The following is a 144,179-nucleotide window of genomic DNA, read 5'->3' as shown; positions in this document are numbered from 1 at the left end:
CAACCAAAGAAACAGGTATGAAAATGGAGTGCTTTCTTAGGATTGTACTTACCAAGAAAGGTCTTTCCCACCTGCCCTCCCTTCCTGAGGAAGTCCAAGGAGGCTGACATACCCAGAGAGGAGACAGGGATAGCACCACATCTCTTGTGCTGCATTCTTTCCAAAACATCTCCTTTCTCTCACAATGACACTTCCCATTCTTATTTTCCTTCTGCTTATGCCTGTTATTTCTCCCTGGCCTCTCCTAGCTCTATCATCTGATGATAGAGATCTCTTTTGTACTTTGAATAATTTCTTTTATAAACTCTACAGGTTTCATTCTTATACAAAGTTCACAAAAAGATATAGTGTGAAATAACTGATGATGAATTTGGGTAGCTGCTGATCTTACAGGAAGGCTTCTTCTGAGGCCTTGTCCCTACATGGTGGTTATACACAGTAATATTTTTGTGCAGTGTGTAAAACTATTTCTCCTGCATCTCCAAAGCACCTTGACTGCAAATTCTACCTGAGGCCATCACTCCCCTGCCTCACGACTCTAAGGACTGTGATCTTCTGGCAAGTAGGGTGGGTTGCTAGTACAACTGCTTTCCCTCTCTCTCTTCTTGATGACATTTCCTCGAAATTAACTGCTGTATTCTCCATGTTCAATAGGTGAGGCTGTTAGTGATCTTTCTTGCTCACATTGTGCTACCAGACAATGTAATTGTCTACAAAAGGAATAGAATCAATAAATTCTCTCTTCTCCACCATGTGTTGCTTAAAGAAAGCAGATAAATGATTTGACTCCACCTGGTGTGGATGCTGCTCCTGCTTTTGATTAGGAATCATTGTATCTGTAAGAGAAACACAAATCTTTTAGGTAGTAAGTGCAAAAAATGGATCACTTCAAAGCCTTTCCTGCAGTTTATCTTGGCTCTGTGAAGAATTATACATCATGAGCAAGTTCCTTTGGATCCAAGACTCAGCTATCTTTTAGAAAAGTGTCTGTGCCTTTGGTACTAACTCAGCATTGATGCATACTGATTTTCTTCATCTTCCTTGCTTTGCTACGACTGCTTTGGCATCCTTGATTTTTTTGCACCAATGTATGTCGGGAAGTGTTTTACCTAGTGGTATTCATAATACTCATTTATATTGTATGCTAGAAACAGCAGGCATTTCCAGGAATCTAGCAGGAGGCCACCTCTAATCTAGAAAAGCTTTCAGTTTAAGGGAGGAAAGTCAAGTCTATAACACCAGGCAAAGGATGTCCTCACTCAGCAGATCATATGTGTGGTATTTGAGCTGGTATATTTCAGGAACTTGTTGAGCTGTGTCAAAATAGCTGTGTGTGCTGAACAAGATATACCCATTGGCACAGTCATAGCAGCTAGTGTCACAAAAGTGTGCATTTCAAAGAATCTTAGAACTCACAATCAGAGAGATCTTGCTGAAAATTAATCCTGCATTTTGGTCCAGAGTAAGTAAACTGGGAGAAATGTAGTAATGATAAGTAGACTTCCTGCTCCATCCATAAAAGTGGGTGTATTTTGTTGAATTATACATTAAACATTCCAGTTTAGGGGATAAATATGAAAATATTGATCCTTTTGGCCCCACAAAGATCCAGAAAGAAAAATACTGCTGTCTGCTCCTGTAGATTGGGTTGGACAAAGGTGCCAAATCAGAAAAATATATGTATCAGGAGCATATATATTACACATATTAATAAGAATTTATAGAGTTTTAATATTCTATGTTACATGTACTTCCTTAATAAACCATACATGTCATATCTGATATGATGTATTTAAAAAAATCTGTTTAGACATTTAAAATGACCTGTGTAAGCTAGGTTACTCTCATAAACACCTACAAAAACACAGACACAGATGTAGGCAGTTAGCTATAACACAGCAGAATGACCACAGCAGCAAACTACTATAGAAATATACAATGCACAATACAAAACAAAGTAAAAATGCAAATGAGACATTTTAGGAAAATCATGAATGCCTTCTGTTTCAGCCTTTGGAAACTCAATGTTTCCTTTATCTGTTGGGTTTTTTTTGTTTTGTTTGATTTTTTTTTTCCCAAAGGTTTGCAAAGTGCTAATTACAAAGTGTGAAAAAGCAATCAATTTTCTAACAGAATTTATTTTGAAACCATTTTATTCTGAACCTCACTTCCACTGTCTCCACAATTTATCCTCTTTGGTATTATTCCTTCATGTTTTTGAAAGCAAGCTTTCAAGAAAAAAAAAAAGCTTCAGCAAAAGGAGATCATTCAGAGAAAGGATATTTCTGAAGTACTGAAACAGTGTAACATTTTGGTTCAAAGAAACACACAACTGAGTCAGTTAATGGAAGATGATAAAGATGGTAAAAATAGCCTAAAACACAAAAAGGTTTTAAAAGAAGTTTTCAGGGACTGACCCCATCCTCAGTAAGCTAGGCAGCAGATTTTGTGACTGAAACAGTAAAAGGCCTATTTGTGATGGTAAATGGAGGAAATATCTACGTCTACAGTTTGTAGGTGGCACATTTTAGATTTCAATGAATTTTCTAGCCTGGAAAGGCTCTTCCACAAAATCTGTAAGTTTAAGAAAATTATCAAATTTTGCAATCAGACTAATAAGCCTTTTTGAAAAGGATTTTTTTGCTGTTTGTTGGTTTGGTTTGTTTTTTTAATAGGGCATAGACTATAAAGTGAGGTTAATGAATCATGCATCAGTTTGGTCTCAAAAAAGACGTTGTCTAAGTCAGATGCCACCTGAGCATCAGGGGTGTGGTGCTCTACAGTACCCAAGGGGACACATTTGAATTCTCCAGAGACAACAAACATACTCTCATTAAGAAGAAGAAAGAAATCACATGTCTTAAAGACTAATTGTAATTAAAATACTGAACGCTGTGATCGTGTTGCGTATTATTGCTAGAAATGGTTACTGGAGGCAGCAGATGTGTCTTGGCACCTTATATGTGATGTGAAAAGTACCAGGGAGGAAAACTCCCATAGCAGATAGAGAGTAAATAAATAGGGAAAAGAGCTGTGCAAAGCAGATAATGCTATCCCAAGGTTAATAAGCAAAACTGTGGAAACGACTTAAGATATGGAGCAAGATGCTTGTAAGATATAAATGAATTATTGAACACACATGCTAAAAGAAAACAGGATTATATCAAAAAGCTTTCAATTATTTACACTTTACTGCACTGAATCTATAAGCTATGTGTCATGCTTTGTTTTGTACCAGAGCTGTGTAGAGAGAGCAACCACCGGAATAACACCACCAGCAACTTATCTCCCACTAAATGTGTGGTCATGTAGATCCACTTCCTCATTTACAAGTGGGATTTCACACAAGAATGACTTACTGAAAAGTCACCTACTGGGAAAATAGCTTTGTGATCACTGGTCTGAGTGTGCATTGGCATAGCAGGCAGCTAAACGGGTGTTATTCAGAAATAGCCTTTATTGATAAAAATAAAAAGAGGTTTATGGAATCTTTGTCTTTGTGAAACATAGTACTACCAACTTTTTATTTTTAAGTAGTATTCTGTTTGTTAGGCCTACTTTGTTCTATTGAATTGGGCTATGATTTCTTGATCTGACAAGATATCTGATATTTTCCCACTCATTGCTCTCACACACGCTCTCCCTGCCCCACTTTGAAGTAAAACCCTGATATAACTGCAGCATTGCCAGTGATGTTTAGGTTTGCACAGAAAAGGGCATCTCTTGTTTGTGTTAAGGAGATAACACCCTTTTTAGTCATCTGTATTTTACTAACGTGTATGTTTGGAGTAGAGCAGAGAGAATGTTTTCCTAATTAAGGGGAAATCAGAGCCCAGGTGTGGTGTTTCAGTTCTCATCTGGAATCACAATGGACCTGTTGGCTATTTGCATCTAGCAGGGTGGGTGCTTGCCTGAGAGAAAACCTGCCTGGAAGTCAGCACTTGCATGTATTACCACTCTGGTCCTTTGCTCCTCACCAGGTCTCACACCCCAGCCCTTCCATCCACTGAATGGGAAGGGGATCATGTCACTTCACTGTCCTCATGGAGGCTTTCTACCCTAAATGTGCCCCTTGCACCTCGGTACACCTTTCTCTGGGAAACTCAGATGGAGAGTGCTAGTTCTTTCTTTAACAAACAAACAAAAGAACAAAGCACAGAGGGACTGGCTGTTATGGCTGTGTGAGACACTATGCACTGTTTCCCTTTCACGAGTCCATCAGCAAGCTGCTTGCTGACCTGACAACATGATGCCTGCCATAGGAGCTAAAAGACTGATTGTCCATGTAGATTGGTAAAGCCAAAATTTCTGAGGTAATCACAGTGATATAGAGTCCACCCCTGATTAAAAAATGACGCTAATGGCAGACTGAGTACCAACTTCTTTTGCACTAGGACATTGCACCTCCTGACTTGAAGGTACTGTGAATTAGGGTAGAAAGTTTTAGAAAAATACTGACTGCCTATGTGGAACTTTCTTTTAGAGAAAGTGGCAGGTATTGCATTTTTTTTTTTTATCATATCAGAGTCACAAACTTTGAAACGTGCTTGTGCATTTTGAGTCAAAATAAAAGTATCCTAAAAATATTTTTTAAAGGCCCAAGATATTTCATTCTGTACTAAATGTGTACTTCACTCAAATCAGTGACCCCTTTCTTCCATGTAGCAGAGAAGCCTATGCTGCTGTTAAATGCTCCCCTATTTTCTGTAACAGGAGACAGTGGAAGCTTCTGAGCACTGTCTTTGGCTTGTGAGTTCCCCTTCCTCATTGCTACCCTAGTTTTCTCTCTTTCATGTTTTTCAGTGTCCTTCCCTTTTGATTTTTTTAACAAGCACTGGTTTCAGGGAATTTTTTGTAGCCTTCTCACAGGCACTGGAGTCCTGACTTAGAGAAGTCTTAAGCCCTTACTTATTCTCAATGACCAGAAAGGGAGTTACAATCTAAATTTAGCTGAACTCAACAGCTGAAGAACAACCCACTTAACTGTGCAAACTCATCTTTGGAACTGTATGGAACCTTACAGATGTGTCTGTCGAAAAAATAGCCACTGAGGTGAGATTCAGAAGACGAAAAATTAATCTTGAATGTTACATTTCATCCAGAAGGTTGCAGACACATGAAGATGAGGGTTTCAAGTGAAAATACCTTTCTTTCTGCCCTGAAAACGTTTCTGGTGGACTGATACACTTGATGTGTGCATGTAACCAGTGAAAGCTGGCATATGTGTGTGGACACACACCCCACACATACACATACACGATCACTCAAAAAATTAGCTGACAGCCTTCCACTTACAGCAGTTAATACCACACTGGACACAGCAACTGTGACATGTTCACATCTGGCGTGTGGGTCCTGACAGTTGACATCACACATTCTGCTGGAATGAGGAATGGAGGAAGTGGTTTTCTCTGCCTGGATTAATTACTTTTTGATCACAAAACTTTTCCATAGTGGAGGTGTGCATGCAGTCCATAACGCCTAGCATGAGTGCATGCCTGTAAAATACTATCAAACCTTTTATATCTTGCTGCTACCGCTCAGGTTTTTGTAAACACAAATACCATGATTACATCTCATTTGAATAGCATCTGTACATCAATCAGGACTGTGGTTTCTGCCAGGCAACCACAAAGGTCAATCAGCAATGTGCAGGAATTGCACAATTAGCATAGGAATCTTCAAGAGCTTTGGCTAAAGATGATGAAATATCATCATATTTTTCTACCACTGTATTATTTGGAGAGATGCTGAGGTTTTGCCATTTCTAAGCACATCTAATGCCAGCCGTTATGATTTAAACCCAGATGGCAATAAAGCACCAGGCAGCCTCCTGCTTGCTCCTTCCCCATCATGGTAGGATGGGGAAGAGAAAAGATAACAAAGGGCTCGTGGGTTGAGACAATGACAGGGAGAGATCACTCACCAGTTATGGTCACAGTTATGGGCAAAACAGGCTCAACTTGTGGAAGGATGCAAAATAGATTTAATCTACCACCAATCAAAACCATAAAAAAAATGGAGTACCATGATAAGAAACACAATCATCTCTTAGCATACAACCTTGCACCCACTACTCCCTTCTTCCCAGGCTCTACTCTGTTCCTGGTTTCTCTACCTCCTCTCTGATAGTAGCACAGTGGTCGTGTTCAGTTCATCACACGTTGCCTCTGCTGCTCCTTTCCTCTCATGCTTGGGAGAACTCCTCACACTCTTTCCCTGCCTCAGTGTTGGATCCCTCCCATGGCAGACAGAGCTACACAAAACTCTCCAATGTTAGTCCTACTTGTGAGCTACAGACCCTCACAAGTGGGTCCAGCATGGGTCCCTTCTGTGGGCTGCAGTCCTTCAGGAAGAGATAGCTCCATTGTGGTCTTCTCACAGAGTCACAGCTCTCTTCAGGTACAGCCACCTGCTCTAGTATGGCTTCCTACAGAGGCTGCAAGGAGATTTCTGCTCCAATGCAGCTTCTCCCTTCCTTCTTCATTGACCTAAGTGTCTGCATGGCTGTTTCTCTCCCATCCTACATTCTCTTCTCCACCTCCTCCTCCTGCTGCAGCTTTCCCTTCTTAAATAATGACAGAAGAGGCGTCTGTTTGGCCTGGCCGGGCTGGAGATGTGTCTGACTCAGAACCAGGGGAAGTTTTGAGCAATTTCTTAGAGAGGCCACCACTGCATCCTCTACCCCACCACCAAAAACTCTTGCCATACAAACCCAACACAAAAATGTGTGCATGAAGTTGCCTAGCTCTGCTTTTGAGAACATCAGCCTCCTGCACCTTTAGCAGCCTGGGACTAAGCACTTCAAATAGTGCTTTCCAAGTGCCTCCTCTTCTCCCCCAGAGCTCCCAGTCTCTGTTATTGAAGTCATTCACCAGCTAGGGATTATTCACTAGGGGAATATATGAATACCTTTTTTATATAAAACCTTTAAAAATAATTTTAGGTTGTACTTTTGCTCCAATGGTGGATTGCAGTTCCTGTACCCTTGTAATTTGGATTCCCCTGAGCACTTGGATGAAGAATTTTGTGGTTTAGAAGTCATGCTAATGTGTGCTCCATGATGACTGAAAAATACAACAAAAAGATACGTGTGAATACCTGTTTAATCCGTGATTCTAACAAGTCTTAGAGGACTGTGTACATTCTCATACTCCTAATCACTTCTGCAAGGACAGTTTGTCATCTTTGTCCTGTATCTGGTGAACTTCTGGAGGAAATTAGGTAACAACAACAAAAAATATATTCATTAGCAAATGTTCCTTGTATGACAATAACTAATCCAGTTAAATATCTTCCTTCCTCTCAGGTTTTTCCTACTATGCATTCTAGTGGGCAGTAAATGATGAAGGCACAGTACACACTAGGTAGCATGACCAGTGCACCATGGGGTGTTATGGAGCTGGATCTTAACACCTTGAACACAGCTGAAGACTAACCACGTATACACTGTGGGTGCTGTTTTTAATTCAGAGCAACAGGGTATCTGCAGCAGCTGGATGTCTCAGCAGCAGAATTCAAATTTTTACTTCTATTTTTCCAATCTAAGAGTTTGTGCAGCTGTAAGAAAAGGGCAACAGGCCTGAATTTCTCAAGCAGGATGGAATCTTTTGTGTGTATGTCAGGGAAGAAGATTTTCCCAAGAAAGTGAGGAAGGGGCATATTATAAAACCATGGAGAAGCATGCAGTAGTTTTTCTGTCAGTCTTTGATTTCAAAGCAACATTTTTCCTCAACTTTTCTGAAATGCAGAAATTAATCCATAGGGAAAGTATTGAATCAAGATCTCACCAACTCACAGATGGAAATACCTCAAATACAAGCACATAAAGAGTATCTGTATGTCTACTTATCTGTCGATCATCTAACCATGATATTTTCATAGCAATGTTAGAATTACGTCTGAAATCAGTCTGCCTAATGCCTGCACCTTGACTGTTAAAAAACACTCTTACTTCAACCAGCTGCCACTGGCACAAACCAGTAATGAAAACAATCTACGGTGGTTATCCACAGGTGAATCTCTCCATCCAAGCATTTGTTCATTTAGTTTCATAATATTTGTGGCTGTCTTTGTCATGGGAAAGTCCTCTGTGAAGCAATGTTAGCTAAGCTTACAAGGATAGAGTAAAAGTGAAAGTAATACCCAATGGGCAATATTTCAGCTCCTGCGGTAGAAAGGGATTAATTCAACTACATTAAATATATGACAAGAATAAGGGTCAGAGTCAGTGACAGCAACAATGTGACAGGACCTTGTCTCTTATTAGCATAGAAGTGGTGAGACAGGAGAAAAACCTGTGGCAAAGACACAAGAAATAAAAAGCACCCCTTCAAATAAGTATTTGGAACTGACTTTCATTTAAGATTGTTGCTGTGTGACCTTCTAAACTGATTTATAATCACTTAAGAGTCTCCAATCTTTCTTAGCTTCTATTTTTGATGCTACTTTTCATCTGCTTCCTGTACCGATGTGGTTGACTGCTGCCCTTCTTGTTTGACAATGTTTCCAGTCCATGTCTTCCTTACCACTTTTTTTTTTTCTCCCTCAGTAACTGTTACTAAACACGAATGTTTCAAATTAGATCCAAATAACCTACTGACTTCCATCCTTTCCAGTAGGACTAAATTAAAATCCAGCACTTTTTCTCTAGACTTAACTTTAGAATTTACAAGTACCTCACAATGGAAGGCAAGAGTAACCTGTCAGGATTAAAATGTGTGCTCTTTTTCCATGCATAAAACAAGTGGATTTTTGCAATTCCACCTGCCTTTAAGTACCTGTCATCAAAAGTTTAGCCAATTTCGCAGGAAACTCCAGAATAAAGGAAAAAAAATTCACATATTTGATCTCTGTTAATACAATCAGCTATTTCTCTTACCAATTTAATCCTTATTAGTTCTGACAAAAAGTGTTAGAAAATCCCAGACTTCTGCTTAGAACTCACACCTTTCTCAGAAAAATAATTCTATCACCTTTTTGCCAGCTAACATATGTGGATCCATATTAGGCTTTTGCTACAAAATTTACTGCAATATCTCAGTGCAAAGTAAGAAACATCCCAGATGTGATGATATGGATACCTCAGCTTTAACCTTGTTTTTGCCTTAAGTTAGTCTTTGCTCATGAGACCATTTTTTCTCCAGTTTTTGATTACACTTCTTGTCCATGGCTACCTCAGAGCAAGAGTTGGCAGGGATGTGATTGAAATGAGACACCTGCAGTTTCTGCATAGTGTGTGCTCCTGAGATGGAATTTCAATATGTGCAAAAAATACTGTCTTGGTTGAGGGGTATGGAAAAAACTCCCTGTCTTTTAAAGTGGATGGCTATTTTAGCTCTGGCTGCTGTCACTAAAAGTGTCCAGCAAATGTGTCTCTAAAAATATGGAGATTGTTTTTCACCTATAAATAGATACTTTGAGAAATGAATACAAACCTCAGAGAGATCTTAGTGGTTGCAAATGCATATAATAGCTGGTCTCATAGTAGAGGTAAGCCACCTTGCCCTTAGAGCAAGAGGTAAGAATGTGCAGCTGGGTGATGGAAAACCACCAACAAGCGGCATGTTCAACCTTTTTGTTCAGCATTATTCATCTGGCTATCTGGCCCAAGTCTTAAATAAAGTGCATCTACCAGCTTCCAGTCAAAGATGGCAGGAAGGCAGGGCCAGATCTGTCATGTCAGCCCAGCTGGTGAGCAGGGGAGGGTCAAGTCCACCAGGCCAAGAGGACTCAGGTCTGTGGTCCACGTACCTTTACCAAAACTACAAAAAAATTTGGAGAATGCACAAGGGCAGCACTTGTCTCCTGCCCCGTGACTTCTCATTAACAGCAAAGGTCCAATAAATAAACCAGACACAGGCTGAACTGTATTTGTCATCTCTGCCAAGGTTTAGAAACATGCACAAATTTTCATGAGCATGCATCTGGCAAGGTAATGAGCAATGTTATTTCTTGAGCGTGACACAGTCCCCAAATACTAATGGCTTTGTGTTTGTTAATTTCCTTTCTATTTCTCTAACCATCACAACAATAAAATTGCCAAGGAACAAACAATGCTCTTCATTACCAAATCTAAAATAACCAGTTATAGTGGTCTGCTATTTTTACACAAAATTCAGATGTGCCAGAAGCTCCTGAAAGTGTGTAAGGGACTTTACTAAAACTTAATGATTTATGTGGAAAGTGCTGAAATAGCAAAGTCTTATAAGTGCCTCAGATTGATACTTGAGCTTGGCTTGACGAAGCCCACAAAGGATACTGGGGCTGGAAATCAGGAGCCACTGACTCTCCTGTATGTTGCCACACTGCTAGCTCATGTCTTTCTATTAACATCGGTACTATTTTTAGAAATGATCCATGTTACTCTTTTCACTTAACACATTTGAATATATTTCCTTTCTCTTGACCTATTGGCTGAACTGTAGTTTTCACCTTTTACAGCAAAAGTGACAGACTTATGGAGACACTGCAGTGTTCCTCTTGATATCTCCTGACTGTAAGCTAAGGGCAGACAACCATACAAACAGTATCTGCTGTTCTTACTTCTATTTACCACTATTTCTTAACCCTTAACTTTTACTAGACCAACTACTTTTCTGTGTCTTGTGAAGTCCAGTTTGTTGAGAGAGAATGTTACGTGCTAGTAAAGATTTTAATTGAAGTTTAGCTCAAGTATCAGGGTTTGATAGCCTCCAGAACTCAATTTACAATATGCCGATCTGTCTGACCCAGCTAATCATGCTGTAAGCTAATGGGTGCCATGGTGAGTGCAGTGCTGGCAAGGGCATGACGGGAGAGACAAGAGCCATGTCCCTACGTAAGTAACCTCTTTTGCTCAGTGTCACTGGGAGGAGCACAGGACTTCCACACCGCTTTACTCGGGGTATAAACTAGCATAGTGAAAGATCAGACGTCAGCAAGCCTCAGCAGTTTAGCTTAATGTCTGTGGAAGATAGAGGTTTCTTCCCTGAATTGGCTGGGATTCTTTTTCAAGAAAACATCTCCTTTTTAAAGAACTTTTGATAGATTGTGAAAATGGAAACTTTGCATGGGGAAGGGGCCCTTTCCCTTATGTTTTTGGACTGAAGACACTGCTGCTACGTCCACTTGGAAACGAGATCATGACGTTGCTAGATCTGTGAAAAGATAAAAAACCCAGGAGCATTCCAGAAAATTAATTGCTAGGAAAGAGCATAGGAAGAATTTACTTGTGATGCTGTGTCAATTCTGGGTTACCAACATACAGTATGGTCTGTGCAGTTCTATTTCTATGTCTCATAGGGAATAAAAGCAGAGGATGGAAAAGCCTAGCCATGGCCAGGGGATGACCAGAGGCAAGGCACAGCCTTTGCCCAAGGAATGAGAGGCTTTTACCTTGAAGAGGAGCTGACAGGGCAGAGGTGAGAGGACTCTATAGACAGATGAGAACAGCAGATTCATCAGGAGAGAAAATCAGTTCAATACCTCTTCTGTCATTTCATGTCCCATGCTGTGCCTCAGGGACATAGACCTTCATGCAATCTGTGGCTGAGCTGGTAGATTCCTGGGCATGGATGCTAAAATCCCACAGCTATGTAAAAGCAGTGAGATTCTCAAAGTAAAACCCACAGACAGCTGCTAATTACAAACTCAGCTGACCTGGCTGCTGGAGCAGCATTCATGGACAGCTACACAACACCCTTTTTCTGCCCTGCCCCATGTACTGTATTTTGGCAGCTGCCAGGGATGTGACATAAGGTGAGGCGAGGATTTGGTACAGCTCTTCCTATGCAATAAATTTTTTAAATTCCTTACATGTTTTGTTTTGATATTTCTTCATCAGAAAGTGTAACTTTTCCAGGTAGAAAGTTTTTATTTCAAAGAACAAGGCGGTTTCAAAATAAAAAACAATTAATAGCTCATCGCTGATGAAACATTTCAAAATTATTCTTTTCAAATTTTTCCTCAGTATCAGGGAGAAGTTTGTAACCTGTCTGAGCAAGGCTGTGTGAGATGCTCAATCAGACATGCTGGAGATTTCTCAATTCCAAAATACTTATGTTTTAGAAGTCTATTAGGAAATTGTTTGAAAGCTTTTAATAAGAAAGATTTCTGCACAAAGAGCTGTAGTTAGCTTCAACATGAAGTGGAAATGAGCAATTGTCCCTTTAAAGAGTTCTGCCTTCTCATTGTACATCTCTTTCTATACATGCATTGTACCAGGACCTGCTGCTAGCTGAACTGCTCCCCAGACATATAAATAAAAGCCACACCAAACATTAACTCAACAATTGTGTGAACTAGAGAATACAAGGTTTATATTCTCCTCAAAAAGTTGAACTTGTAGGACACCCGGTTGAGAACTTTGGCCTGATTGACTGTGAAAGGGAAATGATAGAAATGTCCCGAAATGGTAAGTCCTTTGTTCCCTGTAGAATCAAGACATTTTCTCAAAGCCAGAATACAGAGGTGCTAAGGCTCTAATTGCTGTTACACTGGGGTGAAGATTTACAATAAGGAACACTTGTGTTGTTATCAGTGGTGCAGACTCTAAAACCTACATCCGTCTACCTTTATGGCAATGTGCACAGCTTAGAATCTGACATGAAGTGCAGTTAGGGGAGCAGCTGTGGATACCTACAGACTGTAGGGACACTTGAGGAGGCGTGCAGGTGTCCAAGTAACAAACCTCCTGAGATTTACTGGAGTGAGGAAGACTCTTATGCAAACACTGTCCAGGTTTGGATGTGCAGATCAATAACAACAGTCTTCGTGGTGCATGGCAGGATTTGTTGCTATTGCAAGGGATGATGGCCAGCTGTCCAGAGAGAAACATGCTGTGATCTAGTCACTGAGATTTATGGTCTTCTGTGATGCACTTCACCAAAGACAGATAGGTACTGACTGCAAAAGGGAGGTGAAATGCTCTCCTTCCTGATGGAGGTGGAATTTTCTTCTGGTAATATTTTGCAAGAAATAATGATGCATGAACAGAGATTTTCTGGACAAGCCTCTGATGCAGTTACTTGCTCTCTCAGGAGCTGTGAAGAATATTTTGTTACTCTAGTTAATTACTGAATCTTAACAGTGTTTTTTGTTTACATGCAAACAGTCTTTGCTCTGAAATACTGATGAGTTTGTATGTGTACAGTTGTAAACATTCCCTTCCCTAGTGAAGCAGGTCAGTCAGCTGTAAAGTTTCCCAAGTATGTTGTGTGAGCAAATCCCTGGTTCTGGTAGCTGTTATGGTCTTCTGGTTATCTACAATACTCGTTTTTTTTGCTTTAATTGTCAGCTCCCTGTTTCCCCCTTTGTTTTCCCCACAATGCTCTTGCTTTGAAACTCTTTATTTTCCTTCTTGATTTTTTTTGTTTTGTTAGTTTTTGTTTGTTTGTTTGTTTGTTACAGCACTGGAAAATTTCTAGTTTCTTATCCGAGATGTTGGCCGAACTCTCCTTTTTATCTGTTTTCATGGCGTTTGTTACACTAGGCTTTTTGCAAGCTGTGTGCTAAGCTTTCACCTTGCCGGAAGTTGCTGCTAATAAGACTCCCATTGGATATACTCCAGCTCCATGACGAATGTGGCTTTATCCAACAGACATCCACTCACTCCTGGTAGCCACACAATAAAGAAAAGTTGTGCTTAAGGTTTTGCATACTGGAACCTTCACTCTGTACATTGATGAAAGGTGTGGGGAAAAGGAGAAAAACTGGGAAGATGTAGGAGAGCAATAAGAAGCAAGTGGAGGACTGATGAAGCAGAGTGACAGATGATAATGACTAGTAGCATTAGACAAGAATAAGGGAAGAGGTAAGGAATGAGGAAGCATCTGGTGATGGCCTGATATCTTTGCAGCAGCTGGGTGTCTGCAGTGATGCTAGAGCAGCCAGTTGGAAAGCAGGACCCAAGAGTCCACAGCAGCAGATGCAGACCACAGTGAGAGGGGCAATGTACCTTAAGGAAGGAGGAAATGGGCTGAGCACTGCAATGCCCCTGGCTGGAGGCCACAGTGGGAAAGCTCCAGACTCCAGTCCGCTCTTTCCCAAACTTCTCACTGCCTTTGGATGCCTTTCATAGGCTTGCTGGATTGGTCTTGTTTCTGGTGGTATTTCTGTTCACTGTCTGTTCAGGTTTCCTGTGGGATGATCACCATGCTGATTCTTGTGGTGCAACACAGGCTACCAGCTTGGCCCAAGAATGTGCTACTCTCTTCAGGCCAGGTTCCCAGCACTGCCAACCACAGGGATTGGGGATCGTGTCCTGTGGAAGCACTGTGGTGTGTCTGGACCCTCTCATAGACCTTCCTGGGCACCCGAACTGACCTGTCTTAGAGATGGGTTATGTGAACCTTCAAGACAGACCTGCAGTGGCTGCTGTCACAGTTTTGTAACTAGGCCAGAGGAGTGAACCAAGCTGTTCCTACCTCAAGAGCTTAACTCCTGATACATCTTTAGGGAAAGATGAGGGTTTTTGATTTAAAACATGGAGGTGAGTGCACTGACCTAGAAAATTGCTTTATTAGTTAATTACATTTACTAGTTTTTTTAAAAGACCTTTTTTTTTTTTTTTAACTACTGGTTCAGCTGTGGTATCTGTGTCCAGTGGTTTGATCTTCTTAAGTGTCTGCCTGCTGAACAGCTGCTGCTAGTAATCACCTCCACATGCAGCTACTCCTGGACAGGGAATAAGTCACCTCTTAACCTTTCCTTGGCTAAATTGACTCAACTGTGTTTCTTCCATAAATTGTTTTTCCTGCACCTCCTGTTGTTCTCTGTGTTTTCCTCTGAACTCTTTTCAATGCCACAATGTGGCTGTACAAATGCCATGTATAGCTTCAGGGTAACAGCTCCCTACTTCTCTGGTGGTAGTCCTGGTGCTTATCACTTCTTTTGTTAGGCATACTGGCAGGGCAGAGTCAGTGAGTTAACCTGCTGACTCCGAACTTTCCAAACTACAACTGTATTTGTGTGCACTATAGACCTCACTCTTACACAGATATCTATTGACATAATGCAACATGTTAATACAAAATTGTCTTATCATTGGGTTACAGATCTGCCAGTAGTCATGTCCTGCTCTGTTCACCATTCTTCCAGGCTTTCCAGCTGTATGTTTTCCATTGTCTAATGGAAAATACACCAAATAGCACCGAACTGTGAAGTTTCTTTTTGCCCATCAGAAATTCCTCCATTTATCATCTATCTTAGTAACTTTGAGATCCAGCAGCTCGCAGACATCTGAATATGGTTTGGACAACTGATAGACAGAGTTATCTTCTGGTCAAGTTTATACTGGTATGTAGGGTTTGTCTAGTGTCTGACTCAAAACTGGACTTAAAACTCTGCTGAAGTAATGCTTGGTAGAGTTCCAGGATCTGTGTACTTCATAATTCATTTCAGTCTTCAGACCATAGTCAATCCTCTGTGGCTGAATAACAGTAATTTTCCAGGAGGGAATATAAAAAGCTTGTTATGAAGCCATGCTTAAAAAAAAGTAAAAGAAAACCAAAAATGAAGAAACAAAACCCCCCAAAAGAGCCCTTCCTGGATTTGATAGCAGAAGACTAAGAGCTATGGTGGCTCTGAGAAAGAGATGAACACAGTAATGCAAGCTTGCAAGTCTTTCATCTCTGTGCAGGAGAGAGATGCAAATTATGCCAGCTGTTTTCAGCCTTGTGAGATGGTTGGTCTGTTTGTTTTTCACATCTAATGATCTGAGCTTGTTGCCATACTCCTGGGACTGCTGCTAGGTAGCTGTGGCCAGCAGGGCTGATTAGTTTTATTTCCTCTTCCCTCCAGCCCCACAACATTGGTATGGAGCTTTGGGCCCAGCCACAAGCATGCTTCTGCCTCAGCCTGCTGCTTTCTGCACCAGACACAGATGGTGCATAGAGCAGCCTACACTTTTGCTGGAAGTAAAGGCTTGGTAGAGAGACAAGCAGACAAAAGCATGCTTAGGAGCTTTGGGGCAAGAAAGGCAGTTGGCATTCTGGAGAGTTTCAAGCTAACAGCTAGGAAAGGCAAAGGGGTGATCATATGGATGGTGAGAGTAACATCGGAGGATGAGCAAGGGTATTTGGGCCTGTGTGACAGAGCAGGAGGATGCAGGGAGCAGGCTGGAGCTGGTAGAAGAGGCTGTTTCAAGCTGGAAGCTGTGCTGAAGGAGTGACAAAACATCCAAAGCATCTCATGAAATAATCCCACACCTCTGAAAACAAAATGCTTTTATCATTGCAAATGCCCAAGAAACGTCTGGCAGATGAAAGGCACACACTGCAAGAAAAGCTGGAGTCCAGGCAGCATATATTTCATCCAAAAGTCCTTCATCCTTTCCATGGAGAGAAATAAAAGAAAGACTAGACCTAGGTACTGAGAGGTGAGCATTTGAACAATGGGCAAGTTCAATGGGTTTGTGTCACTGAAAGATTTGTGTCTTCTCAGCTTTATTGTGCTGAAGATAATAAAAGAGAAAGAGGTCACCATGGTTTATAGGTGAACGAGCACTAGGAGTTTACATACACAGTGTTTTTCTTCATGTATTTACTGAGAACTTAACTGACTGTAGGTGTTTTGCCTTACCAGTACTTTTTGTGAGGTCTTATCTTTTATGTGACAGCTCAATTCTCTATAAAAACAACACAAAGAGCTAGGGCTTTTTTATCTTGTGACATTTAGTTTCAAATTACTGGTCATGAAACTGGAACCTATTGGACTTTTGTACATGTGCTTACTTCTTCTCAGCAAGCTGTGGATTGACTGCCTTAATGCAGTTATTTTTATCTTCTCTTTTATTTTACATCCATCTTGCAATCTGAGTTCTTCCACAGTGATAAGAACTCATGTTTCTGCTAAAGTGAAGCTCAAACTGTCTGATATCTTTTCATTTATCACTTGTGGAATTTCCAGATAAAGCCTTGTATATTGTCCTCCATTCAATGATGAAAAAGTAAACCTGAAGAAATAATAATTTTAGAACACAACACACAAAACCCACACAGCAGAGCCTGTCTGTTTACTATGGAGTGTTTCCTAAAGGCGGTAAAAAACCCAAATGTCTCATTAAAAAGATATTTTGTATCTCAGAGACAGGATAAACAACTATATGATGTGGCAGTTTCTATAGAGACTACTTGCTTTCCTTTGAAAGCTTGTTAAGCAGTCAGACAAAACCAGAGTGACTGGCTGAGGAGGTGTGTAATTATTTCCCCCTACTCTCCCCAAAAAGTACTGAATACATAGATTTTCTGCCCTTGAATTGGAAGTGCCCCTCCCTGTGAAAGAGCCTTTGTTGCACTATAGAAAGGAGGGGGAGGCTTCAGAAACAGCTCAGCAGTGGTATGGAGAGCAGAAAACTAGTCAGCTCTCTGAACAAGATTCTGGGTTGTGGTCTGGCTCCAATAGGCCCCTTGGAGGGACAGCTACCAGGCAGGTCTGCCATCTTTGCCGCCCAGGCATTGCAGCCACCTCTGCCTCTCTGGTGTGTGAGGCAGGTCATCAAGCAGAAGAATGGAAAGAACATTAACAGAAGCACAGCATTTCACTTGGACTTCCTGGAAAACCTCTGGACTATTCTGTGCGGTGACACAGAGCACAGTTAGAGACCTTGGAAAAGAAATACATGCAGGCAGTTTCAAGGAAAAATAAAAGATTCTGGTTTATTTTTCTTTTTTTTCCTTTCTCTTTCAACATGTTTGCCCTACTTTTATTTGACAGAAGTTTTGCAGCAACAGTTTTTTGCTTTGTGGTATGAACACTTTATAGCAGAGCACTGAGTGAAGTCAGGTGCTTGATTCCTGCTATAAGTTCTCAGCTGGTTTCTATGAATGCCTTTTTTAGCAGTAATTCCTAAAGAACCAAGAATCAGAGACAGGCTCAGCAGAAGTTGAATTTTTTTCCCCTTGGGGCTGCTCCTACTATATTAGTAGTGTCCCCCTTGATGTTGTCACTCAGCACTTCAAGAGCTGCCAGAAAATTGCCCGTGGCTGACTGACAATAAGTGGATATAAGCACTTTAGTCATGGGGAAAAAAAAACCCAACCACTTGATGTCCAAAGAAATATGACTCACCTGACAGCACAGCAGAGGCTACAGTAACATTGAGTTTCACTTCACCTCTAAAGCAACACTGCTCCAAATATGTCCTGGCTAGTTCAGAGTAAATAATTCAGCTGTGTGTGATTTATTTGATTTGTTTCAGCTCTCATTCTGCTTCCATAATGGTGGTGAGACAATCCTGATTTTCTATCCTAGAGTTTCTCACTAAAATTTCCCCCTTCTTCCTGAACTCTGGCTTTATGGCAAACATTTTGCTGTGAGAATTCAGTGTTTAAACCTGGAGTCACATTGACTAGAGCATCAATCACGCAGTGTTACCCTGTTGTGTTTTCAGTTTCATCCCTTTTCTGAATGCATCTAGCTTATGATCAAAAGCTTGGGAGACACTTCGGTTTGGAGAGGTGTGTTTTGAGTATCAAACCTGTGAATATAAAACTTGGTCTCTGTAACTACCATGGGAATAAAATGAATTTGCACCAATAATTGTGCGAAATGATCACAAAAGGAAAGAGAGTATTTCAAGGAACACTCAAAAGAAAAACATTTGCATATCTTTGCTGGTGGTACTTTAAAAGAGAAGTTGGCACATGGATTGCGAACTGCTTCTTCTGGTAATTAGTTTTATTGTTGCTGAATGATGTTCAGATATTAAAATTATGTACAGCAATACTGTGTGTTTGGAAGGATAAGCTTGTTTTTGGTGTATTTATGTTCCAACACAGAGTAAGACAATAGCTTGTAAAAGGAAAAAGGTGTTTTTAATGAGGAGCATCATCAAAATAATTGCTGCTTTTAACATACAATGTGCATAGATGACGCTTTAATTTAAAAAAGAGAAAAAGTATGCTATCAAAGTAGATCTCAACTGTCTTTGAGTTGAAGAGACTGAGTTATGGATGAGATTACTATCTCAATAACTCATCTTGAGTCTGATGTGGTATTTTGCCTCTGCATCTGTGACAAACCCAGCTGTTCATAAAGAATCATAGAAGCACCATTAATTAACATGGTGTCCCCACATAAGTACTGAAGAAAGGGTGACAAGCTGGTAAAAATGGTGGGTGCATCAGTGCTCTAGAAAGTAAAAAAGCTGCTTCTGCCACAGGGTAAGGTCCCTCTGAGACCTTGAATTCTGGTCAGGATAAAACCACCCTGTGGTGTGCAGTCTGAGCTGCAGCACTGTCATTGATGTAGCAGTCTGTAGGGAAGGGTACAAAGTCAGGCAACTGACATGAGGTGCTGAAATGGCTTATTGCCCTCTCAGAGAGGAACATACAGTAATGTTCATGGCTAAGATTTTCAGCATTTCTCACAGCTGACCTTATTCTCTTCTGTGGGATCAGAATCAAGGTAATGCTTCCTGGCTTTGAAATTCTAGCCCCGAAATGTCATTTCAAGCTTCTATATTGTCATTGTAAAAGTGTTGAAAGAATATAAATAAAGAATTCCATACCAAAATTTGATGGTTTACTACCTACTAGGGTTTGTTAACAGATTGCAAACGGGTTTGTGATTTATTGAAAAATGTATCACTTCAGCTGATTTTACTTGAGTACAGATGCATTTGTGAGATTTACACACAGGCTGGAAAGGAGCTTGGAGAGACCTTGCATTTTTTACAGAAAGCACAGCATGTTAATTGCAGAAATCACCTTCCTGTTATGTGTCCAGTCTTCTTAAGAGAGGAGAGCTCCTGCTGCTGTGACTCATTTGATTTCTCTGTAACACTATTCTCTCTGCTACATGGGAGCGAGCTGTTGCTTCAGCATTTTATGTGCCTGTGAGGCATTGGTTTTCCTGACTTGTTTCTTCCCTGGTGTCAGCCTGAGTCCCTCTTGCACAGTCTAGTGCTCTGTCACTCACCAGTGCCCAGGACAGTAGCAGACTGGGCTGTTTTTTCTCTTGTTATTTGAGCCTGGCTGTGCTGATGACAACTGAATCTATGCATTTCTAACACAGGTGAGAGGCATTGGCTACTTCAAATCCTTGTGTCTCCTAGGTCTCTGTGTGTCTCCGGCTTTGTTCCACTCCAGGTAATGCCTTGCTTATTGCATTTTCACATCTTTCAAACAAGTGCTCGCTTCCAGTTTTAACTCAGATATTTCTGCATTGCAGAATAGAGTTTTAGATTTCCAGGAAGATCTTGCCATCAGCTGAAATCAGAAGAGTATCAGAATAGTATCAGGATTTTCCAGAGTACTAAATGCATCCTTTCAGTGTGCCCTGTGCAAATACATCCCTTCTCAGGGGACAATAAGGTTGTGGACACCTTACAAGCAGGTCAGATGGGATGCAAAACAGGTAGTACTTGATTCAGACAAGGGTAGGAGAAGATTGAATCCATGGTCTTGATTGATGTACATTCTGGCTGGAAGGTGAGGAGAGTTTGTTAAAACAGTACTTTCCTGAGGACTGGTGAGCACTGGGTCCTCTCTGAGGTAATTGCTGTGTCATGTTGTATGTCATGAGGAGGAGTCTGGAGCCTGAAGGTCATCAAATGATAAACTGATAAGAAACAGGAAACACACTCATTGATATGAAAACTCCCACCTCAGAAAAATCTTACTTGTCGCAGAGAATAGTATGAATGAAACTCTGAGATATGAGTGTTTGTGAGTGCAGAGGAAGTATGGAACCAAGGATTGTGACTAGACCATCAATGGGAGTGTAGGAAGTAGCATATGGGACCACCCTTCAGGTACAGGTACCTGAAGACGTGATGTCTCAAAGTTTTATTTCCTAAAGTATTATAAGAAACTCTAATACAGCTAGTATTAAAGACATACCCAGAAACTCTGCTTGCAATTACATTTGCACCATACAAGTAGTTAAAATTCCCTGTTCTCAAAACTAGTTTATTTTTACTGTTGGGAAAGAGCTCCATTCCAAGTAAGAAAGTGGATGTATTTTCCTTGGATTAAATGCAAAGATGCTGTAGCTGAAAATGTCCTGATATCTCAAATTGTTAATGAGACATTATCTCATCCAATAATACTTCTAAAAATTGTTTATGCACTGAATTAGAGTGGAAGTTTTATAGCTATCTCTTTCTCTATGTAGATACTTTTGCTTTCTTAACAATAAAACAGCATTCTGCTGCATATTGTTGGAGGTAATAAAAACCTGCTGCCCCTTACCCTACTGAGGCAGGTTGTGGGACTAGACAATCTCCAGAGGTGCCACCCATGACTTTGTGATTCTATTTTTCCTAATGCTAAAGCATGGGTTTAGTAAGCTATTATCGATTAAATAGAATATTTAAAGAGGGGTAAATGGGATTTAAACCTTAAGAATTGTGGTGGTTTAGCCCAATGTCCACTTAGTCATAAAATCACTCCCCCTCCTAAACTGGGCAGGAGAGAGAGAGAAATATAACAGCTTGTGAGTTGAGAAAAGGATGGAGAGATCACTCAGCAATTAGTGTCACGGGCAAAATAGTCTCAACTTAGAGAGAAAAAGGTTTGATTTATTAAAGAAACAATAAGATCAGGGAGATGAGAAACAAAACCATCTTAAAAAGACCTCCCCCCACCCCTCCTCTTCCCAGGACTCCCTTTCCTTCCCCCTCAGTTGCGCAGGGGATGGGGCATGGGGTTTGTAGTCAGTTCATTAGATGGACTTTGCTGCTGCTTCTTCTCGGGGGGGAGGCCTCCTCACACTTCCCACTGCTACACTGTGAGGTCCCACCCCACCCGAGACAGTCCTTCATGAGCTTCTCCAGCATGGGTCCTTCCCATGGGCTGCAGCTCCTCACGAACTGCTCCAGCATGGGGCCTCCCAGGGGGGCAGCTCCTCACATCCTGCCTCAGCATGGGTCACCAACCAGGAAAACAGTCCTTCAGGGACAGATTGCCCTAGCCTGTGGACCTCACAGGATCACAGGTCCTGACAGCAAACCTACTCTGGCGTGGGCATCTCCCCCACAGACTCCCAGGTCCTGCCAGGAATTTGCTCCAGGATGAACTTCTTACGGAGTCACAATCTTCTTCAGGCATCCACCTGCTCTAACATGGGCTGTGACTGGGTCTCTGCTTCCTCTTGGCCTCCATGGACTGCAGGGGGACAAACTGCTCCACCATGGTCCTCATCATAGGTCACAGGGAAGTCTTTCTTTCAAGGCCTAAGCACCCTCCTTCCCCTCCTTCTCCACTGTCTGTTTTCATATTCTCGCTCCCTTTTGCTGCTGCAGTTTTGCAACTGTGCAACAACTTCTTCTCAAATGTATTACTCACAGAGGCGTTACCTCAGTCACTAATTGGCCAGGTCTGGGTCAAGTGCAGGGTCTAGCTTCGAATTGACTGCCCCTAACCCTGTGAACTACACAGGAGGCTTCTGGCAACACTTTTTGTTTAAAGAAGACACCCCTGTAGCTGCCCTGCTACCAAAAAACCTGGCCCAGACAAAACCATTCCAGAATACAGGGACTAGACAAAAAAAAAACAAGGCTGAAAACCGTAGGTTAATGCAAAGAGACTTGAAATGAGATTGTTTGTTCCTTGAAAAGCAACTCAGAATATTCTACGAGTAAGCCAAGAGAGATGGAGGCAGCCCAGGTTGTGCCCTTGCTGGTAAAGCTTAGGCCAGAGCTTTCTTTTAAAAATGGCAGTGCTTGCATACAGACAGAGGGCATCCCAATGAGCCCCAGTGGGATGCTGCAAGCCATCTGCTTTGTCTCCATCCCAAGCTTTGAGATACTGAACCAAATGTCCAGTTCATTATTTTTCATCAGTTTGTCAGACTGGCCACTTCCACATGTGGAAGAAAGCCGTGACAGCAGATCATGGCTGGAGTTCCAGGGCAGGTTGATCTACTGGTCCTTGAAACAGTAAAGCTATTGTTGGATGCAGGGGCTCCTTCCTTCAATAAAGGCATTGGTGGGATGGCTGAGAGGAAGGGAGAGAGAGTCCCACTGTGCGATCAAGTTAGTATGAGTTACTTGTGCTGCTGCTCTGCTGCTGCTAATGCTCAGTTAGCACTTGTTGGCATTGTGCTATGCCAGACCCCAGCCCAGGTGATAAAAACAACCAAGAGTAAAATCAGACATTGCTTTTAATTTACTGTTCTCAATTGTCACAAGAAATGGGTAGGTGCTGATTGTAGGACTGGCAAAGGAATAAATGGAGTAAGATTTTTAAGTAATTATCCTGATCATTAGGCAATGCTCACAGAGCTGCTTCTGAAGTCAATGGGACCAAAGAAACAGGAGTTAAAAATATAACTCTTCTTGTTACTGGCAGCTGGCAGAAAGTGAGATCTGCATTTCCCTTGTGTTAACAGAAAAGTGGCTTTGACAGCTGTAGTTAAAATACTATCCTAAAGCCAAAAAGTAGGGTTCAGATACTTGAACTGGTGATTTTGTCCTGACCAACCTCTTTGTAAGGCCACCGTTTTTTCTATAACTTCTCAGCTATCCAGGATATTTTGATTGTGGTGGCCATGTGAGAAACATCTTTGGATGAGTCTTCTTGATGTTGCTAAGCTGTAGAATGGTAGTAACTGTAGTGAAACTTTATCTCCACTTTTTGGAAATAGCTTCATGTCCTGGAATAACTGCTGTGTGGGGTGAAACTTCCGTAATGATCTGTCCTTGGCAAAACAGCCAGTAACAAGTCTAATGCAGTAAAGCATCTTGCACTGAGATTTTGTTGTGACCAGATGTCCATAAGAGTGATTTTATAGTGAAAAATATTCAGGAAGAGGACAAAAATCAAAATGACACTCTTGTTGTTCTTGATGTCTGAAAGATGTTTGCAAGAAAAAAAGAATGCTTTGTGGGAATTTTTTTTTTTTTTTAAATTGACATACATCATTAAATTTGAATGCTCAACCCTAACAAAACAGGGAATGTGAAAGGAGATTGGGCAAGTGATTGATGAAGGCCTGACACACCTCAATTCCATTAAGGCAGCAAGATGACTGGTAAGCCTGAAATGTCCTGTCAACTCTACTTGAATTATCTTGCCAACTCCAGCCTTTCTCTTGCTCCTGCAGCTGTGCCAAGTCCGGTAGACAAAGCACGGATACTGCTGCCATGGGAAGAAGCAATGTTGGCGGATGCTGTGAGGATTGGGTTTGTGACTGTTCCTCCTGAATGGCAAGATGTCCTGCATCCCTGTGGAGAAGGAGATGAGAAGTGGAAAGTAGACAGTGAAAACCCTCTCCCATTCTGACAGCAAGATTTATTGATTCTCTTGCATTTTACACTGAGCTGCCTTTTCCAGTTAATACAACTTGAATCTGAACCCAGAAAATTTATAGTGGCTCTTAAGATCAATATAATCCTACTCAGAATCACAATGCAGTGACCAAAGAAGGAAGAGAAGACAACGTTAGGTGTTTCAGCTGCAGAGCAAGAAACAATAAATATGCTTTGGAGATGAAGCCTAATTTTGCAGTGAGGTGATCCAGCTGTTTGAGATTCCAAAAAGAGATCACAAAATAGTGCCACATCCTACAAGTGATGTTGTTTAACTGCAAAATATTTGCCAACGGGCCAGTCTAGGTGACTTGTCTAGGTCTCTACCAGCTTCCCTTTTACCTGTGAAGTTCCACCTCAGTAGAACTCAGAGGTAAGAATACATGTCCCTTTAAGGCAAGTTATTTCATAATTGTCTATTATCTCTTGGGGTGGAAAGGGTAAAGCAGGGCAGGAGGACATGTAAATCATTAGATCATTGCCTGAGATAGCCTGATGAGGCAAATGAGAGCTCATATGAGCAGCTAAAGAGTCCCGAGGGCTCCATACATTATTTAGTCCAATGATTTTGTTCCAACAAGGTGCCAGAGTACAGCCATGAGAGTAAATGCCCATGGGAAACACTGCAGTGTAGGAACAGTGATTAAATATGGTAACCCTCTTTGATATCTCATCCATATGGAGTGATCTGACATGGCTGTGTGATCAACAAATATTTGGGCAGTGTTCTCAATTTTCTTTTTTCCCTCTTCCTTTCATAGCATCCAAACCTCCTACCAAAAGTGTAGAACCAAATGACACCTCCTCCCTATTCCTCCCTCTCCCCATCCCAGATTAATTATAATGAACTGATGTTGATATGAGACCCCAATAAACTCTGGCAAGCATGAATTGCAGGTTTTACTAGGATAAAAAGATGGCTCTTGCTTGCATTAATCATACCTAAATTTCGCTATCAGCTTCGTCATCATAGGTCTTGATTTGTTAAACTTTTTTTTTTTAAACATGTTCCAAACATACTTCTCTCAGAATCTAAAAGCCCTCCAATGCCATGTCTTCAGGTTTGATAAAGTGCTGAGGTCATTAGAACTTAGATGAGTTGCCAATACTTGGCATATAGCTGTCAGGGGAGCCTAAACACCAGCTTAGTAGCCAGGTAAATAAGAGAAGGCATGTGCCCCTGACCATTTTTTGTGTTTCGGTCCTTTGCCACTCTGAAGGCTGTGTCCATTTAGGGAAAGACACCATGAGGTCTTCATTCTGCTGCGTTCATAGCAGTGAAGATACACATCTGTGATCTGGGATAAGGGCAGCTGTGCATAGCCTTGCCACTACACGCTTCCAGAAGGGGGGTGGGGGGCAGCAGGCAGAAGATTGTCTTAACCTGTGGTGGCCCTCCACAAATTACATAATCCAGTATCAACTTCTACCTAAAACCCTGGAAAATGATACAGTTTCCTAAATGATGTTCTCAGGTAGAACTTCCTTAGCTCCGAGTCTGGGCATAAAGAGGGGTTTTTAGGAGAATATTTGCAGCAATGGCATACATGCACAAGCAGTCTCATATCCATGTCATCCTCCTCCTGGTAAGTGTGCTAAACCCTTCCCCTTGTCAGGGACACTAGTGCAGAGGTTACTCTTCTCTGAACACAAGACACATGCATTTCTCCAACTGAGAGCATCCTTTAGGTTGCTGGGAAACAATGCAGATATAAGATCTTGAGTATCCAGGTTTAATGGGGTGCTGAAATAAAAGCAAAATGGCTTTTTGCCTCTGTTTTGTAACATGCAATGTCCTGGCACTGCATTCTGGTCCTTGCTGCCAAACACTGCTGAGTCCTGGAACTCATCCAGTCTCTGTTTGGCTTCATACAAGCACTTAGGATCCATTGAAGAGGACTGTGAGCTGTGTGAGCCATAAAGATATGAAGGACATAAATGCTTCTAAAAGGCTGAAAAGTCAACAAAGAAATATGTTAGGAAAGCATCAAGATGTTCATTTCCAAGAAGCCTTGTGTTTTTTTTTTTTTTTTATTTTGGTGAGTGTTTGAAGAGTGCTTGGCCTTCCAAAGGAAAATTAGGATCCTCCAGAATAAACTTCTAATCTCAGGCAGTTTATGGTTTTCAATCACTGCTTTCCCGATACAGCTGCAGTGGATTGCAAAGCATTTCACAGATGCCAAGCTCCTGTGATTCAACCCTTTCATCTGACAGTCTGCAGACAAATGTGTTCATTTTCAATAAAGGTCATAAGTTAAAGGCAAGCAAGAGAGCTATAAAATGAAAATGTATGCTATCTGAAACACTGTGACAGAAATAATATAGAGCATATATTGGTAATGCAATGTAAACATTGCATGCAGTAACAAAGATAGAAAAGCAGCTTTCCAGATAGCAAAACTCTGAAAGACTGAAACTGTGAGAAAGGCTTTTAGGTTTGTCAGCTCGTGCTTTGCCCCAGTGGTTTGTAATTGCAGCATCTCCATTCTGCCAGAGACAGTGAAAGGCATCACAGAGTTGGGTTTTTTTCATGTCCACTTTGAACAGTGAGGAAAATCAGAAGGGAAGATGTAGCAAGGTAAGAGTGAAATGATATGGTATTAGGTAGTGAGCTGGAAATGAACTTGCAAGCCACTCTTGGTAGAGCCAGACCCACTTTTACATGTTACTCCTTTGTGCTGGAGGGGGATTTCTCCAGGGAAATGGCGGGGGAGGGGGGGGGGCGGCGGGCAGCTGTGCGGGGGGTGGTGTGATGTGTGTATCTTAGTTTTTTATTGGAGATGCTCACTTGCCAAGTGTGGACTCAGCTGCAAAAGTTTAGTGTACACTTATTAATCGTCCCTGGTTTATAAAAAAAATGTTTGTAAATTTTCAATTTTATCTCTTCAAATAAATGGTAACTGTGTCTGCTCTGTTTCAGTGGAGATTAGTAACACTTTATGCTTTCATCCAAAGCAAATGGGAAATAGCTTCTCTCTCTTGGTGCTTAAATGATTGCCTAATTTCAGCAATGTCACTTACTGCTCACACTTTGGATGAAAACAGAGCCTCCTGCTCTCCTAATTTTTGCACATTCCAGCCTCTGATTTGGAGCATTAGCATTTCTGTATATGTGCAAAGGCGAACAAGGATGTATTTAACAATGAAAGCATGAATTGGAATGAATTAATACCCGCTTGCATGAAAAAATACATGCCTATATATTTCACATACAGTTTTGGAGGCAGGAGTTTAAAAACTAATACAGAATATAGAACTGTTAAGTAGGCAGATGTGTCAAGAGGCTGGAGACAACTTGATGTGATGACCATAAAGAACTGCAGAGTTGTCATAAAACAACACCTATGGTACCAAAGTTGACTTACATGAGGGTGAGTGACAGAAAAACTAGTGGTTCAATGGGTAATGAATTTAAAGTTTTTAATGCTGTGTCAGTTATGGAATATACTATTATGTGGCCAAAGGGGGTTGATACAAACAATGATTAAATCCTGTGATCCTTTAAGCAAATTCAATATTAGAGATGCAATATGCCAAGTCTGTCACTGAGTGTTATGCTAATCTCTCAGTGACTTTTGTGGCAGTTCCTATTTCAGAGTGATGGCAAATGGCCAAGGGCTCTGAGGCAGGTGGCAGCACCCTGAAAAATATTAGAAATAGAAAACAATAAAAATTTGTTAAAAAGAAACTTCAGGCATATTGGGATTCAAATTTTGCTGCTGTCTTTTAGTGGTTCTTTGTGAGAAATACTTTAAGAAGTACTTCATCTTCAGTTTTAAGACTCCCCAACAGTGGAAATGAGCAAACCCATGAGTCTCCAAAGATTCTGGCAGATGACATTAAATACATTGGCGGAAAATGAGCCCAGAACATCAAAAGCTAGGTACAGTGTTTTTGAAATGAGAAAAGGAGAGGATCTGAGAAAACTTTAGAAGGCAGGGCAGAGACAATAGGACTTATCTTGGTCACTGCATCCAGTCTGTGTACAAGGGCTGAGTGGGCAGTGTCTGCTCTGAAGCCTTACTGTACGAATGCCCTTACCATGGAACAGGCTGAAGCAATAGCCTTCAGATCCTCCCTTGTCATTAACTGCTTTTGCAGCTTGTCCTGAGATACTATTTAACGGTTGATTTTGTTTCTCACAAGAAGAGCCTCTGTCGCCCTGATTAGCTGATTTTGTAGAGCTCGCGTGCTCCTCTCACGCAGTACATTACAGTGGAGGGTTTCATTTCATTACAGATCCAACATTACTTGTAGTTTCCTGTTTTCTTGCATTGCTCCAGAGCGCTGTGTTGTTGATTATTTAAATGCCCTCTTATTAGTAGACGTCCTCTTGTGTTGCAGAAACAGACATCAGCTGTATTAAACAATATTTCCTCTACAAATTTTGGCAATTAGAAAGTCATTAGAAACCATAGACAGTTAAAAGTAAGTTAAAAAGCTAATTTAGCAAAATGGGAGTATTTAAACAATCATTAAAAAATTAGGAGAAGATGTTTTATCAATTTTGAAAGTTCCTAATTTGTCACAAATGTTTTTATGCACACATTCTCCTAACAGTAAGGATGCAAAGTAATGGATAATGGTAGGAATTGATGGTGTAGACAGTGTCTAAGGCTTTTTTTTAAAAAGGGTGTTGGAAGTGACTAGTTAGGGAAGAGAAAAGAGTGAAGAGAGGAAAGCAGCATTGAGAGGATAGGAAAGACAGATGGAACAAAGTAAAAATCAAAGACAAAGAAAGAATAAGGCAGCAGCTCAAATCAGAGGCTCTACTGCAGACAGATACCATCTAGGAGGCTGCTGGAGTAAAGCAGGGCATCCCTGCATGCTATCACAGAGCTCTCCTATATATTTATAGGCAACTGATAGTCTCTGCTCCTCTCCTGCTGTTAAGAGACAAGCAAGAAGACCAGCTACCAGTGCTCACCCAAAACCCACACAGGCCTCTGTGGGTATTGCATCCCCTGTAGTCTTTCAAATCCTGGTATTTGTTCCCATCCTGGCTTTTAAAGAAGATATTTTTGGATCTGGAGGAATGCCTTGAGTAAAGAACAGTGTCCGAGGCAGGATGTCCTTGATTGCTTACAACTGAGAAAAACAGAAGCAGTATGTTTGTGACCTGACATTTTATGGGACCCTTGTGAAGCCAAAAGGGTTCTGTGGAGCATAAATTAGCAGTCAAAAATATAGGTAGGTCCATTTCTGAAACATAATAATAGACATATGAGGCCTGAATTATTCAGTTCTATCTTTTGCCTTCTAAAGTCATAGCAAAGCATAATGTTCCATAGAATCACAGAATCACAGAATCTTAAGGGTTGGAAGGGACCTCGAGAAATCATCTAGTCCAACCTCCCTGCCAGAGCAGGGCCACTTAGAGTAAGTCACACAGGTACTCATACAAGTGTGTTTTGAATGTCCCCAGAGAAGGAGACTCTACAACCCATGTGGGCAGCCTGTTCCAGTGCTCCAGAACCCTCACAGTGAAGAAATTCTTCCTTGTATTTCTTTGGAACCTCTTGTGTTCCAGCTTATACCCATTGCCCCTTGTCCTATCATTGGACATCACTGAGAAGAGCCTGGCTCCATCCTCCTGACACCCACTTTTTTACACATTTGTAAACATTAATGAGGTCACTCCTCAGTCTCCTCCTCTTCAAGCTAAAGAGTGCTGTTTGCTTACAAAAACAGTAAAGCAGTGAGAGTGTGATTGGAGAAGTGGGATATCATGTACTATTGAAGTCAATTCATTTTTACTGCCAATCAGTCTATGCAAATGGAATCAAACCTGTGCTACCAAATTTGGTACCTACAAGGCTGGGAAACTCTAATAGAGCCATGACTTTGGTGATTGATTATATTTCAGAGCTTAGAGGAAGCTCCTCTGTGCTTGGCAGAAAGTAGCTTTTACAAAAATTAGTGGAGCTGATTGAAATGTGCAGGTGGAAGAGGGGAAGTTGGCACTTCAGGGTAGGAAAAGTCCTTTTTTCAGGAAGCCATCAGTCCAAGAAACAGTGGGTTTAGCTTCTCCAGAGAGAGCCCTTCAAGTTCAGGTCCAAAGGTTGCAAACAGGACCTGTAGCTCAAGAATGAAAATGACATAATTCATTACATTTTTAGCCACTGCTTTATTTTAAGCAGATCCTGCAAATATGATTTTGAGACGAGTTAGTCAATATGTTTGTTTCATTCTGATACAAAGCTGAATAAGCAACTGATGCATGAAATATACCATGACTTATTAATTTTCTGTTAGTTCTGTGAAAAGGGAATTTTCCCTATAGAAAAAGTGTTTATTATGCTAACTAATATGATGATGTCTGAATTTGGATTTCAATTACTGCTTTTCTCTCATGAATGTCCAGGTATACACTTTAAATATATCTTTAAAACACTGTTCATACTACAAAATGTGGAGTTGCATACACAATCTTCTCTCTACATCTTGTATATTTTATATACATATTTAAAGAACCACTGTGCAAGTGTACAGTGCCTATTTTTAGCATGGCTGAAATTCACCCATCACAATGGAGAGCAAAGAGGACCACTAACAAATCATTATACAGTGAACAGTCATTTCTGCTAAATGCATCAGGCAAATTCTCACTCCTTTGTGAAACCCAGTGCTATCTCAAACCTGCAGATTAGACAGAGGCACGTGGTGAATTAGACTGTGCACAGCTAATCTATATGAACAGATGCTCAGGTTATCCCTGCTTCATTCTCCTCCTCCTGCATCTATTTGTTTGAGACAATTGTTTAGTTCTGTTTTTGGTGGAAAATGGGTGGAAAAACATTGGCCTTAAAGACCACATAGTTCATGTTTTTATAACAAGAGCCAGGATGGAGCCAGAAAAGGACATTTGTATCTGTCTACTATAATTTCTTTGAGATTTCTGCAGCACTCAGCACCAAATTGTTTACCCTGGGTAACTCCTAGCCAGGTGGAGTAAGAAAGGGATTTTGATTACTATGTGTGTTTCTCTTTGCTTTATATAGCACAATGTGCTTTTTTTTTTAGTGTACCTTCTTTGTTCCAGCAAATTTTCTCAAAGAATGGGGAATTAAATGGTTTATGAGTTCAGTGTAGTCACAAAAGTAGCATGAACTGGAAATTTTTATTCCCAGCCTCTTTGCAGTGTTCTGAGGGATGAATTCTCTGCTGCATCTGAGCTTTCCCAGGACATTAAGTGGGCAGCATCCCCACCCACATACGTGCTAGACTGGGCAGGGTCTGGCATTGTATTAAAACATTCCTAGGAAAGCATTGCCTGGAGGTGTTACTGAGGCTTCCAAACCCCTACTGGCCCCTGGGTGTGCATCCAGGGAGCCCACAATATACCATGCATTAGGTATCACTGGATACTCATGGTCAGCACACAGTTGTTGTCACTAGTGCCGCTTTAGCTGGAGCCATAAGGAGGAGGAAAGGCTATTGTGCAGTCTGAATGCAGCTGTGGGGTAAATGCAAGGGGTATGGACAGGGGGCTGTGCAGCCACTGGGGTCTCCTGTGCTCCCAGACATGTGTTGGGCTAGTGCGCATGACTGTGTAGTAACACAGAGCATGTTTCCAGACCTCTCCCTCCCCACACTGTGGAACAGAGGACATGCCTGGTTTCAGACATATAACCACTCAGAGGATGGGAAAGAAGGGATATCCTTGGAAGACTGCAGAATAAAACGTGACTCATACAGAAGATCATGTGCACTGGGGAAAAAAGAGTACATGCAGGACTGATATTTTTCTTATCTTTTGAACCACACTGCAACTATTGTAACTTATCATACTACATGTAAAATCCAGGCAAGCTTGATTCTGATTTTTTTTTATTGTAAATGAGATGGTTTATGTGCTACAGAAGCCACTTTGAAGTTAATCAAACTGTATATAAATGGCTGCCCTGTGTTTCATTGAAATATGTTATCCTATTCTACATTCACAGTAGCTTCACATACAGATGGAAGGATGCTGGTTTCATTTCTTCCAGTGCAGATCCAGAATAACTCCACTGGCTTTGACGTTAACACATGAGAATGAGATTCTGACGGTGGAATGTGCTCATTTATTTACTAGCTGTCACCTGTTAATTGCTGGTTGCATGCTCCTAAAATACTACTTAACCTTAAGATCAGCAGGGCCAACCTGGACAATCCTATGGCCTTGAGCTCAGGGTTTCTACATATGCGATATTGTATATGCACAGCCTTAACTCTGATGAGATCTCTGTGACTATGCAGAGCTGCCCTTGTGGGCTTCTCAGCAAGAACTGTTTCTAGGTAACACATCTGCCAGTGTTCCTCTACTCATGCCAGGCTCATGGGCCCTGCCTACAGTGGGTGATGCAAATACCAACAGAACAAAAGCCAGGCACTTGTTGGCCCTTCAAACTGTTGTTTTTTTGCAGGGAACGGGTATTCATGGAGATGAGATGGCACTGACTAGAAAAAGGTCCTTATCAAAGAAAAGATTTTAATGTAGCAAACAGCTAAATGCATGTTATCTTGCCTCATGGTTCAAAAGTCCATTCTTGTCTGAAGTCCCTAAATTCTGAAGAGAAGGGGTCCATCAGCTCCTCAGAAATTTCTAAGTCACTTTGGAGCCCTTGAGACCTCATTTTTAAAAATTTTGGCAGATGAGTTTTCTCTGCTCCTTATCCTAAACTTCTCTGAACCACTTCTGGCATCTCAGTTTAGTCTCAGAATAGCATCACAAGGTAGAAACTTTGCACTGTTTCTTATTTCGTGAATAAGAACTTGACAAGCAGTGTAAATATTAGGATCAAATCTGGACCCTGATTCCTCCATGAATTTTCTAATGCGACATGCAGGAAACTTCATCTGCGTGCAATTACATAATGCCTGCTCAAGGGACAGGATTAATAAATTAGTATAGGTCAGTGCAATGTCTTTTGAAAGCAGTGCCCAGTCTCACACTGATGTGATTGGTTCTGGACAACAAGATAGCGACAATGTTTTTTTCTGACAGAAGAAAGACTGCTCTGTAATTCTACTCCTGGTGTTTCATTCTGATACATCTGAATGCCAGCCAGCCTCATCCTGCGTCCACTGAAAAGCAAGTTTTTTCTACACGAATTAATAAATAAAACATCTAGCCAACTTTTTGGTATTTTATTTATTTTCTACATTTCATTTCTACAGTTTATTTTCATTTATTTTCTTTTGCTTTAATTCAGAAGCACAGCACAGAAGCTCTAGCTGCTGTGAATCAATGTGTTACTACTGTGATATGAAGCATATGTGTCTGTGCATTCTATGGCTCTGTAGGTTTTTTTCCTTTTGCTAGTTGTAGCACTACAAAAACTCTTTTTTTCCCCGTGTACATTAAATATGAAAATTAACCACCATTTATCAGTACAACAGAATATGATTTTCCACTAGGACACAGACAAAGGGCATCTCTTATTTTTAGGAAGATTTGTGTATGTATCTAATTTCCTTTATTAATGCATTCCCAGCTGAGACAGGAGTAAGAATCTCAACAAAACAAACATGTCTGGGTTTTCGCAAATTAAGTGAAAGATTCTGCTACATTAGTACTGAACTAGAACACATACTATTGAAGAGTCTGTGTTAATGGGCTACTTCTCAGGTAAGGAAAGCAAGTGCTGGGGCCTGCACTTGAGCCAATCACTCCAGGCAACGCTACAGGCCTGGGGCAGAGTGGCTGGAAAGCTGCCTGGAGGAAAAGGACCTGAGGGTGTTAATTGACAGCTAGGTGAATATGAGCCAGCAGTATGTCCAGGTGGCCAAGAAGGCCAAGGGCATCCTGGCTTATATCAGCAGTAGTGTGGCCAGCAGGACCAGGGAGGTGATTGTCTCCCCTGTACTTGGCACTCGTGAGGCTGCACCTTGAATACTGTGTTCAGTTCTGGGCTCCTCACTACAAGAAGGACACTGAGGTGCTGGAGCATGTCCAGAGTTGGACAATGAAGTTGGTGAAGAGTTTGGAGGACAAGCCTAATGAGGAGTGGCTGAGGTAGGAGGCTGAAAGGAGACGTAATTATCTCTACAATTATCTCTACAATTATCTGAAAGGGAGTTGTAGAGAGGTGGGGCTTGGTCTCTTCTCTCCAGTAATGAATGATAGGACAAGAGAAAATGGCCTCAAGTTGCACCAGGGAAAGGTTAGCTTGGACATTAGGAAAACTGTTTTCACCAAGAAGGTTATTGAGCATTGGAACAAGCTGCTCAGGGAGACACCACATCCCTGGAGACATTTAAAAGAGGCATAGATGAGGTGCTGAGGGACATGGTTTAGCTTAGTGATGGGCCTGGCAGTGTTAAGTTAGTGGTCCGACTTGATGATCTTAAAGGTCTTTTCCAACCATAATAATTCTATGAGTCTATGATGATCTTAAAGGTAATTTCCAACTAAAATGACTCTATGATCCTATGACAGTCTGTAAGGTAGCAATTAAAAGAGACAAGGAAAGCACACAAATAATAAGCTCTCATTGTCCAAAGATATCATTAAAAATAAACAAGTAGTGAGCTTGCACCACATCTGTGAGCTATTTCGTATGTGAATTGACAAACACTACATCCACCAATTACAGTACTCATATGCAAGAAAGTCCTAAATTATGTGTAAAAAGGCAAATAAAATGACAATGTAAAGGCCATGATTCAATATTAAAAGGATAAGAAAAGTGACCTAAAAGAGTAGGAGTATGGAACTGTTCTTGTTCAGAATCTTAGATCATAAGCTCATGACTGAAAGGTACAAAAATCAAAATTGCAAGGAGTGACATGCCACAATGATAAGAAATCCCATCATCAGCCTCCTGGGATATTATTAAGCTGATTGAGGACAAGATCAAAATGATCTGGATAGTAATTTTTAGAGTTATACTGATGTCATCTATCCAGCAGCTCCAGCATCACCTAACTTGCAAATTAAAAAGGAGAGGTCAAAGACATCTTATGGAATCTTAGACCATTGTTGCATATTAAAAGCCTATAATTGTAAAAAGTAAAATTTATGCCCTTTTTTTTTCAATCATTGAATGCTGTTGCACATAGATATCAAGCGTGCAGACAGCCTTATACCACATTTTATCTCAGTCATCATTAGCATATCTCTATTTTTTTCTTTCAGTGGAAGAGAGCGAATATGAATATGATGAGTTTAAGTACAGACAAAATAATATCCATGGCATATACCTCTTGTTGGGTAAATGCAGTCTTGGCAAAAGAAAGAATGGATTTTTTTCTCTATTAGTATCGTTACTGTAATATAAATTCTGTGGGTTAAGGAGTCCTTTATTGCATGGAAGGGGAAACAGTCACAAAGGATGTGGAAAAGGCTGAGGTACTTAATGCTGCCTTTGCCTCATTCTTTAATAGTAAGACCAGTTGTTCTCCAGGTCCCATGCTCCCTGAGCTGGAAGACAGGGATGGGGAGCAGAACAATGCTTTCTTAATCCAAGGGAAAATGGTGTGTGATCTGTTGCTACACTTAGATCCCAGATAGGATCCACCCGAGGATGCTGAGAGAGCCGACTTTCAATCATCTACCAACAGCCCTGGCTAACAAGGGAGATCCCAAGGGACTGGAGATTAGCAAATGTGATGCCAATCTACAGGACAGACTGGAAGGAGGATCCAGGGACCTACAGGACTCGGTGCCAGGGAAGGTTATGGAGAAGATAATTTTGAGTGTGATCATGCCATATGTTTGGGACAACCAGTAATTAGGATCAGTCATCATGGATTTATGAAGAGCAGCTCCTACTTCAGTAATCTGACCTTCTTCTATGACTAAGCAAACTACTTAGTGGATGAGAGGAAGGCTGTGTATGTCTACTGCTCAGACTTGAATAAAGCCCTTGCCACCATTTCCCACAGCATTTTCCTGCAGGAACTGGCTGCCCATGGCTTGGATGAGTGTGTTGGATGGAGAACTGGCTGGATGGCTGGGCCCTGAGAGTGGTGGTGGTTAAATCCAATTGGTTGGGCAGTCACTGGCAGTGTTCTCCGGGGCTTGGTGTTAGGGCCAGTTCTATTTAACATCTTTATCAATCATCTAGATAAGGAGATCAAGTGCACTCTCAGTCAGTTGGCAGATGACACCAAATTGAGTGGGAGTGTTGATCTGGTTGAGGGCAGGAAGGCTTTTCAGAGGAACCTGGACGAGTTGATGGGACAAGGCCAATTGTATGAGGTTTGACAAGGCCAAGTGTCGGGTCCTGCACTTGGTCCACAACAACCTCAGGCAACGCTACAGGTTTGAGGCAGAGAGGCTGGTGTCCAGGTGAGGATGAGGGGCAACTTGAGAGTTCATGGGTTAGAATTAAAGGTCAGGCTGGCATGTGTGACACTGTTGTGGGTGTCTATTACAGGCCACTTGATCAGGATGGGGAAGTTGATGAGGCCTTCTACAGGCAGCTGGGAGCAGCCTCAAAATCACAGGCCCTGGTTCTCATGGGGGATTTCAATTACTCAGACATCTGCTGGAAGGCCTACACAGCTAGCCGCTTACAGTCCAGGAGGTTCCTTCAGTGCATAGATGGTAACTTTTTGATACAAGTGTTGGATGTGACAACTAGGAGAGGAGCACTACTGGACCTTCTACTCACAAACAAGCAGGGTCTGGTTGGAGTAGTGAAGGCTGAGGGCAACCTTGGCTGCAGCAACCATGATGTGGTGGAATTCAGGATCTTGTGCAGTAGGAACAGAATATCAATCAAGATTGTAACCCTGGGCTTTAGCAGGGCCAACTTTGGCCTTTTCAAGCAATTGCTAGAGGAAATAACATGGGACAGGGCACTAGAAGGTACTAGAAAGTAAAGGGGCCCAGGATGGTTGGTATCTATTCAAAGACCACTTTTTCCAGGCTCAGGATCAGAGCATCCCTGCAGGTAGCAAAGGAGACAGGAGACCTGCATGGTTAAAAAGGGAACTGTTAGGCAAACTCAAGGGGAAGAAGAGAGTCTAGGTCATGGAAGGAAGGGATGGCCACTTGGGATGAATATAAGACTGTCGTCAGAGAATGTAGAGAGGCAATTAGGAAAGCTAAAGCCTCGTTGGAGTTGTGCCTTGCAAGGGAGGTCAAGGACAACAAAAAGGACTTCTTCAAATACATTGCAGATAAAACTTAACACGAGAGGCAATGTAGGCCCACTGTTAAATGGGGCAGGTGCCCTCATGACAGAGGATACAGAGAAGGCAGAGTTAGTGAATGGCTTCTTTGCCTCTCTCTATACTGCTGGAAACTGTCCTCGGGAGCCCCAGGCTCCAGAGGAAGTCAGGTTAAAGGATGAGTTTTGTTCGGTTGATGAGGACTGGGTTAAGGATCAGTTGAGCAATCTGGATGTGCATAAATCCCTGGGCCCTGATGGGATGCCCCCACAAGTGCTGAGGGAGCTGGTGGAAGTCATTGCTAAACCACTCTCCATCATCTTCAGTAAGTCGTGGAGAACAGGAGAGGTGCCTGAGGGCTGGAGGAAAGCAAATGTCCCTCCAGTCTTCAAAAAGGGCAAGAAGGAGGACCTAGGTAACTACAGATCAGTCAGCCTCACCTCCATCCCTGGGAAGGTGATGGAACAACTTATCCTGGGCACTATCTCCAGGCATTTAAAGAACAAGAGTGTCATTGGGAATAGTCAATGTGGTTTTACCAAGGGGAAGTCATGTTTGACCAACCTGATAGCCTTTTATGAAGATGTAACCAGGTGGATAGATGGTGGTAGTGCAGTGGATGTGGTTTATCTGGATTTCAGTAAAGCATTTGACACCATCTCCCACAACATCCTCACAGCCAAACTGAGAAAGTGTGGGCTGGATGATCAGGTTGTGAGGTGGATTGTTAAATGGTTGAAGGACAGAAGGCAGAGAGTGGTGTCAATGGGGCAGGGACTAGTTGGAGGCCTCTATCTAGTGGAGTCCCTCAGGGGTCAGTGCTGGGACCAGTACCATTCAATTTATTCATTAATGACCTTGCTGAGGGAACAGAGGGCACTGTCAGCAAGTTTGCTGATGATACTAAACTGGGGGGATTGGCTGACATACCAGCAGGCTGTGGTCAATGAGACCTGGGCAGGCTGGAGAGTTGGACAGAGAGAAACCTAATGAAGTTCAACAAGGGCGAGTGTAGAGTCTTGCATCTGGGAAAGAAGAACCCCATGTACCAATACAGGTTGGGGAATGAACTCTTAGAGAGTAGTGTAGCGGAAAGGGACCTGATGGTCCCGGTGGACAGCAGGATGACCATGAGTAATGTGCCCTTGTGCCCAAGAAGGGCAATGTCGTCTTGAGTGTATTAGAAGGGGGGTGGTGAGTAGGTCAAGAGAGGTTCTCCTCCCCCTCTACTTTGTTCTCATGAGACCACATCCGGAATATTGTGTCCCGTTCTGGGCCCCTCAGTTCAAGAAGGACAGGGAGCTGCTGGAGAGAGTTCAGTGCAGGGCCACCAAGATGACGAAGAAAGCTGCAGCTCTTCAGCTTGGAGAAGTGGAGACTGAGGGGTGATCTCATTAACGTTTACAAATATGTAAATGGCAGGTGTCAGGAAGATGGAGCCAGACTGTTCTCAATGATGTCCAATGATAGGACAAGGGGCAATGGGTACAAGCCGTAACATAAGAGGTTCCAAAGAAATTCAGGGAATAACCTCTTCACTGTGAGGGTGTTGGAGCACTGGAATGGGCTGCCCAGATGGCTTGTGGAATCTCCTTCTCTGGGGACATTGAAAACCCACTTGGATTAGTTCCTGTGTGACCTACTCTAAGTGGTCCTGCACTGATCAGGGATTGGACTAGGTGATCTTTTGAAATCACTTCCAGCTCATGAGGTTCTGTGAGGTTCTGTTCAGACAGCTGCCTGAACATGAGCCAGCAGTGTGCCCAAGTGGCCAAGAAGACCAACGACATCCTGGCTTGTCTAAACACTAGTGTGGCCAGCAGGAGCAGGGCAGTAATTTTCTCCCTGTATTTGGCACTGGTGAGGCTGCACCTCAAATATTTTGTTCAGTTCAAGAATTCACTACAAGAAAGACACTGAGATGTTGGAAGGCAACAAAGCTTGTAAAGGATCTTGGAGCACAGGTCAGATGATGAGTAGCTGAGGGAACTGAAGGTGTTTCGTCTGGAGGAGACTGAGGGGTGACACAATCACTCTCTACAACTACCTAAAAGGAGGTTGTAGTGAGGTGAGTGTGGATCTCTTTTCCCAAGTAACAAGTGATAGCACAAGAGGAAATGGCCTCAAGTTGCGCCAGTGGAGTTTTAGATTGGATATTATGAAAAATTTGTTTTCCAAAAGGTCTATTAAGCCTGTCAACAGGTTGTGCAGGGAAATACTGCAGTGGCTATGCCTGGAAATATTTAAAAGATATGTAGATGTGGCGCTTAGGGACATAGTTTAGTGGTGGAGGTAGCAGTGCTCATATATGATCTTAAAAATTTCTTCCAATCTTACTGATTCTACAATTCTACGACTCCATGTATTTTCCAGTTTCACATGTCAGCAATGAGAGATAAATTATTGAATCGCTTTTCTGGATATCATGTGTTCCAATTACCAAATATTGTGCTTGGGCAAAAGATTATAAAGCTACACATTGAGTACCGTGGTGGAAAACAAGTGGGCACAAACATGGATTTAATACAATATAGAATCCATTCTGGTCATTTATCTCATCATGTCACATTTCAGTTCATATCCATTTGCAATGTCCCTGCCAAATAATTTTCATCTGAAGCAAAATAATTCCATTGATCACTATGGCATTGCTCTTATTTTCGCTAATGGACCTGGGAATAGCTCTGGTCCTCATCTACAGTTACACTTATCCAAGCCTGCAAGAACTGTTTCAGAAACTCAAAATTCTTATTTTACTAAAGTTGATTCTCAGCCAGAAGTTGTTCCATCAAACTGGCTGCTCTGCTTTGATTAGGAAAAAATAAGACTCAGTAACTGAAACAATCCCAGATGAGAGTTCAGAGTTTAAAGATATTATTAATTCTTTTGGGAAGATGAAAGTGGCCTTCATAATGCCCAAAAAAAGTCTGTATGGCTCTTACTTTATGTCTGTTCTTATTCTCCTGTTCATTTTGGCAGAATTTGGCCTTTGATTATCCCTTAAATTTAAGAAGTTCCAGGAGCATTACCAAGGAAACATATTTGGCCCAAACAGATGGAATATTCCTAGGTGAAGAGGATGGGGGTTTTATATACTGATTTATTTTGTGAGTCCATAGATTTGAGGCTTGTTAACCTTTTGGTGTGTTGCATGTAATCCAGCACTTCAGGTGGAATATTCTTTATTGCTGCTTAATAGCATATGAAGCCATGCAATATTGAAGATCTGCAACGTCTCTTTAGGTACAGAGCAAGGTTTGTCTTCTGTCTTGGGACCGTTCCATGTGCCAAAAGTGAAGATACTGTTGTATGCATCGTATAGGCTGTGCTTTGTCAAGGAGATGTTATAATGATTCTTTCTGTGCTAAACTGCAATAATCTAAACAAAGCCATTCAGGCTAAAGCCATGCATGAGGTGTGAAAATACCTAGTACTGTGATTCATGGAACGACATAACAGCATTAAGCTGGGATTCCTAATGCAACTAAGGACTGCTGAAAGTCAACTATTTTCAGTGAAGTGGTGGTATAAACTGTGAGAATTATTCTAGCTGTAGAACAAACATGGAATAAAACTTACTATCAGGCTCTGTGAATGTTCTTTGTCAAAAACCTCATAGTTTGAATTACCAGGCGAGTCTCTTTTTATGATGACCTGTTGTTATGATTGCTTTGATTTTTCTCCTGTGTTGAAATAAACAGAAAATACTTGTGTTTGCTAGTGACTATGTGGGAGCTATAAGCTCCTCGACCTTTGGCCAAGTTCTGCTTTAGAAAACTACATTAAATTTTAAAAATACTGAAGAAAAAATTATTTTTAAAGTTTGTTTTAATTTGTTAATCATTAGTCTTGATTCAAAATTTCAGTTTGCTTTTAAGATTTCTCCGTTGCTCTGAGCGTGATATCTGTGTTCTCACACTTCTTGGCAATTTTCTCCTTAACATTACCCTTTACCTCTTATTTTGCCAGCTTGACATTGCGATATGTTCATAAGTAACCTGGGGGGCTATTTACCTAATCTCAGATACCTTCAAAACTGTGGTGGAGGTGGTAAGGTTTACCACTGTTGTAGCACTTCTCAAAGCTTTTTACTGACAGTGAATTCAATTACCATCACTGAAAATGATGACATTAAAAAAAAATCCAAGAGAAAGGGCTGAAGAAATTGGCTCTTGCAGAATAAAATCTATAAGTAATGGTAAAGTCTTCTTTCATTCAAGGTATAGTATATAAGGAATTTATCATCTTGGATTCACCTGAATGCATTCACCTTAATAGCTCATTTAACAGGGGTGGATATGTGATCTTTGTGTGGAGACAGATTTTAGGCTGGTTGCTGCACAATAAATATAGCACAGGAAAAGGGGCCAATAGACAATGGTAATGTGTAGTTCATCAACTATTTATATTTTTCAAGACTGCAAAAACAGTGATTCACTCAATTGTACCTCAGAAAAAGACTGAAGCTTGACTTCTTTTTTTCACCTTTCAGGCTGTAAATGGATGCTGTCAGTAATCAGCAGACACTGGGTGGTTACTGAGCATGCCTATTGGCTTGTTTTTTCTAAAGCACAGTTTCTATCTTGAGGAGAGAAGGAGGGAGCTGACTTGTGCTGTATCACTCTCCTTGCAATCTGTCCTGGCACAACTCCCTGTGCTGTATGAGGGAGTTCAACCATCCTCCAGCATTGCCTTCAGATAAGAGCTAGGGCTAATGAAGACTGAGGACTGAAAGCACTACAGCAGAAAGCAGTGAAAATATTGACATAGTTTTAAGAGGCAAAGCATGAAAATATTGGGATGTATTCCCTTGTTTTGTACAAGACTGATGCTAGAATGCAATACTAACCTATTTTCATGGGAAGGTACATGTGAGAAGCCTCAAGGTCCCTCATTTTGCTGGTCCAGATAAAATGTGAAAAAAGCAAACAGAAAGAGACACTGTTATTCAAGACAAGCAACCTTCCCTGTCTGCATTAAGCAGACTACTCTCCATCTTGCTGAATGTAATCTTTGCTTTATCATCACTGCTGCACCTCCCGTTGGATGGGGTCCTAGTGTTAAAAGCCCGAAACTTCCAGAGAGGGAACACATTTGGCAGCAGTTGTTGAGAGTATAGTACCTTTTAGAGTAACTTGCTACTGAGCAATCAAACTGGAAGTTTCTTCAGAGTCTGGTGGTACAGATTGCACTTGTCTTGTGCAGCCATCTGCAGAGCTCTGGTTTTAACCCAGCTTTTGAGTCCATCACACCAGCAAGGAGAGTAGTACAGTCAGAAAATCTTCGCTTGTCTTCTCTTCTCTTCACTTCCACTCCCCATTTATGCTTTGTGCAAAATTTCATGGATGGCACTTTCCCTTGAGCTTACAATAGCAAGTTAAAACTTAAAGCAGGGATGTTGCTGTGTTTGTGCTCTCTAGTGTTACACGTTGTGCTGAATGCTTTGATAACAAGGAGAATGCAGGTTGGGCTGGCAGTAGTATAGTCACAGGCTGCATTTCTTCTAAGCTGCCAGGAAGCAAGAGGCAGCATAGCTATTCAGGGCAGAGCCAAAGCTAAGAAAAGGAGAGCTGTGATAGCTCCACTTATCTTGTGCAGCTTTGCTCTTGGAAACACAGTATTCAAGCCTCTGGTGACAGTGTTACTATAGAGACAATGCCCTGTGCCACTTGTCCTTTCAATGCAGTCAGGAACTTGCACAAAAAAAGTCTGGCAAAAGCCTTTTGTGAAGTGTTTTCTCAAAGATGGAGGACTTATATGACATGTAAATATACATTCAGACACTCTCCATATTAATCATTATATAGAAATTGTGCAGGTTCCTGATTTCCCAAAGCACAAGAATGTCAGCTCTGTTTGATTTTTTCTTCACAAGATTGATTGATTTTTCTTTCTTTACAAGATAGAATAATAGTATACTCCCCCAACCTGTATATGGGCTCACAACTCTTTGCCTGCAGATCTTAACTATTTTTACTGCAGTCTAATCACTGACCACAGTTATGCTGGTTTTTTTGTTTGTTTTGGGTTTGTTTTTTTGATTTTTTTTTCCAGGTTAATTGTTTTACTAAGTGCTACGTCAGATACAATACAAGCAAGCCAACAGACCATATGGTCACAGGTAAAAAATCGAATGGCATCTTCTGTCCCCATCTGGTCCCTCTGTTGTGATCCACCTGACCAAGGCATGTGCAAGACCAAGCCATTGTTAGACAGCCACCTAAAGTGATCTGCTGGCAATCAGAAGACCATTGCATGTAATGAATTCCCTCCAGTGCTACAGGAAATTGCAGAGATTTGTAGAATTTGGGAGGTGTTTCCATCTGGGTTTCAAAGAGCATGGGGCTGGTGTCATCACACTGTTTGCCTGTCGGCTTCCCTGCTTCCTCCTTCTTGTGACTTCTGGATATATGGATATGTTTCAATTAAGTTTGAGAGGGTGGGTGATGTCAAAGACACAATTAGGTCTTGCTCATAATATGAGCATTAGTGTCAGAGTAGAAAGAGATAAAGTACAGCCCTTGTTTCAGAGAAAGGCAGTAAAATGTTATTACACACTGTTTGGCAGTGAACTGTGGTGAGCCCATGGCTGTTTCTTGCTCAGTTGTATGTGTAACACTCAGCTAGATTTAATAGGCCTTTTGAGGTGGCCATACCACAGAAAACATAGTGAGGGAAAGCCAGGCTTATTGCAGTGGGATTGAAATAAAGAAGGCAAAAGACATCCACAAGGGCTGAAAACATCCTTCTTAGAATATTTAGCATCTTGTAAAGGAAAATGCTCCTAAAATTCTGTGAATATGAGGCTGCTTTCATATAAAACCAGGTTATAGCTTACATGTTTTTTGAGAAAAGCTTAGAAACAAGATCTGTGAGTTTCAAAGGTAGATTAAAAATAACCTCAAACCAAACAAATCCAATTAACTTTAAAACTTTATCTTTTAAATTCTCTTCATGTTTTTTAAAAAATCTCTTGATCTGAGGTGAGAGGACAGAACTCATTCCTAACACAGTAAGTGTGCTTACCTTAAGACAAATTCTTTATCTAATGCTCTTCTGAGTACAGTAACACATCTGCAACTAGATTGTTTGCATACTCACTTCCTTGAGCTGAAACCTGCTATCTATCCCATGTGCAGCTCTACAAGTAGACGAGTAGAAGTAGAAGGGATTGATCATATGAGAAGGAAAATTTAAAGCAAGTAGTGAGCTTGTTTTTCAGACAGTACATTTCTTCTAAAAAAAAAAAAAAGTGACTTGGTGGAAAAGCAAGTCAATAAATCTTACACATAAAATACTGCTGTAATGTTTATGCATATCAAATACTGTATATAGCTGTAACAGTGAACTAAAAGATTAGCATTTCTGGCCCTAAAGATGGAATCAATGTATTACTCTATTTAAGCTTCATTTAACTTCATATTTGTAAAGCATATTTTTGATGTGGGCTTGTATGTGGGCTGCTTTTAAGTAACAAATTTTAAAAACCTTTCCAGCTTTCATAGTGTGTTTTCTGAGGACTGAAGTTGCTGAAAAGTGTATATTTTATGGATTTTATGTATGTTTAGAAATAGAAAGCCATAATAGTAAAGTACACAAAAGTTTAGAATCAGTGAAAAAAAGAGAATATTTTAACTTTCTTATTGAAACAGGAATTTCTTATTAATATATTGAAAACAGTTGAGTCAGAGTCCCAAAACACTGTAGGCACACAAACTCCATGGACATAAATCTGTTCCCTTGTTCACTGATGTTCCTTTCTCAGCCATGATCGTGCAGATGCTGGTCAGTGACTATTGGGTTTTCCTGCTTGATCCTCACTGACCATGCAAACAGGATACATGGTCAAGTATGGAGAGAGTATGTTGGAAGACCAGGGCTTCAGTCAGCAACTAAGTACCTTCGTATTTTCTCATATTATGGGTTAAACATCAGGGACATTTACACCAAATGGAAGAAAACCACAAAGATGTTGCAATGCTTGGGTTGAATATGTGACCAATAACTTGTTGGGATTTGGGAAGTTTCAAAAGTTGCTCTGAACATCAGCTACAGAGAATTGTGCAATGAATAGAATTTTATGTTTCTTTACATTTTATCTGGGAATTGTCTTAGAATCACAGAATTACAGAATCATATGTTTAGGTTGGGAAAGGTCTTTAAGATTGTTGAGTCTATTTGAGATGCAGCCTCACCAGTGCCAAGTACAGGGGAGGCAATCACTTCCTTGGTCCCGCTGACCATACTACTGTTTATACAAGCCAGGATGCCACCTGGGCACACTAATGGCTCATGTTCAGGCACTTGTTAACCAACATCCCCAGGTCTTTTTCCTCTGGGCAATTTTCCAGTCACTCTGCCCCAAGCCTCTAACACTTCTGTAACAGTCCTGGGAGGACTGGCTGATTCCCCAGAAGGCTGTGCTGCCATTCAGTGAGATCTTGACCGGCTTGAGAGTTGGGCAGAGAGGAACCTCATGAGGTTCAACAAGGACAAGTACAGAGTCCTGTACCTGTGGAGGAACAACCCCATGCACCAATACAGGCTGGGGATTGACCTGTTTGGAGAGCAGCTCTGCAGAGACAGACCTGAGAGTGCTGGTTGACAATAAACTAACTATGAGCCAGTACTGTGCTCTGATGGCCAAGAAGGCCAATGGCATCCTGGGATGCATCAAGAAGAGTGTGACCAGCAGGTCAAGGGAGGTTCTTCTCCCCCTCTACTCTACCCTGATGAGGCCTCATCCGGAGTCCTGTGTCCAGTTCTGGGCTCCTCAGCTCAAGAGGGACAGGGAAGTGCTGGAGAGAGTCCAGTGCAGGGCCACCAAGATGATCAGGGGTATGGAACATCTTTCATATGAGGAAAGGCTGCATGAACCGGACCTGTTTAGTCTGGAGAAGAGGAGATTGAGGGGTGATCTTATTAACATTTATAAATATCTAAAGGGTGGGTGTCAGGAGTTTGGGGCATCCCTTTTTTCTATTACATCTAGCAACAGGACAAGGGGTAATGGGATGAAGCTGGAACACAAAAAGTTCCACTTAAACATAAGAAAAAACTATTTCACTGTGAGGGTGAGGGACCAGTGGCACAGGCTGCCCAGACTGGTTGTGGAGTCTCCTTCCTTGGAGGTCTTCAAGACCCACTTGGACATGTTCCTATGTGACCTGATCTAGGTGAACCTGCTTCTGCAGGGGATTGGACTAGATGATCTCTAAAGGTCCCTTCCAACCCCTACCATTCTATGATTCTATGATTCTATGATTCTATGATTCTATGATTCTATGATTCTATGATTCTATGATTCTATGATTCTATGATTCTATGATTCTATGACTAGCCAGCAGGATTCTCAGGGTAGAAATAATGAAGAAAAATGATGTGATGAGGATGAAAGACCTTCCCACAAACTCTTGTGCATTTATTCAAAGGTGAACAGCTGATCCAAAGGGCTTGGCTTGATCTCCTGTATAGTTCAGGGAGTAGGTGGTGAACTGCAGGGGAAGGAGCAGAAAACTACCAAAGCAAAACTTTGCTATGTAAAAAGTGACTAATTTGCAAGAGTTGTTTGGAAGTTCTTTCAGGAATCAGACAGTTTGTCTAGAGTCCTTCTTCTTCTTTTATATCCTGCCCTGTTCCTATCATCAGGTTGATCAGTACATTGTTTTAAGGAACCTATTATATTCACCAACAGCCACAGATTCACAAAACGAATAACGTCAATACCAGACCCAGTCAGGCCTCCTGGGTAAGGATGATCACCAGTGTCATTTAGCACTTATCATAAAAATGGGAAAAGAGCATCATGGGTTTTCTGAAGCGATAACATTGTAGAGAGCAGAACAAACTGAACTGCAGCTGTTTCACTAACCATGAACACTGTTAATTCATAAAACATCTCCATTCCAACTTCAGTTGGAAATATATTTCAAGAAAATAAACCTCATTTCTAACTGGTGCCTTTTGTGTTATTTTTATGTGAATTTTGTGTTAATATATTTACTAAATTTGCATGCTGAAGCATAGAAATAGTACAAAATGATGTTCCAGAGACAGCACTCAAGGCAAAAGTGCTTATGAGCGCTTGACTTAATAAGAATAGAAAATCAATTGTCCATCGAACACCTTATTGGGCAGAACTTGTAAGCACCCACACAATTAATGATTTTGTATTGTGACTCACCAGTTCATTGTACAGATCTGGAGAATGCTGAAAGCTTAGTGAAGTCCGTTCAAGGTTTTTTCATTGAGAAAGTAAAAATGCATGGGATAATCTGTTCTGGAACTGAACTAACTTTGCCTTTCTTGCTCCAAGACAAAGATTTTTGAAAATTTGCATACTGCTCAGTATATATTCACTGTAGACAGTTACATCTGAGACCAGAGTTAGAAGGCTTGTCTTTCTCACCTTACAAGGTGGAGGGCAAAGGAGCTCTTTCAGATTTCAGTTCAACTCCCTGACCTCCCCAACTGCAAATGAGACTTAAGTTGTTACTCTGGTTGCCCTGTGCACCATTAATGACAACAGAGTGGTGGTGCACATCTCACCTTTAAAACAGGAAGTACTAAACTGTAGTGCTGGTATGTCCTACAGAAAGATTTTTTATTGAAGAGGTATGAATGTAGTAATGAATTGTACAGTCACTTTTTACACATTTAAGGTACCTTCCACTATTTCATTAAATTTCAGGTTTGATTCCAGTGAAAGTTATTTGATAGAAGAGAAACCTTTTATAGAATGACCTGGATTGCAAAACGACTGCGACCTGTGTGTGTTGCTAGAGAAGCAGGTGATATTTGGTGCGAACAAACCCAAATCAATATTATTAGATGAGGTTATGGGTCAGCATCTACCAACATGTCATGGGCACAGAGGAAAAAAGCGATGTAAATGAGCTTTCTTTCATCTAAAGTATAAATCAATGTTTCTTCTCTCAGGGCATCTTCGTAGTCAGTGACTATTTCAAGAAGCAAAACCAAGAGGTTTATCTCCAGTCATTTTGTTAACTACCTTCTTATTTGGACAATGAAGTTTAGATGAAACTCAACAATGAGACCACTGAACAAGTGACAAAGCATTCATTCACTTAAGCTGTACTTCCTTTACACAGTGATGGTATATATTCAGTATCTTCTAAGAATCAATGAATCGTCATCAGCTGAGCACCCAAAACTACTTTAGCCTTTATTCAAAAATAGTAACTCAGACACTTTCATACACTACAAAATTTTGGCACTATAAGCTTAAGGTACCCCAGGTAATTTTTCAGGCATCTGAATTAGTGTCCTGACAGCAAAGATGCAGCATCCTCAGTCCCCACTGCAATGAGCAGAGGAAAAGGAAAACTCCTGCAAAGTGCTGCTCACAGCACCCCAGGTAGTTAGGCTCTTGCTCTGAACAACTTCTCATCCTCTCCTGATGGAACAGGGAGCAGACAGGTTTTCCTCCTAACCTAGAAACCCAAGTTTGGTGTCTTTCTTGGAGAGCGTGGCTAGTTTAAATCTTCATGGCCCAGTTTTCAAACTGAAATTGTAATGGGTTTCATTGGGAAAACCTGATGCAATTATGATCCAATGCACATGTATGTGTTATAGGTAGTAATGCACAAGGACAGGGCATTATGTTATTAAGGCTGCAATGAAGACTAAAGATGCAGTTATTGTGGTCTGGACTAGAGAAGTATTACAAATTTTAACCTGCTAGTATCCTGAAGCTGTAAAATACAACCAATTCTCATCCTATTAAAACAACTGAGATTTTTGCAGGAACTTCATTATGTCCCAGATTATTAGACTCAGTGTGAGTTAAGGCTTAGAAAATTGCACAAACAAATTTGAAAATCAAGGCAATATTTGATTAAATGTTGGATGATGAAGTGTCCTTGTTGAGGATATTCCATTTTCTGAAAATACAACTTTCTAGGATATGTTAAGACACTTGAATGCAAAAATATTACGTATCTCAAAAAAGAAGACGAGAAGTTATTTGGGTCGATTTACACTTTGTCATTGCCGCTATGAAATGTGGAACACACGTTTAAATCATGTGGTTCACACACCCCTCATTCCTCAGGCATATCTTAAACTTACCCAAAGATGCTGTCTTTTTCTGACCCTTCCTCCAAACCTGAAACACCTGCAGTCACTCTCAGCTTATAGTAACACCCACAGCAGCATTTCAGGGCCTAGCCTGTGAACTAAGGCCCTATTGTTATGGTTTGGGCCATGTGTTTATGCCCAGCAGCCATTAAACCAGAAACAATGTTCACTCCTGGTCATTATTACTTAAGTCAATATCAGTCTAGTTACTGAGCAGATGAGCTCCTACCAGGGTGATTAGGATGGGGTAACTGCATAGCTGCAAGCAAATCAGCTCATTCCCTATCCACAATATGTGTAAAAATAATTCTTCCAGGTGGTTCAAAGCAGTTGGCTGTGTGCCTAAAAGCTCACCTAGGTATTCTGGGATTGCACAATGAAATATGATTTGTCATGCCTTATTGCTTAATTATTGTTATCAGCTTCCAGAATTTCAGCAAACTGGGCGTACTGCTTAAAGAGGTTATACTGAGACATCATATCACAAAGAGAGCTATGCTACTATATTGTACTGGATATGCTATAACCCAAACACAGTAAACTTTTCAGTCTCATATTTTTTTCCAAGAGGAAAAAAACCCACAACCTCTAACAGTAGATTTTTCTTCAGTGTACCTGGATCTTAAAGTCTCTGGGAATGATAAACTGATACAATGAACTCCCTTTATTAGTATTATCACAGCATGCTTAAAATGTATCTGGAGAGTAGATGAGGAGACCCCTTTAGCAAGGAAATACCAAAATGAAAAGCAAAAGGAAAGCAATCATCCTCCCTTGTCACTCCTTTGCACAGTGACATCTCTCTGCTTTTTGAATCAATGATATCAAGAGCATACACGCTTCAAGTAAAAAAAAAAAAAAAAACAAAACAGCAAAACAACTGAGTAACAGCAGTAGCAAATTTATTAAAGGCAAAACATACATGTAGGAAATCAAACAGATTGAAACAAAATGTAAACAAAAATTAAAGGAAGAAATACCTCTTGGTTTTGCTGTTCTCTAGGAACTTGTATCTAGCTTTTCTTCTATAATTTTGAACAGCTTTCCAAAACCATGCAAATCTGCAGTTTATAAATGAGAAAGCAGGAGAAGAGTAAAAGTAAAATATGTGATTTATTATAAATATATCTATGTGACAAATGTAAAGGCAGGCTTCACTCATTTGTTCAGAATTACCTAAGCTTGCTATCCACATTACAATAATATTTTATTAATTTTTTTCCATTACCGGTAGAGAACAAATTCGGTTCTTGGAAGATGGGCTTGGTTTTATTCTGGTTTATTTGTCATCAAAAGAATTGTTAATTAAATTCTCAGTACAAAATGTCACTGTAGATGCACCAACTCAAAATAACCCAGCTTGGCTTTCAGTGTTTATTAGATTCTGGTGTGTATTTTCCTGCTCATGCTCATAAAAAAACCCCAAAAAAATGAATAGCAAAAGAAACCAAAGTCCTAAGAAAAGCTTTTAAATGGAAATTTGTCTAGAAGCCACTGGAAAACAATTCTTATGTAATGAAAATTTCAGTGGCCACCCCTGGTCAGAGATCAAGGCAAAACCAAGCTGGATGTAAATTAGATGTCCCTGATTAGTCCTTGTGCACTTGCTGCTGGTGCAACAGGGATGGACAAGACAAGACACCAGTTGCACAATGCAGGGACAGAATGAGGTAGGGGTCTGCAAGAAGTCTTGAGAAATTTCTCCTCAGAGGCATAGAGTTCAGAGACATCATAGTGTACTCGGTCTGGAAAATGCTTACTCATGAGAGCTTCCCATTAACTTCTGGAGTTGGAGCCAGAGCATGTTGGCAACTGCTTGAAAAGAAGTTGAAGAGCATCATATTGTATAGCAATCCTGTGATGTGATGCTGTGCCCCTGCTATGGACAAACAGTCCTGTTAATTACAGCAGGAGGTTTAGTGTGGTCTGTAGGTACATAGCAATCTTCAGATAACCTCTCAGGAGCTGTAGAAGGCAACTCAGAAAATCTAGTCTATTGTCAATAGGTTTAAATTCTCACTGTGGTAACCTGCACCTCCACGGGACAGTCTATTCTTTTGATAAAGGGTGAAATTGGATATAAAAATCATGAGGAGTTGTTTGCTCAGTCTTAAATTCCTGGAAGCAATTGGTAAGCACAGTCAGTATCAGTCACTTTGCCTAAATGCTCAGAGGAGAAAATGAAAGCTATTGCAGATATATATGCTGAGAGTCAGGAGACATCAGAGGTGCTGAGTGCATGGCTGCTGCTCTCCTCCTTAGGGAACACAGACAACCGTTGCTGCAAGAAATCATTTTGCTTTTCTGAGTGGATGAAGTAGCTCTTTTTGCCAGTGCCCACCTTGACTTACCTTTCACGCAATGCCTTGGATTTTGCAATGTTGAGATTGAAGAGGAATTGTGCCAAAATCAACCCTCTTCACCATTTGTCCCCAGATGATGAATTCCCATTGCACATCTGGGACACTGATTCTCCCAAGCAGAATGCATCAGAAGAGAAGTGATCAGGATTCCTACTACATCTGCCCAAATCTCTTCCTACAGCTGCCCATCCTTTATTTACATAATTACTTTCCAAATTAAGTTGACAGTGCCATGGCCCTCTTGCGAAGCAACCTCTTTGCTCTTACTCTACTTTTCCCCAACTGCCTACAGACTGAAGGCAGGTACAAATAGATATTTTTACAGAAAGTCGCATATTATATGGGGCATCTTCATCAGCTAAAATTAATTTCTTTCTTGATTTCATGTTGTTCTCAGTCAGAAATTTTCCCTCTTAAAAATAATTCACAGCCCTTGATGTTTTCCCCTTTTCTATACTGCATGCTAGCAGAACGCAGGCTTTGCCAGTCAGGAATGCACTTCAGAGACAGGCTGGCATACTACCCACTGAACTCAAGTTTCTAAGAAAACAAGTGCAAAAAAATCTTATCATCAACCATCATCCTACTTGGAGCACAAAACCAAAAACTAGACTTCAGAGGACACTACTGAGGGAGACAATTGCTCTTTTCCCATTTTGTTTTGGCTTCACCAATGTCCTTTGTACTTTGTCTCCCAATTTTTTCTTCTTCTATTCGTGAGTTTTCTGGCAGAGGGGTTGGACTAGATGATCTTTCGAGGTCCCTTCCAACCCTTAAGATTCTGTGATTCTCAGTACTTTGCACCATAAGGTGATTTTAGCGGTTTTCTTCTATATATGGTTTTATTGGTCTTTCTATCATGGTCCTGATTTAGTTTCCTAGAAATGTGGCCATAGACAGCTGCTTTATATGCTCCACTGGGTTTGTTAATATGAAATCAGATTGAGCCATTAATTGAACCCAAGGAAAATGCTGTGGTCAAACTGGAAGCCTGAGCCTACAGCTTCGAGATGATGGAAAACAAACAGGTAATCAGACTTACCCAGAGATAAGCAAAACTTCTCATTGAATGAATCATCTACAATGACTTTAATGCTGTTAAAAACAGAACATATGAATGTAGGAATATAACAAAAAAAAAAATATGGCCCAGGTGTCGTAAGGAATTGTTTGGATGCTTTTTCTCAATGGTTACAAAAGCCACTGCGTCTGAACTCACCTGGTGTAAATCCTCCAGAGAAAGCATGTGGTGCTTGTGGTTAAGGATGTTCAAATAAATAACACTGTTGCATCCATTTATTAGTAAATCTACTTCTTCTTACAAAGTTTACATATTATGATTTGCAGAACTGGGATTTTTGCAAAGAAATGTGAAAAAACAGCTCTGACTATGTGTTGCTAAAATCCAGAGCCTTTGTGACATAATTCCATGATTTTGCTTGCAAAGGATACATTTGCTCTCGTCTTTTCACAAAACTGAATGCAATGGCAACATACTGTGTATTATCCCAGAAACAGCAGTATTTCAGTGCTGGAAAAAATATTCCTGTATGTAAAATTTGTAGTTGTAGAGCTACTAGGAGAAGAAAGAGTTTTTACCTGTATCATGTACATGATATACACAAATACATATTATTGTAGCACATAATTATGATGTAATAGCTGTTACCTCAAGAATGTGTATGCAGAGTGCCTGCAATAAAATACATCAGATCTGGCTAATAAGAATCATGCCTTCCTTGAGTTCTGAAGACTAAACTGTGATCTTTTAAATTTGGAATTCAAAAAGTAGTTGGAACCAGCATAAAGAGAAGTTGTGGGAAAAAAAGCCACAGCCAAAGAAGCATTCAAACTATCTTGGATAAAAATTAATGGAATATTTGGAAAAGAATATTAAAATAATGCTGCATTTTGAAATCTGCTTGGATATGGATCTGTATTTTTGTATTGAAAAACATACTTTTCAGCAACAGCTCCAACATTATTACTCTACTGCCTGTGCAAGTAATGAAGAATAAAACTTCTCTGTATTTCAGAAATACAGCAGCACTCTAGAATTACCCAAAGAAGTTATCATGTAACATTTGGAAAATGAGACACTGATAAAAATCTGGACAATGCTTTGGGACAAAACAGGCAGATCCCTGCCTGTTCCATGGCGTGGTTCCAGCTCCACATAGACTCAGAACACTGCCATGGTGGAACCAGTAGAGATCCCCATGGGTGCAAAGCAAACATTGGCAGTGACTCACTGTATATCAGAACATACAGTGGTAGTGGGCTCTGCCCACTCCCAAAATAGGGACCCTTTAGTAAAATGCTCAGCTTGCTGCTCTCTCCATATAGCCCTGCTGCACATTCTCCGCCCAGGCTATTTGCTGAATTCTGCAGTGTGACCCTTGGTCAGAACATCCAAACCTACTGCAAAATACAGATGACTAGGAATGACTTATTAAACAGTAGATAAAAGTAGAAAAAAATAAGAGATCAGAGGAAAAACACTCTTAAATCATCTTTACCTTGTATCACCCTATTGGAGTGCATGGGGGAGACAGAAAAATGTTTGACAGAAACCAAAGGGAAGCCTAAAAAAAAGCCAAAACAATGCTGCAAAATTGTACCAATAGTAATGTTGCTCTTAAGTCACAACAGAAAGTGCAGGAAGGTGGAAAGGAATCATATTGTCAGTATTGCAATTGGTCTGTATGAAAAACTCTGGAATTTGTTTTGAGAAATATGTAAAATGAAGTCAACCACTCCTACTGTTTATCCTGTAAGATAATCAAGTTCTATACAAATTTATGAGTTTTTGTTGTAGTTGGAATGGGTAAAGAAATAGGTTATTAAGGCAGTAAAACTAAAAAATACATTAGTAGAATGATAAACCTGTCAGAGTCACAATATCAGAGTCGTAAATTATTCTCATGGGAATAAGGACACATTTCACTGTAACTTACTACACATACTTAGGTGAACTTCAGAGTCTCTGAAAGAGTTAGAATGAAAGGCCCCATCAAGACCCTTGCAGGAATGTAGCTTGCATGCTCAAAAAATTGTGATATAAGTTGACGTGAGTGTGATGTTTTATAGTATGGAACATCCCTTTGCTAGATGAGGCCAGCTCTCCTTGCCAAGCTCCATCCCAGCTTCTTGTATGCCTCCTCACTGTCAAAGCACAGGAAACTGAAAAATCCTTGGCTCTGAGTAAGTGTTACCCAGCAACAACTAAAACATCAGTGTGTTAACAACATTATGCTCACACTAAATCAGAAACATAGCCCTCTTCCAGCTACTGGGAAGAAAACAAACTATCCCAGACAAAACCAGGAGAGGTGCAAAATGATGAACTATTCTGTTTACAGCTATGAAATGTGTGAGATAGTTGTGACCTTGAGGAGCTGGTATGTTTCCAGTGCAGGACTGTGGTTTGTTGGACCTCTGCAGTAGGCAGATCCAGAAATTCCCTAGTTTCCAGTTCGGAAGCCTGTCAGCACACTCTATGAAATAATACTAGCCTGTGTTTCTTGTTTCCTATTCATTACACAGTAACAACATGTCCTTTCTATTGCAGTGTGCTCAAAACAACATGAGAATGGACCCTTGTAAAATAATAATCAGTTTTAAATTCTACAGAACAATCAGTGCTAGGCAATCTCTGCAAAGTATTTATGAGGGGATTCCCCATCCTTGGAAGTGTTCAACAGAAAATTAGGTGGTACTCTGAACAACCTTGTCTAGCAAAAGGTGTCTCTGCCTGTGGCAGGGGTGTTGAAACTAGATGATCTTTAAGGTTCCATCCAACCCAAACCACTCTGTCATTCCACAATTTCAAGGCATATCTTAAAGGTAGATGAGGATATAATGTAAAATATCTACTTGCTGCTGGGTTCTCAAGAAGTAGCTTTAGATGATGCAGCCTAGGGGGGAAACAAAAAACCACATCCTTTACTCCAAAGCAGCTCCACTTGCTTTTGCCACTCAATCAGCTAGTTTGGAACAGTATGTGATTGAGAACCCTTAGATATTTTTATCCTCCATGCTAGCAGTCTTTTACAAGATTAACATCTGGCACACAAGGCAGCTAATGGCCTTCCAGCAGTGCCACTGACAGGCTGTGCTCCCAGGGAAGACAGGTTTCAAGCAGCCTGTGGCCAGCATCAACACAGGTGTCATGGCAGCCAGAACCACCTTGAGGGAACTCTCAGCTTCCAGCTGCCCCACAAATTAACCTGATGATGGTGTGTATATGGTCATTTAAAACCTGTGGCCTGACACATCCCACTCTTAAGTCAAGAGGGAGCTCTCAAATTGGCTTGAAAGGAAGCGTATGTTGAGCCTCTGGACTGCAGGACTCCTCAGGTTGGTGTGGTAGGAGATAAATCGTATCTTGTCCCTAGAAGCCAAATGTAGTACTGTAACTTGCAGTCCTTCAAGAAAAATAAAAAACCTGCAAAACTCACCTTCTGAAACACAAACTATATCCCATATGAACAGACTATTCTACTCCCTATTCTTTAGAAGTCAAAACTACCCAAAAGAAGCTCAAAACTACTGCCAATTCACATTGTCTTACCATTATTTTTCTGATGTTTTAATTACACATCTAGCTTTGTGGTACAATGAGTATCATTGCTTCCAATATTTTTATTATCATTTAACTCTGAGTCTTAAATGTGATCCTATTTAGCAAACAGGATCTAACTACCTAAAACTGCTCAATTTTCACTCCAGCAGTAGAGGAGCAATTATTTTATTTTCATGTGAAGCTATGTGGTTTTTCACAGCAAATTTCAGAATAAGTTTATTCAAAACCATTAACTTCTAACCAGTTTTTTTTGTAATTGTCAAGAGGAAAATCCTTTTTTTCAATTTTTTCATTTTATTCTCACTGAAGTTAAATAAAGTATTGTCCTGGTTTCAGATAGGATAGAGTTAATTTTCTTCCTGGTAGCTGCTACAGGACTATATTTCTATGTTTTGGCTTCTTGTTGAAGAGAATGCTGGTAACAGAGGGATGTTTTGGTTACTCTTGAGCAGTGATTTTCACAGCATCAAAGCTGTTTCTGCTTCTCACCCTGCCTGGCTAGTGAGTGAATTTGGGGTGGTGGTGGGGAGTAGGGGAAGGCCAGTGTGTGCACATGATGTTGGGAGAGAACATGGCCAAGACAGCCGACCTGGATAGGCCAAAGAGCTATTCCATTCCCTAGGACATCATGCCCAGTATATAAACTGGCGGGAGTTGGCCAGGAGGAGTGCATTGCTGCTTGGGCATTGGTCAGTGGCTGGTGAACAACTGCATTGTGCAGCTGGGTATTGTTTTTCTCAATTACTATTATTATATTTTATTCTTTTTACTGTTGTTATATTTTATTTTAATTATTACACTTGTTTTTATCTTAATCCATGAGTTTTGATTTTCTTTTCTGCTTCCCCTCCCCATCCTACGGGAGGTGTGGGGAGGGAGAGTAAGTGGTTGTGTGGGGCTTTGTTGCCGGCTCAGCTTGAACCATGACAAACATCTCCCCTTTTTTTTTTACTTCTAATTTCCTTTTCCACTGAACAAAAAGAAGAAAATTGCTCTGAATAAAAAAAAATCAAACAAACAACTTTGTCCACTGGGAACTAAAATAAAATATTATTTTATTATTTTGCTCCAACTTCAAGAGTTGAAGTGAGAGAAAACATTATTTTTAATTTACGTGACTTTTTAATATTTAAATATTTAACTCCCTTTTTTTTTTTATAGGGAAATTGGCAGGAATGGGAAACAGCCAAAATACTGACCAAAATGCATATTTCACCATCAGCAAATAAAGCCTTTCTTTTGCTGTTTAGAAAGTAGTCATTAAGATTGAAGTAATGTAATTTAAAATACTTGAAATGTACATCAGATAAGTAATTTTCTTTTGCATGTAGTTAAACATGGAGCTTGCCATCTTAAAAAGTAAAGTAAATATTTTCACTCCCAAAGAGTTTCTCCCAGAGTCCAAGTCCCCAGCTGCTCAATCAGATGCAGTTCTCTCATGTTCCTGGCCTTCCCTGTATCACGGGTGCCAGAGAATCTACTTTAGCAGTGCCAGCTTGAGGATGTTAGGCATGAGGATGCTTCCCCGTGCAAAAAAAATGAGGAAAGGCTGTCTTTATGAACCACATGGACAGGTTCCTGTAGGGACGTAAGGTGCTTCTGACTAATCGCATTACAGCTGCAGGATGTCACTTTTGCTCTTCTGGAGTCAGGGTTATATGCTGAAGCTGGGTGAGAACATAGATGTGCTTGAGGGCAGGAAGATTCTTCAAAGGGACCTGGACAGGATAGAGCAATGGGCTGAGGTCAATGCTGCAAGAGAAATACAGCTCTATGTTCAAATGGGGGACGCTAATCTGATACTGAAAGGAATTAAGCCAAAACAAAGCAAACGAAAATCAGACAGCAGCAGGTATCATTCATTCTCTCTTTAATACAGCAAGGCATATTCCATAGTCCACATGAGTTTTTCTGTTTCTTCCAATGAAGTGACATCTCTCTGTGATGGAGTTGCAGCTAGAAAGTTTGTATCGTCTTTAATCAGTGAGGGTCACATGACACTGAGTCAGCTCTAATCGGCACATCTCCACATTTCACCCAGCGGCAGATCTCTTGATATACTCCATATTGCAAAACATAAATGGGTTTCCAGACAGGGAAAGATGATGACAAACAAAACTACCCCAGTGAGAGAGCGACAGGGCAAGTCACAGCATGAACACTGACCACAGAGCTGGGAACCCGCAGCTTTCTCAGACACACATCCAGGAGGTTAAAGTACCCTTTCTTGTCTAACTTCTCCTTGAGATGAAGACACATATGTTTACTTAGATGAGGGCAGAGGTCTGCATCCATTGAAGAGTCTAGCCCATGACCATTTTCTTCCAAAGGCAGCCTCTTGACCTTAGGGTTTTAGTGTGTGACACATCTCCCATCACAACACAGTTTGACTGTAACAGTTCATATTTTATCATAACAAGTTCTAGTATATTATTTTACAGTGTAATATAAAGTAGAAGACTACCTCAGCAGGCACCATACACATCTGTATCACCTACTTATACGTAAGCATTTTCTTCTTCAATACAGTACATTCTCTTTACCTCTTGCTTTGCAAAGTCACAGGCATTTTTCCAGTTATTAATGTCTGCACTTTCTCTTAAAACAAGAAAGTCCCAAAAAGCACACATAAAGCATTTTGTGTACTGAGACCAATGCATTTAACTTGCTGAGCTTGTGAGGCAAGTTATTTTTTCACCTTTATGACCAGGAAGCACTACCAGTCTAAGCTGCAGTTAGCAAGTCCTCTTGGCAAACCCATTCCATGCTCCACTTACTAGCCCCTCCTGCTGACTTTTTAAATAAAGGCATATCCCAAACTTAGATACTGCAGTGGGAGAAGCCAGAAGCTGGCTTTCTCCAGCAGGTACCATGTGGCGAGTCTTGATGGTATCTATAATTAGAATAGATTTTGGAGTGTGGGTCATAAAGGACAGGGCCACAAGGGAGTGAACATTAATTCTAGGTAGGCATCCATACTACCCCATGGAAACTGCCAGGATCAGCAAGGAAATACCAAAGACACAGTTGGGTTCACAAAAAGAGGGGTGCCTAAAGACCAGCACTCTGTACCCATTAATACCTGGCAAAGTTTAGAAGAGCTGCTGCTCATACTGCTGCATCTACACTGTTGGATTTGTACTGTTGGTAGTGTTAGCTCTATCGAAGGGTGAGCACCGTTGTTTTTCACTACTGTGTGATCCCAGGCACCTGACATGGCCATAAAAATGCTTGCCTGCACTCTGCTGTACTCAGACTAACAGCAACTCTGAAAACCAGTCTACTTTGGACACAACATCCAACCATATCATATCTCTAGCCAAAGCTCTCAATGCTGTATTTATGCAGAGGAACTATTTGTATTACAAAAACCAAACTAGGTGCTATGGCAGATTGGCAAATCATAATGTCATGGATCAGCACCTACAACAATGGTGTTTCAATCTTTGTGGATGCCTCTAAGCAAGTAAGGCAAATAATTTATTAGCAACAACCTGCAATGAATGTTAATTAGGATGAGTCCAACGTGCTCTGGGGAAAAATATATATTCCAAGAAAAGAGGACTGTTTCTGAGCAGCAGCCACTGAATTTGAGCAGTCAGTGCTGGAAGAAGCTACACACAGATCAAGTGTCTTTCCAGTCAGGGATCTAAGGTTATCTTAAAAACTGGGCTATAAAAGTTTATACCCTTTCCTAGGTCACACAAATGTTTCTTCTACGTTGCTCTAGCTGTATAAACAAGCTGCTTGGTGTAACTCTTGCTTCTGTCAGCATAGTAAGAGGAACATCTCAGAGAGGCTGATTTATCTGACAGCTCTATCCCATTTCAGGACAGGATTAAACACTTTTGGGAGGTGGTTTATCTCTCCAGTGTGTCTCAGAGTGCAATGGGGACCAGATGCCTAACTTTTATCTGGAGAGGAATGAAACCTTCACTTTGTAATTGCAGATGTTTTACAATACCATTGTTGCCTGGACTTGCTTGAGCCTGATCAAAATTAGTTACTCAAAGCCTTTGAACTTTTGGAGCCTTAAGAGTATGGGTTTCAGCGCCTTGTCCAAAATCACAGTGTTTTTCTAGTCTAAGCCATGTATCCACGGGCCTTGAATACGTGCAGAAAGGCGATGCTTGAAGTATCTTGAAGTGAGCTACTTTAAAATGAGAAAAACCGCAGCAGAATATTTAAGATTGCTGGTTATGTGTGGGAAAGCACAGCTCAAATTTTGCTGCAGAGCTACAGCGGGAGATGGGACCCGCCAGTGGAACCGCCTTTTCATCCGTCGGCGCCGAGGGTGCAGCCAGAGCAGCGATGCCGGCTTTTCCCGAGGTCTGCTGGTGCATCCCCTGCGCTCCCCACCGCCGTGCCTAGGGCTGACACCCCAGGTGGGCTCTGGGGAGCTCCGAGCACCAGGGACAGACCCCGAGGCTGCCGGGCCCGTCCGGAGTACGCCTCAGACAAGAGGGGCGCGGGACGAGCCACAGCGGTGCGGCCCGATGGGTCCCGCCGCCGGGGCCGTGGCGATCGCCCTCGGGGCGTTGTTCGCCCCCTGCGTCCTTCCTGCTTCCGGGGGCCGCCGCGGGGAGGATTTGCCGCAGATGACATCAGCTGTGGATGCTGGAAACGCGGCGGCGGCGGCGCGGGGATGCGCCGACTCCCCCCCTTCCTCCTCCTCCTCAGGTCCCTACCCTGCACCGTCTCCGTATAAAAGCGCCGCCGCCTCCCCGCCCGCCCTCATTCCCTTCCCGACGCCTTTGGAGCCGCTGGCGAGCGACCCTTCTCCTCTCAGCGCCCCGGAGCCGCCGGGCGGAGCGGGGTGGCCGCGATGGCCACCGTCGTGGTGGAAGCGGAGTCGGAGCCCTCCTGCAGCATCCCCAACCCCACTTCGCCCAGCCTCTCCCACCGCTTCCTGGACAGCAAGTTCTACCTGCTGGTGGTCATCGGCGAGCTCGTGACCGAGGAGCACCTGCGGCGGGCCATCGCCAACATCGAGCGAGGTGAGGCGGCGGGCAGCGCGGACGCCGCATCCAGCTCCGCGGCATCCCCCCGCCGGCGCCTGCCCCCTCCTCGGGGCTCACCCCCGCCACACCCCCCTGTGCAGGGCACGGGCGCACGACCGGGCGCCAGGTTTCAGGCGCACTCCCTTTATTCCACGAGGGTCCCTCCGCAGCACCCTCTCCGCCCTGCCCCCCCCCGTCCCCCTGTCCCCGCTGCCCATCCTGCCCCGGCGGGGTGCGGGCGCCGCGGAGTAGCGGCTGCAGGCCGGGCCCCGCAGGCGCCCGCGCCGAGAGCCGGGCGGTGGCCCGCCGGGCGAGCTCCCCGCTCGGCAGGGCTGGGGCGCAGCGGCCCCCGCCGCGCCGTCTGCCCGGAGACACCGGCGGGTGGGCGTGGCGCAGTCCGCACTGCGGTCCCTATGGCAGCCCGGAGCGGACAAAGGGCGGCCGCGGCGTCGCCGGCCGGTGGATCAGGCTGAGCTGGGGCTGCGGGGCGGCCGGCCGTACATGGAGATGGGCTGGGGCCGCGATGCGGCCGGCCGTGCATGGAGATGGGCTGGGGCTGTGAGAGGGGTGGCGGTGGATGGGGATGGGCTGGGGCTGCGGGGCGGCCGGCGATGGGTGGGGCTGGGCTGGGGCCGTAGAGCTGCTGCCGCTCCCCGCACACCCCTGTTCCCCGCCGCCAAACCAAACAGGCGGGATTCAGGGCGTTTTCTTCCTCCTCCTCGGTAGAGGAGACTGCCCGAGAGGGAGCGCAGCCGTGTCTTTGTGTCTAACTTTGGGCGGTGAGACTTTTTCTCTTGGCTGGAGAATTTTTCAGGAGACAAGCTTTTCATGCGCATACATCTACTTCAATAAAGGAAAACTGTATGGGTAACCGGAGTGCTCAGCCTCGTTATTGTCCAACGATGGGCTGATTTGACTCCTTGTTCATTTGTCTGTTTCTTAAGACAGTGATACAGGAAAGTATCACAAGTAAAATGACAGTTTTATAAGTTCTCAGTGTGTTTTCTGATACAATAGGTTGCGGCGAATGTGCAGAAAGGGTGGTGGGGGGGGGGAGAGCTCCGTTGCAGTAATGGTGGTATGAAGCACAAAGAAAATTTTTGCCAGACCCTATAGTTTGTTAAACTCGGTTAATACCTGATTTTGTATCACACATTTCTGTTCGGGCTGGTGAAAGTAGAGATTTCAGAAACCTGCCATTGTTAGAGGGGAGGAAGAGACCCTAGAACGAGGAGCCAGTACCGATCTTGTAGGTGTGGTTCAGCAGTCCAGCTAGGACTTCATTTGTCTCTTTTGTTAATGTCTCAAGCATTGTTGCTTTAGTGGGCTATTTCTCCTGATTCTTTTTCATATCTGTTTGCGGTAGTGGGCTGCCTCATCACAGATAACCAGCTTCACTGTGACCTGTTCCATCTTTATTCCTACCATTGTCTCCTAGGGAGAACTACTGAGGAAGATGCTTTGTCATTCAGAGCCTCTTCAGCATTCCATTTCCCTAATTCTATCCAATTTTTGTTTGTGTTAGAAGTGAGTTGGATGCATTTTACTTAAATTATTAAAACAAATGGATAAAACTTCTGCTCTCAAGACAGCTGATGTCATCCTTCCTCTGAGTAAATGCTCCTCAGTCTCTTCTTGAAGCTTCTATTGTACAGTTGCTGCTGCATAGCTCTGTTGCTGCTACCTCCTGCCACTAAGCATAACACCCACTTAACAGTTTTAGATATTCAGAGAGAACATTTGTGCCTTTTTTGTCATCATTTTGGAGAAGTTGTCTCACTGCTCCTGGTTTCAGATGATCTGATTGAGGTTTTGCCTTCTAGATCAAATTTTGAGGCGCAATATTCTGGCGGAGTACACTGGGAGTCTGAAGCTCTATCTGTGTGAGGCTAATCTGGGCTCAACTTATCTCTTTCTCTTTGGGGAGTGTGCTGTAGTCTGGAAATACTCGCTTTTTTCAACCTTTTATCTCAACAGAGCCTTGGGTTCTTGATAACTCAGGTTTTGGGTTCTTGATAACTCAGCCCCACTGTCTTCTCTGGTACATCTCCTCAGTACCACCACTGAAAACTGGATTCATGCGCCAAACTGCAGAGCAACGTATTAAAGAAAACATCTGCTGATAATGCATCAGTGGTGTGATGCTACGCAACCTGGTGGAGTACAGAGTCATTTCTTAATATGTCATGAAAAGGAAATGGTGTGGCAAGACGCATTTTCAGTAATTACATTTGGAATATTAATTTGCTAAGGGAGCAATTCTCCAACCCACTGTCCACCAAAAATAAGGAAGAGGGAAGCAAAGACAAAGCTTCAAGATTTTTCTACTCATTTGGCAGACGATACTGGGTGTATCCTGCCTACTGTCTGATTAGTCCTGTGTTCTAGAGGCATTGCACTCCTAAGACTGTAGAAAGAAAGAAAGAGCTCCAGTTCAGCCATGCTTCCAGTAGTTACATCCGTGCTGTCAATAATCTACATCATTGGATTGACCTTGGATTTTGGTTCCAGATTTACCTCCGTTTCACCCAAATCTGATTTGGTTATATAAATATGTTATACTACTTTATCATGTACATGCATAATTTCTGCATCCAGATTGCTGAATCATGCAGTTGTAGATCTGGGATATTCTGTCCAAAACCCAGCTTCAGCTTCTGGGATTAATGTGTGCTTAGGATGTCTAGGCTTTGTTTGGTTTTGGTTTGGGTTTTTTTTTTTCTATTTTGTGTTGACTCCTGTATTGTGGACATTGCCTGGCTCAGCAGTCTTGACTACGCCTAATCAGAATCTTGTTACTACAGGAAATCTGCAGCTAGGGATGGTGGACAGGCCCTATCATTAGCATCATTGCTGAATCATGGTCTGTATTAACTGACCTCCAGAAATCTTTGTAGTCTCCCGATACAAGCTTACTATGGGAGGCCAGCAAACTGTTTATCTTCTAGTTTCTTGAAGTTCAGCATTTATTCATTCAACCTACTTGTCATGGTTTAGGCCCATCAGGTAACAAAGACCACTATTAGCCTCAGTACGGATGAGGCTGAGAATTGCCCAAGGACAGGGAGAGCTTAATTGCTGCTTAAGGTTCAGGACAAAACAGACCAGGCCACTCAGTTTGGGGAAGAAAACAGAAAATAATTTAACACAACATCAACTAAAACATACCCCCAAAACATAACCAAAATGAAACAACACAGAGTAATACAACAATGAAGAGTCCGACCAGCCCGTTAAGACCACCTTCTTGCCACACCTCCCCTCTTCCCGGGCTCAGAGCCCTGATCCTGGTGTTTTTTACCTGTCCCCCCTTGAATGGTTGGCAGGGGGGGCAGGGAGTGGGGGTTTCAGTTAGTCTGTTCCCAATAGCTTCTGCCGTTTGTCCCTCCTCAGGACGGGTGAACTCCACACCAGTCCTCCCTGCAAGTCCGTGGGGTAACTCACACGCATGGCAGCCCTGCACGGGCTGCTCCGATGCGCATTTATCCCAAAGGCTGCAGCTCGTCTCTGCCTCTCGTGTGGGGCTGCTCTGCGGCGTGCAGGCTCTCCAGCACGGCCTGGGCCATGGCCGTCTCCCCACACAGTCCCTCGCCCGTCCGGGCTCACTCACATGGAGCTGCTGGTGGCTCTCGGTCCTGCCATGGGTCTCCATAGGTTGCAGGGGCACAGCTTGTATTCTCGCCACGGCTTGCAGAGGGGTCTCTGGTCTATTGCTTCTCCTTCCTTCCTCCTTCTCTGGCTGTAGGGTCTGCATGGTCACCTCCATCTTGTATCACTCTTACACCTCCTGCCAGCACTTCAAATTCCCGTCCCCTAAATAGTGATGGCAGAGGCACCAGATTGGCCCAGCCGGGCCGGAGGTGGGTCTGAACCCAGGAGCCAGGGGAGAGCCCAAAAATTCTTTACTGGGTCTTCACTGCAACCTGCTCTCCCTGTTACTAAGCCAAAAGCTGCTCCTTGCTAAACCAGAACACTACTTCACCTTCGTGATCCATGTCTGTTTACTAGTTTTACTTTTCCTATGCACTGTACATGCATGATATTATATCATCTTTCATCTTGCTCTCAAATATTCTGACACCTGGAAGCCATTAAAGCCTGCTGAGCTGTATTTGTCTGCCAAAACTATGCCCCAAAAATCCACCATATGGCCAAGAGATTTTTTGAAAAATGAAAATAAGAGACTTGCAGAAAAGACTCACTGCTTGTGCTTCCGAACAATGACGCATCAGTCAGGAAGTGGAGGTGGCGAGTTGTAGCTTACTTATTTTTCTTTTGTGTGGTTATGAAACACACGGGCATTTTCAAATTTATTTAGAGTTTATTTAGTTTTAAATGGGACTACTTAATAGCTGGTGGCATATCCCAGTAGTAAGCAAGCTCCAACCTGTACTGTGCTGTGGACAAGGAAAATCCCTGGATGAATTCTCCCTGAGGAGGCTCTTCAGGCTCTCGAATTTCAGATGTTTGCATGGAGAACTTACCCATAGCTGCAATGGGAGACTGGTGCTGCTGATCTACTTTCTCTGTTCTTCCCCCTCTTTTCTCCTTGTCTATACAAGGAACTGGCTTCTACCACTGTGAGTGCTAATATTTCTGCTGCCTTGAAAAAGAGTATAGCATGGGAGGTAACATTGACAGTAACATTCACAGCCTGAAACCTCAACAGAGTTACCAGCAGGAGCGTTAGTGCTAGTCTCTTGGTGAGGCATTGGCCATATACCTCTTCAGGCATCACCTAGCCAAACCCCAAATTAATTTAACTCAGTAATTTTAGGCATGTGGGGAAAAGCCACCACCACCAGCAGTCCCTTATGCATTTGCCATCAAATTTGTGCAAGTGTAATGATGTTCCTTTAGGAAGAAAAAAAAAAAATCTCGGTAACATTGGTCCAAATTGCAGCAGTGCCTGGGCTTGCCAGCAGTTCAACTGCCTAGTCATTTTTTTTTAAAACTAGAAGATTTTTCAGAACAGTTTCAAACCAAGAAAATGATAGAAAAATTCTAAGCATGTTGTCCTCATTGGTTTGACTTTTTTATTTAGCCATCAAAATCTCATGGAAATAAACTATAAATTTGTCTTTTCCCTGCAATGCCTTTTCCCATGGTCAAACTTCAATCTGTAATAATAAATTTTGGAATAATCCACTTTTGGATCCATATATGTGTCACGTATCTCACTTCCTAATAGTGGCTTGGAAAAATGGTAGGGAATAGAGACGTGCTGTTTAGTTTTTAAAGGAGAAAAGATCAAGCATAGTATTTTAACATCTCAAAACTAGAATTTCAATACTTCATAAATAAAAGATAACTTACATTTTAATTTAAAATATGAGATGCTTCAAAGCTTTTGAATTAAGAAGCAATTTAATACTTAGCATTTAAATATGAATTTGCAACATGCTAGGTGATGCTTCTCTTTTTTTCCTCAGAGAGACGAGTGCAATGGTCCCACAATCTGACTAAAGTAATTTTTGGGAATCACTGTATTGCTATTTCAAAGCCAATTCAGAGACATTTTTAACTTCTCATAATGTGACTACTAAAATGTGGGACCAGCAGTCCTAAAGCTGAGGTCTCAAAGGGCAGTCATCTTTTGGGAAGGCAGGTTGCCTCTTGTTTATGACTGATTCCTGTCCAGACTGTTCCTTCTGAGTGCTCAGCACTTAAAAAAAAACCAAAACAGTATGCCTTGAAAGGAAGAGAGTCTGGGCTTGGAATTTCAAAATATGCTAATAGCAGTAATGCAAATGGAGAAATAATAATTTAAAACTTCCAGTGTTCGTTTATCAAGCTGGATGTGTTTTTTATTTTTAATTTTAGGGATCCGGTCATGGGACACAAACTTGGTTGAATGCAACTTGGATCAAGAACTGAAACTCTTTGTGTCTCGACATTCAGCTCGTTTTTCTCCAGAGGTTCGAGGTGAGTTTTTGTGCGTGACAAAGGTTTTTTGTTTGTTTGTGTGTTTTAAGAGCAGAAAAAATAAATACACTCTGGAATTGTATGGCCCACTTTGATTTGTGATTCTTTATAATGAGTACTTTTTCCCTTTATTTTAAAATATGACTTGAAAATTATTATTTGTTTTAACTTTCTCACAACTGAACTTCAAAATAATCAGCCTTTTGAATTATCCTTATATTATTATTATCATGATATAAATATGACTGTGATTACTTTGGTAGTAGATGCTAAATTTAATGTGGCCCTAAAACTAAGTAAAACTTCCTCTTTGACCGAGCAGTTTGTTTATGTAGCACCAATCTAGTCATCCCAGAGACCAAAGCTTATTGTGGTAAGTAGGCCACATACCAAAAAAAATAGCCTGAAAGGTTAGCTCTGCCGTTTGATAGAGACAGAAATGGTGTGATGGCTGTTGTGCAAGCACAGTTCAAGTGCCATATTCCTTCCCAAAAGACTTGGGCTTTTTCTTGGTATGAAAATCTGAGGGATGGAGAGTATACCTTGACTCCCAGGAACTATCTTTGGCTTGTATGAAGAAATTAGAAATTTACAGGGCTCATAAGACTTTTATTGCTTTTTCTCCAAGCCTGTCCTTCATTTAGAAAACTCATGTAACAAAGCGAAGCAAAAAAAAAATAATCCACTTTTGTGAAGTGTAAAAATTTATTTTGTCCTGGTTGTACATGAATCAATTTTTTTGGTAAGTTTTCTAACATCTCACTACTTAGCACAAATGCTGAGTTTTACATGGGTGAAATTAATCAGAGTTTTAATGTAAGAACAGATAACCTCCTAAAAGGAGTTAGCTGTTGGTTTCACTAATGAAATCCATGTTCCCATGTGCATGTTAGCTAGTACAATCTAGAACTGATGACCATTATAAATTCCAGCTTCAGAAACACCTCTAAGTATGATGAAAAAGGGCTATGAACTGTTGTACCAGGCTGCAAAATCACATTCCTAGGGTTAGTTGCTGTACACTGTTGAGAAAGAGATCCTGCTGTCTTGTTAGAATGACAATGTTGAATAATGTTTTGAATAATGTACCAAAATGTCTCCTGTAACTAATTCTTTCTCTTGCAGCATGTTATAGCAGTTTTTGCACTATCTCCCCATATCGATAGAAAGGAAAACATTGCTAGAGTTAAGAAAAAAGCTGCCAAACCTCTGATTCTTGTCCTGGTTTGAAAACCAACAGAACCAGTACAACAATATTCAGTATGAAGACTTAGAGTCAAGAAATGTAGTTCCTGACTTACATGGAAGTAAACTCAGGCTTAGAAGACTTGTCTTTCATTTCAGTTTAAATGTCGTGAAGCCAAATTAAATTCTCAGTGACAATAGTCGCTTTGTTTTACAGAGAGGGTATTCTAATAAGTGAAGTTAGCAGAATTTCTCTTCAACGAATGCAAGATGGAATGCATCCCATTTTAAACACGTGAAAATTGCAGGGAGAAAAAAAGATCCTGTCCTTCTCTTGTAGTAAAAATATTCTAGCCTGTCTCTTTTTTTTTTCTGTCTTGTTTAGATGATACATCCTGATACCATTGCATTAATTAAAATAAAGCAAATCCTCTGCTTTCATGTGATAAATAAAATAAGATTATACATACTTTTTTTTCTTTCCTCAACAGAAAGACTATGGAATCCTCTAGGATTTTTTCACTAGGAATTGTATTTTTCATTGATATTCTTTCTTGTTTGTCTAGACTTGCCTGTTTAGTCTGTTATTGTGTTTGAATTACAGCTTAATTGCATGTGACTGGAATTCATCAACATCTCTATGACAAGCAGTAATGAATGTGTTTTTCACCACTGCTCAATCTTTAAACAATAAAGTGCCAACATCTATGTTAAAAGAACATTAAGGGAGACTGAGACTTGCATAAAGGGAACATCCAGGAAGAAAGCTAGCCCTCTCGTGTAATTTCTTGTCCAAAATTATTTGAGGAAGCCCATTGACACCTCCAGAATCCCACTGCACAGATGAGTGGTTCATTTATTTTGGTTTCTCTCTGTGGTTCTCTGATGTTAAATCTGCATGAGGCTCCTTTGTATCCTCTCTACTCTTTCATAAGGAGAAAGATTCTTTGTTACCATTTGTTAATGAAATTTGAACATTTTATTTCTTTTGCAACACTCCAATGTGGAGTTTTGACTGCTTAACCAGTGAAGTGGTCAAAATTCATACTGAGGTGATTGTAAGTATATATTCCTTTACGGTCCTGAAATCAGAAATTCTGCAGAATGTGGGTTACTAGGTGACCTTTTGTCCAAGGAAAGTATTCATCCAAGGTGAGGGACTGGTCTGGGATGTGATTAAACAGCCTTTCTTTCTTTCAGTCCTTTGAGACTGAACTCTTTGTGCAACTCACACATAGGTACAATTTACTCTTGAGGAATGGTAGAGTCATCAAGTGTGACCTGCTGACTGAAGCCTGTTTGATTGTAATGTTTCATTATGGTAATTGCAGTAGGGGCTCTGTACATGCTTGTATGCCTCTCAAAGCAGCTCAGGGATACACACAACAGCAATTTGAAGAGTAGGACCTTCTCCAAAAGGAAGCTTGGAGTAAATGAGGCCACTCCTGCCCCCCTGTCATATGCCTGCAATGTTGAAGGAGAGACATGCAAGAGGTATGTGTCACACCATTCATGTTTTTGCTTGACAACTCTGAGGTCTGATCCTTCTCCCTGTGCAGTGAAGAGCAATGTACATTTTGATGCTGCAGAGAGCAACACTCCAAAACCCTTTTTTCTTCTCTCTTTGGAGGAATGGATCTTCACAGTGGTGTTTATATGTCCTCTGTCCAGCTCCTGGGCAATTTATGGATGATTTATGATTCCTGAAACATAGCATTCAAAATGGAAATGCCAGCAGATCTTTTATGATACCTTGTACAGCAGCAGCTGAGTTAGCAGGCTCATTAATAATACCAAATCATTCAGAGATGTTGTTGTCAGGTATTTGTGAAAAATGAGTAACAGAGCTTATTAACTGGTTGCCGGGACAACAGGCAACATGAATTAAAATGGGTACTCCAGTGCTTGCCTCTGTTTTCTCTGTGATGTACTGATAACTTAATCTTATGTTAACATCACACGGACAAGAAATTCAAACAGTGAATTGTAACGTATATGTGCTGGAAATGGAGCTTTGTATCTGATAGTGAGGCAGGTAAAGCAGAGAGTCTTGGAAAGAGCTTTGTTGAAATTGCAGCTGTATCTACCAATCTTTTTCTCCATTTAAAAAAAAAAAAGTTTCAGCTACGAAAAGCAACTTCACAAAAGATCAAATCAATGGGTTTTGGCATGGGTGAAGGGGAAGCTATTGAGAGCCTTTCTGCAAGACTTATACACCTGCTGTTTTGTCCCTCAGCTTCTACCTGGAGACACTTGACTGTTGCATCATTGCCTATTCAAGCCCTTGTCTAGATGAAATCCATTTTATTTAAGTAGCTGTTGGGTAGCTGATCACTCTTAACTTTCTAGGGAAGCTACTTTGTCTTGTTGTTGTGAAGATCATTTAGCTGGGGAAGATATATTTCCTATCTGAGCAGTACCGGGAATTCTCCTGTTGCCTATAAGCCAACAGTTGGTGACTGCAGTGGCTTAACCAAATCTTTCTTTATGAGTCCCCAAAACTTCAATGGTGTCAGCCTGCCTGCAGCCAGGAAGAACCTGGGCAAACTGCAAAGCGTGTGTGGTGTTCCCTCAGCAGTCACCTGCAGCAGTGGTAGGCTTGCCTCTTTCAGGCTTCCTGAAGAAGGTGATTTTTCTCTGAAACTGTCATCCCTAAAATCCTTTTCATTCTGAAAGTTACTGTTTAAAAAATTGCTGTTTAGGACTATTAGTATCCTGTGGAGAACTTCTGGATCTGATCATCAATGCCTACAGCTCCATACTTTGACAAAGTGATGTGTAGTTCCCTTGCCTTTGTCAGAGCAGATCTAAACCCAGTTAATATCACACCTAGTAGCTTGCAATATGAGCTCATGGAGTTGCTGATTAAATTCTAAAGGGAATGGTTTTAGTGCAGTCTTACTGAAATCTGCAGTTCATAAAAATTTGTCAAGGACATAGGTACTTCAGCAAAACCTATTACTTGAAATGAAAGAAATATAAAAGGGCCAAGAAATCAAGGCCAGATTTCTCAGTCAGTATCACAGCACCATCACTAAGCACCTAGGAATCAATTTTGCATAAAATCTCAACTAGTCTGGTATGCATATTTAAGGACATCCTATAAATATGGTCTTTCAACTATTAGATACTGATAGCTGCAATAGCTACTGTGTAGAGTCATTTTAGCTCATATGTTTGGAGAGGTTAATTTTAGTCAGCTGCCAGGCTTGTTTTGTGTATTGAACTACTTATGCCTTGGAAGAAAGAAAATGGAGGCAGAAGAGGACTTGAATGGGGAATTTGGCTGAGTCACTGCTGCAGCTGTGAATGGTGTCCCTGCAGAGTGTTGCTGCCAGGCCTGGTGTCCTTGCAGGGGCAATTGTCTGGGAGTAATGCGCAGCGCTCATCTGCTTGTGAGGGTTTGGGTTTTTTTTGTAGGGAATGCTAGGATTTTGGTGGCTCAAGAAAGATTTAGAGTGTAACAGAAAGCAGTCTTTTCTTAGTTCTAATCAAAATTCCAGAGATGGGCTAATAAGTGACTTATCTTTTTCTCAGTGAATAAATTGTTGCGCTTAGGTGGCAATCATTCTGGCACCGACTTCCATTTCTGCTTTTCTGGGGAATGATCTCAAAGAAAATTAGCATGAATTTACATTGCCGCCAAAACACAAATACCTGCTGATGCTAAACTGTTACCATGAATCACCAAAATGACTGAGAGATTGTTTTTAAATGCCTCATATCACAAGTACATACAATGAGGTCAATGGTCTTAGAAGAGCCCATATTTTATGGAAACAGATTTTTGACCTGTGTGAAGAAAATACCAGAGGCATGGGATTAGGTTAGTTGTGAATAATGACAGAATTTTAGCTCCATTATGAATTTTGAATCCCTATTCCTCTTTATTAGAATGATAATTCAGCATACCTAAGAGTATATTCACAAAAGTTATTTTATTAAGGCTTATATTACAAAGACTTATGGAATTATAATTAGTCCCTTACAAGCCTCCTCAATCTTTCTTTCCTAATATTTTTTCTATGTGGAAGTTAGAATCATAGAATCATAAAATCACAGAATGGTAGGGATTGGAAGGGACTTCTAAAGATCATCTAGTCCCACCTCCCTGCTCAAGCAGGTCCACCTAGATCAGGTCACATAGGAACGTGTCCAGACAGATTTGAAAACCTCCAGAGGAGACTCTGCACCCTCCCTGGGCAGCCTGTGCTAGGGCTCCTCCCTCACCCTCACAGGAGAGAAGCTTTTCCTTAAGTTTAAATGGATCTTTTTGTGTTCCAGCTTTTGTCCATTACCCCTTGTCCTGTCATTGGACACTACAGAAAAAAAGTGTTGCCCATCCTCTTTACATACACCTTTTAAATACTTCTGAGTGTTAATGAGGTCCCCCATGAGACTCCTCTAGGCTGAACAGTCCCAACTCCTGCAGCCTTTCCTCATAAGGAAGATGCTCGAGTCCCCTGATCATCTTGGTGGCCCTGTGCTGGACTCTCTCCAGAATTTCTCTGTCCCTCTTGAACTGGTGAGCCCAGAACTGGACACAGTACTCCAGATGAGCCCTCATCAGGGCAGAGTAGAGGGGGGGGAGAACTTCCCTCGACCTGCTGGCTACACTCTTCTTGATGTATCCCAGAATGCCATTGACTATCTTGGCTACAAGGGCACATTGCTGGCTCATGGTCAGTTTATTATTAACCAGGACTCCCAGGTCCCTCTCCACAGAGCTGCTCTCCAGCAGGTCGACACCCAGCCTGTATTGGTTAATGGCAGTGCAGCTTTCTGGTGAACCAGCCAGTCCTCCCAGTTTGGTGTAATCATTGAACTTGCTGAGGGTACACTCTGCCCCCTCATACAGGTCATTGATGATGTTGAATAAACTGGCCCCAGAAATGATCCCTGTTGAACCCCATTGGCCACAGACCTCCAACTTCACTTGGCTCCATTGAACACAACCCTCTGGGCTCTGTCATTAAGCCAGCTCTTGATCCACCTCACTGTCCAGTCATCCAACCTACGCTGACTGAGCTTTTCTATGAGGATATTATGGGAGACAGTGTCAAAAGCCTTGCTGAAGTCAAGGCAGGTGATACTCACTGCTCTCCTCTCACATAGCCAGTCAGTCATGCTCTCATAGAAGGCTATCAGGAGCAGGAGTCAAGCAGGAGTTCCCTTTGGTGAATCCATGTTGATTCCCCCTGATGACTATATTTTCCTTCATGTGTTTTGAGATGACAGCCAGGCTGAGTTGTTCCATCACCTTTCCAGGGATGGAGGTGAGACTGACCATCTTGTAGTTTCCCAGCTTCTCCTTCTTGCCTTCTCTGAACACATCTGAAACTGCAGACTGAAATAATATTTTCTTTTTGACTCTTGCCTTGTAATGTTTACAGGTGACCTATCATCTCTTCCAGCCTGGATTTATAAGAAATGTGTAACCAGAACATCATTGCGAGTTTGTTTTTCATCTGGTTTCTGGTTGTCATAGGCAATATTTTCCTCAGATATCTGGTTTTCTTAATTTGTTTTGAGACATCTTTTTTTAAGTGCCTGAATTCTCTGTTAGTTTCTGGTACAGCTTATCAGTCACTTGAGAGAAAAACTGTATGTTTGTAAGTGGACTTTATAATGACAAAAGACTTCATCCAGAGGCCACTGAAATAATGGACTTTGGATCAGACAAAATGCTATCTAGTATTTCTTAGAAATAAAAAGGGTGAAATGGAGCACATGTTCATCCCTGTTGCCAACTGTGGAATGAGAATTGCCACAGTGGCTATTGCTATCAGCCTTGCAACAGCATGTGGAGCTTACTCTGTGATCTGTCTTGTAGAGACAAATGCAGACGTGCATTAGTGTTGGCTACAGATCCAGGTGCTCCTGTCTGTAGACTGCTGGGAGTATCCCATAGTACCTCACAGTCCCTATCAGCAGATAGAGAAGATACTCATTTTAGTCACAAATAGAAAGCTGGACAGTTCAGCAACAGAGGCCTATGCTTTGTGATGGTTAATTTTGTCTTGTAGTCACTGGTGGCAGTCTCCTCCTAGAGTGGAGAAGAAAAGGCAGTGCTCCTAATGACCAGGGATTGCATGCCATCTGTGTGTGCAGCATGGATTCATAAATGTAAGGGAATGACTGTTTGGGTTCCTGGCTTTTCTACTGATTGGAATTAGTCTGTTTATGTTCAAAACTATTTCCTGAATCGAGACAAAACTTTTGTTTTTTAAAAGTGTTAAAATAATAACTAATTTGTAAAGAAATTTGTATCAATTTCAGTATTATTTCGATGTTGCAACTTTATGTATTTTGGTACTTGAGAGCTTGTCTATAATGGTGAGATGAGCCACTGTCCTGTGTCCCTATGCCCCAATCTCCTACATAACTACATGTGGGAGGTTCTGTCTGTCAGAATATTGGGAAGCTTTGGGTTTTGTTTAAAACAAACAAAACCCACAATGTCCACCCCCACCCCCCCAAGGAAGTCAAACACCAAACACTCTCCTGAAAAAGAAGAAAAAACTTCTTCCAATGATGTAAGCAATCTTTTTTAGGCTGTGTAATCTCTTAATGTTCTAATGATCTATGGGGACTTCCACCTGGAAGTCAACTACCACCTGCCAAAAGCAGTCTTAGGAAGCTGTTCCAGTTTTATGGCAGTTCTATAGCTCTTCTGGAGAAAAGTCCGATGGCAGCTTCAGCTCTTATGTCCTGAATCATAGAATGGTAGGGGTTGGAAGGGACCTTTAGAGATCATCTAGTCCAACATCCCTGCAGAAGCAGGTTCACCAGGTCTTAAAGCCTTTTTGTGGTGGACTGAGTTATCATGTCAGGTCGTCTGTTCCATTCACTGCCCCAGAGAGACTAGAAAGAGCACAAGCAAGAAAACTCATGGGTCAAGATAAAGATGATTTAATAGGTGAAGGAAAGAGGAAAAAACAGCAAGCAAAGCAAAGGAAATCACTCACCATCTCTCACAGACAGACTAATGCCAAACCAGTTTCCGAACAACAAACACCTTGGAAACTAAAGACTCCACATTCTTCCTCTACACCAGCTTTTGTTATGGAGCATTATTGTATGTTGTATGGTAATGAACATCCCTTTGGCCAACTTGTATTAGCTATCTCAGCTTTGTCTCATCTCAAATTTTTGTCAATCTCCAGCCTAAACATGGTGGGCAGAGTGGGGGGAAAAAAAAAAAAAGCCTTGATGCTGTGCAAGCACTGCTCAGCAATAGCCGAAACACTGGTGTGTTAACACCACCATTCTAGATACAAACCTAAACACAGCACCTTATTGGCTGCTGTGAAGGAAGTTGAGTCCATCCCAGAAAAGCCAGTAACCTGTTCTAGAAAGGGTGGGGGTTTTTAGTATTCATAGTTCTATCCATTAACAAGAGCAGGACTCCAGCCTCAGATAAGTCCTTTCGAAAGACTGTCAAGAAAGGACTGAAGTTTCCAGGATCGCTGTAGATATAAGGAAATTGGAATAATATCCACTGTCCTGGACACTGGGGATGAAAAAACAGCTAAGATAAACCAGAGGAAAGGGAAGACTTGCTTTCATCTTTTTGCATTCAAGTAATAGTTTTCTTGCTGGCAACATTGTTGAAGTTCTGTGAAATAAATATGGGATGAAGCCTGACAGACCCCTAAGAAGATCCCAGTGAGCGAGGTCTTGCTTCTTACCTTGAGACTTTGAAACATCCACTGTCCATCCTGGCATGGGTATTATGTCTAGCATCTTTCTTAACCTAGCTGCAAAGCTCAGATTCTGAAAGTTCATTAAACTTGGAAGATTTAAATATGTTTCAATACTAATTAGGTTTTTGTACATTTAATATTTCCTTGCAACTTCACAGATTTTAATCTTTCTGTCCACTTTTTCAATAACTGTATTACAGAATGCCATTCTTCTTATATTTCAATACACCATGTATAAAAACAGCTTGAAATGCTCTTTTGTTCGTTTTTTATTGTGTCCCTTGTATTGAAAGGCTGGATCAAATGAAAAACATATCACCTTTCAACATAATACATGGGACAGGTAGAAGTCACCAAAAAGTAATCCAAATGGAGATATGGTGTATTTAATGGAGATGGTACATTATTTAAGTATCTCTGTAAAAGTGGAAATTGGGCTCCTTTGATCACAGTAGTGTCTCAAGTGCTTAAATAGTTTGGCTGCACCAATTCTATTCCTGAAAAGACTCTGGTGGGAATAGTTGCTTTGCACCTAACATCCTTCTATGCCCATTAAACACTGTAATTACAACTAGAATTTCAATTTGTCTCTGGCTTTGGTGGATTGTCACTCTGTCAAGTAGAGGATTATCATGTTGAAGGAGACCTTCCACAAAATTCTCAGTTTTTGATGAATAGGGGGATCTAGTAGTATTAATCTGTTAGGAAAAGCTGTTGAGTGGGGGAAACCCATTTACTATGCTATTTACTATGCTAATTGGTATAGGTCCTCCTCAACCATCTTGTTCCCGAGACACTAATCACAGGAAAGAGGAGATGCAAAGCATTCAGATTTCCTTAAACAGTATAGGCTTAATATTCAGTCCATGGAACAGCATAGTACAATCATGCATGAGAGCTATGCTTACGTAAAGAGGTGTAGGTTTGTCTTCATGGCCTTTGTGCTCCCTTCTTAGTTAAATTTGTTTAAACTGAAAGCAAATATTGAGTCACGGAATCAGTTTCTTGCAGAGAATCTGGAAGAAACTTAGACATTTACTTTGTTTTACAGGACTCTACTCTTTTTTTAGTTTCACACAGCATATTTGCAGAGTTGATGCTCCTCTGTCTTTCAGGTCTTTCCTAACTTGAGCCTTTTTCTCTGCTGATATTGGGGACAGAAGGGTATCTATGAAATTACCTGTGCCGTCCTATGCTTTTCAAGTGTTTGTAAGTATCAAACGAGCAGCAGTGCTTGCTGCTTTCCAGGAGGTAGTAGTTAGTGTGGTATGTTCAGCCTAGGGAAATGTTCCAGTCCTGGCATGGTAACACTTGCTCCATTCTTCTATCAGGTTCTAGTCACAAAAAAAAAAAAAAAATTAACAGCAGGGATGACTTAAAAAGGAAGGGACCACACTAAAACCTTTCTTTCACTCTTGGGAGTGAAAGAGCCGTGTTGCAAGGCAGCCATGTATAGAGTTACACTACCAGCTCTACAGAGGACAGTGCACCCCAATGCAGGTGCAGTCCCAGATTTCAGTCCTTGGGAGCAAAATGATTTTATCAATGATGGGCTTCTCAGAAGACAATCAAGAAGGTCTCATCACACCAGTGTTTAGCTTCACTACAGCACTGAGTTGCCAGGGCTCAACTGACATGTTTCAGAGACAGCTGTGGTGTCTCTGCAAGGGCAGTTTTTGCACCTACAAAAAGCAGAGATCAAAGACTTTATTCCGTCACACTGACATCTAGAACTGGTTTTTCTCATTTTCCTGATTTGTTTTTTTTATTCCTTCAGCTTTTTTAAAACACTGTATTGTATTCCCTTCTGCTTTCCTAAAGTGAGTGAAATGCTGAGTTTTTGTGTTAGCAGATGTTTTCAAGACTACAGAGAAGCTTGTGTTCATCCTAGATGGTACTTATTTTCCCCATGCTGTTCCTCCTGCAGTCTTCCTATGTGTTAGAGTGGGTCATCATAATTTAGCGGTAAAATGTGAATGGCATTTTGTCACTACTGGCACATCCAGGCTTGTTGCCTTTGTTGGAACCACACCACAGCTAACAACAAAGGAATATTTACTTTTCTAAGATATGAGTTTAGAAAAAGCTGTGGTCACGGATGTCTCTGCTCACGAATGGTGTTTTGTAGTTTTTTCTCCTACTTCTGGCTTCCCTCTGCTATTAAATATGCTGGAGGCTACTTCTCATGCTTCCAGCTATGCTTTTGTTGGTTTTCCTTTTTGAGGAAAATGCTGTCTCTTTGTCAGTGAGTGTTAATCTAGGCAATGATCAAATTACATTCAGACCTTGCCAAACTCTATCAAATATTACTCCTCATACTATTCCCTGACTTACTTGCAAAGATGGGACACTCTCAGGGAATGTTACTCCAACTGTTTTTCATTAGATAGTCTAAGTAACCTGGTTGTTGGCTAGGTGTGGACTGGACATAATAAAAAAAAAAATCTCATCACTAATTATTTGGGGGGGCAAAAAAAAAAAGAAAGAGGTTTTCAAACCAGTACAGGTGGTTCTCAAAACTAGCAGGGATGTAGCCTATGTGGATCTGCCTTGCCATAGTACTATGACAACAGTTACTGCTTTGTAAGTGGAGTTAACAGCAACAGATACCATCCACCGAGATGACTGTTCGCAATCATATCACAAGCTGGCTGCATAAAGGTTGGAATCATGGTTGCTGTAGCTGACAGCACAGTAACAAACAGATTCACTGCTGAGTTACATGCATTTTCAGATTTTAGTGTCAAAGATTTAGACTCTAAACACACTCACCAATTATTTAAAGAATTCTTGGGAGTCTTTTCTGAGATCCTATGAAATAAGAGCAAGCACAGGAAATTAACACTGGTCTCGACCTTGCAGCTCTATTCATATTTTCTCATTATCTCTGATGTCTTTTAAATAGTTTCATTTTCTTATCCTTTTCTGGCACAGACTGAAATTGTAATAATATACTTCAGGTTCAAAACTCACTCCCACCGAAATTTCTACATAAAGTTTAACATCACATCATGCAGTTGCACCTACTGGATTAAAAAAACTTGAACAATTAAAAAAAGAAAAGCCAGAATCCAAACAAACTGATGTCACACAGCGTCTTTCCTTACCCTTTTTGTTTTTTGGAAATCGCTTGCCGTGGAATTCCATTCCCTCTTGGCTTTTTTGCCAGTAGATGGCATTCTCAATGCCCATACTGCCATGCAGTGACTGAAAACGTACTCAAGTCAGAATGAATACTTCTGTACTGTTTTTAGGTCACAGTACTTAATGTGAGACATATGTTTCTATTTTGCTCTGAGATCATGCTTGGAGTTTAAATTTCAGACAATTCAGCCCTGTGGACTGTGAAGAACAAATCCCACAGTGTGAAATGATCACGTCAAACTTCTAATTTCTCATGGTCACCAGAGGAAAAGCAGAATATAGTTTATGCAGGGCAAGAGCTCCCAGTTTGAAGGCTACAGGTAGTGACCATTTACTAGAGCATGTGTTTATGCAAGTGCTTAATGTTATATTAAGTCTGCGTAGCCAGTAGGGAGAAAAGCAAGAGCACACCTGTATTTGTGCATAAATTTGCACATGCTGTAGATATAGCTCAGGAAATCAGCCTCACAGATCATTTCTTCTCTGTATTTTCATAATGTCTCTAACAGACCTGAGCTTCCCCTTTTTTGAAGCCACAACATAACTACACCGATATGTATAGTGCCTCATCTCCCAGGCTAAATTTAGAGCTCAGCATGGAAAACAAATTCTGAGACCTAAGCAAGTTCACTCTGACTCTCTTGTCAGGTTTAGTATATCTCAGTCTTTTTCCTCTGTCTCAGTCTGTGCTATGACTGTCTGTTAAGAACGTGAGACTATAGTAGCATGTAGTTTGACAAAGCATTTCAATATTGTCTGTCTAAAAGTACTTGTTCACACAAGTTAAATCCTTGTGTGACCTTTGTCTTTCCTAGGGATGGAAAAAAAAAATCACGGCTTTAGAATCATGACTCTACGTGATACATATAATACATGCTAAATCAAGAGACCTGAAGTTTAGTCCTTAACTTTGCCCCTCAACTATATAAAGACTGTCTGTGACTGTCACACTGAGACACTGTGGGCAATCCTTGATCTGGATTATTCAGTTGCAGGGACATAATGACATTTAGTTCTTTTTGTCCTGCTTCAGCTACTTATCGAGTACTGCTCTGCCAAGTATGCCAGTAGGGAATCTAACCTCAGTGATTTATACATCGTGGTCTTCATTACAATTCAAAATGAGGCCACCAACTCTCTTCAAATAAATTACCAACCAGATGTTAGAAAGTAATCATTACAGGGGTCACTCAAATTGATTTGAAAATAGCAGTACACTTGAAAAGCTGAGATTAGCCATTCACTGATTTGTGCAACTCCTCCAGATTTCTGAGTTGTATTAAAAGAAACACATATGAGGATCATTTTTTTAAACTGAACACCTGCATACATTTTCAAGGGTAAAACCTTTTATTTTGTGAAAAACCTGGTAAGTAGACACTCAAATACTTTTTAGTTTATTTAATTGTGGGCAAAGTAACGAGGCTTTGAGTGCTAACTGGGAGCAGCTACCTGTTACCACTTCTTTAAAAACCCCAAACAACCAAAAATGCCTCAAAACATAGCAGTTTGAGATAAACTGTGATTACTACATCACTTTGACAAATTCTGCATTTATTAAGTGTAAATTTTGAGTAATTTTACTGAAAACAAAAGAGTCCCTCCAGAAATACCCCATTATAAGTTAGGGCAGCATTTGAGTTGAAGAGTTGCAATTTGTAGGTCCTATCTAAGGAGATTTGGAGGGGAATGATTGCTGGGGGGGTGGGGAGGTGGTCTGTAGTTTATAACAGTTCCACATAAAAAGAAATGCTGGGTTGCTGTGACACCACTTGAAATAAAGCCTGGGTATTCCCTCCTACGATTTCGTTGCGAGTCTGAGCAGTGCTAGAGTTGACAATAAATTGACTGGCTTCCATTAGACCTAAACCCCTGTAGGAAGCTGACTGTCAGTGCAGAGCATAAGCCAAACTGGTGAAATATTGTCTGTCATCTCTAACAAAGCTCCATGTCAAGTGGGAGTGAAATGCTTTTAAGTGCTGCTATGTGTCTATGCAAAAGTGTGCTTTATGATTACTAAAATGTTCTTTCCAGTCTTAAATCCAGGAATGCTTACAGGGCAAAAGTTAAAATGCCATGGGAGATGAAATAAATTATGTTTTGATTGTACCTCTGAGTTTGGCTTAATGACTGACACAACCTTCAAATCCTGGGGAAGATAAGTGGCAAGGAGTAGACTTTGGCCTTTTGTCATCTCTGCTGTGCCATGCCCACCTCCGAGGGTTAATTAGAAGACTTTGATGCTGAAGCTAGGGAAAGGAATTTGAATTGCATCTGTATGGATTATGATCTGGTGCAGTTCATTAGCATGCAGGCAGAGTTCGAGGGCCTCTCTGCCTCTCTTTCCAGAGCTCGGGACTTCCAGGCATTTCCACACTTCAGCAGATCTGTTGTGCCTTATGGGCTTGGACAGCATTTTCATATTAGCACAGTTTAATTAGGCAAGGAGAGATTGCTGTGTCTCCAGAATAAGCTACAGATAAAATAGATCAATATTTCTTAAAAAGATTCTTTCATATAAATGTCTGCTTTTTTAAACAGGTTTGCTCATTCAGAGGCCCTTGAGCCATTTAAGAAAAAATTAAATCCTCTGGTGTGAAGCAGAATATTAAAAAGGATTAAGACTGACAGACTCTGTATTCTCTCTAGTTTCAGCTGCGTTCCTATGCTTTGCTATTCTCATCTGACATGTAAGTTTGATAGAGGGAATTTGGTTTAGGGACAGCTGCCCATCCCTTGCAACAGCCCAGAGCGTAAAGGAGGATGCAAAATGGGTGAAGGCATTAGCTAAAAATTGTCAAGTCCAAAGACAAAAATGACGGAATATACAATCACCGTGCTGAGAAAAAAACTTTCTGTAGCTTAATTCCATAACATTTATCCCAGTTATCCAATTTTATGTGAATGGCGACCATGAAGCAGTCCAGTCTTCTAAACCCTCATCTGAGTAGCCAGGTTTACAGTGGCCATCCAGTAAATGCCACATGAGGCAAACTTACATGATCACATCATTGTTGATCTTTTTTTTCCCCCCTGATTTTAATTTTCTTCTCCTCCCAATTAATTTCAGTAGTCTGTGCAAGGGAAGCAGTTTTTCCTTTAGGGAGTGTGTTGGAACAATAAGCAAAATCTGCTAATTTGTATGGATTCACAAAGAGACTTCAAACAGAGCCCATAAATCAAAAATTTTCAACAGGAAAAGTCAAAGTGAAAGACTTTGTGATGTCAGCTCATAAGAAGAAATTACATAATTTGTACAGAAAACAAACATTTCCCTTCCTAAATTTCACGCGATTTGGATTTATATCCATGGTTGAGTTTGGTAATTGTGTCATTTTGCATATTTCTCACATATGACTTTGATATATGTTTATCTTTATGTACTATAAATTATTGTGTGAGCTGGCACAGACAGAATGCAGGAATAACTTCAAAACTATAGACAAAATGCAAAGAGTAAATTTATTTTTGTTACCACACCAACTTGGAGATCCCTGAAGCAGCACCTGCCCAGAGGCTTACAAGCAGGGGCGCACAGCTCAGTCCACGCTTAGAGGATCATTCAACCTGCTGTTTCTGCCTGTTTTTCAGGAATTCATACAGGTTCAGTTTACTACTGTGCTGTAGTCTTTTCCGCAGCAGGGCAGGAATCTCAAACATGTTCAATGGGGTACCTCTAAGTCTATCACAGGCCTCTGTTAGTTGAACAAAAATATTGTGCTTGTCCAACACACAATTAGTATGTTTGTGTGTTTTTTGACACCCCTGCTGCAAGTCACTTGCGTGTGTTTGCAGACTTCTTCACCAAAATGCCATTATTTTCCCACAATTGTAAATATTCCTATTGTAAAGCTTGCATTTTTCAAGTCCATTTTTCTTATGGACTACAGAGGTAGAGTAACTTTGCAGAAATGTAGCCATCTAAAAAAAATGCACTGAGGACCACAATCACCAAGTTTAAAAGTATGCTCAAACTGGCAAATACAGATGATTTCACTAGTTCAGCATGAATGCACCTCCCTTTTCTTTGCTGGAATCTTAAAATATAAACTGAATTTATGTCAAGAAAAGCCCTGTATCTGAATTTGCTGCTTTTGGAAATCAGTCAGAATTTGTGCTCTTGATCTCAGCAAAGGCAGGATTAACCCTAACATTATACCTAATTCCTGTTCTCCATAGCTTAAGTACATTTTTCTTAAGACAGAATACTTGTACATTTGCACAACTTAAAACTGTCATCAGGCATAGATCAGTTGATTAACATCTAGCAAGAGTTCTCTTTTTAGTGTAACCCCCTTAGAAAATTGAGTGTGCCAGACCTAAAGTATATTGTGTTTTATATGGAAAAAAGAAAATAGTGGAATTCTGTCTATCATATAAGACAGTGGAATCTTGCAATGGAAATCTAATAGCAATCTTTACATTTTTTTCTGTGAAGATGTAAAATTTTACAGGATTTCTGTTCCCAAACAAAGAGAAAACAAATTGAATTTTTAATGATTTTAATCTTTGGGGGGGAAAATTGCAACTGTAATGGTATGGTGTTCCTTAAATATCCCCCTGTATTGTTTCTCTCAAATAATGATGATCTTAAAAGTGTATTTAGATTGTGTTCATTTAATACCAAGTGGGTTAAATGCTGACACTTGTCATTCTAATGAAGTGCAATTCGTGAGTGTTTGCAATTACACAGCTTGTGTGCAATCAGTAAGATTTCTAAAGGGAGTGTATCACATCTAAAATAAGATTTTTTTTAATTGTCTAGTCTAATTTCATCTGATATTTTGCCAGACAGGGCACAAGGTTTCTGCAGGAAGCAGCAGAGTATCTCTAGTCTTGATTAGACAAAGAAGGTGGAAAATTAAGTTATTATAAATCTACTTATTATGCTAATGAAATATTACATCACGTAACTAAATCTGCTGTAGAATTTAGCTATTTCTTTTATTGTTTTAATTTTTTTTTCTATTTGTTATGCCTGAAAAATGCTTTTGTTATCCCATGTTGATCACACTTGCTAATGAACCAATGCTTACAATTATTGCACTTAAATTTGTATCTCCAGAATGTACAATGTTAGAGGCTTGATAACGAGTACAACAGTAGCTGAATACACTCATTAATTTAATCAGGGTTATTTTGCCTATTATCCATAGGAGGATGGATGCTGCAACTGGAAAATGTTGGAGCTTATAACCTGTGGCTATGTATTTAGGGAAAAATCAGTTAAGCTCGCCCGTTTCAGAAACATTAGTAATGCAAAATGTTTTATCCATTATAAAGGCAGTAGATATTTACTACCTTGTTCAGATCAATTTATTATGAAGCAGCATGACACTTTATGCTGTGAATCTTAATATTGCCCAAAGGCATTCAGATGAAAATTGCTCATTTAATTTTCACAAGACTGCTTTCCTCGTTTAAACAGTAGCAGTAATATAAAGGTAAACACAGAGCTCTAATAAGTTGCAAGAGTCCTTTCCCAATAGTTTCAACATAATTTTGAAAGATTAGTCTTTTATCATACAGCTTCAGATTTCAAAGATATTTCAAAAATATTTTTTTGTTGTTGCCTTATTTGGAAAGCTGAATTTTTGTTACTAGTTCTTGTAGTTCAACAAAGGCAGCTTGCTTGTAACCAAGGATACACCTGCCACTTTATAGGCAAAACCCACTGATTAAAAGAAAATGGGTAGTAAACACAAGTTGCACTAGGTCAGTGATTTACATTGTCAAAAAAATCTCCCAGCACAATGCTTCCATCTATGCAGTTGGAAACCAGACACGTAAATGGCGTACTTGTCATTAGAGATGGATATTGCTAATGGAATTACCTGTGAGAGCACTGTCTGCCAGATGAAGAATAGATCAGCACTAGAACAGCTTCTCAGATAACATCCTGTAAAGCAGAGGAGGAGTGATGTGTTAGTGACAGCAGATCTCAAGGGAGGAACGATACGGGCTGAGGAACGATACGGGCTGAGGAATATATCAAGGCGAAAATCGGTGGTAAAGAGACAGACTGGATGGCTTTTACTCACCTTCTATGAAATTTCTGGCTGTTGCCTTTGGCTACAAAAGATTAAAATGGCAGAAATTTTCTGTGGTATCATTCACTGATACATGGACTGAATGTCTTTCAGTTCCTTTAGATTTACTTACATTCAGTTTTCCAATGTTCTCATGTCAAAGCACCATCAAGAGATTTTTTTTTTTTTTTTTGGTGGCTGCTAGCAGAAGCCCTGCAGAGAGAAAGGGGTTTTTTTCTTCCTTTTCCATCCTTTAGTGTACTCTTTCCAACAAAATGCCCCTAAAATTGAGCTAATGCTGACTGAGAAGGGGAGGAGAAGCAGTTGATGAGGGAGATTGGAGGGAACCTTTTTTTCCTGGGTATTACTCTGAGAGCCATTGAGCAGGCTTTATGCCTTACTAGGGAAAATGTTTTGGTTTTTTTTATCAAACTGCAATGTAATGAATATTGTCTTTGTTTTGTTGTTATTTGAAAAATCTGGTTTAAAAATTAGGTTGAATCTAGACATTTTAAAAGGTCGTTATTTCCCTGATGTCAGCCCAGGGGAAATCTTGCTATTTCCAAAGTAATATAATTTTTTCCCTGGAGGTAATACTTATTAATAGCCTGTAGAGAAATTCAGACCTGGAAATTGCTTTTGTATTCCCAAAAAAAAAAAAAAATATCAGTGCAGTAAAATTGCCATGTTACATGCGGTCTTCAAACATAATTTTCATGTTAATCATTAAATTAGTACTATCAATACTAAAGGAGGTTTCTTAGCTTACAAACTTAACTATGCAAATGGCTATTCAGGTAATTGTCAAAGTAACAATATTCAAGAGTAGAATCATAGAATCATTTTGGCTGGAAGACATCTTTAAGATCATACAATCATAGAATGGTAGGGGTTGGAAGGGACCTTTAGAGATCATCTAGTCCAACCCCCCTGCAGAAGCAGGTTCACCTAGATCAGATCACATAGGAACATGTCCAGGTGGGTCTTGAAGACCTCCAAAGAAGGAGACTCCACAATCCCTCTGGGCAGCCTGTGCCACTGCTCCCTCACCCTCACGGTGAAATAGTTTTTTCTTATGTTTAAGTGGAACTTTTTGTGTTCCAGCTTCATCCTATTACCTCTTGTCCTGTTACTAGCTACTATAGAAAAGAGGGATGTCCCAACCTCCTGACACCCAGCCTTTACATATTTATAAATGTTAATAAGATCACCCTTCAATCTCCGTTTCTCCTGATTAAACAGCCCCAGTTCCCGCAGCCTTTCCTCGTATGAAAGATGTTCCAGTCCATTGATCATCTTGGTAGCCCTGCACTGGACTCTCTCCAGCACTTCCCTGTCCCTCTTGAGCTGAGGAGCTCAGAACTGGACACAGGACTCCAGATGAGGCCTCACCAGGGCAGAGGAGAAGGGGAGAAGATCTTCAAGTCCAGCCTGTATCCCAGACATATCAACTACTAGGCCACTTCCCTACGCACAACACCCACACGTCTTTCAAATACTACTGCAGATGGTGAGTCCACAATGCCTGACAACCGTTCAGGAAAGAAATTCCTCATATCCAGCCGTATCCCCTGGTGCTACTTGAGGCCATTTCCTCTTGTTCTATTGCTTGTTACTAGGGAAAACAGACTGACCCCCACCTCGCTACAACTTCCTTCCAGGTAGTTGTAGAGAGTGATAAGGTCTCCCCTGAGCCTTCTTTTCTCCAGGCTAAACAGCCCCAGATTCCTCAGCTGTTCCTCATATGAGACATGCTCCAAATCCTTTCCTAGCTCTGTAGCCCGTCTCTGGATCCTCTCCAGCACCTCAATGTCCTTCTTGTAGAAGGGGCCCAAAACTGGACACAGTATTTGAGATGTGGCCTCACCAAAGCCCAGGGGAATGGCCTCCTCCCTTCTCTTACTGACAACACTGTTCCTGATCCAGGCCAGGATGCCATTGGCCTTCATGGCCACCTGGGCACTCTGTTGACTCATGTTCAGCCGCTGTCAACCAACACTCCCAGGTCCTTCTCTGCCTGGCAGCTTTCCAGAGACTCCTCACCAAGCCTGTAGCTCTGGTGGTGGTTGTTGTGGCCCAAGTGCAGGACCCAACACTTGGCCTTATTGAAACTCATGGCACTGGCCTTGGCCCAGCCATCCAGCTTATATAGATCTCTCTGTAGAGCTTCCCTACCCTCAAGCAGATCAACACTTCCACCCACCTTGGTGTCATCTGCAAATATACTAAGGGTGCACTCTATCCCCTCATCTAGATCATTAATAAAGATGTTAACAACAGTGGCCCCAGCACTGAGCCCTGGGGGACACCACTCCTGACTGGCCACCAGCTGAATTTTACTCCACTGACAATGACTATTGACAAAAACTCTCTGGATTCTAGTAGAGATAACTGACTACTGTATTTCTTTATAGTTTGTTTTTTTTCACTTGTCCCATTCATTTTCTAACAACTCTCTTGTTCACTAAGCTGATAATTTGGGATAAATTACAGCAAATCTTGACCTCATCACAGACTTCAGAACTTTAAATGGTCAGTTTGATTATGAAGAAATCTATTAACAAAGTAATAAAATGCAGAAATAGGGAATAAGTCCCCAAGTGGGAGACCATACATGCAAGTACTAATCTCGCACAGCAGTACTGACTCTGCAGAAATAGTTAGCACTTTAAATATGTATGTAATATTTTGCATAAACAATGTAAAAGCCAAAGTTGACAGAAGTGTAATGTACTGAAAAATTATTTTAGTATTATTTTGTCTTATTCTTCCTCTTTAATGAAACATAAGAGTTGGGAAGCCAAGCCTTGCATTTGTGCCTCATTTAAACAGATTTCCATACTGGATTTCTGTAGAACAAAGGCTGAGAGAATTGTCATTAATTTCAGAGGAACTTGTTATAGTCCACGTGTTATCAAGTATCACTAGTCAGTGCTGGCACAATCCTTTGTTCTGGATGCAGGAGTCAGGGACCCAGGGGCCTTAGGGGTGTGCTTGCCCTCTTGGAAACCCTTGGGCTCTTGGGTCTTTCTCTACGCAGCTGTCAACCCAGTTCCTCTTCTGTGGAGAAGAATCCTCAGTCTGTAGTGCTCTCTGTCTGTGTTACCCTTTCTCAAAACTTCCTTGGACTCTTGTATGTTTCTTATGTGACTCCACTTCCTTTGTGAGTTTGCCATCTAGTTAGACCCTAAACATGTCAGCAGAGCAAATAAAGAATTTTCATAAAAGCAAAACTCACTAAACTATTATGAAGGTCAAAACTAGATGATCCACAGGAAAATTTTAAGCTGAGGAAGGTCTTTTTATTGAGTTTGGTCTTTTCTTTATTTGTAGAAGAAACAAAAACATTTTTGGCACTAGAAATGTAACTAAACCACAATGTTTTTGTGAACTTTCATTGCTCATTTTAAAATAGTTCAATAGGCTTTCATATTGCTATGTTTTTTTTCTAAGGAAAGCAAATTCCAATGGTAAAATTATAAACCATTCAAAACCAGTAGCTTATTGAAAACAAAAAACCCTGAAAATGTCTTATTTGTAGCTATACTCCTGAGTCTTTTTTTTCAGGAGATTACAACCTAGCTTTGTCAGGTGTACTGCAAAGGATTTTATACTGTCAGATGAATTCTGAATAGAGATATACCCAGATGCAGAGAGCAAATGCAAGTAAAAGATTTTTTTCTTTGTTGGGAAATTATGTTATGGTTATGCCTTGTTCTGTCAATTTCCTTTGTTATACCACTTCACATATATTACCATGGCTCCAGACATGGTCTTAAACTTGTTCCTATTCTACACAGAAAGTAGAGATGGCAACTCATGATGGCTCTACATACAAGATTTTCTAAAACTATGTGATGTTTTATTATAAAATGTAGCCAGGGTTTTTTTTGGAAGAATCATGCATTGATGTGATACACAGTGAACATGGAGGTAACAGTGAAAGAAACTCAAACCTTGTTTCAAGAGAATGCTTAATAAATTATTTGCTCTTTCCTCATTTAGGAAAGTGCTGAAATGTAAGCCGTAGTTTTAAGCCCTAAGCTCTAATGTTCAAACCACAAAGGTATGCAAGAAGATCTGGTTTTCACACATGAAGCCCCTAGGCTTTAAAGGACAGAGTTCTAATGTTTCCTCCATTTCTGGTAAGCGACCAATCTGAAGTTAAGAGCCATATTACTGTCCTTGTTTATTATAATTTTCTACTGTCTTATCATTGTACTGAACTAATAGAATTAGATAGACAGTGCTTACTTCTGTATCTTCAGATGGAGAGATCAATGTGGATTTGGTGCTCTGCAAACAGTGAGTGTTAGATGAGATTCCCTAAGAACCATATGCTGATGCTAGTTTGAATAGGTGATTAAAACCAGTCTTTATATTAACAAAATGGAAACTTCTGCATTATAATATATTTCAGATCATCTAATTCAAAAGTGTTTGCACAGACCTTAATTTTGGGGACTTTGTTTTTATGTGTTTTAAAACAGAATGGAAGATTAGTTGTTTTGTGGGATTCTTTTTTCTCTATGAAGTACTTGCACTCTGATATACTAAAACATTATTCCCTTGTAACTTAAAAGTCTTCTTCAGAGGTAGTGAAAGATCTATGATCAGACGCTCAAGGCTTTGGTGGCTTTGTTGTGCCTTACTTACTATAAGGTGCATTCCACTCCTCTTCAGACTCCCAAGCAGCAGGGACATGAGTAGAGGGGTCATCCTTGATCTTGTGCTGACAGCTGCTCATATGAGGTCTGACTGCATGGAAAATTCACACTCCAGCTGGAAAGCCTCTTGGCTTCTTTGCAGATTTCATAGAATCATTACAGCTGAAAGTGACCTTTCATCACCAAGCCCAACCACTAACCTAACTGCCAATTCCACCACTAAACCATGTCCCTCCTCACCTCATCTACATGTCTTTTAAATACGTCCAGGGATGGTGACTCCACCAGCTGCTGGCAAAGCTCATTCCAGTGCTTGCCAACCCTTTTGGTGAAAAAACGTTTCCTAATGTCCCTGATGCAATTTGCGTTGATTTTTTTTTGTCCCATTGCTTGTTAGCAGGGAGGAGAAACCTACCCTCACTTCACTACAACTTCCTTTCAAATAGTTATAGAGAGTGATCATGTCTTCCCTCAGCCTCCTCTTCTCAAGGCTAAACATCCCCAGTTCTCTCAGCTGCTCCTCATAAGAGTTGTGCTCCAGACCCTTTACCAGCTTCATTGCTCATCTCTGGACACGCTCCAGCACCTCAGTGTCTCTTTTGGAGTGAGAGGCCCAGAACACAGTATTTGAGGTGTGGCCTCACCAGTGCTGAGTACAGAAATGAGGGAGTGGAGTTGCTTTAGAGAGAGCAATTAGAGTGCATTGAGCTTTACCTTGGGGAGTATGAGTGTTTATGGGTGAGAATTAAGGGGCAGGATAGTGTGCACTGGCAAAGCCACACAGCCAAGCATGCACAGTCTAGGAGATTCCTACAGAATGTTGATGACAACTTCCTGCCACAGGTGGTTGAGGAGCAAAAATAGAGAGGTGTGCTGCCAGACGACAAATGCACGTCTGGTTAGGGAACCTTGACTCTGTTGACCATGCGATGCTGGCGTTCAAGATCCTGTGTGGAAGAAGCAGGGCACCAAGCAGGATTGTGACCCTGGACTTCAGGTGAGCTGACTTTGGCCTCTTCAAAGACCTGCTTGGAAGAGTCTCATGAGACAGGATATTTGATGGTAGGAGTGCCCAAGAAAGCTGGTCCATCTTCAAGCTCTACTTTGTCCAAGCCCAAGATCACTGTGTCCCCACTAGTAGAAAGTCAGGAAAAAGAAGCAAGAGGCCTACATGGATGAAAAAAGAACTACTGGAACTACTCAAGGAAAATAAAATCTATGTTAGGTGGAAAAAGGACCTGGTTGCTTGGGAAGAGTATAGGAACATCACCATACTACACAGGGACAAAACCGGGAAGGCCAAAGCCCTTTTGGAATTAAACCTGGCAAAAGAAGTTAAGGAAAACAAGGACTTTTTCAAGTACATCAGCAGCAAAAGGAAGATTAAGAGGAATGTGGGCCCATTGCTGAACACCTCTGTCCTGGTGACAGAGGATGCAAAGAAGACAGAACTACTGAGTGCCTTCTTTACCTCAGTCTTCTCTGGCAAGACCAGCCCTCTGGAAGCCCAGTCCCTGGGGGAGGATAATAGAACAGTCTGGAGAACAGAAGGCTTTCCCTTGGTGGACAAGGAAAACCTGTTGAGCAAACTGAACACCCACAGATCTATGGGATTAGATGGGATACAGCCACAGGTTCTGAGTCAGCTGGCTGCTGTTATTGCTAAGCCTCTCTCCATTATTTTTGAATGAACATGGAGGAAAGACAAGATGCCTGAGGACTGGAGGAAGGCTAATATCACCCCAGTCTTCAAAAAGGCAAGAAAAAGGAGCCTGGAAGTATTTCCTCTGATCCAAAGTCCAGTGCAATTATTTCAGTGGCCTCTGGATGAAGTCTTTTGTCATTATAAAGTCCACTTACAAACATACAGTTTTTCTCTCAAGTGACTGATAAGCTGTACCAGAAACTAACAGAGAATTCAGGCACTTAAAAAAAGATGTCTCAAAACAAATTAAGAAAACCAGATATCTGAGGAAAATATTGCCTATGACAACCAGAAACCAGATGAAAAACAAACTGGCAATGATGTTCTGGTTACACATTTCTTATAAATCCAGGCTGGAAGAGATGATAGGTCACCTGTAAACATTACAAGGCAAGAGTCAAAAAGAAAATATTATTTCAGTCTGCAGTTTCAGATGTGTTCAGAGAAGGCAAGAAGGAGAAGCTGGGAAACTACAAGATGGTCAGTCTCACCTCCATCCCTGGAAAGGTGATGGAACAACTCAGCCTGGCTGTCATCTCAAAACACATGAAGGAAAAGATGGTTATCAGGGGGAATCAACATGGATTCACCAAAGGGAACTCCTGCTTGACTCCTGCTCCTGATAGCCTTCTATGAGAGCATGACTGACTGGCTATGTGAGAGGAGAGCAGTGAGTATCACCTGCCTTGACTTCAACAAGTCAAGTTTTCTGTAGTGTCTAGTGATAGGACTAGGGGTAATTGACAAAAACTGAACACAAAAAGTTCCTTTTAAGGAGAAACTATTTCACTGTGAGGGTGAGGCAGCCCTGGCACAGGCTGCCCAGGAGTCTCCTTCTCTGGAGGTTTAGAAAACCCATCTGGATGCGTTCCTGTGTGACCTGATCTAGATGGACCTGCTTGAGCAGGTGGGTTGTACTAGATGATCTTTAGAGATCCCTTCCACCCCCTACCATTCTATGATTCTGTGATAACCACTTTGCTGGTCTTGCTGGTCACACTACTGCTGTTACAAGCCAGGATGCTCTTGTCCTTCTTTGCTACCTGGGCATATTGTGGTGTCCTCCAGGCAGTTTTCTAGCCATTCTCCCCCAAGCCTGTAGCATTGCATAGAGTTGTTGTGGCCCAAGTGCAGGAGGCTTTGTTGAACATCATACAATTGGCCTCAGCCCATTGCTCCAGCTTGTCCAGGTGCCTCTGAAGAGCTCTCCTGCCCTCAAACAAATTGTTGATAAAGGTGTCAAACAGAACAGGTCACCTTCTCTCATTGACTCCTTCACCAGCTGTATAAAGGATATATTCCAAACACACCAGGAACTAAACTGTTTCCTCTCTGCTGTATTGTATTTCCAATAGCTGTCTGGTAAGTAGACATCACCCATGAGAATGAGAACTAATGATTGTGAGACTTCTCCCAACTGCTTAGAGAATATTTGATCTGTCTCTTCATCCTCATTGGGCATCTTTAACAGACTCTTACCATGATACCTATCCTCTTGGCCTTTCCCCAGTTCTTAGCCATAAACACTCAATGCTATTGTCACCATCATTAAGCTCTAGACAATCAAAACACTGACAAACAGGGCTACCCCACCATCTCTCCTTCCTTTCCTGTCCTTTCTGAATGTTTATAGCCATCTGTTGCAGCACTCCAGTGTGTGAGTTCATTTTGAAATATCTCTGTGTGAGAACTGTTGCCTTTTTTGTTCTCTACTGGTACTCAGGGCATCTGAGAACCAGACTAATTACTAGTTGCTGGTAGCGCTTGAGACAGAACTTCAAGATGTTGAGAGATGTCAGAGGCAACAGTATTTACGCTTAGGGGCAAGGGTAGAAGTCTGACCAAGCAGTTTGTTTATATTTAGCAAACCCCTTTCTTTGCTCTTGTAGAATATTTGTTTTGCATTTATTTTTGTGTCAGTTGATAAGCTGTGTGCTGTACAAAAGGAGATCAGAAAAGACAGGCATGAATAAAATCAGACATGCTAGGAGGTAAGAGAGGGAAGTGGAATAACTTTTTATCTTTCACTTGTCCTTAAGTTGTCACTGGATGAGTATCTGATATGATGGGACTTGTCTTCAACAGCAGAATAGAACATAAACTAGAAGGTACTGCTTTTTTGTGGACCAAAGAAAGGTGATGATTTTCAAGGCCACCTATGAGAGTTATAAGGTAATGATTTAAAATAGTTAACACTTTGGCAAATATATCTTTCTTTAAAATGCCTTTTAAACTTTACTGTGGCACAATAAAAAGCTAATACATGGGGTGAATAGATAGGAAAGCAAGAGTTTGTCTTCTGAAATTTTTAGAGCAACTTTAGTATAGCGTTAGCTGTACTACTACATGGTTGGTTCTGCTTCTAAACGTCTTACCCAGGTGACTCATTCAGTGGATTTACGGATTTTGCTGGATCCTATCAATCAAAAAATCATTTTACAGAGATTTTAAAAATTCTGCTTTGTGGAGTTTTTTAAACTTTCAGTTTTTCTTCTGATTTGTCTCCTTAGTCTGGTTTTGTTGAGAAAAGCTTAAATGAGATGATAAAAAAAGGACAGGCATATCTGCAGATGCTTAGGTCTAAATTAATAAAATTAGACCAATGCCTTTAATTTAAGTTGGTTTTAAGCATTACACTGAAATACTCATTTTTCTTGATACTATAGCTCTTAATCCATCTGGTAGATGAGCCATAGAGCAGCTGAGACTGCTGCTGCATGTGTACGCTGCAAAACTCAGTACATGGGAGCTGTTTAGTTACTAAACACATTCTCTAGTAGAATTTCTTAGACCTGTTGCTAACCACATGCTAAACATAGGGTAACTGTGAATTCACTGTTGCCATGCCAATTAGCATTAGGTGGAATCTGAGCCAGGGTGGGGGCTAATTTCCATGTAACTTGCAGATGGGATATAGAACTGTATGAGAGAGGATGAATAATTTATGTATGAATTCACAATATTAGACCAAGGATCAACTCACAATTAACTTATTCTTAAAGCCATGGGAAAATTCATGTTGTGGTGCATGGTGACTGTATTAATTAACTGAAAATCTGTCAATGTTAAGTTTCCTTGTCTTTCCTAATTAGCAAGTTAAGTATTTTTGCAATTTGAAAAATCCTGTATTTTATCGTGTAAAGCAAGTTTTCTAGACTGTTCTTTTTAATTACTGTATCTCCCTCCTGAGTTTGTCCAATTCCCAGGGAAATCAGGGAAAAAGTTCTGTTGTCTGAAGGCCAGTTGGATCTCTGTGTAATTTAGGATGTTTCTTCTGTTTCCAGCGTCTATGATAGATGATGATGCACAATAAATATACACAGTCAAATTATTATGGAAAAACATTATTCTATATTCCATAGTGCTTCTGTTGTTTTTATTACAAATGATGCACAATAGCTGTAAGTGGAACAAAGGCCTTGTGTACAGCAAGCATAAAATCTGAAGTATTTCCAAAATGTTAATGAAACAACTTTAAAACCAGAAATGCAAACAGAAATAGACAGTGCCTTATTTGAAGTGCAACTGTGGAGCAAGATGTGTGATGACTTTATTAACAGCATCTGGAAAATTATGACTAAGATACAGGAAATATATTATCCAGAAAGATATTAAGCAAGTGGAAAACAGAATAGTTCTGGATAGGAATTCAATTGTGACACAAACTATTCTGCAAAATATTGTGGACAGGACCTTGTTCTTGTGTCTAGATGAGTCACCACAGCTGCAAATGCATCCTGACATCTACAAAGAAATGAGATGAGTCTCTGCAGGATCTGTCTATTCTTTGAATATTTCTCATCAAGGACTGGAAGGCAGAATAGTAAACTTGATTCTGACACTGTTTCCAATGGTAATTTGTCCAGGCCTACCTCAACTCTGAAGAGAACAAAAAACCCGGGAGAGTCAATGAGAGAGCTAATGCTTAACTATTCAAACTCAGGGTGCACTGGGGAACCCAGAGGTCCAATAAGAAACAAGGTACTATTGCTATTAGTGCCCCAGCCATCAGCTTAAGAGGTCTAGTGTCATAACCATAATCTCAGTGTGGCCATTTCAAATCCCAGTGCTCCCACACTGCCTGCTCCCCAGGGGACAGAGGTGGGGTTTTTTTGACAGGAATATTGTTCAATATTCAGAGGCGATAATATCTATTGTCTCAAGGTACAGTGGAGTGTGAATGACAGTGCTGTTCAGAAGTAGTAGCGAACAAATGTAATTAAAATATACTCAAGACTGTTACAGGAAGCAAGACTGAATGCTGTGTTTACAGCAGGAGTGGCTGGAGTGGAGTGGTTAGTTGTGGTACAGGTGGGTGAGTGCTCTTCCTTCTCCTCGCTTTGCAACATCTACCCACTTGCAAGCATGCAGGTGCAATAGGAACACCTTGCAAAAGTACTGCCATGCCACAGTGAAGCATATAAACTGGGATTGTGTTCAACAGTTTGACAGTTCAATTGTGTTTTATAGACAGTGTCCAGGGAGTTTGCATGGGGGTGTTCCAGTTTCTCTTTGACTTTGCTGCCTTTTTTATTTCTCTCCAGAATCTTGATTTATAATGCTGCCTACAATTATGCCATTACATCTGACACTAACCTCCAAAGTGAGTGTTCAAATTCCGGATCAGTGCAAGGGAGAAATTACCTAAACAACATAGCATTAAGGGTGAGATGGATATCAATCTGTGAAATGCCAATCAAGCTTCCAGATAGTAAGTACAGACTGCTATAGCATGTGAAACATCAGTAGAGCAGTGTTAAGATACTTGGGGGAAGAAAAACACAAAAATTGTTAAGCTTCAATATCTTTTCTGTTGCACTGTTTTTGGAATTGCATTGTAACGTGTTTAAGCTGGGCAACAGAGGCGATTCCCTATTGAAAATTAGGTTACCACCAGTTGTGTAGAAAGCTTCTTTTTTAAATTACAATTTTTGACATATAATACTGTTGACCTCACCTCAGATTGTACTCAGTATTAGGGATTGTGCAATCTTACCAAGTTTTCCACATTTCAGTACTTCAGCAGCTGATTCAGATCAATAAAAGGCATTTGTTTTCTATTGCAGAACCTCAGTTTATTTTGTAGTTCGTTGCTTCCATTGATTCTATTTGAAATGCAAATAATGTCAGAAACAGGAGGCCAACAGCTGCAGCTGTGAAACATGGCACTCACTCCAAATGTAAATGTGACACACAGGGAGTAACACCCGCCACTGCCCCCCCCCCCCATGGACTGGAGGGGTTTTGTCGGGAATAAAGCAAGCAGGCACTCCCACGAGCTTGGGAAGTGAGCTGGAAGCAGCGCTGAAGGGAAACCAAAAGCAGAATATTGACCTCTGTCACTAAAAATAAAGATTGCAAAGCTGGTCAAAGATTTTAGCTAAGCAAATTTTACTTGAAAATTTCCTTTTGATAAAATTCATGTTCTGCTCACGTCTTTTTAATTTTTCCATAGATGAAGGATTTCTCAGATAAATGAAATGTGTCAAATTTTATCTTCCTTTTACTGCTCCCACAGTTTCCAAATTGAACATGGTGTAAAAATTTGGTTCCATTTAAAAAAAAAAAAAAGTTACCAGCGTTGTTTTCCATACATCATCAGCGATATTCACATGGAGGCTTCCTTTCCCCCATCTGTTCAGGGAGTGGGATGAAGGAGGAAGCTCTGCACGGCTGAGGCATGGGCACATTTTCAGGCTGTAAGTAGTGGCAGCAGCTGTGGCCTGATATGCTGAAACTGCCAACATTCACTCATCTGGGTAATCCACAGCTAGAGGATGTCCTGGACATCTACATTGCCTGGACGTACCTAATACCTGCTGGGCTTGTGGGCAGCATGGTCTGATGTTTATATTGCATGTTTGTGTCAGTTCACATGTTCTCATTGAAGTTTTTCCCCCTAAAATCTACAATTAAGACAGAAAGGACATAAAGGGACAAGTTAACAAAGGATGAAAGTTTTGAAAGTAATTAGCACAAATGTCTTCAATGTTTTGCAATGCTGGTGGTGCAAAGGAAACCAAATTCCATGATGTAAAGTGGAAGGGCCTCCTCAGTCTCCTTGTAAGGTAAGAGAGCCAAACATTTCCAGGGGATCTAGTTTCTTACTGTTTTCCTTTTTCCTTACAAGTCACAAGGAACTCAAGTTAGCCAGCACTGGATTTGGACAGGGAAGACACACCCTTGCAAGCCACTAGACGGCACCTGAACAATGGCAATTCCTCTGACTGGTGTTCAGATCTTGGGTTTACGAACAGAAAAGAGGCAAATGCTGACACTAAGTTCTTCAGAGCTAGAATTGGGATCATTCATGATTGAGAAAGGTCTAGAATTTACTGCCGTACAAACTGAAGACATACGGCAATCCACAATTGAAATGAGCCTATAGTTTAATATACTATCTGGTGCTAATACAGACAATTAATATAGTTCCTGGAGACTGAAATGACAGAAAGCATAGTGCTTTAGGAACTGAGAGTATGTACTTGAGTGTAGAGTGACATATATGTAAGTGCTCAGATGTTTGGAGCGGATAGAGAAAATGTGGGCATATTAATATTGGCATAGACCAACTTCAGAGAAAAGAGAATGAATCACCATCCCAAATGTATGTTAATATATAGGAATGTTAATCTAGAGAAGTCAAGTTGGGGAAGATAGGATGGAGCAAATTCTATCAGTGTAATTAAAACTTAAGTCAGACCAAATAACTGATTTTACGTTTGTAAATATATCCTTCTAGCAAACGTATTTTGCTTACACAACTCATGTGGCTTGAGAAGACATAAAGGAACCCTTCAAGTTTTTAAGAACTGTCTGATCTGACTTAGTTGAATGTTATAAATTGTTTCTGAGAGTTTCATGCATTAAATGAAATATTACAATGCTAGCTGGGTTCTCAGGATCTCTAAGCAGATCATGAAAGGAATTTATAGTATTCAAAGGACAGTGGCATATATTGAAATAACAGCAGGCATGCTGTGGCTTGATGATAAATCTGTAAGTCCACGTGCTTTGACCTGAGAGAGCAGCAGAGGTGTGTTTATATTTGCATATCAAGATCTAATATTCACCCACAGGAAGCAGATTAAATGTATATATGAGAGCTGTGCCAAAGAACTTCTGGGATTTTTTTTTTATAGCAACCAAGCCAAGGACAGTTTATAAATAAATGTGCCAATTTTCTTCACATTCTTTGGGTTTTTTTTTTCTCATTCTTTAACATATGAAAGAGAAAATATTTCCCTGTATTGTAACTATCATTGAGAGAGTTTTGTTGACGAAGTATTAGTCTTGGGGTCTGATATTCACACCAGACAGTATCTATACTCAGAATTTGATTGGACTCTAGACTGTGCTTCATTGTCTTCTAAATTTAAAAAAAAAAAGCACTTGTTCCATCTCACAAAATTTGGGAAAGCAGGGCAAAAAATTTCCCTTCAAGACGGGAAATAAGAGAGGATAGGGTGCAGACCAGAGACTTTGTTTTGAAATCTGAACACTATTTATTTCTGTCCTGGTTACTTAAAGCATTGGAAAATGTCACTGTGACCTACCAGTTTTGGGTTTTTTTCTGGAAGTGGTGGGGAAGCAAATTTACCCACCTTGTAAAATCTCTCACATCGCAGCCAAGCCCAGTGCCCACCATCACAGAGGATGGGTCCGAAAACTGAAATGCAATCTCCCCATGAATTCCCATTGTGAACTATCCTGAGGTAGTGAAAAGGCCCTTTTATGTCTGGATGATGCCTGCTATCCTTCAGGGTGACTGGTTTGTTTCTGAAAGCCCTATGCCTTGCAAATCAGTAAATGAGTCATATTCTGATTCTCTTCTTTAGCTGGGGTTATAAAAGCAGCTTTAGGATAACTTTTTAATGTTTCCAGCAGTGCAGTAACAGTGTATGGATAAAGATATATGTCTTTCTTAGCTATATGCAAAGAATAAAAAACCTCTGTATGTAAAGATACTATCACTCCATGCCTACCGTAAGTCGTACCTAGTTTTTCCTTAGGCATTCATGAAAAATGAATGAAATTTTGCCCAACAAGCTATTTAAAATTGAGTGGCAGTATATAGGATTTAGCGAGCACTGCTAGGCTTATGTGGGAAATGCCACTGTAACCAATAGCTCTCTTTTTAATCACTGGGTATTTATTTTTTTCCAAGTGATTAAAAATTGGCTATTTCAGTGTTGGACTGTGCCACATCTGTTTCAAATGCTGAAGGTAATGGTTGTTAGGACTGGGCGGAGTTTTCATCAGTCTGGGTAAGACTGCGTAGTAAAGAGGAAGGTTGGGTATGGAGCACATCCTGCAGCACTGTTTGGGCTACAATTAAATTAAGACAGTCATTACGTATGAGCTGAAAATGAAAAAACCAGACAGCTTGCACACTCTTGACTGTTCTTTGAAGAGGAGGTTTCCAGAAATTACCTTTAAATTGAGAAATGTAGGCAATATTCAGTGCTCTTTTTCTCAGGAGAACATAACAAATCTCTCCCATCATGCAAATATGATGTTGTCTTCCTTCCTGCCACATGTGCAGACTCTTCACCAGAGGACAGGTGTGGCTTGAGGGATATTGAGTCTGAATTTTTATAGTGCTTTACTCTCCTAGTGCAACTTTTGGACATGACTTCCTTTACCCTGTAAACATCCGTCCTTAGAAAACACACAACATTACACTGTTGTATCTGAATTGGGAAAATGTTTTCCTCTTGATTTTTCCCAAGGTCTTCTTCAAGGTATCTTGGAGTGGGCCTCCTTTTGTGTTTGTCTGTCCAAGGCCACACTTTAAATTGTATGAATGTCATCAGAGAGTATTGCCAAATGCTATAAAATCACCACTTTCACTATTCTGGATTCTGCAGAATTTTTGGGGGGAAATACTATGGGAGTTTTTGAGACTACATCAAAATGAGGATGTTGGTTATTGAGAAATGATTTATAGTTAGAAAATTTCTACAAAACTCTCCTTATTCTGTCTACTGAATTTACCACACTCCCTCATCTGCATGACAGCTGTGATTTTTTTGCCCGTTATCTGGATCTTCTACATATCACCTTCTTTTAAGAAGGTGAGAGCCTCCAGACTTAAAGAATCCTGGTGCACACTTCTGTGGACAGTCAGTGCACAGAGATAAAGACTGGAGCCTTCCAAAGAGAGCAGACAGAGAATTGTAGGGACTATCTGTATAGATGAGAAAGTGAGCTGCTGTTCTAAAATCCCTTGATTTAACTAGAACCCTTACATCTCTAGGCTCTACTATTGTTCAAGAGTTACCACTTCAATAAATTATCATTGTCAATTGTTATGAAATCAGCAGATGCAATATGGATACAACACATCTTTTAAAACATGTGAAATAAAAGTTGTGTACAATTATTTTTTTAGCATTTTTATTTTAATTGCAGCCCTCTTTTCTCTATGTCCATACCAACATATCAGTGCTTTTAATAATATTCTGCCAACACATCTGTAGATTTAAGTTTTGACACCTTTGTAAGTGCACCTTCTCTAGTGATCTTTGAAGCCCCAACTTGGCAATGCATCACTGGAGGCTATTTGGTGTCAATAGGCATAAGTAATTAGAAAGATGAAAATTGTCCAAAAAAAAGTTGGTGGTCAGCATTCTTCCTGCTTGTACCCTAAAGCATCTCATAGAATCATAGAATAGCAGGGGTTAGAAGGGATCTTTAGAGATCCCTTCCTGCAGAAGCAGGTCCACCTAGATCAGGTCACATGGGAATGTGTCCAGGTGGGTATTGAAGACCTCCAAGGAAGGAGACTCCACACCCTCCGTGGGCAGCCTGTGCCAGGGCTCCCTCACCCTCACAGTAAAATAGCTTTTTCTTATGTTTAAATGGAACTTTTTGTGTCCCAGCTTCATCCCATTACCTCTTGTCCTGTTGCTAGATACAATGGGAAAAAAAGGGATGCCCCAACCTCTTGACACCCACTCTTTAGATATTTGTAAATATTAATAAGACCCCACCTCAGTCGTCTCTTTTCTAGACTAAACAGCCCCAGTTCTTGCAGCCATCTCAAATGAGTGCAAGCAAAGGATTTACTTCTAATACCAAGCCTGGTGTGAATGAGTCTCTATCTTAAATTTGATATTTGTAAACTTCTAGATTTTAGATACAGAAAGAGAAGTTGCCAATGTTAAGGTTTTTTTTTTTTTTTCACAGCATGATGAAATCTAGACGATGAAGCCAGCTTTAATTATTCTCTTGGTGCCTGCAAGCAGTTGCGTAGTGATTGGTGCCCTTTCTGTTCAAATCTGCAGTAAAACTGATTTGTGGGCTAGGTCACTAGCTGGTTTAAGTCAGCATGACTGCTGATTTAATTGCTCTGCATTAGGTCAGTCTCATAAAAAACATCTTTATATATTTTGAGACTAGTATCGGTAGCATCTAGAGATAGGACAATGCTGATAGTTAAAAGAGACATCTCATATGGCTTTCATGTACTAGGTTTCTTTTACAGATGTTTTTATTTTCTGTGACTGCTGTGTTGAAGAGTACTTAAAATCAGCCCTGCAGCAATTTTACTTTTCGAAGATACTAGATGAACTCAAGAAGAAAAGCCTATATGAAGTTTGCACTGAGAAGGATTGCAATATGTTCATTCCTAGCTAGACAGTTTTGTATTTGGATCCACAAAACCAAAAAACTTTTAAGGATTTCTGTACTTAAAAATTCTCTATTGTTTAGTTACAAATATGCAAACTGAAAATAAGAACACATGTTCTCAGTAAGGGAGAAAGTGTCTGGAGAGTAGATTCATAGCAGCCAACAGATTAATCTCCTAAGCAGAGATCAGTCTGTGCATGTGTTGTGGGAGCAGCTTTCCAGCTTCAGGGCACCAGGTGGTCACCTATGGTTGATTTAAGGAGCAAACAGTGCCACGAATGCTATTAGTAGTGTGTAATGAGATTAACTCCCCATAGTACTTGCAATATCCTTGAGGTTTTTTCCTAATGCAGCACAGAGCTTATCACCACCTCTTAAACAATGAAATGTTTAATCTTTCATTGTTATATGCACATAATTCCCACCAGCATTAATAGGAGTTACGCATGCACATAAAGGGAAGAATAGACCTTAAAGTTTAAATAATCATGGTATGCTAAAGATTTCCAACAATTCCACAAAGGACCAGTCCAAAACTGTATGACTTTTCCTGCTGGGTGACATTATTTTCAGAGATTTGTATTTTTGAGGCATAAAGGGTGATTAGAAGTTCCAAAATAACTGTGAGGACTTAGGAAAAGGTAAGAAGACTCAGCTGAAATAGATGGAACCTGAAGCAGAGCTCATATTTAATTAAATGTTTTTCCTTTCCTTTTCCTTTTGCTTTCTTTCATTCTAAAGTACCTAGCTTTGATGTGCACTGAGAATTGGGGTGGAATTCCTCTGAATTCATCACAGGAATTGTGTGGACATTTATTTAGTTATGGATGACAAAGTTCTCCGCAGCAGATCTTGCATATGCAGGAGGAAACTATTTAACTAGGTGGGAATTCTGTGCCCTCCTATAAAAATTTGCTGGGACTGTGTAAGCAGACAGGGTCTTCCCAGTACAGGTCATCAGTAGTTCTCTGCTCCTCAGCTCAGAAGCTGCATGAATTATTTCTAGGGTCATCTTCTTCCTAAGAAGACCGAAAGTACAAAAATATATCAGAAATGGTAACTCAAAACACTTGAAGATTAAAATAGAGGTTTTTTTAGAACTAGATCAGTTCCTTGCTTGTTTTTCCAGACACAACTTGGTACAGGGAGAATGTACAGCATCACTAAAGAAAAAACATTAGTCCAAACTAGACTCTTGACTGGCCTCTTAAGTCTGCTCTTCATCATTTAGAGGGCCAGCTTTTACTTTCACACTTGCTGGTTCATAGATTTCTGATTTCCAAACTGTTTGAGTTCTGTTAGCAGATGTTTTTTCCTTGTATCATATCAGTGGATATGAACTGTCATTATCTGTTGTTCACACAGGGCTTTTTGATACTACAGTTTCCACCACTGATTGGGGTAATTGCTTTGTTTACAGTTCAGGCATTAAAAGACATTGACTTTTCAAGATAATACTTGGCCATAGGTTTGTATTTCCTGAAGATACTTGCCATTTTTTCGCCTAACTCCCAACTTTTGGTATTCTAATTACAGAATGTAATTTTCAAGTCTTATAATATAGTCCAATTGCTTGTAATTAACCACACCATCAGAAAATTTAAGGCCAAAGAGTGGGGGGACTACTTTATGGCTTGTTTTAATTCCACAAATCAAAGTCAAAAGAATGTTCCCTTTGGGCTGAAACATCTGTCTGGCAGGTGTGCCTTCTCATTTTCTTCTTTGTGAAACCTGGAAAAGCTAATAGTGCTTGCTTGCATTTTATGCAGAAGCAATTGATTTTGCATTTACATATAATAGAATCATAGAATGGTAGGGGTTGGAAGGGACCTTTAGAGATCATCTAGTCCAACCCCCCTGCAGAAGCAGGGTCACCTAGATCAGGTCGCATAGGAACATGTCCAGGCAGGTCTTGAAGACCTTCAAGCAAGGAGACTCCACAACCCCTCTGGGCAGCCTGTGCCACTGCTCCGTCACTCTCACAATGAAATAGTTTTTTCTTATGTTTAAGTGGAACTTTTTGTGTTCCAGCTTCATCCCATTACCCCTTGTCCTGTTGCTAGCTACTATAGAAAAAAGGGACGTCCGAACCTCTTGACACTCACCCTTTAGATATTTGTAAATGTTAATAAGATCACCCCTCAGTCTCCTCTTCTCCAGGCTAAACAGCCCCAGTTCCTGCAGCCTTTCCTCATATGAAAGATGTTCCAGTCACCTGATCATTTTGGTGGCCCCGTGCTGGACTCTCTCCAGCACTTCCCTGTCCCTCTTGAGCTGAGGAGCCCAGAACTCGACACAGGACTCCAGATGAGGCCTCACCAGGGCAGGGTAGAGAGGGAGAAGAACCTCCCTTGACCCGCTGCCCACACTCTTCTTGATGCATCCAATATGCAACTTATATAAATCCATCAAAGTGAAGAATTGCACGCATCCAGTAAAGAGTCAAAGGATAGTGTTCTGAGGCTTTCAAGTGAGTCTCTCTCTCTCAGCAGAAGAAGATCTCTGCTTTCAGGTTGCTCTGCAGTTTCAGACCAAAAAACCAGCAGGATAGTGAATTCACGTCTGGAAATTGATTAGCAACACTGCTTATCGTCATGTCTTTGTTCACTGTATGTAAAGCAAGATAAAAGCTTTGGCCAAATTGCCCCATGGAGGGTTGCCAGGGTAAAAGCTTAAACCTGGTTCTCATTAAAGGCTTACAAACAGAGGATCTTGTTAGGTTTTGCAGTAGTTGCGGAGACTTGGGAATATTCCACAACTGGTGAAATAGTTGATAATAAGACATTTAGCAGAATCACAAGTTTATAAAGCACACAAAAGTAAACCCAAGATTAAAAAACCAAACTTTTCCACTGCAGTACAGCTGTTATCATGTGTGTTTTGTTCAGGAAACAGCAATGATGTTACTTATGAAAGAACTTTACAGTTTTTCAAAGAGCACCACTAGATAAATTGTATTTAGGGAGGTATTTTGGCAAACAGACAGGGATTTTTATTGTATGTTATAAACATTACAGTACAAGTATCAAGAGTAGATTTTAAATTGTGGATTTTCCTTAAGAAAACTCGCTGATTGCTAGACTATAGAAAAATTCAACCAATTTTTTTTACTGCAAAGTTAAGTGTCTAATCTGGAGTGCAAAGCTCCCTGCATCAGCCCTTAGTGCTTGCAAACAGATCTGTCATTCATTATTTATGGGCTGCAAAGACAATTAAATCCTTCTGTGATTTCAGCCAGGAAGAAGGATAGAAATTATATGTAAACCGAGAAACCAGTATGTAACATGAAAGAAAATGAGCTTGAAGGAAGGAATGGATTCCCCATGTGTGAAAGCACTATAAAATGTATTAACTTGTCAGATTTTCAGCAGAGATAGCAGGTGAACTTAGTTTTAAGTTCTGTGTGCAGTCATGACCCCAACAACAGAAATATCCCCTAGACAATATTAATTGGAGCTTTGTGTTTGGCTTCAGCTGCCATAGTGATGAAAACCCATTAGTAAGTAGGCTGTGGCAATTTGGAAACATTAACAACATTAACAGAGACCTTCTGAAGTTATCAAAAATTCAGCGACTTCCCCCTGAAAGCAGGGAATAAAAGACTGAAAATGTATTCAGGTAGTGACGTCTGGGAAGAGGAAAGGCAGACTTCTGAAATTCTTTTTTTATGAAATGTTAATTTCAGGATTTGTCCCTTGGCTGTACATTTTGCATTTACATTAGCTTTCCCTCATGCTGCAGTGCTCCTTTTTCCATATGAAGGTGTGAGTTGCAGTGAAGAGCAAGAAAGCATCTGCAGTGTGCTGCAGTGAAAAGGAAGAAACTCTGGGCAAACTTCCCTTCCCTGACAGTTGGGATGGTGAGGGCAGAATGGTACAGCCAGACACCGCAGCATAGAGAATGTAAAAAGGAGGCTTTAGCAATGGCAAAACTTAAAAGGACATAAACTGAGGTTGTGGTTTGGGTTTTCTTAATACAGGAAGAATCTTGACTACTTGCTTAAATTCCATTAAGAAGAAACGTAATGCTGATGTTCCCCGCCTTGTTTTCAATAGCAGTTATTTATAATCAGAAAAAACTTTTTCAATTCCTCATTGATCTCAGTGGCAATTTTCCTGTGGCTTGAACTTGGATTAGAGATAGTCACTATATTATTTAATGCAGATTGGCACGATCGTGTTTTGTTTCAGGAAGCCATTAAAATAAGTCTGATGTTTGTTTTCCATAAAAAGCAGCCTTTGGAAAAAGTCCCAAGCACTTTTCCTCTGATGCACAGATTTGCTTATGATCTTTAATGTTATCAATATATGGGGCACTTGGTGTAATGAAAAAGTTAAGCTTCTAATCAGCCTTGTGAATTATGGTTTGTGGTAGTGTTTAATAAACGACGGAGTGTGAGGTAATGAACAACGGAGATATTATTAATAAAATTATAAAATAAGGTTTTATTTGTTTATTTGACAATTAACACTGAGTAGAAATGTAAAAAAAATATTCTCTTTCTGGATAACTGAGCAAAGCTAAAGTATCACGTTGTGGAGATGAATGAAAATAAATTATAATGGAAAATTATGTGGTCTGTTCAGGATTGGTTTCGTTTCTGGGTCCAAGATGTTTTCCAGTGGTAAAAGAAGAAATTTCCTTCTTTGAAGACTGAGAAGGTTGTTTCTGGAAGAGGTCTAATGTTGCATGGCTCTTTTTCTCTTCCCTGGTGATTAATACTCACAAATGCAGACTCAGGCAGCCCTTTCATTGACCTTGGGGCCTGATGAGTCAGCTCTGCACCACTGCAGTCTCCCATCGTGGTGCGTGTTGGCTGCCAGTTTCTATGCAGCACCAGGACAATGTGCTGTGCAGCTGAAAAATAAAGCTCCAGATCCAGATCCATCCTGCAGTGTGTCATAGAACTGCCTTTGACATTTTTTATGCATATAAAATTTAACAGTAAGAGAGAGATTAATGTGAGACAATCAAAGGATTATAGCCTAAAAACACAGGGTTGATTGCAGTATACATGCCATGAATTTACTAACTTGCTGTTAGTAGCTTTTGAAGGTTATTACATGTAATGGAGACGTGTAAATCAAGACAACTGCGTAGAGAATCTCACATTTGCATATCTGCCTGCCTCAAGTTGATGAAATAGAAAACTTTAGAGAGGAAAAGATTAAATTGCTTTGCTTTTGCCTAGGTAGCCTTGCACAAATTTCTTATGAATTTCAATGGGTTTCTGTTTTCTGTTGCTATTTGTAGGTAGTGTTTCAAAGACTGCAGTGATAATGTTATTGTTTGTTCAAATAATATAGATACCTTAATGGCTAGACAAGTGATTTATGGAAGAATTTAATCTCTGCGAAGTAGTTAAAGGTGACTTAAGGGGGTCTGTCTGAAAAAATAATCTATTATGCATAACTTCTTAAGTATTCAGTATGTTCTGCTGCACAAGATAGTGGTGTACCTTGGAGAGCCAAAGGACTGTGTAGCTGTGGCACTATAGCTAGCTTCTAAAGATTCAGGTTTCTGTTTGTTTGACCTTGGAAATTGTTTCCTTATCTCTATATTATGGGGTTTCATACCCATCAAGTGTATTCTAAAGATAAAAAGCCTTGTGAAAGTAGTGATTCAGAGATCACAATGTCTCTAGTCTATTAATCTACAAAAAACAATATGTGGAAATATTGCTGAACAAGTTTAAAATACTCACCTCAAGAAGCTACTCTGAACTGTGAATATTTTGGAGGAAGATCCTAAATTTTGTTCAAATGAGGCATTACTAAGTTCTATGTATTACCATGAAAGTAGTGGAAAAGACGACACAATTTATGTAAAAGGGCTTTAAAGGCAAAACTGTTGAAGAATAAGAAAGCCCATGTCTGACCCTTGGAATAGGATGGGCTATTGGCTTCTCAAAGCCACACTGATTAAAGCCATGCTATTGAACAAGGGAGTTCTCATGACTAGGGACATTGCATGGCCCTCTGGTAAACAGCCCTCACTCTCTCTTTCTGCCCAGATATTAAACAGCTCTGCTCTCTAAACATTCTTTTTTCTTCCCTTACTGTAATTGTAGGGGAGCCTTTTTTTGAATAGGATCATAAAGCTGCACTCACCTCTCTGCAACGCGTAATTCTAGCTGTGCCAGTTCAGACTTATGTCCTTTGCTTGCCATCCTCTCACTGAAATTACAGTCCTTCCAAGTAGTGGTGGACAAGGCTTCTGGGATTTGAGCTTTACCCACCATGTGGATTGTAAATGACATAGGTCAGGGACAGCCATGCCTGACCACAGCAATAATTATGCACCACGCAAGAAAGTAAAGACAGACAGGGACCTACTGTCTCTACTGGCTAGGGTATTGTGTACTTCCCAGACAGAGGAAATCTTAGATGCTGTGAATAATTGGTTATTATAGGATGAATAACAAATATTTGGCTTCCTAATTAAAGAAATATTCCAATAGTTAAAGACAGTCACTTACTTCAAGGCTTGTCTTTGTCTCGTTGGTAGCAAATTCTAATCTCAATAGCAATAGCCTTCAGCTGACCTCATTGAAAAAATTGATGCTATTGCTTGACTACTGGATATTAGTTTTTCTTAAGAGGAATCATGCATGCACCCATTTACTAGGAGCACTGGAATCCATTACTGTTGCGAGTTCAGTGTATAAACAGGAGGTATATTCTTGTTCTATTTGATTCTTATTTTGGTTTAAATTTCTTGGTTATTCTTGGTTTTAAATTTTACTCCTGTTCAGAACCAAAGTGAAATCGATGATGGAATCCCTTGGGTACTTTGTTGAGTTTTAGTGGCATATCTGCTTCTTCGGAAAGAGTCCTATTTTAGTAGGTATTAAAAACATAATGTGGAAACTTTTATTGTTATTGTGCTTAGAATTATCTGCTTCAACTTTTTTATTTCTGAGTGCTTTTTGTAGTACTATTTTCAGAAGGGATTTTTAATGCTTTAGCAGTCCTTCATAGAGCCCTGAAATTGTAAAGCATCAAGAGACTTCAAGAATTATGTGAAAAATACTATCTCTTAAGGTGAGGAATGACAGCTGAGGGCAATAATTTGCCCCTGACAGTAACAACTGAGAGCAAGAGACCAGTGGTTTGCTTCCACTTGATTAATGGCTGTATTTTGACAGCAAATTAGATGTCACACAAAGTTGGCAAATAGTGCTGGAAATCAATATTTAGTGTGAAAAGTTGATACAATTAGGCCGTGTGATCAGCAGGGTGTGTGAAAGCGTGATTTAATGGATCAAATATTCTGGTGAGAATGGGTTGCAGAGGGCTGAAGTCCCCTGTGATCGTTGTAATTCTTGCAACAGCTCCTAGCACAGCTCTTTTCTTAAATCTGCAAGCATTAGAGATTAAAATTTGAGGCAGATGAATATTAGTGCAAACAGATTGACTTGCTTTCCTTCACTGCTGTTCAAGTCTTGAGCAAGGGTGAGTAGACTAGGTTCATAACTGGAGGCTGAATCCTTCAGTTACTATTCAGGTTGCATCATCATCTTTGGTCTAGCCTTTCACTTCCAGGGCTTTACTATTGCCTGGAAGTATAAACCCAAATGAGATCTGATTGATCAGCATTTGTCTAAGAACTAAAATGAAATTGTGTGCAACTAGCTTTATTTCATTAAATAAACGTGATCCTTAAAATTCTAAAATAAAATATGCTTCAGAACATTGCCTCTTAGGACTTGTAGTTAATAAATTGTTGCAAGTGAGCTGTGAATAGAAAAAATGTTTAACTGTCACCAGGCTGCAGCTGAACCATGTAAAACTTAAGTATTAATTTCATTTATGCAGGGAAAGGGAGAAGAGGAAACAGGAACTTATGCTTCCTGCAGAGTCACAAAACAGTTCAGTATTCCAGATACAGAGTGATTAACCTGGCTTTGTTTACACAACACATAGTTCTTTATAAAACACAGGTAACATTAGATAGGGATCTGAAGTAACCATTGTGTTCAGAGCAAGCATGTTTGAATAATTACAAGGAAAAGAGTCCCACTTTGCAGTCAATGTCACTCTTCCAAATTTTTGTCACCATCAGAGGGCTCAACAATGTTAGTAGAGCTGACTTTTTGTTCACTGCTGTCATGCTAACTCAGCGACATAGCAGTTATGGATTTTATTTCCACCTAGAAATTTGTAAAGTATTCCAATATTCGTATATATGTAAGAGGTTTTGCTGGGAAAAACTGACTATCTCTTCCTTTCACTCAGCTTAAATTTACAAAGTCATTGGGCTGAACTTAACCCTGAGGGCAGTGAATCTATCTTCTCTGACATGAATGGAGTTATGCCTGTTATGCACTTCCCATCATGTCACTTTGTTACAAGACTAACTGATTAGCCTCTGCAGCCCCTAAGTGTCACCTGCAGGGCTTTCAGGATGTACCTGGAAGGGGCTTTCTGAAGTGTTGCTCTTGTAGTGTGTCATGGTTTGACATGACAGCCTTTTCTGGTAAGGGGGAAGGGGCTGTAAAGATGGCTCCTGTAAGAAGTTGCTCACAACTCTCCCATCTCTGAGCCAGACCCACTTCTGGGGCTAGGTCAGCTAGATGCCTCCACAATCACTTTTTAAGAAGAAGCTGGAAGAGGAGGTTTCTTCCTCCATCTTCCTCCATCTTTTTTCCTTCTTCTACCCCTTCTTTTCCTTCTGGCTGGTGATGGTGCAAGGAGTAGGAACAGTGAGAGAAACAACCATGCAGACTCCAAGGTCAGTGATGAAAGAGAGGAGGAGGTGTGCTGGAGCAGAGACTCCCCTGCATTCTATGGAGAGAACTGGTGAAGCTGAGATGTATTTTCATTTCTTTAAAGACCCCACATCAGCAGTAGAGACTCATTTTGACAATGAGCCCTTATCAGGGGCAGAGTCTTATTTTGCTAAAGCTGGCCCCAGACCAGGGGCAGTGATTCACTTCATTGAAGGCCCCGAGCCACAGACAGTGACTATGGCCAGAGGAAGCTGTGTCCCGTGGGGGGCACCCAATCACTTCACTGCAGACCCTGAGCTAGGGGCAGTGATTTTCTTCTTTAAAACTATGGCTGGAAGGGGGTCCTGAAGGAGGGACCCTTTATCTCTATGGCTAGAGCAGGACATGTCCTGAGCAAGGGACCCAATATCCACTGCTGTAACTGTGGGGAGGAACCCATGACAAAGCAGCTCATTAAACTTATGCCCAGAAGAGGCCTTGTCCCAAGAGAGGGGCCCTGTAACTGCAGAAACTGCAGCCGTGGTGAAGAATCCACGCCTGAGATATTCACCAAGGACTGTGTCCTGTGTGAGGGAACCTGTATCAGCAGAAGCCGCAGCTATTGGGAACAACCCACACCAGAGAAGTTCGTTAAGGACTGTGTCCAGGGGGAGGGATCCCGTACCAGAGCAGGGGAAGAATGCCAGGAGTCGTCCTCATCTGAGAAGACAGAAGCAGCAGAGCCCATCTGTGAGAGACTGACCACATCCCCCATTCCCTGCCCCCCTGAGCCGTTGAGGAGGGAGGAGGTAGAGATATCGGGAGCAGTGAGCTGGGCCAGGGAAGAAAGGAGGGATGGGGGAGGGAGATCTTAAAGTGCTGGTTGTAATTTTTTCACCATCCTACTCCCTTTTTTGCTTTTATTCCAATCTGTTTCTTGTAGAATAATCTTTCCTACTTTCCTCTCTAAATCAAGTACTGGAGTCTGTTTTGCCCAGAACCATAATTGGCAGTGAGCCCTCCCTGCCCTTGTCTCAATCCACAACAACCTTGCTTATCTTTTTACTCCCATTTTGCTGGGACCTCTGCCATCCTAACAAGGGTGGGGGTGAATGGGGCACCGAGCGAGAGACTGTCATGGTGCTGCTGTGCTAGCTGGGCCAAACCACGACATAGTGCTCTGCCTGGACATTATACAGCCATTTCTCCATCAAGTCCTCAAATTATTTTCTTCTTACTTGCAGATACAGAACTCCAGATGTTTGCAAAATCAGAATTTGCTTTGGCAACTCTATGAAACCCACTGGCTTGCTTAATGCTGTACATTTATCTATTTCCCCAGCTTGCAGTTTAGGTCAGAGGGAAAGTTAATGTGTTCTGGCGGCCCTGTCTCAATGGGGAAGGTGGAGGAGATGGAGTGTTCCATGTGCTCTTGCTTCTATGCAAGATTTTGTAGAATCCTGGAAGGGTTTGGTTTGGAAGGGACCTTCAAGATCATCTAGTTCTAAACCCCATGCCATGGGACAGCTTCCACTAGACGAGGTTGTATATTTCTTCAGGTAATTTGATGGTGTGCTGTAAAAGGGGATTTTAATCCTTTCCCCATGGTCTGGAACTGTTGTTGCAATGTAGTGCCTCCAGGCTGGCCTTTTTTGACAGTTTATGTCCCTTGATCTTTGTGTTAAAAACAAGGGAAAATAGATTTATTCAGTTAGTGTAAGAAATAGCAACCATTAGACGACCAGTTGTCCAGAACTTGGAATACTCTGTTGATAACATAGAGTGACCACGCTGAACACAAGGTTAGCACATCTTTTTTAGAGGGCAAATCCAAAGTCCCCACTAGAAGACGAAGATGAAACAATGAGCAGTTTGAAGCTATTTAATATGTATGGGTTATTGTATTACCATTCATTCCCAAATGAATTTATTGCTTTAAATGTATCATGTGCAAAGGCAATGATAACCTTCTGATAACCTTTATCAGACATGGTAAATCTGAAACAGATGTAAATGAGACAATTCTTGAACATCAGTTTTAGTTTTCCAGCATAAGGACTGACAAACCCCAATACCTTCTTTCAGAATCTTATCAGCTCAAAGACCATGCTCAGTCTGACCTCTTGTTCAGTGGTGAAGGCCTTTGTTTTGTTCTGTTCCTCAGGCTATTTATTACTTCTGGTTTTGCTCAAGCTGTACTTTCTTCTATCAAAGTAATTAAGTGTAAAAGAGTGATTTGCCTATGTCTTGACCTTTATTGCTTGGATGCATAGAAACTAGGTGTAAAACCTTGCCTCTCTTTGCTCACATTGCCTCCAAGCCCCCTATATGATCACATACACGAAATCCTTAGCTGGTTCAGTCACCCAGCTCTTCCTTACTATGGATATAAAGTCAACAAGGACTAAAGTTTTTAAGATGTTTCTATGTGTGGATATCAATAAACAGGGTATTGTCCTAAGTAGGATTTAAAACACACCAAGCCTTTCCTTCCATCTATACCTAGAAATGTCAAGGTCAAAGGTTGCACGCTGCTGTGCCTCAAATGCAGCATTGCCCTGCTGGGAAAATGCCTTTTTCTCAATGATTATATTTGTCTGTTAAACGCATCTTCTCAGACTTGAAGAAAGAACTCTAAGACTGAGTAGTTTATGGTTCATTCTTGAGGAGTTTTCTCAGTGTCCAGAACCAGCTAGAAGCAGAGTAGGCTGGACACTGGAGCTTCTTGCAAGTGCAGAGCATTGAACTTTTCCAGCTGCAGAGTTCACTGCCTGGTCGTGGCTTGTGGGAAGTCTTGCAGGCCATGACATCTGCTAGTGCCACCAGCATGGTGACTGCTGTAAGGCAGGAGTTGTGTCTTCTGACGTGAAACAGTACTTTTAAAGTTCCTTACAACAAAAAAGGTTCCAAAGAGTTGTTTTTGAATGCCAGTTCAGGTGTCAAACAGTGACGATCTTCAAGGAAAATGTGTTCTCCCTTCACCCATCCTTCCAAAAGTGATCACAGGAAAGATTTGCTGCTTCCCCGAGTTTACTTTCTGTGGGAATGACATTGGTGGCAAGTGAGTTAGGGTTGGTGTCCATCCAGGGTTTCAAGGTCCCTTCCAACCCTTAAGATTCTGTGATTCTGTGAAGGGCTGATAAAACCCTTCTGTTCTTCATGTTGCCTGTGGCATGCACCGCCATGAGCTGGTGTTGCACAGGCGTGCCCAGGAGGAAGTGTCTTACATTTGGGTTTTGCATCAATTTAATATAGTCACTATTAAAAGTGGGCCCCATGATCACGCTGCTTGATTGGCCTGAAAAGATCATTTGTGTAAAACAAAAACGTTTTTGGTCACTTCTCTAGGAAATGTTACTGACACCAACCCCATCTCAATAATCTTACTATAGATGTCATTGTATCTGGCCGAGTAGGGTAGCAATAGGATCCCATGACTCTAGGAACTGTAATGATGTATCTGGAAATTAAGCAATTGTCACAAGCTGTTTACATCTCCTCCCTGTTCTGTTTCTGAATCAAACAGCTGACAAGACTCCTTATTAATATCCAGTTTTAATTTGATGCTTTACTTAATAAACTCAAAGATGAACAGATACTTAGATTTCTTCCAAACAATATTTATTTCTACAAGTCAAAGGATCACAGAATCTTAAAAGTTGGAAGAGACCTCGAAAGATCATCTAGTTCACCCACCCTGCTGGAGCAGGACCACCTGGAGTAGGTCACACCAAAATCCATAAGCAGGTAAAATCTATCCACGTAACCACTTCTCTGCAAGCTGGAAGTTTCTCCCTTTCTTCCTCTGACACATGACATAAATGTTCTGTCAAATGTGTAGAGATGGGCTGCAAAAGTCTAGTAGAATTAATTTAAAGCAACTCCAGACCTTCTACAAAAGTCTCAGATTCTCCCACTCCATCTGTAGTTTAGTAAGTCACAGTTTTTTGTCAGTTTGTGAAATGCTGTTGCTGCTTTCTGCACCCACACCGTGATAGTAGATGGTTTACATTCAATAAAACTTCCTGTGGGAGACTTTCCTTCACGCTAGCTGAACATCTCAGCGTATCAACCTGGGCAGCAGGCCTGTGTTGTTCTTAGAAACTTGTAAACAGCTTTTTAAAATATGTATTTTGTGATTTTGCAAGCAGCAGCAGAGGTCCATGTTTACTGATACCAGAAAGTAGCCACAAATGTGAGAGGTGAGGTGTCATTGTGACACCCTGCCAGTGCTGAGTTCCCACCCGGTGTAACAGGCAGCTCCACGTGTTGCTGCTGAGGAGCCGGAGCGGATGGCAGCCATGCCTGCCACCCTGATTAGGCACTGTGTACGCAGTGCAGCCCTCTGGAAATCAGTCTCAATATGTATGAAACTGAGCTGTTTCTGGCCCAGAGGCCAAAATGTACGTAACCAACATGCATGGTGGCCAGCAGGACCTGCCATACATCAAGTCAAATCCTTTCCAGCTACACAGATCCATTACTTGAAGCAGCTTCAGTGAAGTCCAAAGTGGGTGCTTTAGAGTTATGTAGACACTGTGCATCTCTTTTTAATTTTGCATGTGGCTAATTCCATTTATTTTCTACCTGTGTTTACTGTGTTGATATCTAACCGTATAAGAGGCTTCATCTGGCCTGAAGCAAAGTGTGTGCTCTGTGGCACCAGCTATTAAGCAAGAAATTTCTGTGGCAACTAAAAGGTGAAAGTTTCTTTTATTTCCTTACTGGTGGTAGAAACTTTGCTTAATTTCCTAATTTGAAGGAAATCTGCAGAATATCTAAGACATCATGTCACAGAGCATCTTCTGAAGGAGTCTGTGTTAACAGAGCCATCTGGATGTTTTACTGAATGTGGCCTTGTATATGCATTCATGACAGGCAAGGGTGTAGAGCTATAAAAATAAATGGAATTACAAAGGGTAATGCCAGAACTGGATGCTGCAAAGGGAGACCTGCCCTCCTCCATTTTCATAATATACAATCTCTCTCCTTCTTTTAAGGAATTACAGCAAAAGAATATATGTTAAGAAGGTTAAGTTTCTTGAAATGGATTAGATTATTATCCACAAATCCCTAGGCTCTTCATGCACAAGAGAGTAAACAACAACCCTGTCTCCCATTTTACTTGACTATATTGGGTTTTTTTTCTTCTCATCCACTTTTTATCGTTTGATTGTAAGCTCTTCTGCTTTTATAAATGCAGGGCTTCCCCAGAGCTTCCCCAGTCAAAAAAATAGCACATTACAAGCTTGGTGGGCGAGGAGGAGGAGGAGGAGTGTGGGAGGGTTGCAGACAAGGCCAGAAAAAGAACATCACTTGCCTGGTAGGGCTGGCTGCCTGGGCTGGGGAGTGCCTGGGCTGAGGGGCTGCCCATGGAGGGCTGAGGGCACCTCTGAGGCAGGGTGGTGTGGGAAAGGCTGGCTGCCCTCCCTCCCAGGCTGCCCACTCTCACCCGCCTCCTGCTCTCAGGAAGACAGAGCTCCTTTCAGCGCCGCTGTCCGCTGTTCTCAGCCTTGTTATTTTACATCTCTTTACAGGGGGGTTATTTCTAAGTTGGCAAATAGGTGGCTTGTTCCGTGTCCCTCGTACTTCCTTTTAAATGCAATTAATTAATTGATTAATATTGCACTGAGCAGCTTGCTTGGAAGGGACAGCTCTTCTGGGTTTTTTTTGACTAATTACCAGTCTGGATTTCTGAATGAATATAAGGCTGCTAATTAATCTCACTGCAGTTCTCACAGAAAGAGACCCTGATAAGACCTTGCCAATTAACATAAGAAAAAAAATTATGTCAAGCATCCTGTTGTGTTTTTCTGGCATCTACTCTCAATCAAGTGATTATCACTATTAAATCCAGATACAGACTAACTACTAAGTATGAAAGCCAATGGGCTGTGAGGCTGCTCCAGACTTGCCCAGACGTTATTCATTTAGGAGCTAGCTGTTATTTGCACACTCATTCGCTCCTGTTGCCTAACATTGCCTGCCACATTTTTTGTAAGCAGGAGGAAGACAAAGCAGGATGAGCACTGCAAGTGTCTGGCCATCCCCATGGCAAATTTCTGGCAATATCTTGGTGTTAATCAATAATAGTGGAATGCTGAGAGAGGAGTTTTGGCAGAGTGGGTCACAGCTTTCACCTGGTTTGTCTGGTGCAGCCAGGGACCCGGGCTCTGCTTATGGAGCTGCCTGGGTCAGGAACACTCCCACAGTGCATGACAGGGACCATGCAAGCGCAGTATAGGATGATGCTGGTGATGGCAGGCATCAGGGACATCCCTGCACTCCTTTGCCTGTCCCACAAAGTATACTCATTAGCTGTGCTGGGCAGTGCCAGCATGCAGTCCAAATATTCTCCTTGCTTCTTACAAGGGGACTTTGCAGCCTGTGCTGACTTCCCTGCTGCCGTGGCTAGTAGTTCATGGAAAAGCTAATTTAAAACTGCCTGGGCACGTTACAAGACTGTGTAATCTCAGCTGTATCTGTAGTGTAGAAATTTCCATGAAAATACAGAGCCAGATGCTCAGCTGGAGACAAGTACTCCAGCTCTGATCCACACTAGCTCTGTGAGAAAAAGGAGGCTTACAGGGTCTCCTCTATCCAGGGGGAAGGGACAGGACCTTTTGCTATTGCCAGTTCACTCACATTGCCTTGAATGTTCTGGAGCAGGGTTTCTGGCCCACAGGACCACGTGCCACGGATGTTTCTGAAGCAAAGAGCAGCACAGTAATTGCTGTGGTGGGTGTTCACTGCTCTGGATGACCAGAGAGCTGTCAGACAGCAGGACATAGAATGAACTCATTGAAAGTGACAGTTTAAATAATGCTGCTTGAGTTTAATTTCTTTTTTTTTTCCCTCTCTGTGCTTGCAGGTCAGAAGATTCTTCACCACAGAAGTGATGTTTTAGAAACTGTTGTCCTGATCAATCCCTCAGATGAAGCTGTTAGTACTGAGGTAAGACAGAAAAAATTTCATTGGACATGCCATAAAAGCTCCATTAAATGGGCAGTGAAGCAAATGTAGTTGAGATGATTCTTCAGTATTAGTTATTGCCTTTGAGCTCCCTGACTCAAAAACCCCAATACTGTCTTTCGGAGTTTTAGCAGAGTAAGACCAGGTCCTAACTATGGGTGAAAGGACATGTTGGGAGCAAATATCATAAGAAACATCAACCATCACTTGATTTTATCCCTGATTTCCCAGACTTCTCACAAATTATCAGGAGCATAGGACAAACACATACCTCTGATTCCAGCACTTCTTTTCTCATAATGCACCAAATTGCCTTCTTGATGAAGTGGAGGCAGCTGTGATGAAGCTGCACTTGCCTTTCTTTTGATCCTCCACTGTTTGGTAGCTCTGGATGCCTATTTCACACATGAAAAAGGTGCCTAAATGTGCGCTAAGACAAATTTATGTCTTTGAGAAGAATTATCAGCTATACCATGGTGAATCTAGGTTGATCTGTCTCCCCTTCAAAAAGCAGATTACATGATCAGTGGATTTTTGTCAGAGAACTGAACTTGTAGCTCCAAGGCAGAATTGGCAAATTTAGCTAGTGAGACTGAAGGTTTTAAAAATAGGAATCATTGCATTGCTAGCCCATGCTGGGAAGAAGTACCATTTCTTTTGGGAAAGGAAGCATCTCTGCTAGTAGTACCTAGTGAAAACTCTGTGTTGTTACCAACCTTAAATGATATTAAACACAAACAGGAGGAAGTACCCTGAAACAAATGAAATTTCTGAAGTTGTAAAAGTTTAAATAAGTAAGTTATCTTAGTTGATGGCAGCCTATTTACTAAAATACTCTGCATGAAAACCTCTTACACAGAATTAGGGGTACTTGACAAGCAGCAAAGGAATCAGGTGGATAGTAAGTCTTAATATACTCAGATACTCAGATATTCAAAGTATTTGCACTTCTGTCACTGTTGCTTGTTGTACTTTTGAGAGAAGAACACCATCTGAGGCCCATTAATGGCTTATGAACTCTGGCTTTACTCCTTTGGCTCTGGAAGATGTTTGGCTTTGTTACTCTTAATTTCCTCTGGCTAGACTGTGGGAGGCAATCTTTTCTTTGCTTCCATCTTGCCAAACTGGTCACAGTTGAGATTTGCCTTGCCTGGCTAAGCAAGACTCTGATTGGACACAAGCCAAGAGGCAAGATAATTAAATCAGAGGTTGGAATAGACACACTCTGCCCCTTATACCAAATAGAAAACTTAGTTTCATGTATTGAGAGGTTGCATGTGGGGAGACGGTGATATAGCATGAAGCTCTGACTTCACCAGAAGAGGAACTTGAGTAACTTGGATCTATCTGTTCACAAAAAATTAAGGAAAAATATATTGAAAGAAATTCCTGCTAATCGATCAGGAATAGCCATACTGTTGGTAGTCCAAGCATGGTTTGTCCCAAAACTCCTGTCATGTTCTGTCAAATGCCAAAATACCTCCCATAAGAGTGAGGCCCAAAGAACAAGAGACTGCAGTTTCCCAAAGAAAGTGAGTTTATTAAACCCTCCTTCTTAAGAAGAACCTGTTCTATTTCTCTAATGGTCCTGTGACTCTAGAGTAAGTCTGCGAAACCATTGAACTGTTCACACTCCATCTTTACCTCTGTTTTCACTGAGGCTACATCTTGCTTCCTTCAATTTGGGACTTCAACTAGGGCTAGAACTGAACAGATTTGTCACCTTGCAGCGTTCTTTCTGAAAAAGAATGATCTTGACATCAAGAGATTAATTTCTGGTAGTCCTTTGGGAAGCCTTCATTATACCCAGACACAAAATTTGTGTGTCTCTTTGAGGTCTTCCATGTGCATTGTACATCGTGCTCTGTAATCAGCAAGCATTTATTTACTTTTTTTTTTTCTTGCTATAGCTTTCTAACGTATACTGCAGAACATATTTCATCATCAATTAATAAAATAGATCAGAGGGGAATTATGTGACAGTCACAAATCAGTGGTTCACAAGTCAGGAAATAACTTTGCAGCTGGAAAACCTACTGAGTTTACACCTAAGTCAGCAGGCTGTCCAGCACTGCTGCGAGCAATGAGGAAAAACATAGAAGAGAAAGCCAGTTCTTGCATGGTTTTAATATGGCTAAAACAGGGAAGATTTGAGCAACACACATCAAACAGCCATCTGCATTCATCTATATTTTTGTCTGAAATAGAAATGAATGCACCCGATCCAGCGAGGATGTTGCTGAATTTACAGTCATTAGTGCAGATAGTGACAGAAAAACATCAGTCCTACCTTTAATTAAAGGAACTTTCTGCTGCTCAGCATCAGGATCACTTATTTAATTACTATGAAAATGTGGTAGAGTTGGGATTTTCTTTCAGATACACACTCTTCATTGCCTCTTTTCTACTTGTACTGAAAATACAAGTTTTTCACCAGAGGTTCAGGTAGAGCCTTCCTGACTCAGCATCCCTGAAGTGAGCAGGAATAATTCAGAACAACTGATTGCTTAACAATCAATATAAAAATTTGAAAGAAGAGCTTGCTGAGAGAGCTGAAGTGATTATGTCATCTCCATGGAGATGGAGCTTGGATGTAATACCATGTGGAGTTGTTCCAGATGGACTCTGCTCATTTAGTTTAATAATGGCGATAGCCTTGTTCTGGAATCATTATTTTGCTTTAACTTAATTGCTCCTTAAACAGAGGAATTAGTGCGCTTGAAATTCATACATTGCCATAGGCTGAATTGACTTTTCAGTGTTGGACAAGGTTTTTCAAGTATTTCCTAAAAAAATGTATGCAACAGTACAGAATCTTACACAGGTTTTGTTTAGTTTTGTTATTAAGTTGAATTCAACCAACAGAACTATACTGCTTCTATGGATTTCTCTTATCATGCAAATAAATCTCCCCCTGGGGGGGAAACAGGAATTATTAGTAGCTCTAGTGAGAGTCAAGTAAAGTAACAAGCATAGGTTCTAAAATTGTTAAGTTATTTTAAAATGCAAAAGAAGGTTGTTTCCCAATACCAAACTCATTTGTGCCATCAGGCATCTAACCAAATTGACTACTTTATATTGAAAAAAATCCTGAGTTGGCACACTTTAAAACTCATAGTGCCCATAGTTAGTGACATCAAGAGATGGCAATGGAATATGTTCACTGAAAATACTATTTTTTTTCATTCAGATTTTATTCTGTTCTGCTCCTTGCCTTTTTTCCGTGTCATTAATTTGGTTTGATTGTCAGACCTTCTCTCTAATTGCTTCTTGTCTCTTTTTTTTCCCATTTTGTACCTTTCTCATTGTCTTTTGTAAACAGCAGTGTAACTTGATAATGTCAGACTCTGGTGCAAACTGTGTTTTAAATTAGGAGAGCTAAACTGCACGTTCTCATCAGAGTACGGAAACAAATGGTACTTCTCATTGTTGATGTATTTCTTCCTTTGCTCTAGGTGCGCTTAATGATCACAGACGCTGCAAGACACAAGCTACTTGTACTAACTGGACAGTGCTTTGAAAACACAGGAGAACTCATTCTTCAGTCAGGGTCTTTCTCCTTCCAGAACTTCATTGAGATCTTCACGGATCAAGAGGTGTGTTCAAAAAAGTGTCTTCTGTATATTGTTATGTGATAGCAGAGATTTCTAGAAGACTAAAATGGCCCTCTGTGTTGTTAGAGTTACCATTGGCAGCCTGATGCTGATGCTCTTTGCTCTCAAAATGTTTCTTTAATTTACTTCACAATCAATGCAACTTGTTTAAGAAAAGAATTGTATTTTAATCGAGGATTTAAATTGTAACATCCAGAAACAGAAATTCAAGGAACCTTTTGACAATGGAAGTCGATAGTGCTATGCTTAAAATATGCAGGTTGTTTATCTAAAGTGCACATACAAAGCACTCAAAATTGAACTTGGCACCAGGTTCTTGCCTGATGGCAGCTAAGTAATAGGTGACATTAAGTAAGACAGAGACTGTTTGTTGGAACAGCTGTAAGATTTTTGCACCACCTACCTGCTTGGCTCCTGTGTAGTTGTGTTTGAAATCTGGCCAGCAAAATCTTTAAATCTTCTAACTTTTACATACCAAAAAGATAAGTATAAAGTATACCAGTATGTAATCTGTTTGTTTCTTGTTATTTTGCTGTCTTGCTTAATGTACTGTGTCTCAAAGCTCCTATAGGGCAGGAACCCATAGTAAACAAGCTGTCATGCTGAATTTGGCTACTGTATAAAGTGTATATTTAAATAAACTATATGGCTGCATCCCTGGTAGTATAGTTTCCAAAATTAGTTGGGACCATGTCTATGGAGTGAGGTTTTAAAGTTCAGCACTGGAAAACCAAAGTTTGCATGACCTCCAGTGAGATGTTGTATTCACTTGATCCTGTTCTCAAAGCTTCTTCATGCAGCATGTGGCTTTAGGGTTGAGAGAAGAGCTGGGTTCCCGCCCTTTGAAGTATGTGTGACATCTAAAACTCATTGGCAGTTCACAGTTACTTGAAATTGCAAACTCAAGCTCCTTGTATCTCCGGCTCATTAGCAACCTATTTGCTTTATGGCTATTTGCAAAACTAGGTGCAAATCCTACTGTTATGGTTAGGAAACAAAATTCTTGGCTGGAAAGCAGAGGGGCGATGTTTGACCATGAGTTACATTGGCTGAGGGATTGCCATAGTGGTAGGCATGCGGAGGGTACTCCTGTTATGAGTATGGCCTGTTTGGCTCATCTCTGTAGCTGGCAGCAGGCTCACCAGCCAGCCAAAATGGCTCTTTGAAAGTGTTATCTTCCAGATAATTGTTTCTGAAGTCATGGACACTCATAGCTTGTACAAGATTCCACAAAAGCAAAGAAAGAACTTATTTACAGTACTGCAATCTGTGAATCCGATCACCAGCATCTGTGCTGGGAGACAGAAGATGGCCCATTCCACTGCCTCTGAAACAACAGCTAGAAGGGGGAAAACCTTTATTTTCATCTCTGTGGTCCAGAGTAGGAAGCAGTCTTGTGTTTGAGCAGCCAACTTGCTGTTTGCCTTCACCAGCTGTGACACCTTTAAAAATTAAAACTTGAAAAGATGATCAGGTTCACAAACACATCTCTTTTTTTCCCAGAATGGCTTTGAATCCAGAGAAATGAAGGAACAGTTACATCTCTGTGTTGGCAAATAGCATAAGCAGTAGATCTGTTGATATCCTTGGTGTCACCTTTTGAAATACAGAACATTGAGGCCTTTTCTGGGACATTTGACAACTTACTGTTCCTGACAGATATAGTCTATGTCTGGAATAACTTTCTCCAGCTTTTCATTGGCCTGCAGTACCAGTGGCTTAACACTGTCTGCATTATGTGTACCAACCTTTAGGAGCAAAGAAAGCCAGAATTTAGTAGTAAGCAGAAATCCAAATATGGTGTAATATAAACTGGAGAGGACTAACCACAAGCCTTGGCCCAGTATCTTTGTTGTCCCGGTGAAGTACAATTATTTTTTTTTTTAAAATCTAGCCAGAAAATTGCCCCTACGTGAGAAACAATCTGTATTTAACTTACCCCCTAATGTGTGCAACAGCCTTGGATTTATTAATCCACAGGCGGCAATCTGTTGTTACTTTTGTGTCTCCCTAGTTATGTGTTTTCAACCCTGATCAGAGACGCAGCATAGGAGTACACTTGAGATCCTAAATTCAGTTCAGAGCTGTGGTCTGTGCTTCCTCTCTTTTCTGATTTCTGCAAAAAGCAACAGGAATATTTCTCCCACTTTCCTTATCTTTCAGCCTTTTCTTCTTTTGTTTGGTTTTGCTTTTCCTGAGCTCCTTTTTAGACAAAGCCATGTCTGACACATGGGTGAGATTTACTGATGCTCCCATCAAATGGTTTGAATACTAAATAAGGCTGGCAAATGAAGATAGAAAAAAAATTTCTGTTTTTTTTCGTTGGATGATTTTTCTTTGGATAACAGCTACTGCATCTTTGTTGAGTTTTATTTTTGTTAAAGGCTGAAAATAAATTATGTAACACAAAGAAAGGATGTGAGACATGTGGAAGCCCAAAAAGATCTAATGCAATCAAACATCATTAATTTTTAATGTATTCATTTCTTCTGCTGATACAGCTTGTGGTCCAAGACTTACAAATTATTCAGCTGTAACATAACCTGTATAATCTTTATGAAGACTATTCTTAGAGCTTGCACACTATAATTGAGTCTCTGCAAAGAATGTTGTGGAGTTTTGCGTGATGGTGTGCTGGCATATTTTGCACTGACACTTTATGCCTAAATTGCATCTTTAAAGAGGAAGCTTACTCTCTGTTAAAAGAAAATAGAACAGGAACAGGCCATATTTAACCTATTTAGTAAAAAGAAAAATTAAAGTATCTGTGGAGCTGGAAGAAGGTATAAAATATGTCATACTTTTTTGTGTTTAATTGTCTACCTACCTGTCTAGGACCATCCAATATTGTTTTTTTGGTTCAGACTGGAACAGAAAAACAGCTCTTTATATTATGGCATAGAACTTCTTGTTCTCTTTGCCTTTATTTCAGGAGCTGGTTTTGGTACTAGCATGTTATCAGATGCTGTAAAAATTGATGAAGTTATTCTGTCTCTTCCTATAGCTCTGTGCTTCCCAGTCTTCTAAATATAAGACTTGTAGCTGTTTGCACTTCAGAAGCAATAACTCATTTCTTAGTGTACTGTAAAACTCCCTTGCAGTCAGTCATGCTAATATGGGAAGACGTGCTGGCTTTTCAGGAGCCAGCCTGCAGAAAGAACTGCAGCAACATTGGCGAGGTAGGATATACCCCGTGAGAGAAGGGGTGAGGAAGACGTCTGCCCCTGGCAGGATGCCAGCCTCCTCTGTGTTGCAGTTACTCCCTGCCTGTTCAGTGGGTGTGCTTTTTCCCTTAGATATCTCTCTGGCTCTTCTGGAGGGACTCGAGCAGCAGGGAGACTCCTGAGATAGTGGTAGAGATAGCGGCAGTTCTGGCAGCATTAGCCTCATAGTCCTCATATCCTTTCAGTATAAAAGCTTATACCGTCCTCCTGTAAAGGGTGCAGGAGGGAAGGGGAAACCCCTGTTGTCCTTTGGGCAATATGGATCAGAAATAAGGTCCTTCTTTGTATTAAACACACAGTAGTAAACTAGTTGTGGTAACAGGTTCCTTGGGCTTCTAGGATGGGTATTCACCAGCGCAGATGCAAATTGAAAAGTTTTGTGTATCTTGTTAGGAAACACTATGTCCTGACATTAATTGTCATTTTAAAAAATGAATTTACATGCATCTTCTGTGTTTCTGTTTTACAACTCTTAGATTGGTGAATTATTGAGCACCACACACCCTGCCAACAAAGCCAGCCTAACTCTTTTCTGCCCAGAGGAGGGGGACTGGAAAAACTCCAACCTTGACAGACACAACCTTCAAGACTTTATTAACATTAAACTCAACTCAGCTTCCATATTGCCAGAAATGGAAGGACTCTCTGAATTCACAGAGTATCTGTCAGAATCAGTAGAAGTGCCATCCCCTTTTGACATTTTGGAACCTCCAACCTCAGGAGGCTTCCTAAAACTCTCGAAACCCTGCTGCTACATTTTCCCAGGGGGAAGAGGGGACTGTGCACTGTTTGCCGTGAATGGATTCAACATGCTTATCAATGGAGGATCTGAAAGAAAATCTTGCTTTTGGAAACTTATCCGGCACTTGGACAGAGTAGATTCTATTCTGCTCACTCATATTGGAGATGACAACCTGCCAGGAATCAATAGCATGCTTCAACGGAAGATAGCCGAACTAGAAGAGGAGCAATCACAAGGGTCGACTACCAACAGTGACTGGATGAAAAACCTGATCTCACCTGATTTAGGAGTTGTATTCCTTAATGTACCAGAGAACCTGAAGAACCTGGATCCCAACTTTAGAGTAAAAAGGAGTGTAGAAGAAGCTTGTTTTACTCTCCAGTATTTAAATAAATTGTCTTTGAAACCAGAACCTCTTTTCAGAAATATGGCAAGTACCATTGACCCCATCATTTTATTTCAGAAAATGGGAGTTGGCAAACTTGAGATGTATGTGCTTAACCCTGTCAAAAACAGCAAAGAGATGCAGTATTTTATGCAGCAGTGGAGTGGTACTAACAAGGATAAAGATGAATTCTTGTTACCAAATGGCCAAGAACTAGACATTCCATTATCCTACTTCACTTCCGTCTCATCCCTGATTGTGTGGCATCCAGCTAATCCCGCAGAGAAAATAATCCGAGTTCTGTTTCCTGGAAACAGTACTCAATATAATATTTTAGAAGGACTAGAAAAACTCAAACACTTAGACTTCCTTAAACAACCCATGGTTACACAAAAAGATCTAGCAGGGAACATTGCTAGTCCGTCTGTGAAACAAGCAAAGTTGAAACAACGAACAGACAGCAAAGAGAGTCTCAAACCTTCTTCAAAGACACCACCAAGCAAGCCTGTCCGAAAGGAATCTAAAGAAGAAACAGTGGAGCCTACAAAGCCTAGTCCAGCACCAGAAAAGCCTCAGAAATTGGAAAACAAAGAAAAAATTCCAGTTAAGAAAGAGAAACCAGCAAAACTGGAGACCAAACCTACAGTGGCAGAAAAAGATGTAACAAGTAAAGAAGAACAATTAGTAAAATCTGAAATTCCTGAAAAACAAACTACAGATGTAAAACCAAAAGTGCCAAAGGAGAAGCTCGTGAAAAAGGAAGTCAAAGCAAAACCTGAAGAAAAGAAAGAGGAAAAAGAAAAACCAAAGAAAGAGTTGTTGAAAAAAGAGGAGAAAACACCCATCAAAAAAGAGGAAAAACACAAAAAAGAAGAGATCAAAAAAGAAGTTAAAAAAGAGGTGAAAAAGGAAGAGAAGAAGGAAGCTAAGAAGGAAGTAAAGAAAGAATCTCCACCAAAGGAAGCTAAAAAAGAAGCTAAAAAAGAAGAGAAGAAGGAGATTAAGAAGGAAGAAAAAGAAGCCAAAAAGGATGTCAAAAAGGTTCCTAAGGAAACAAAGAAGACAGCTACTCCTTCATCTGAAGCCAAAAAGTCAGCAGCAAAGCCTAAACCACAAAAGAAGGAGGAACCTGCTAAAAAAGAAGCAGTACCTGCTGGAAAGCCAAAGGAAAAGGGAAAAGTCAAGACTGTGAAGAAGGAGATCAAAGTCAGTGGAGCACAAGCTGCCCTTGCAGCAGCTGGAGTTGCTGCCACAGCTGTTGCAGCTGCAGAAATTATAGCCAGTGGAAAGAAACTTGAAGCAGAGAGATCCCTTATGTCTTCACCAGAGGATTTAACAAAAGATTTTGAGGAATTAAAAGCTGAAGAAGTAGAAACAATAAAAGAAACAAAACCTCAAGTTCCACTTATAGAGGATGAACTGAAACTCGCCAGCACGGTACAAAAAGAAGCCTTTGAAGTACAAAAAGAAAAATTAGATAACGAAGGACCTGCTGAGTCCTCTGATGAAGGCATAACTACCACAGAGGCTGAGGGTGAGTGCGAACAGACACCTGAAGAACTGGAACCTGTGGAAAAGCACAGAGTTGATGACAATGAAAAGTTTGAAGATGAGGGAACTGGCTTGGAAGAATCATCCGAAGCAGGAGATTATGATGAAAAGGCAGAGACAGAAGAGGCTGAAGAACGAGGTGAAGATGAAGAAGAAAAAACACCACTGGACTCGACAAAACTCTATATGGACACACCAAGAAAAAATGAAAAAAGCTCAGAAAAAACAATGGTTGAAGCAGATGCTAACATTGAAGATGAAAAGTATATTGAAAAGGCAGATTTTGAGGCATCAGATGAACGGGCTGAGGAAGACAGGGGAGAAGCAATAGAAAAAGCAGAAACTGAAGAGACTGAAGAAGATGGGGAAGACAAAGCAGAAGATGCCAGAGATGCAGAGGAAACTTCAAAAACAGAAGCTGAAGAAGATTATGTGATGGCTGTGGTAGACAAAGCTGCAGAATCTGGTGAAGTTGAAGATAAATATGGCCTGCTTATAATTACACCAACAAAGTGCTCAGAGCTTCAGTCTCCAGCAGTTGAACCAGCGTCTTCTATCCATGACGAGACATTGCCTGGTGGTTCAGAAAGTGAAGCCACTGTTTCTGATGAAGAAAATAGGGAAGATCAACCTGAGGAATTCACAGCTACTTCAGGTTACACACAGTCTACCATTGAAATATCCAGTGAACCAACTCCAATGGATGAAATGTCAACACCCCGGGATGTCATGAGTGATGAAACTAATAACGAGGAAAGTGAGTCACCCTCTCAGGAGTATGTGAACATTACCAAGTATGAGACATCACTGTACTCTCAAGAGTTTGGCAGACCTAAACTTTCTCCACTTCCAGATGCTTTTAATGGATTGTCTGAAGGATCCAAAACAGACGCCACGGAAGGCAAAGACTATAATGCTTCAGCTTCCACCATCTCACCACCTTCTTCACTAGAGGAAGACAAATTTTGCAAATCTGCATTCCAAGACATGTACCAGCAAAAAGAAAGTGAAATCCAAGGCACTGCCAAATTAGAAATCAAAGAACCCTATCAAGAAGATGTTGGTGGAAAACGTAGTCCAGCCAAGAGTCCAGCTGACAGTTTGTCCCCTCCATCACCTGTTGCCAAAACACCACTGGGTGAACGTAGTGTGAACTTTTCACTCACTCCCAATGAGATCAAGGTTTCATCTGAGCCTGTCCCCATTGCCACATTGCCTAATGTGCATCAAGAAGTTGCTGAAGAGCACTGTGCAAGCCCTGAAGATAAAACATTAGAAGTAGCATCTCCCTCACAGTCTGCTGCTGGTAGTGCTGGCCACACACCCTATTATCAGTCTCCCACTGATGAAAAGTCCAGTCAGCTTCCCTCTGAAACCAGTGAAAAGTCAACAGAAGCTCCTGTTAGCTTTGCGTTCACTGAAGACAAAGATGAGACTGCAAAACCCAGAATAAGCCCTATGGATGAGCCAGTGCCAGATTCAGAATCTCCTTTTGAGAAGGTTCTCTCACCTCTGCGAAGTCCACCACTGATAGGGTCAGAGACCAGTTACGATACACTCTTGAGTGCTGATTTAAAGTCTCCCACCAGAGGTTACGGAAGTCTTTCTGGGGAGAAACCTGACAAAGAGAAATCCCCTGTTCAGATGAGCCCAGCTTCTGAAGCTAGTTCTGTGGGCCTTTTCCAAGAAAAACAAGATGAAAAAAGCATGGAGTTTATGGTAATTAAGGAAAACTTCAGCCTAGAAAGGAAAATGGAGGACACAGAAGCCAGCAGCTCCCAGTCATCGTTGGCCTTGGATGAGCGGAAGTTTGCAGGTGATCTCTCACCTACTCAAATAGATAACAGTCAGTTTGGTTCTTTAAAAGAAGATACCAAAATGTCAATTTCTGAAGGCACTGTTTCTGACAAGTCTGCAACTCCTGTTGATGAGGTTGTAGCAGAAGACACCTATTCCCACATAGAAGGAGTGGCTTCTGTTTCTACAGCATCTGTCGCAACTAGTTCATTTCCAGAACCGACTACTGACGATGTATCTCCTTCTTTGCATGCTGAGGTTGGATCTCCTCACTCTACCGAAGTTGATGATTCCCTTTCAGTGTCAGTTGTACAGACACCAACAACTTTCCAGGAAACAGAAATGTCTCCATCTAAGGAAGAGTGCCCAAGGCCCATGTCAATTTCTCCACCAGATTTCTCACCTAAAACTGGAAAATCAAGAACACTAGCAAATGATCACAGATCTCCTGAGCAGGCAACCATGTCAGTAGAATTTGGTCAGGAGTCCCCTGAGCAGTCTTTAGCAATGGACTTCAGTAGGCAATCTCCAGAGTATCCTACTCTAGGCACTGGTATACACCATATATCTGAAAATGGGCCAACAGAAGTAGACTATAGCCCTTCAGATATGCAGGAGCCTACTTTTGCACGTAAGATTTCCCCCGTGGAGCACTCATCTTACTCTCAGGAGAAAGATATTTCTGAAATAATTTCAGTTTCTCAAATTGAAGCTTCATCCTCAACTTCATCAGCTCATACACCTTCCCAGGTAACTTCACCATTGCCAGAGGAAACTTTTTCAGGTACTGTTCCTCCCAGAGATATATCACTACATTCTCCTTTTACCTCAGAAAAGGTGCAGAGCCTAGGAGAAAAGCTGTCACCGAAGTCTGACCTATCTCCATTAACTCCAAGAGAATGCTCTCCTCTGTACTCTCCTACTTTTCCAGATTCACCCCCTGCAATCAAAGAAGTGGTGTCAGCTAGTCACGCACCTTCGTTGTCACTGCAGGTGTCCTCTGTCAAAGCATTTGGTTACCAGGACCCCCTAACAAAGCACAGTCCAGAACCTTTATTCAGCCCAGGAAAAGAAGATTCAGAGAAGAGCAGCAGGTCACCAGAAGAAATGAGTTATTCTTATGAGAAAACTACTAGGTCACCAGAGGATATTAGCTACTCCTACGAGGCAGCTGGAAAATCTACTCGATCACCTCAGTCTACAGATTATTCCTATGAGGCAACCAGGGAAATGACCAGATCTCCTGAGGCCACAGATTATTCTTATGAGGTGACAGGGAAAACCACCACATCACCAAGGTCCATGGATTATTGCTATGAGATGACTGGGAAGACCACCAGGTCACCTGAGGCCACAGCGTACTCATATGAGAGAAGTGGGAAATCTACCAGATCACCCGATGCTATGGATTACTCCTATGAGACAACAAGGAAAGCCACTAAGTCACCAGAAGCCATTAGCTACTGTTATGAAACACCTGGGAGAACCAGCACATCACCAGAGGCCATGGCTTACTCCTATGAGACAACTGGGAAAGCCTCCAGTTCACCTGAAGCCACAGATTACTCATTTGAGACAAACGGGAGAGCCACCAGGTCACCCAAAGCTTCTGGCTATTCCTATGAAGCAAGCGGACGTTTCACTCCAGGGAAATCGCCAGCGGAATCCCGTCAGGATGTCGACTTATGCCTTGTGTCCTCTTGCGAATACAAACATCCCAAAACTGAACTTTCACCCTCGTTTATCAACCCAAACCCCCTTGAGTGGTTTGCAAGTGAAGATCAGTCTCAAGATCAAGAGAAGCTGTTAACTCATTCCGGGGGAACCCAGCCCCCCTCGGGAGGAAAGCAGCAGGGACGGCAATGTGATGAGACTCCCCCCACATCCGTGAGTGAGTCTGCTCCATCTCAGACCGATTCAGATGTTCCCCCAGAGACAGAGGAGTGTCCTTCCATCACTGCAGATGCTAACATTGACTCGGAAGATGAGTCAGAAACCATTCCAACGGACAAGACAATTACATACAAACATATTGACCCGCCACCTGTCCCAATGCAGGATCGCAGCCCTTCTCCTAGGCACCCTGATGTTTCCATGGTTGACCCAGAGGCTCTGCCTGTTGATCAGAATTTAGGTAAACCTTTAAAGAAGGACCTCAAGACAAAGACAAAAAAACAAGGTACTAAGGCCAAGTCATCTTCTCCTGTTAAAAAAAGCGATGGTAAATCGAAGCAAGTGGCTTCACCAAAGCCAGCTATAAAAGAATCTTTGGACAAAGTTTCCAAAACAGCTTCTCCAAAAACCAAGAATTCTGTGGAGAAGGCAACCAAAATTATCTTTAGTCCAGAACTAAAGTCCCAAATGGAAGTGAAAGATAAGGACACCAAGAATGCTGCAAATACAACAACATCCAAGTCAGCAAAGACTGCAACTACAGGTAAAGGCAGATAGCAGTTTCCTACTGCTAAGATTTTCTTAGTCAGCTGAGAATGGAGTTGGTAGCAAATCCCCAGAAAAAGGCCAGCTTTCAAATATAAATCCAGGGTGTAAAGGATCCATTTAAATGCATGAAATTCACTAATTTAATTTTTGTAACCTGAGAAACTTTATCTGTCAGTTTGCTCACAGAGTACATAAAGAGCTTCATGCTAGCTGTCTAAACCATTAGCTGACAAGTAGGTTCAATTCTCTTAACACAAATTAATGCAGATTAATATTGTGGGAGGCAAAGTTGCTATTGGCCATTGGGTGCTCATGTTACTTTGGTGGATTAATTTTAAGAGGAGTATTTTAAAAATTTCTATCAGTAGTAAGAGCACTTTTGGGGAACCAAGCAAGTACATCACATAATTCAGTTAAAGTCTTATTCCATCAGTGATGACTAAACATACAGAAAGTTAATGTCATTTGGGATTACCGTGTGTATTCTGAGTAGTAATAAAATATGAGTAAGATTACTAAAGGAGGCATTGTGTTAATCTGTTATTTCCAGCAGATCTTGTTAGAGTGTTTAGGGAATACTTTGATTTTGCTGTTGCCAGGACTGATGTTCTGCTGAAAGGATTTTTAACAAGGAGCAAGTCTAGGATTCAGTACAAACAAACCAGCAGTCAACAGTCTTTAGCTTCCTCATTTGAACTGATCTGCTGTTCCTTCCTTGCAGCATCATCTGCATGTCTCTGTTAGTAGGTGTGTTTCAAAGCAGCAGTACAGCTCCTCATGTTGTACATTTCTATGACACTTAGCTGTCTATGAGATTCTTCTTCCTTAAAGCACATTTCTCAGGTATACTTTAGAGCAGAAGACAAAGCTCTATTTGATAATGACATTTAACTGTAAAATGTAATGTCTGGTATATCCAGTGTTAGTATCCACAATTTAGAAAGATCTATCACAGACTTATAATAATAAAAGATTTTAAAAGATTTTTGTAGCATAACTAATAGTAAAAACTCTCCAGTTCAGGAGATTTTACCCTATCATGATGTTTGTTTGGCATATTTTCACAGGATGAACAGCAGGACATGCGAGACAACTGTAATGGACTTTGCTGGCCTTACAGTGTGTGATCTTGCATAGACAGAGTTGTTCTTATCTGACCGATATCTGTTTACTAAGCTTCATTATTCTGTAACAACATGAGAAGACTAATAGAACATAAATGTTGGTCGTCTGAATAAAATTACTGTCTGAATCCTGATTTTCAGTTCACGCTGTGATTCAGTGCATAGCAAACAACACTTTTATGGGGGTAGTACTGAAGCTTTGAACTTCCTTCTTGGAACAAGTACTCTATTATGTACACCAGCAAAAGCATGGTTCCCTCCACTTTTTGTGATAAGTGGCTAATTTGTGTAGGCAAATAAGGATCCCCCAGACAAACAAACGCCCTCGTCTCCATGAAGTAATTGCTTTACAAATTTCTCTGTCCTCCCAAGTTCCTCTGTGTCTTTGATCCTCTTTGTGCTCACATGTGGCAACTCCCTGGCACAACTGCAAGGCAGTCTGAGCGTACCAACAGCTACCAGGCTGATCCCTGCTTCAAATCTGCGTGGCTCCCTGTGTGACCCTAGGTTTTATAGTCATGCATGCCTGAGACTTTCAAAAAGCTGTGCTTCTTAACCTGGAAAATAATACCACCATTTATTGAATAATAACTCAGTAATCACAGCCCTGAATAGTAATTGTTGGAGGATAGTATATTACAGTCATGACTGAGATACATCAAAATTACGTGTCATTAAATGTAGGAAGGTAATGCCATAATTAGACATATCTCAGTGTTTTTAACAGTAATTTTAAAATGTGTGTTTTTAAGCAGCCTGTGATACATTTTGTTGTTTGGTTTCCAAAGGACCTGGGAATGCTAAGGTAGCAAAATCTACAGGAGTGCCTCCAGGACCTCCGGTGTATTTGGATCTGGTGTACATTCCCAACCACAGCAATAGCAAGAATGTCGACGTTGAGTTTTTCAAGAGGGTGCGTTCATCCTACTATGTGGTGAGCGGGAACGATGCTGCAGCTGAGGAGCCAAGCAGGGCTGTTCTGGACTCCCTGCTGGAGGGCAAGGCACAGTGGGAGAGTAACATGCAGGTAGGCTCTTCACCAGTATCTCTATCTGGAAATTTAACCTTCCCTGAGAAGCATCTATGGGGAGCCAGGGTGCCTCTGGAGGTGATGGCAGCTGCTGGGGAGTGGGGCCCCCACGCTGGGCACCTTATGTCACTGACGGTATGAGAGGACACCCGAGTGAAACATGGAGCTACAACATACTCAGATGCTCCCCCGATATCTGGCCCTTCTGGCCTGGGGAAAACCAGCTGAGAGATAGTTAACTGAGCTGTTTGGCTGTTTCATCTTGTTGCTATACCATATATGATCCAAGTTTGGAAATATTGCAGTTTTTAAGTAGGAAAGAACTAATGTTCTGTGGTTTACATGGTAATAGTGTACATTTGGGAACTTTCCATCGTGATCAATAAGTAAACAAAATATTTGGCCATAACCTCAACAGCTAGCAGTGCAGACAGCAAGCTGCTACCTCTCAATACATTACAAAACCAAGGTTTTCTTTTTATAAACTACTCCTTTGCAGTCATTTTACTTTACCTATATGATTTGCAGCCATTTTAGTTTACTTACCTATTTTATATATGCATTTGTTTATTTCCTTTTATCCACCAGTTTATTCAAGTATTTCTCGCATAAAGACACACTTTTTCCACAAGGGAAATACATATTTGTTGGCCAGGGCTGCATCTTTTGTTCACCACTTTCTCTTGTCCACTCCTCTGGACTTCTCATGGTTTGTGTTGCAGGTGACCTTGATCCCAACCCATGACTCAGAAGTGATGAGGGAATGGTACCAAGAGACCCATGAGAAACAGCAGGACCTCAACATCATGGTTTTGGCAAGCAGCAGCACTGTTGTTATGCAAGATGAATCTTTTCCTGCATGCAAGATTGAATTGTAAGAACGAGACCATGTACCACAAGACTAGACTTTGTTTCCAGAAATTCTTCCATTTGAAAACATATTTTCTAAAAATTCAACCTATCTATTTCAACTGCTGAACTATATACCTGCCAAATGCTAATACTGTGTCACAGTGATGCAAGTCACTAACATTTTTAAGTCTTTGCTGATTGCTAAGGGGAAAAAAACCACCCAGTATTAAACGTTAAATTAAATTTTAATTAAACATTAAAAACAGGGTTAAGATTCCTGCAAAAATACAGATCCAGTCTCATCTCCGCTGAACATTTGGAAACCATGCACTAACAACCTCAACTGACTTCTGCCAGGTAGAGGCATTTGCCCTCTAGAGAAACACAGAGTGAAAGAGAGGGGTAGGAGGAGAAAGTGACAAATAATTAGATCTGCATTCGTTTTATGGCAATAGATGTATCGCTTACTACAGCCTGTTTATGCTCTCACGTGAAAACAAAGCTTTAAATTTGCATCAATCTGAGCTATTGCAAGGGGGATCCTTTTTTATACAGAATTTACTTAGCTAGAAAATAAAAATAAATAGAACATGGCTAGGAAGGGATGTACAACCTAAACGCTCATCAGCAGTTCTCCACTTTAATTTGAACTCTGTATACTGACATACCATAACAATCATAGGCCAAATATGCATGTAATATGCACTTGTCCAGAAATCTAAAACCTTTAGTTCAACATGCAGAATTGTTGTTCTAAGGCATGCTTCCAGTGAAAGTCCACTCACTCCAGCCAGAACTGATCGGTCCACATGCTTAAAAACCCATGTCCACTGTCAATTAACTGAAGCAAAATACCAAAGCATTTGGGAGTACATACAGTAGACAATTTGCCTTAGAAAGTTACTTGAATGTACAAAGAAACTTGATGCACTTATTTCATAGAATAATTTTAGTTGAAAAAGGCCTCTAAGGTCAAGTCCAACTGTTAGCACTGCTGAGTCCACCACTAAACCATGTCTCCAACTGTCACATCAATGCATCTTTTAAATAAATCCAAGAGAAGTGACTCAACCACTTCCCTGGGCAGCCTGTTCCAGTGCTTGACAACCATTTTGGTAAATAAATTCTTCCTAATGTCCAGTCTAAACCTCTGCTGGTGCAGCTTGAGGCTTTTGCCTCTTGCCTTGTTGCTTGTTGCGTGGAGCAAAAGACCAACTGCCACCTCGCAACAATCTCTTTTCAAGTAGTTCTAGAGAGTCATCATGTCTCCCCCAACCCCAGTCTCCTCCAGGCTGAACAGTTCCCTCACCTCAGTTCCCTCAGCTTCCTCCCCATCAGACCTGTGCTCCAGACCCTTCACCAGCTTCATTGCCTGTTTCTGGACACTGTCCAGCACCTCGGTGTCCTTCTTGTAGTAAAAGGCCCAAAACTTAACACAGCATTCAAGGTGTGGCCTCCCCAGTGCTGAGTACAGGGGGACAATCACTTTTTTAATGTTGAGATAGCAAATTTATTAAACATCTGTGCAGGATCATAGTTAAACCATTAAAGAACTGTGAGTGTGCATGTGCAGTTTTAGAAACCTATTTGACTGGTCAAATGGCATGGTGCTATGAGTCAGTTATAGAAACACTTCATCGATGCACCTGGGCAGCTCAGCAAGCCAAGGTGCGCATTTTTTTCATAATGTGGAAGCAAGATTGAAGTGGTATCCAGTATCAGAGTCACAAAACATTTAGAATGATGAAAAAGGTCACCTGTGAGCCTGTACGGTGTTCAACCTTCCTTTGTGATACATTATTTTATTTGTTTAATTTAAGAGTGAATATGGGAGCAAATGTACAGAAACCTTTTTTTTAGTGCTGTGTGAACTTTAAATAGATGGATTTTTAACAAACATTTTCTTTTACAAGAAAATGCAAAGAAAAATTTTTGCAGTGAAGGCAATTTTTTTAGTAGTTTTGTAAGATAATAATGTTGTTTAAGGCACTAATGGACAATGGATATTGAGGTAACTTTTATTGAAAATAGTCAACTGCTAATACCTTTTGGGTGGTGGTGGGTAGTAGAAGGGCATCCTGGTGGTAAATTTGATGACAGAAAGCGGGATTTGAAAAGCTGATTGCCCAATACAAGGTGTAACCTACATTCTCAACCCACACAATACCTTGAAAAAAGATAGAATAAGCAATAAGATAAAAGATATCATTCTCCTTTCCTTTCCTCTTCGTTTAATCTTCCTTTCCTTGCCTCTCTTTTAGCATTCTTTTGCTGTTCCTTTCCCCCTTTCTCTCCCTCTTCCTTTCCTTCTCTAAACTGCTTGAAGAGGAGCAGCACCATTGTTCTGTGATTTAAGACACTTGTGATTTTTTAGTCTCAGAAGGTTTATCCCAATATGAAAAGAAATTGTTACATTGTAGATGATTTGCAAATCTGAATTTAAAGAAGGTGTAAAGGCCTTCAGAAGGGAGATATGTGCTGTTCTGTATGGTTCACCATTATGGCTAGTGTTAAGTTTCACAATGTAGTGAACTATGACCTCATTTCATTTTCTTTACTTATAATTTATTTCAATTTTATATTGTTAGGATATTTTTGTTTGATAGGTATATGTTTGCACTCCTAATTTTTATGAGATTTTTGGTTTTTTATACTGCTTTAGAGTCCTTTAAATGTGGGCTTCTGAGGCCCATTTAATGCTGTGAATTACTGTTTGTCAGGTGTTGGGGTTTTGATTTATTTTTAATGTCGTCTCTTTTTTTTTTTAGGTATCTGTAGAAATGCTGTTTTATTTATTGCTATACCTTTTAAGTGGTTAAGAATAACTTTGAATGACTATGGCACAAAAGGCAGCTGGAAATGTATTGTGAAAACAAGCGTGTTTGCCAGGCTCATAATCATTCACTTGAAATTGCTTTTGTAATACATAGTTATAGGCCAGATGCTTGGCAGATTAGTTGTCCTATTTCTAAAATCCTTTCTGCTCTACTTTCTTGTATAGGTCAGATTTCAAACTTTTTCAGTGGGTGGGAACAGATTTTCTGATTTTCTGACAGTATCTGGAATGGTTTGTACCTCTGCTTTGGTTTTAAGTACAGCAGTGGCCTTGAGACTAATCTCAGTTATGCCACTTACTCCTGTGAATCAAGAGCAATTTCACAACAGTCAGGGAAGTTACAGCCACTTGGCCCTACTGTAAATTAAATTAGAACCAAGCCTTAAGTCTCCCCAAGCAAGTTTCTGATGGCTCAAGCATTTGTTTTACTTTAAAAATGATAATAATGATAATGATAATAATTAGACCATTACAGTTGATCTTAACACGTGCATTCGCTTTTTTGCTGCTACAAAATATTAAAACCCCAGGTCTGGCTATTCTGAGGTATTGTAATGCCTGTTCCATCCATTCCACTTCAAATGGCAACAGCACCTGGGTGCAACACCGTGATGATCTCCTCCATTAGCTCCTCTCGCCTTTAATGTCTTTCCTGCCTGTGGAACTAATCTAACTGTGCTAGTCCTGGTACTACACGATTAGTTTAGTGTAAGAGTCATCAAAATGTACCATGTACATTAATGATGAGTGCTGTTGATCAGCATAGATCTCTAGGAGCATGGTTTGTTATTGATTACTCTAATTATAAAGATTCAATGTCTGAGTGTAAAGGACACTCCACTTAAATGACGGTATTACCTGTAACAGCATACCGGCTATGAACTTTATGCTTCATGCTATCCAATGAAGAATTAAACTATGGGGATCTCATCCCACTCCTGAACTTGGACAGGGCTTCTCTTGCATGCCTTTTCAAAGTCCTGTGGTGGGCCTGACTTCATTGACCTCTCTCGTCACCTCATCTTTCACAGAAATCACTTGATTTTTAAATTTTTTTTTTACTTACTTTACATAATGTGGTGAATGGAGATAATGATGTATATGAATGTGGTTTTTTTAACTGTCTATGATAGCTTAACGCATTTTAGGAGAATTACAGTACTTATTTACTAAGAGTTAATCGATTTGTTAATTGAACTTAATCCCTCCCGCTTCCTACAAGCAAGTCAGCTCTGAAGAGCGCTTACTGTGTGTTTGGGACATTTCCATCCTATGCTTCTCTTTGTTCATCTGTCGCCAGAGGTTCTTGCTCAGTAATGATGTTTTGAGAGAAATAGTAATTTTGTTGGTCTGGGTTTATTAGAAAGGAAGAAGTATAACTTTTACACTTGAAAGAAACTGTAAGCTTTCATCTTTTCACTTAATAGTTAAAAAAAAAACACCACTAAAAGCAAATAGAAGCGAGCATTTCTTAGGATGCAGTTATATTATTCACCTGGTTCAAACATGTTTGCTACTTAAAATTAAAAAAAAAAAGAAAAAAAAGGCTGTTTGTTGTGACTTTACAAAAAAATCTTTAAAAAAAAAGTAACTAAATAAAACTGGCAAAAAAATACAGAAATTTTAAAAAGAAAATAAAAAAAAAAAAGAAAAATTAAAAAAGCAGCTTCTCCATGATAGACTAGCTAGGAGCTCCAGATGGCAGGAGCTACTCCTTCAAGACTGGGCTGTAATCACAACCGTAAAAGGGGAAATCTGAACTATGCTTTCACACATTTGCATGCAGCCATTATCTTCCAAACCATGGAAAGAAACAGTCTTGTTGCTGGCTGAGAAGCACCTCACACACCTCCTCTCTCTTGTTCTGAATGGTGTTTGTGTCAGTCTGCAGCTGTGTATGGTATTATGTCTTATAATCCTGCATCACTTCTATTCTATCCAGTCATATCTAACGTAGAAAATTAGTTCCCAGTGAAAGTAATATGTAGTGCTTTTATGATATTTGTGTGCAATATCCCCTCTTCCATTGAGGATATTTGATGTAAAGGAAACAAACTCAGTTCCACAATAAAATACAAACGTGGTAAAGTGGTGTTGACATGTTTCTTGTCTTTGTGTATGTACGTATTCCTGAGTTTTCCCTTTCCTTCAGTCATGATTTCCCACCATATGGGTTTCTCCTCAAAAGACCAATGACTATCTAAATGCTAGATAAAGACTAGATGAGAACCAGTGTCTATTTATAAACTGGAAAATAATGCAGATGATGACTTTTATCTCTTGTGGCATAAGACATTACCGTGATGTACCATGACATGGCTTCTTTTTGTTCTCATTTCTGTATGCCTCAGCAGCATGAGAAAACACCTCATTTTCAGTGAGTATGTGTTCAAGGGGCTGTGTCAGGCATGATATCAAATAAAGTTACATCAAAATAAGCCCACTATGGTTTGGAAAAGAGGTCTTTTCCAAAGCTGTTGCAGTTAAGAAGAGTGCACAGCTTGTCTCCAGTGGGCATGGACCCTTCCTGACCACCACTGCCCAGTAATCCTGTTGAGAGAGGACCGAGCATTTGAGGAAGGTCGTCCCTCAGTTTATTTTTTTACTTTATAAACAGCAACTTTATAAAGATCAGACTTTTCTTCTACTGCTGTTAAAGGGATACTGTGAGATCAGGCTATTTTTGCTTTTGCAGTTTTGCTTGCTGCTGCAATGCCTGCGTGGCAGTCAACACCTACTTTATTTAGCTCAGGTAGATGGTAATGACGTGAAAGCAGGCAAGAGCTAGGGCATCAGGGAGCAATGGGTGCTAATTCACAGAAGCAATGGTCTTGAGAGATTTCCTTCACCTATAGCTGTCTCTTTTTTTGTGGGCCCTTACTCATCTCCAACGTAGGTTTCAACTGTAACCTCTAGTGACATTAATAAGAAATATAGTGCTTGCCTTGAACTGGGTTGAGTGCGGCAAAGCAAAGAAAAATGAAGACCAGATAAGGGGAGTTAACTGCTGCAAATATTGTATCTCAAGTATAATCCTGCATATGTTTATGCCTATTTTGTGAGTAGCATGATGCTACTTAAAATACATTAAAATGACAGTGCAAAGCAGACAAGGTCAGGCTTCAATCCCAATTATTCAACTGCAGTTGCAGGATGAAGTGCTGGATTTGCACAGGTAGCACCATCCATGGTACCTGTGGGTAGGAGCAGGACAGATGCACCTGTAGAGTTTAGCTTGCTGCTTTACATTCCAGATGAAAGCTCCTTTCTTCAACATAGCTGCTGAGGAGGAGGAATTTTATTTCCACTGGTGATGTTAATGCACAAATTCAATCAGCTTCTGAAAAGTTTCAGTCAGCGTGGGAAAATGATAGTCCCTCAGAACTTTTCTATCTAAAATGAGGGATCTGTCTTGTGGCATTCTACACCCAGAGACATTTTAATACTGATTTCTTGTGTCCTGTGGTTGGAGGAAAGTACAGCTTTCATAGCTCCTAGGATGGGGGCAAAAGAGGTGTCCAGGGGTCTCTCAAGTAATAGCCATGGTGACACCTCATAGATCCAGTTAATTTCCAGCATTGCAGCAGAGCTCCTTGGCTTCCTAGAGTGTGTCTCTCAACACATGGTACTTGTGCTACATAAGCATTGCCCATGTCCTTCACTTGGTGAACAGTTTTTGACCACGGCCTACCTCTCTGATCTTTGCTTTTGTTTCCCACAGACACAACCAGTCCACACCAGTCCAGAAGGCCCCAGGACACTGTTCTCTGTTGTGTTGCATGCACTTTCCTCAGATTCAACCCCAAGCCACCAAATGCTGGATGCCCTCAGCTTACCAGGGTTTTTGCTGGTTTTTGGCTGCATGTTGCACATCAGTTCCACCAGAAATGAAATACTGTGGAGAACTAAGGAAGTAAATCAGCAGGTGGTGCAGTCTGCTCAAGGTCTGTCCACTTGTTCTCATAGATCATTACTACCTGTTGTAGCTGCTTCTCTGCAGTTCAATCATTGCAGCATTGCCAGCCCCAGGATGAATTACTGGCAAGCTGGAGGTGGAGTCTGCTGTGCATCTGCTGCCAGCTTCACTGCCAGAACAATTGGGTTAAACATACCTAACTATACACACTGAGGTTATATATGCATACATCCTCTATACCTATTAATGTCCAGAAATTAATTTTGACTGAGCTTTTATGGACTTCATGTTATCTCAGCCCAGCTGTGTTAACTTTCTCTGCTTAAAGAGTTGAAGGTAAACTGAACTTCTGAGTCACTTAAATACTTAATGTGAACTCCCCAGACTGCGAGTCACTATTTCCAGGAGTTTAGAGTTTCTAAAGATGCAGTTATACCAGCTGCTACCACACGTACAGGCTACAACAAGCTTGAAACTTTCTTCATGATTTATTTAAGGGAAGAATTGTCAGGATATATGGAAAGGTGAATTTTTGGCCTAATAACATAATGTGCTTGTCAATGGGGCTCTAATGCTATCTCTGTGCCTGGGGCATCTGCAATTTAGAATGAGCTGAGTGGATTTCGGACTTATCAGACAGGTTTAAGAGCAGAAACAGAGTGAGTACTATACAGTTGCTAGCTGAGTTCAGTGACAACTTTGTGATTACGGAAAAACAGATATATTTCTATGGGGAGATTGACCGAGAGTGGACGACACAGTTTTCTATCACTTTTAGTATCTTAAATTACCCTTTAATTAATGTTTTGTCACTAATTTTTGACCTATACATTATTCTCCCTAGTTTTATTTTTAAAGAGTCATCATCCCAAGTTCAGATTGTTTGTCACATGTCAGCAGTAGTTTCTCTTCTTTTAACAGTTGAAGAGCCTTGTCCTCATCTCAGCATTTCCTATCACTGAATTTATGAGAAGGTAAACTTAATATTACCTTCCATAAATGTGCTCATTCACCAGAAATACCCTTTGCAAGGTTCAATTGCAGTTTCTACATAAATAGCCCTAGCAAAATCAGCAGCAGTACTTGCAGAATCAGATGCTGCTTGGTGGACCACATCTTGCATCCCTCAAAGGCAAGGGTACAATTCCTTTTTGTACCTATGCTTCCAGCTTCTGGTGTAGATGAAGGAAGAGAGGACATTTGGTAACCTGTGCCCTGGGCTGTCTTCTGCTTGACTCAGTGGATGGTCTCAGTCAAAGACAGTATCAGCTTCACATAGTCAAAGAGCCCCTGCTTGCACCAGCCAGCCTTCATCTGCAGCTGGTGTAGGTCATTGTCCTTGTCCCACAGAGTGACCAGTCAGCCTTGGGATGGGCAGGCAAGCAGCTGGAACAGGCCACTGGGACAGGGAGCTGGTGCTCAAAGCTGTGGGAAGGGGCATGATACCAGTGTTGTGTGTAGGACACAGCGTCTGACCGTGTCTGAGAGCATCTAGTAACCTTATATTGGCAAGGTCGGGTGTTACCATAAATAGGGCCCATCTGTGCAAGGCTTCAGGCAACATTTATTTGAACTGCAAGGGAATAAATATGTAATTTTCCACTTGTGAATAATGGATAATGACCTTCATTGCTTGCTGGAAGTGTTCTGCCAGTGACACTTGTAGAAGAGTTACATATTTGCTTGCCTAATCAGCAGTGTATTTGGTGTCTGCAATAGACTGGAAATGGGAGGCTGCTTTTTGAGTTGAAAGGAAGAAATTGTACCTCTGAAGTGCTGGGTTTTTTTCTCTTAACAGCAGCAGAATTCATGTCAACGTACCAAACAGGTTTTGCATTTGTACTGGTTCCTGTTTCTTTTGCATAGTATTGTTGAGAGAAAGGCCTCTCACATACCAGAGGAAATACAGGAGAGCTGTTAACACTGCTTAGCATGTGCAAGTCTGGCAATGTTTTACCATAAGCACTAGCACCAGCAGGTAATATTTAGGCGGCTGGTTACCTTGTGTGCCCGCACAGCTCAGTGATTGCTTCTAGCCCTAGGAAATTTTCCTATCTCTTTAGCTATACCGAAACCAGGATAGTGAGAGGGGTAATTATTAGAAAACTTTTATGAAGACAGATACAAGCTTGTGACTTAGAAATAACACTGACAAGGGAGAAACTCGAATAGCTTTAGTACCAATCATAGCCATAGTCACAAATGAAAACAGGACCTGAAAGAACATTCCTAGGAGAGGCAATTAAAAAAAAAGTGTTGCTACCAAGAAACATTTTGGTCTGTCCTCTCTAGGAAATATTTTGCCAGTCCCATCCACATAAAGGACAGGCTAGGCAGCTGTCCTAGTGAGGAAGGGCTCATTGGGTTGTTATCTGGAATCGAGGGAGTACCAGAGCACAGGACTGGATGAACTCAGAAGCTTTTGGTACAGTACAAAAGTATTTTGTACACATTGACATTCTTCCCTCAGCATCAGAGCTCACGTTTAAGCAGCAGCAGACCAAAAACCACTGTATGCCTTCTCTGCCTCCCTTCTAAATGCGTCTGTCTGCATCACAGTGGGTAGTGGTTGTCACAGGAGCATCCACAAAGTCATGGCCATCTG

The 144,179-nt window shown here is 41.0% G+C and overlaps 1 protein-coding gene across 1 annotated transcript; it reads left to right on the top strand.

Moving 5' to 3' along the window:
- The first annotated feature begins 61,121 nt into the window (after positions 1 to 61,121).
- On the top strand, positions 61,122 to 136,697 carry MAP1B (microtubule associated protein 1B). Its single transcript, XM_062018801.1, has 7 exons — positions 61,122 to 61,380; positions 67,207 to 67,308; positions 117,961 to 118,043; positions 121,517 to 121,657; positions 125,376 to 131,811; positions 133,729 to 133,967; positions 134,693 to 136,697. Exons 1-7 carry the CDS (start codon positions 61,209 to 61,211, stop codon positions 134,846 to 134,848), a joined length of 7,329 nt encoding a protein of 2,442 aa, XP_061874785.1. The 5' UTR covers positions 61,122 to 61,208; the 3' UTR covers positions 134,849 to 136,697.
- The last annotated feature ends 7,482 nt before the right edge of the window (positions 136,698 to 144,179 follow it).

Source organism: Colius striatus, chromosome Z, assembly GCF_028858725.1.
Source record: "Colius striatus isolate bColStr4 chromosome Z, bColStr4.1.hap1, whole genome shotgun sequence".
NCBI lineage: Eukaryota > Metazoa > Chordata > Aves > Coliiformes > Coliidae > Colius > Colius striatus.
Note: the sequence above shows the minus strand (reverse complement) of the source record. Positions and strands in the feature narration are given on the sequence as shown.

Excerpts from the sequence above, each read along its gene's own strand:
- MAP1B (XM_062018801.1), top strand. The coding sequence starts at position 61,209 with ATGGCCACCGTCGTGGTGGAAGCGGAGTCGGAGCCCTCCTGCAGCATC. Across the intron at positions 61,381-67,206 it reads CATCGCCAACATCGAGCGAG|GGATCCGGTCATGGGACACA; the intron begins GTGAGGCGGCGG and ends TTTTAATTTTAG. Across the intron at positions 67,309-117,960 it reads TTTTTCTCCAGAGGTTCGAG|GTCAGAAGATTCTTCACCAC; the intron begins GTGAGTTTTTGT and ends CTGTGCTTGCAG.